At 45.3% G+C, this 102,025-nt stretch overlaps 4 protein-coding genes and 3 long non-coding RNA genes across 24 annotated transcripts; 4 read left to right on the top strand and 3 right to left on the bottom strand.

Annotated features, from left to right (window-relative positions):
- Positions 1-7,502: 7,502 nt before the first annotated feature.
- On the top strand, positions 7,503-9,978 carry LOC108351844 (uncharacterized). The gene is made up of 3 exons (XR_015627608.1): positions 7,503-7,583; positions 8,518-8,656; positions 9,555-9,978. It is a non-coding gene; the product is annotated as an uncharacterized LOC108351844 (long non-coding RNA).
- Positions 9,979-22,466: 12,488 nt separating this feature from the next.
- Positions 22,467-26,846, top strand: LOC103693043 (uncharacterized). Of its 2 annotated transcripts, none has more exons than XR_015627604.1 (3): positions 22,467-23,108; positions 23,932-24,035; positions 26,519-26,846. It is a non-coding gene; the product is annotated as an uncharacterized LOC103693043 (long non-coding RNA). The 2 variants fall into 2 exon arrangements; XR_015627605.1 differs by lacking the exon at positions 26,519-26,846 and adding an exon at positions 24,447-25,046.
- A 787-nt stretch (positions 26,847-27,633) lies between these two features.
- On the bottom strand, positions 27,634-51,137 carry Vsig2 (V-set and immunoglobulin domain containing 2). Of its 3 annotated transcripts, XR_015626408.1 has the most exons (8): positions 50,934-51,137; positions 50,339-50,496; positions 49,869-50,076; positions 48,809-48,967; positions 47,820-47,939; positions 47,562-47,706; positions 46,985-47,058; positions 46,091-46,286 (listed from the first exon to the last, which is right to left on the bottom strand). XR_015626408.1 is itself a non-coding variant. In NM_001106812.1 (7 exon segments), coding segments are annotated over 7 exon segments (987 nt in total). In that variant the 5' UTR covers positions 50,998-51,123; the 3' UTR covers positions 46,092-46,153.
- On the top strand, positions 37,569-45,777 carry Nrgn (neurogranin). Of its 3 annotated transcripts, NM_024140.3 has the most exon segments (4): positions 37,569-37,832; positions 44,081-44,307; positions 44,509-44,526; positions 44,904-45,777. In NM_024140.3, coding segments are annotated over 2 exon segments (237 nt in total). In that variant the 5' UTR covers positions 37,569-37,817; the 3' UTR covers positions 44,303-44,307; positions 44,509-44,526; positions 44,904-45,777.
- Positions 51,138-52,004: 867 nt separating the features above from the next.
- On the bottom strand, positions 52,005-64,397 carry Esam (endothelial cell adhesion molecule). 8 transcript variants are annotated; one of them, XM_087560870.1, is made up of 8 exons: positions 64,264-64,332; positions 63,697-63,829; positions 59,448-59,635; positions 56,682-56,883; positions 56,148-56,303; positions 53,519-53,641; positions 53,104-53,230; positions 52,018-52,858 (listed from the first exon to the last, which is right to left on the bottom strand). In XM_087560870.1, the coding sequence occupies exons 3-8, from the start codon at positions 59,613-59,615 to the stop codon at positions 52,540-52,542; spliced, it is 1,095 nt and encodes a 364-aa protein (XP_087416996.1). In that variant the 5' UTR covers positions 59,616-59,635; positions 63,697-63,829; positions 64,264-64,332; the 3' UTR covers positions 52,018-52,539.
- On the top strand, positions 63,187-72,260 carry LOC102549473 (uncharacterized). 2 transcript variants are annotated; one of them, XR_015627607.1, is made up of 4 exons: positions 65,752-65,978; positions 68,494-68,554; positions 71,128-71,211; positions 71,306-72,122. It is a non-coding gene; the product is annotated as an uncharacterized LOC102549473 (long non-coding RNA). The 2 variants fall into 2 exon arrangements; XR_015627606.1 differs by lacking the exon at positions 68,494-68,554 and having other exon boundaries at positions 63,187-65,978; positions 71,306-72,260.
- Msantd2 (Myb/SANT DNA binding domain containing 2) lies at positions 66,598-100,471 on the bottom strand. 5 transcript variants are annotated; one of them, NM_001427012.1, is given in 4 exon segments: positions 66,598-68,086; positions 72,170-72,230; positions 73,565-73,820; positions 99,676-100,209. In NM_001427012.1, coding segments are annotated over 4 exon segments (1,665 nt in total). In that variant the 5' UTR covers positions 100,186-100,209; the 3' UTR covers positions 66,598-67,248.
- Positions 100,472-102,025: the final 1,554 nt, after the last annotated feature.

The following is a 102,025-nucleotide window of genomic DNA, read 5'->3' as shown; positions in this document are numbered from 1 at the left end:
ATCTAAAAAAAAAGAATTCCAAAATCCCAAATAGTGATACTATAGAATGAATTATATCCAACCCTGTTGATCCACTGAAACCCTAAATGGCCTGGATCATAGATCAGGACATAAATCTTTAGGAAATAATTAGAATTAACAAGTCCATGAGGGCAGGGGCCTTCTTCTCTTCTTTTCTTTCACTTGATGCCAGCTTCCAGACTATGAGCCACATACACTCCTTTATCATCCCATATTAGATGTTCTAAAGATGGTAAATGGACTAAGACAGTTGGGCTCAAACAGGGGTGATTTCCAACCTCAGGAGACATCTGCCAATGTCTGGAGTCATTTTTTTTGTTAAAGCAGCTCAGGAAATGGAGGAAGAGGGTTATAAATATCTATAGCTAGGTGTACCACCACAACAAAAATTATGCAGGCCAAATGTCTTTAGTATAAAGGTGGGAAACCCCTGAATTATTAAAAATGTCATGTAGTTCCAAGGGAGAACAAGATTTAGGCTAAAACTGGCTGAGCAGGGAGTAGGGATAGAAGAAACATACCTCTCTGTTTAATTGCTCTATAAAATATAACATGCTGCGATAAAGCTGGAAGTCTTGGGACTTTGACGTGTAGATGCGGATCTCCTGATTTAATCATTTTCAGTAATTTATAACAGACTGAAAACTCCTGTGCTGTCAGTCTCAGGCAAACGAAAGCTGAAGATAAGAAGGACAAAGGGAAAGAGCGAAGAGAGAAACTAACAGCTAGACGCAGCAGCCCGATCTGTACAGAGAAACACAGCAGTCGCAGCCCAAGTACATCTACCAACTGGGAGACACTAGACTTAATGTAATGAGATACATTAAGTCAGGACTTCCCAAGGGAGCACAGACATTCCCTAAAAGGTGGGCCATACATTCACACAATGAGCACAGAGAAAAGAGGCAGGGGCGAGAAAGACAGAAAAAAACCACCACAGGCCATACATGCATTTGATGCGATCACATTATAATTTGACTTCCATGTATTAAAGAAAGAAAATACCACAAGCAAGGTAGAAACAACAACAGAATGAGAAGAGATATTTTCAATTCAAACTGCACAAAATTAACAAAAGAGCTAGTGTATAAAATACAGACTCATACTCAGTATAAAGACGCCATGGGAAGAGCAGATACTAAACCGGGTATTGATTATGGTAGGAGAGCAACAAGAGACAGAAGGATGGGGGCAGCCCACAGAAGTGTGCACATGCACACACACAGACACACACACACACACACACACATACACAAATATATATGTATATATAAATACATATGTATATATATGGTGTTTTATTTCTCTTTTTAAAAGACTTGTTATCCTGAGTGAGGTAACCCAATCACAGAAAAACACACATGGTATGCACTCATTGATAAGTGGCTATTAGCCCAAATGCTTGAATTACCCTAGATGCACAGAACACATGAAACTCAAGATGGATGACCAACATGTGAATGCTTCACTCCTTTTTTAAAAGGGGAACAAGAATACCCTTGGGAGGGAATAGGGAGGCAAAGTTTAGAACAGAGGCAGAAGGAACACCCATTCAGAGCCTGCCCCACATGTGGCCCATACATATACAGCCACCAAACTAGATAAGATGGATGAAGCAAAGAAGTGCAGGCTGACAGGAACCGGATGTAGATCTCTCCTGAGAAACCAGACAGAATACAGCAAATACATAGGCAAATGCCAGCAGCAAACCACTGAACTGAGAACGGGACCCTCGTTGAAGGAATCAGAGAAAGGACTGAAAGAACTGAAGGGGCTTGAGACCCCATATGAACAACAATGCCAACCAACTAAAGCTTCCAGGGACTAAGCCACTACCCAAAGACTATACATGGACTGACCCCGGGCTCCAACCTCATAGGTACCAATGAATAGCCTAGTAAGAGCACCAGTGGAAGGGGAAGCCCTTGGTCCTGCCAAGGCTGGACCCCAGTGAACAGGATTGTTTGGGGGAGGGCGGTAATGGGAGGAGGATGGGGAGGGGAACACCCATATAGAAGAGGAGGGGGAGGAGTTAGGGGGGATGTTGGCCTGGAAACCGGGAAAGGGAATAACATTTGAAATGTAAATAAGAAATACCCAATTTAATAAAGATGGAAAAAATAAAAATAAAAAAATTTTTAAAAAATATTTGTTATTTTTAATTTTGTAAATGTACGGGTAAGGGGTATGTGCACTTGAGTGTAGGTGCGGTCTACAGAGGTGAGAGACATCAGGCCATCCTATGTCATAGGAGGTTGTGAGCAACCCAAAATGGGAACTAGGGACCCAACTCGGACCTTCAACAAGAGCAGTAATAGCTCTTACAGGCTGAGCTACCTCTCTAGTCACTGTTTTACTTCTTTAAAAAAAAAAAAAAGAGAGAGGCCTGGTACAGTAGCATACTCTTGTAGTCCCGGCACTCACAAAGGCTGAGGCAGGCAGATTGTGTAATTAGAGGACAGACTGGTTAGTTCAAACAGTGTTGGGAGTCAATGAGGCTGGGTGGTGAGGACATGAATTGTTATAATTTCCATTCTTATCTGTATACTTCAAGTCTGTTAGGAAAAAAAAAGCTAAGAATTCTTACAAGTCAATAAGAAGAAGAAAAATAGAAAACTGGGCAAAATACAAGCACAGAAAAAGAAGACCTAAATCTAGTGAGCTTATGGAAAAAGGATGTTAACAAAGAAAATTATCAATTCAAGCTAGGTACAGTGAGGAATGCTGCTAATCCAGCACTGGGGAGGCTAAGGCCCGAGGGTTAGTTCAAAGTTGGAACTGGAGAGATGGCTCAGCGGTTAAGACCACTGACTGCTCTTCCACAGGTCCTGAGTTCAAATCCTAGCAACCACATGGTGGCTAACAACCATCTGTAATGGGATCTGATGCCCTCTTCTGGTGTGTCTGAAGACAGCTACAGTGTATTTATATATAATAAATGAATAAATCTTTAAAAAAAAAACAAAACAAAACAGGAGTTCAAAGTCATCCTTGGCAGTATAGTCAGGTCAAGACCAGCCTCAGCTAATTGAAACTCGATTTTGAGGGTCTCAGCGGTCAAGAGAACTTCCTGCACTTGGAAAAGACCCAGATATGTTTCCAAGCACCCATATGGCAGTTCATAACCATCTATAACTCCAGTTTGAGGGCCTCTGACAGTCTGTTCTGGCTTCCGTGGGTACCAGGTATGAACATGGTAGACATACACGCACGGAAGCAGAAGAGTCAAAAACATAAAGACAAACCTTTTCGTTTTGGTTTGCTTTGGTTTTTCAAGACAGGGATTCTCTGTGTATCCCTTGGCTGTCCTGAAAATAACTCTGGAGATCAGGCTAGCCTCAGAGATCTGACTGACTCTGCCTCCTGAGTGCTGGCATTAAAGACAAAGAACAAACTTTTTAAAAAGAAAGTCACTCTCAAAAAGAGGGAGATGTGGTCACAGCCCCTATAGTATACTTGATAAACTGTGCTTCCAAGGAAGATGGAAAGGTGGAAAGGGGAAAGTGTTATACAACGTTTCGTGTACAGTCTGGCAGATTTTTAAAATTTTCCATAAGTGGATGTCACGAACCAGAACGCACTGATCCTGCTCTTGGGGATGAGAAGTGGCGCATGTCTAATAAAATTTATGACGAGCATCTTCTGGGTGATTTAAGAACGCCAACTGCTGCCAGAGGCAGCTGGAGGAGTTATTTCACTGGGAACAACAGGCTTCGAGTTTTCAAAAGTCCATGGCATTCCCAGTTTCTCTCTCTACTTCACACTTGTGGATCAAGATATAAGCTCTCGGCTACCGCTCCAAAACAATGCCTGCCTGCCTACATGCTCCCCAACAAGATGGCCACGAATTCTTACCCTCTGGAACTGTGAACCCCAAATTAAGATGCCTTGGTTATGGTATTTTGTCACAGCAACAGAAAAGTGACTAAGACAAGCTTACGCTCTCTTTCTCTCTTCCCCCCCTTTCTCCCTCTCTCTCTTTCACTTTTTAAAAACTGTGTGTGTGTGTGTGCGCGCCTCACACTGTTGAGTGGAGGTCAAAGGAACCCCACAATAAGAGGTTCTAGAGATTGAACTCAAATCATAAGACTTGGTATTTACTGAAACACATCTCTCCTGCCCAAAAGATAATGTTTAGAAATAAAGTGATTAGCTGGGGCTCCACCTGGATTTGACTTGTCATCAATATTACCCAGGTCCTGAGACCCCATCCCTTATGTGAGAACAATTGTCACCGGGCTTTGTGTCCTTTTTTTTTTTTTTTTTTTTTTTTTTTTTTGAGGTGAGGCAGGGTGAGGGAGGAGGTGGGATGAGAATTGACTTCGCTTGTTGGAAGGTTAAAAAAACCTCATGAAATCCTGAGTGCTCAAAACAGTGACTCTGTCAGCTAGCAAGCCATCCTCTCCACTCCAAGGCCACTGTTAACAGGCGCTGTGAGGCAGGGACTGCTCTCTGCACACAAAAGTCTCCTTTGTCACCTGGACCTCTTTTGGGCTGTGCCAAAAGAGGCCCTCAGAAGAGACTTCAAGGCCACCAGAAGAAAGTAAACCTCCTGCCTGCTTCCTGTCTGCTCCCTATGCCCGACAGTGTCATCAGCCGTTGTTCTTCCTGTCCCGGGAGCAGCAGCTCAGTCCAGAAGCACGTACATCTCGATTTCAGCACTCAGCCACCCACCAGGATCCTTAGATGTCCAAGTTTCAGCTGCAGGAGTCCTCTTTCTTTTTTTTTTTTCTTTTTTTTTTTTTTGGTTTTTTTTTTTTTGTTTTGTTTTTTTTTTTTATTAACTTGAGTATTTCTTATATACATTTCGAGTGTTATTCCCTTTCCCGGTTTCCGGGCAAACATCCCCCTCCCCCCTCCCCTTCCTTATGGGTGTTCCCCTCCCAACCCTCCCCCCATTGCCGCCCTCCCCCCATAGACTAGTTCACTGTGGGTTCAGTCAGGAAAAGGGAGTCCTCTTTCTTAAGCAAGTTTTAGTGTTTCCAACTTTTCTTTGTCCTTTTAGACCAAGAACTGGCAGGTAGCCCCTAGCAGTGTCTGTCTCTGTAACAGCTATTGTCTCTACAACATTCTCAGTCGTATGATAACAACTCTGGGGCTGGAGAGAGAGGGCTCAACAGTTAGGAGCGCTTGCTGTTCTTCTAGGGTACCAGTTTGGCTCCCAGCATCTACATCAGGGAGCTTACAATCATCTGTAACTTCAGCTCCAAGGGATCCAATGCCCTCTCCTGGCTTCCCTGGGCACTCTCTCACACATGTACATACACGCATACATACATATACAGAAATAAAATAAAACATAAAAATATTTTTCAATTAGACTGGGATTGGAGAGATGGCTTAGTGATTAAGACCACTTACTGTTTTTGCAGCAGATCCAGATTTATTTTCCACACAATGGCTTATAACTGTCTATACTTTCTGTTCCAGAGAATATGGTGTCTTCTTCTGGCTTCCAAGGGCAACAGGCACAGACACGTACATACATACATCATACATACATACATACATACATACATACATACATACATACCAGCCAAACACCTGTACGCATAAAATAAATCTTTAAAAAATAAAGCCCATTCCTCAACCTGACACCCCTGCTTACATCTTTATAAATATTTTCTTTATTAAATCCATCTCAATTACCTCCATTTGAGTGTGCCATATGTTGCCTTCCTGGCTGCAGATAGATGCAGGAATAGGTACCAGGAGGGGCTCAAGAAAACACACTCCCAAAATAGTAGTCTGATATTTTGTTGCTCTCATGTAGTTGAGAAGCACACGGCTGCCCTCCCCATTAGGAGAAAGTAGAATGCTGGCAACCCAAGGTATTCACTGAAATAACAGTGGCAACCTATCACTGGTGGCAGCATGGAGTGAATTCAGGTAGAGGACAACAGATATAAACTGACTGTGGCACTTAGTTGCCATGGTAACAGAATGATTGTAAAGACTGTAATCAGATGATGGCTGCTGAATACTCTAAGGACAGTAAACAAGGGGAAAAATATGTCAAGTGCCTTAAGTACCCAGATCAGAATCTGATGAGAAGTCAGACATCTCTATGGCATCTCTAACAGAGTCCGTCTCCTTTGGTCATCGGACTGATACGAATAAGGACCAAGACTAAACATTCTGTTAACGGTTGCGGGGTTAAAATCCTAATTAAGCACTGAAATCTGGAAAGGTGGTGGTGTAACCAGTCTAACAGAAAGAATATTCTAAAGAGACGCTCGTGCCTATTGCTTTGGCACCCAAGACTACAAAAGCAATGGTCCCTGAAAAATTGCAATTTTTCCAGGCATCTTATGCCAGAGGAAGAAATTGTCACCTAGAATGGAAACAGCTTTTAAACACTTCGGACATCCTGGGGCTGGGACTAGTTAGCTGCTCACACCTTGGCTCCACTACTTAAACCTACACCAGGACCCTACCAGGGTCCATGCTGGGACCCTGAAGACAGACTTGGAGGGCTGCCAGCCTTCTATCTTCCTCTTCTCCATGTATACATTACATAGGTCTCCCTTTTCTGTGTTTCTCTATTTCTTGTCTGCTTAATTGACCTATTGAGGACAGAGGACGAAGCCTGGCTTATTTATAAGATCTGACAGGCTCAGGCTTGAGCCAAATAACTCTGCTAACGGTATGACGACGAAGTGATCAGGCACTTGACTAGCGTGCAGAAGGTTCTGGACCTTAAAATCTCCAGCTTCAGTCTCCCACGATAAGCTAAGTGTGCTAATGGGAAAGTAATGAGACCTTGAAATGTTGGAAAGAGATACAAGAGAAAACAGAATCAGAGCTGAAGCTGTCCTAACCCTCCAACAGGAGGGCGATAGCTGTTCATCTGCAAAAAATTAAAACACTTCAAGGGCCATGTCTTGGGAAGGTGCCATGGAATGAAACGTGATTTTCCCAGATATCTGCTTCCAGAGTCTTCCAGACCCACAAGGAGAATCAAATGCCAACACAGTCCAAGTGATAAAGTGTAAAATCTAGGCCTAAAAGGAGATAGAGTTCCTACCAAAAGAGTAGCAGAAGTCCAAAACCTTAAATCAGGAATCTGGGGAGGATGTGCTCAGTGGGATTCTATGGTTGTTAGGCTAAGAAGATTTGATTAAGATGAATGTGCTGAGGTGGGCGCACTATGGGAAACGGGTTTCCTGACATGATCTGAGGAAGTACCATTGGTCAGCTAAGCTGTCCAAAAGTAAGCTACAGGTAGTAAAGCTGAGACATCAGAAGTTCCTTGGGACATAGCAGACACCAGTAAGTTAAAATGCTAGAGGACAGTAGAAAAGTAATCGCTATGCTGTATGTGTTTTGATCCATGGCTGCTTGGCCATTGTGATGGTTTGTATATGCTTGGCCCAGAGAGTGGCATCATTGGGAGGTGTGGCCTTGTTGGAGTAGGTGTGGCTTTGTGGGTGTGGGCTTTAGTAGCCTTGTCCTAGCTGCCTAGAAACTAGTATTCTGCTAGCAGCCTTCAGATGAAGATGTAGAACTCTCGGGCTCCTCCTGCACCATACCTGCCTGGACACTGTAGGATGATGTCACAGGTGAGGCAGGTACAGGATAGAAGGAGGCCTGTCATTGGAGGAGAAGGAAGGATGGGCGGGAGAGAAGTTTGAAGGAAGAGGAGGAGACTAAGGGAGAGAGGAGAAGAGGAGACGGAGAGAGGGGAGAAGCCATGGCAGGTGATGTTAAGATTCTGCTCTGTGTGTTTACAGGTTGTTATTAATGTTCTCAAGGGATGGATGGTACTGGGCTTTGTATGTTTAAGTGGACAATTATATCTCACCATTTGGGTCAAAGGTTATTGTGTTGTGTGTTCTTTTATGTGGGGGTTTCAGTGTAGGAAAGTGCGGCTGGGATGTGTTTCCGCCAAGATATCTAGCAGATATCTGGGCACCGTGGTACAGAGCTAGCGGGGTAAAAGACACCGTTACTATTTTTATTTTTATATTTTTACAACAACAGGACACTGCCATGATCCCACCTTGATGATAATGGACTGAACCTTTGAACCTGTAAGCCAGCACCAATTAAATGTTGTCCTTATAAGAGCTGCCTTGGTCACTGTGTTTGTCCACAGCAGTAAAACCCTAAGACAGAAGTTGGTACCAGGGACTGGGATATTACTGTGATAGACCTGACCATGCTTTTGTTTGGAAGAATGTGGATTTGGGGACTTTGGATTTGGAAAGCAGTGGAATGCTTTAAATGGGACTTAATGGGCTATCCTAGTAGTAATATGGAAGACTTTGTTACTGAGAATGATTTGAATTGTGGGAATCTGGCCCAAAGGGTTTCAGTGGAGAATTTCAATATGTGGCCTAGAGACTGTTTTTCTGATATTTTAGTGAAAAAATGTGACTACTTTTTGCACTTGTCTGAAGAGTGTACCTGAAGCTAAGGTAAAGGGATTTATATTAATTGCTTTGACAAAGGAAGTCTCAGAAATAGCCATTATAGACTTTGTTCTCTGGTTAGGTCTTATGAAGAGCATTTTAAATGAGCATAGCAAGCCAGTAAGTAACATCCCTCCATGGCCTCTGCATCAGCGCCTGTTTCCTGACCTGCTTGAGTTCCAGTCCTGACTTCCTTTGGTGATGAACAGCAATGTGGAAGTGTAAGCTGAATAAACCCTTTCCTCCCCAACTGCTTCTTGGTCATGATGCTTTGTGCAGGAATAGAAACCCTGACTAAGACATCCATATTCTTCTCAGAGGACCAAAGACATTAAGAAATTAACTGAAGCTCCTACAGCTGATAAACACTTTCAGAAAGAAGCTGGATACAAAATTAACTCGCAAAAATCAGTAGCTCTCCTATATACAAATGACCAATAGACTGAGAAAGAACCCAGGGAAACAACACCTTCCAGAATAGCCTCGAATAATGTCAGATATTTTGGTGTAACTCTAACCAAGCAAGTGAAAGCCTTGTATGATAAAAAAACAAAAAACAAAAAAAAACTTCAAGTCTCTGGAGAACGATATTGAAGAAGATATCACAAGATGGAAAGATGATCATAGTGTGGAAGGATTAGCATAGTAAAAATGTCCATCTTCCCAAAAGCAATCTACAGATTCAACACAATCCCCATCAAAATTCCAATACAATTCTTCACAGATCCTGAAAAGAGAAATTTAAGCTTCATATGGGAACACACACACACACACACACACACACACACACACACACACACACAGAGACAGAGAGACAGAGAGACAGAGAGAGACAGAGACAGAGAGACAGAGACAGAGGCAAAGACAGAGAGAGACAGAGAGCCTTGAACTCATTGGTGCTGGAAATATTTTCTGAACAAAACACTGTCTGCACAGGCACTAAGAGCGGCAATTAGCAAATGGGACCGGGCAAAGGACATGGTCATTCAGACAAAGTAGAAACAGACAGAAAGGGGGGGGCGGGTTTTATCAATAGAGGGCTAATATCCAAAATATATAAAGAACTCAAAAAACTGGATATCAAGATAACAAATAACCTAACCATAATTCTCAATTTAGGAATCTCACGTGACTGAGAAACACTGAAGGGACTGTTCAAGATCCTTATGCCTCCAGGAAATGCACATTAAAACTACTGCAGGATTTCATCTTTTACATGTTAGAGTGGCCAAGATCAAATGACAGTTCATGCTCCTGAGGATGTGGAGTAAGGGGAGTACTCCTCCATTGCTAGTGAGAGTGAAAAGTTGTGCAGCCACTATGAAAATCAGCGTTGTGATTCCTCAGGAAAATGAGAATCTATCTACCTCAAGATCCAGCTATACCACTCTCAGGCATACACCTAAAGAATGCTTCATCCTACCACAGAGACACCTGCTTAGCCATGTTCATTACTGTTCTATTCATAATAGCCTGAAAATGGAAACAACCTGGATGTCCCTCGATAAAAAAAAAAATTGATAAAGAAAATGTGGTACATTTGTATAATGGAGTATTATTCAGCCACTAAAAATGAAATCATAAAACTCACTAGTAAATGGATAGAACCAGAAAACGTCATCCTGAATGAGATACCCCAGACCCAGAAAGACAAATATAGTATGTACTCACTTATATGTGGATATTACCTGTTAAGTCAATGATCCACTACCATCCATAGGACCACAATGGTTAGGCAAAGAGTAAGGGACTAGGAATGGCAGATAATCTCATTTGGAAAAGAAGAGAGATAGTTACGAATGGGTGGAAGGGCTGGAACAGGAAGATCATGTGGGGAATGAGAATGGAGGATGAGGGAGGAAATAGAGAGAGAGCGAGCTAACAATAATGGCCATGTGGGTGGTGGTATCGAAACCTAATACAGTAGAAGCTTCCTAAAATACATACAATATAAAGGTGACCCAAATGAAATGGCCAAACACTGAAGAGACAGAGTCCAACTGGCCATCTCCTGTCACCAAATGAAGCTTCCCGCCAGGACTGGGTTACATTTAATTGAGTTCCTAGCCAAAGAGGTCCCATGAGAATCCCTAAAGAACCCAAGCTGTGGTTGCAGGACTATAGGTTGCACAAACCAACAGCAAGGCCCCATTGCTAAAGAAAACAGCTACACAACGCATTGAAAACGGTGAAGTCAAACTGGTGCCGACAAAGAGCCTTCGGCCCTATAATGGTAGGTGTTGTTGTTGTTGTTGTTCTGTTTGTTTTGTTTTGTTTTGTTTGCACAGCTGTAGTGAAGGGAAGATGCTTAGTGAAGGAAGAGGTATAGAAGCACATGCTGGAAGGAAATCAGTGCCTAAAATGACGTCAGACAATAGCCTGAAATGAGGAAAAGGAACTCAATGTCCTTGGTGAAACATTTGCATGGTGGAGTGGCTGTGGCCCATTCTACATGATGTATCCGAGGATCATTTATTTTATTGCATGTTGTAAAAATCTTGTTTTGGTTTTTCGACACAGGGTCTTGCTGCATACGGCACAAGCTAGCCTTGGACTAATAGCAAGTCTCCTCCCAATTTTAAGTGTAAGCCACATTGTCCATTTAACTTGCTTTTAACTATCCCTAGAAACATAAAATTGCACATATTATGGGCAATCGTGTGATTTTTCAATATATGCAAGCATAGTATAATGGTTTTTTTTTTTTTTTTGGTTCTTTTTTTCGGAGCTGGGGACCGAACCCAGAGCCTTGCGCTTCCTAGGTAAGCGCTCTACCACTGAACTAAATCCCCAGCCCCTAGTATAATGTTTAAATCAGTATAAACATTGATTTTTGAACACTCAACATTTATGATACAAATATTCTGCAACATTTTCTATTCCAAAATAAAAAATTTCCTGAAAGTTGGACTTTCTGATAGGAGCAGAACTTTGCTGTGTAGAGCTGGCTTCTGAGAATCTTTTTCTTTTAATAGTTACTTATTTGTTCATTCATTTATCTTATGTAAGATTGTGTGTGCCTGGATAAATGTGTGCCCACAGAGGCCAGAAGAGGGTATCAAATGGATCCCCTGAATCTGGAGTTACAGATGGTTGGTTGGGAGTTAGTTTCTGGGTTCTAAGAACCAAACCTGGGGCCTCTGGAAGAGCATCCAGTTCTCTTAACCACTGAGCCACCTCTCCAGGCCCCTGAGATTCTTTTCTATTGATTCCCAAATCAGCACTGAGAGGCCAAAGAAAGGAGAGGATAGCTACCCCATCATATCTGCCTTACCTCTGGCTATGGCCAGGTTAAAAACATTCACGCCCAGCCTTCCTGACAAGTGTGAACAGATGGGAAGTGCTTGTGCTTGGCTTCCCCCCATACTGAACCCTATTCTTTAGTGAGATGTTATTTTAATATTTTTTTCTTTTTTTTCGGAGCTGGGGACCAGACCCAGGGCCTTGCGGTTGCTAGGCAAGCGCTCTACCACTGAGCTAAATCCCCAACCCCGAGATGTTATTTTAAGATGGGGTCTTAGAGGCAGTTCAGCCCTGAGGGTGATTCCCTCGTGGTGAGATCAGTGACCTTATAAGAAGAAAGGCCTGGTGGTCCATGCTTGTAGTCCCAGCACTGGGAAACAGAAGCAGTAGGATCATTCACAAGTTTTAGGCCAATCTGGGTTACATAGTGAGATTCAAGCCAGTGTGGGTTTTATGATGAGACCTTGTCTCAAAAGACAAACAAACAAAAAAGCAAATAGGGCTAGCTTTGCACCTATCTTTCCTCAACATGGGAGGTTACACAGGGAAGACTATTAGACAGTAGTCCAGACCAGGAAGACAGCCCTCTCCAGGGATGCTGGATTAGCCAGCACCTGGACCTTGGTCTTTCAACTTCCAGAACTAGGAGCCATAAACACTCGTCATTTAAGCCATCAGTCTCCAGAATACCAGTGACAGTCAGAGGAAGCACTAGCTAACAGCCGGTGGACTGTACATGTGCTTTCTAAGATTGTGACTGTGCTTTTGGTTTGGTTTTATTTGCCTTGCTTTTAAAGGTTTTTTTATGTGTATGAGTGTTTCACTGTGTGTAAGCATTCGTACCACATGTGTGCAGTGCCCGAGGAAGCCAGACAAGGGAGTACACTGGAACTAGAGTTACAGATGGTTGTGAAGAATCATCTGCGTCCTGGGGATCAAACTGAGGCCCTCTGCAAGATCAGCAAGTGCTCTAAACCCCTGAGCTATCCCTCCACCCCCACCTCCCTGGTTTTTAAGGTAAATACATCTTGATTAATTTTTAAAATTTTTTGAGACTTTCATACATATGTGTGATTCATCCTTCATCATATTCAATCATATCTATCCTTTCCTGGATACATCTCCTCTCTGACACTCCTACCTTCTGCCTCCTGCCTGTCTTCTGTTTTTGTAATAGACCACTGACTGCAATTTGTGTTGCTCATCATATACTCGTGGGTATAGAGCCAAACCCTGGACCACAGTGGACCTACCAGAAACCACAGCACTGAGTAAAGTGTACTATCACTCAGCTAGAAGCCATCAACTGTCGATAGCTTCTCAGCCAAAAGTAGGTTTGCCAATCAGTCCTTGGCCCGTTGACTGGCTTGATTTCGAATGGGTTTTGTATAGGCGACTACAGTGGCTATGAGTGTATAGGTGTAGTGACCCCATCATGTCCACAAGGCACCACTTCCCTCTATTACTCCCTTTAATCTTTCTGCCTCCTCTTTCACCGTGGTCCCTGAGCCTGGGGAGGAAAGGGGGTGAGTTAGAGGTCTCATTTGTGACCGACTGCTCCATTATTCTCTACATTTCAAACACTTACAGATTTTTGCAGTAAGAGCTATTCACTACACAAGGAAACGTCCCTGGTGAGGTCTGAGCTGCCCTAGTCAATCTATTGATAGAGAGATGCCCATAGAGAGGGTGAGTTGGTACTATGCTCATTCAGTAAAATACTAGTAGTAACTTTATTCCTGGCTCCTGGATAGATTACAGTGCTGGGCACACACGTCTCCTGAAAAGCGGGCCTGAAATCCACTCAGTTGGTTTTCATGCACTGCTGCACTCATGACCTTCTCTTGCCACGCTTGTCACTGTTATAATTCACAACTGGCTAGCACTTCTGATGGCTTTTGTTCTACAACAGCCTGTATAGCCGCTTTAGGTGCTGGTAGATAGGGAGAAAGTGTCCCAGTCAGTATTGGTTTGATTGCTCATTGTCCTGTAGCCATATTGTGTGGTGTCCTCAGTGGCAAAGTCTAACCACATGGCTCAGGTGTTCAAACAAAAGCAGTAACAATAGCCTGTATTATTTTCAGGGTCTCCAGGACACCCTTGACCAACACCTGAAGGTGGGCTGATCCACATAGGACACTGTCCCTTTCGTTTGGCGTCCTGTGAGTGGATGTACCCTGTGCCTTCAGCCATCATGTCCACCTCTTCAAGAAATGCATAAACAGAGATTGCAACCAGCTGAGCCTCACTACGGTGGCTGAGTAGGAAAGAGCACCGTAAAACTTCGGAACAGTTAGCAGCCTTTGGCGTGGGAAAGCAAGAAGGAATTTGATCTGGGTGCACATGCAGAGGACCAGGCAATAACTGCACGGTGTTTAATACCATTTCCCAAGGAAGAGAGAACACGCAACCCTGCTCCTTCCGAAGCTGCTCCCAGGCCCTCCTAACAGCCTGCACGGACAGACTGGAGCACAGAGCACAAGCAAGCAGAGGGCAGCTGCAGCAGGAGCATAGTCAGGCAAACAGTCCTGGAGGCAGGGTAGCAGAGGCGTCCACATGTGCATGCACGCCCTTCTGGGATCGTGATGACGCCCCAGGGAGTTCTAGGCAGCCTACTGATTTGTTGCTCCCTAACCACACAGTTGTCAGTGGTGGCGGCAGCGGTGATGTTGTTGTTGTGGTTTAGTGCTTGGCAGCCTCCAGGCGCTGTTCTAGCTGGCTCTCAACAGTTTCTCAGCAGCTCCCTGCCAACCCCTGGCCACAGCCTCCTCAGCACCTAAGTCCTAGTCAGACTGGCCTCCTCCTCTCCTTCCTCCTACTCTCCCTCCTCCAGGACCCAGGCAGTGTGAAGCTAGGGAGGGAGCAGCCGAGATGCTGAGGGACTAATTGTATTAATGAAAATGGCAAACACACATCCTTTCCATCTGGCGGCACAAAGGAGAGGCTGTTGGGGATGCAATTACCCTCTACAGGAGAGAGTAAAATATTTGTCAGGTTTAGCAATAAAATTAATATCCCCCAATTACAAGAGCCTTGCTAATGAGATGAATATAAATTGCCTTCCTTAGTTGCAAGAGGAAGAACCTGTCACATGAAATCCAAAGTGCCATGCTTTGTTTTCTTTTCTTTCTCTTTTTTCTAAACCTAGGCATCTCTGCCACCAAGACAGGCATTTTGCATGCCTGACTATTCAAGAGATGACGTTCTGATGGCTGCTAGAGTCCCCTGTCATCACAAAGGGGGTGTTAGAGTGGGTGTCTTCTGCGCCAGAGGGTCCAAAACTAACTGGGACCCACAAGACGGGATCGCTGAGGCTCCTGCACCGTGACCCACTCGCCACTCTTCTCACTCCATTTTCCAGGTCTCCTGCAGTCAGTGGTATAGTAGCCCGCTTTTCATCACCAAATGCAATCCCCAGCCTATTTTTCCTTTGTGAAATTTGTATATAGCAAAAGCTGGGTTTGCTTTGAGCAGAGCATATGCTTCTTATTTATTGGAATAAGTTTCCGAGTTCCTTCGCATTCTGTTCACTGATATTCCGTATGTTAAAAATATCTCCGCCTTCCCCCCCGATACTCGGTAGTAGGCAGCCACAGTTTTCCTCTATAGTTTTTCTGGGCAGAAACCAGAACATGCTCTCTACAGCCCGAGGGAGTTTGCTATACCTTGGCAGAGCCTGACCTGATTTCCCACCCACGAAGAGAAATACAATTTTCTTACTTTCCACCAGTCCCACGGATAATGATATCAGGCAGCTTCATTCCTGGAGCCAGGACCTTTATTTCAGAAAGGAAAAGACAAACACCTTATTTTCACTGTAGAAGTCTGAAAGTTTAATCCCTGTGGCATGAGTGGAATGTGTTTGTACAGAAGGGAAACAGAAAAAAATAACGCTAGTGCTTTTGAGACTACAGGACTTGTGGTGGTCTCGGTGCATGCACACTTCTCGGGAGGGGTGGGCTGTGATTCTCCCGGACCTCACTTGCTGAGTCATTGGTAGGCTGACTCTGCAATTTCCCAGCGGCTCAATGCTGGGCCCCTTTGGATGCAGAAGTTATCATCTCATCAATGGGACATTGATTTTTTACAACTCCAGCAACACGGAAACAATGGACAAGCAGTCCCATGGACCGGTACTATGCACAGTGATAGAAACTGGAGTTAAAATGGCAGGATCAAAATTCAAATGCACAACTCTGTGTACAAGGAGAGACAGAATTAGGCAAAGACAGAGGTGGAAGGAGTATGGAGTCATAACTAAGAAAAAAGAACAAATTCCTTGGAAGATACTTCAGTGAAATGTGTCCATCTGTGCTGCTGGAAGACACACATTCACACACACACACACACACACACACACACATCCACACACACATAAATGCACATACTTGTGTGCATACACACATGCATATACAGATACATGCATGTACAAATACATGTGCATACACTCATACATACACATACATGCATGCACTCACACATATACCTACACACACAAGCATGCACACACATACATGCTCCTACCTTGTCAAAATCTAATTACAACAATCCTTGCAGCCTATGGTCTTGATTGAGTGAAGGAGCTGTCCAGAATAGGGTTACAGCTTGATAGGCTGTCTTGATAGGCTGTCTTCCTAGACCTAGCCTTAAAGAGAACCCTAAAGCAGTCCAAACATCCAACATCCACTCCATCCATTCGCTGTTTTAGATATTTTTTTGTTGGTTGACTATCAATAGCAATGTATCTTTTTACACATAAACAACGTATCAAATGTCTATGGTGTGCTTGCTGCAACAGGGATACGATGGTGAAAAGGAAGACAGAGAAATGACATTCCCAGATCAACCATCAGAGCTGAGTTCGTTAATTACAAAAGCAAAACCATTTTCGTGTGAGAAAGAATTATAATCACAGCTCCATGTTGGGCTACCTGGAAAATAGCATTCCCTGACTTGGCAATAGCAGTTGGATCTCCCACCTGGTCTCTGAGCAACTGCAACCACAAGTAAGAAGTGTAGAGAGCAATACTTATTGAGTGCCTGTTGTATGTCTGGCTATTCTAGGTTTCCCTATAGATTGCTGAAACAAACCTCATCGCTCTCATTTTTACTGTTGAAGAAGCCAATATTCAGAATCAAGAGAAGTTGTCTAAGGTCACATAGCCGACAACCTGAAATTTGAATCAAGCTACAGACATTAAATTCCATGTTCATTCTAATAATCAACTGAATATCTCTATTTGGGACTTTAGCCAGGAAGGGTAAAGCAACACAGGAAAACAAGAACCGAAGACACTCTTAGGTGCTGGGGGATGTCCATGGCAAAGTGAAGCACGCAGATAGGCACAGAGAGATCAAATGTAGGCCAGTACAGCTTGTTTTGAAATCAATCTCTGGATATGCCAGTTCTCCTGAGGCATTTGTTTTATCTACCCTACCTACAACCCCTGGAACCTGTAGGATCAACCATGTACCCCAGTCTCCAGTACTCAGCTGTAACTAAACCCTTTTCTCCCTGGTGTTTTCTAGGTGAGATGCTGTAGGAGTGTTGCAGAAGCAAGCCAGGGTGTGAGTAAGGAAGGAGCTGCTTATGTAACAGGGATCCATGCCATTTAGGGTACATGGACCTCTCTGAGAGCCGAGGAGCCAGAATTGTTTCCAAGGTTCTCTCAAGATCATTCACACCCGGGTTAGCCCTCTTGAGCAAGTCACCTTCTTCAGAGTCCTGACAAAGAAGTGTTCTTCCTCCTCTTTCTCTAGGAGAGATTCCCCCCCATCCCCACCCCACCCCAGGCATGCCAAGAACCATCACAAGTGGTCTTGTTTCTACTCCCAAACAACACTATTTTCACTTTCACGGTCTACTTTTGCATGGCGCCTCTCTGGGCTTGTGCTCACCCCCAGTTTGTCTCGCAATGCCTTCAGCCTTTTTGAAAGTGCCTGAAATGACTGAAGTTCCCCCCCACACCCCGGGGCCCAGCAAGGTTATCATGGCTTCTAATTATCAAGCTGTGAGCAGAGGAGGGTTGTCAGCAGCTTCGACTTAAGATGAAATGTCTCAGCCTGGAACCCTGGTTTCCAATTCCTCCTCCGCTACTAACTACTTTTGTGTCCTGGGAAATTCACTTACCTCTCTTGACCTCAGTTTCTTCGTTCACAGAAGGGTGTCAAACCAGATACCTTAGAGAGTCTCTGCAGTCAGTTCCCTATACTTAGGAACCTAAACTACATTGCGTCTTCCTTCATTCCATAACTTTGGAAATGAAAAGACTCCATGGGTTGGTTGCAAGGTACCATGGAAGCCATTCGAGGCCCTTCCCAGCTACCATCTAGCCACTCACGGAGTTAGCCCTATTACACCAAGTTCTCTGAGAGAGAGATGCAGCTGCAGCCACAGTCCTAGGGAGGGGTGTCCCACCAGAGTATTGCTCTCTAACCCTGTTCTTTACCCTGCGCTTTCTTTCCACCCTAGGTTCTCTGCCGATCCAGCTTACAAGGGGTTCCGTCTGGCCAGCAGTTGTCTGCCCACTAACCAGTCCCCCCCAGAAGTTAGAGGAGGCTGTCCGGAAGAGGAGACTCGCTCCTTACCCTAGCCACCCTCATCTCAGCCTCAGGACATTTTTGCTCTGCTCCACACGCCCTGAGTGGGCTGGCTCCTGTTGCTAGGAGAACCTGACCATTTACATTTCCTGCTGTTTTTATTTTAGATTAGCAGCCACACTGCTGCAAGAACACAGGGTATTTTAAGAGAGACAGAAAAAGAAAGGGTGAGAGGAGAACCTAACGTGAGCCCTCCTTCCTAAGGTCTTCCCAAATGCACAGACCACAGTGATAACCACTCCAGATCCCAACCGAGCCAGCTTCTCACCTCCTCTTTTTACCCCTAATAGCACCACAAACCAGCTCTGACACCTTCACTGGCACTTTCCAGCCACATGGGAATATGATAGCACAGTTTTCTTCCAGGAAAAGCAGAGGTCAAAACTTAAAACCTCCATAACTCCCACAGCAACAGTTCCCCCTTGTTAAAACCTCAACCCAATAGAAAACACTTTGGTATCCCAAACACTTGCTGTCCAGACGTGCTCCAGTTCTCTCCTCTGCCGTGGTTCATTCTCTCCCGGGTCTCAGATACATGTGTGACTTTTCCTGCAAGCCTTCACAGAAATCCATGTTACCTTTGTAGACAGCCCTCTGTTCTAAAAATCCCAGCCCCTCTTACCACTGCTTTTTCCTGAGATCAAGAATTTAGTCTTCTATCTCTGTGCTTCTAGAATCTGATGCCTGTGTCATTTTTAAAGCTAGCTCCTTTCTTGCTTCTGTAGTGTCTTGCTCATAGTAGGCATGCTTTGATACCCTTTAAACTTCAATGCAATCGTTTTTATCTTATTATACTTTGCTGAGATATGTTTTAATATATCTCTTAGAAGTCTGTTCTTTTCTAATGAGAGACAGAAAAGGAGTGGATCTGGATGGAAAGGGAGGTGGGGAGGGACTGGGAAGACTAGTGGCTCTCTCTGCCACTAGAGAGCCTTATCCTTGTTGGGAAGAGATTGTAAACCATGAATATAATAACGAACATATGAGACAATCAGGGAGTCGCACGAAGGCTCCTAGGATAGGTTCTGGCTTGAGATGATAGGGGAGCTGGGGAAGGATTGAGAGTCCACTACAGATATCCACCGGAATTACATAGACCAGCTGTGCCAAGGTGCAAAGACCTAGGAGAAATAGACCGAATTGAGCATGCCCTATCCTATGGTCCTAACCAGGCAGACTTTCAATTCACCCCTCCCACATCTTTCCCAGTTGTAGCTTTCTCAAGAGGGAAATGTGTCTTCTCTTCCTTTGTCCATCTGTTCCAGTTGTGGGGAGCAAAGTGCTGCCAGGACGATGATGATTATCAGGAACCAAACAAACTCTAGATGTACACCGCAACCCCCACTGCACCCCTGCCACCTAGGTATGCTCCTCAGTGTAACAAGCCCGTCTTCTAGCCTTATTCTTAGCATCACCATTGTTATTTGAGATTTTCATTCACGTATAATATATTCTAATCATTTCCCAACTCCCATGATAAGTGCCCATCCTTCACCCACACCTGCTGAACCCCTCTTCTTCCCGACAGTCCCCCTCCTATCCTCATGGCCTTTTGTTGTTGCTTTTTGTGTGTGACCCACTGAGATTAATTAAGGCCACCATCATAAGCGTGAATGAGGGGTTATTTATTAAAGCACGGGCAACTTACTAAGGGCTATACCAGTGCAGAAAATGACTCCTCCTCCCTTAGCATCTATTAGAGGCTCCTCAGCTAGATGGAGGGCCCTGTGCGCCTCTCACATATCCAGGGTGGGTTGTTGGTGGGCTCCATCCTGTACAGATCTTGCAAAGGTAATAAATCACAGCTGCTATGAGTTTATGAGCGCAGTGACTCTGTCATGTCATGTCCTGAGGACAGTGTTTTGCAGTGCTCCGTATCTTCTAGCATTCTTTCCGTTCCCCTCATGATGCTCCCTGAGCCTTAACACTTGGGGTTTTATAGATATCCATTTAGGACTGATCACTCAGCAATCATTTATTCTCAGGACTTCAATCAGTTATGAGCCTTTACGCTAACCACTGTTTACTTCAACCAGAAGCCTCTCTAGCCAAGGCAGATTGCGGTACTAATATATGGGTATAAACAAAAATATTTGAAAAGTGATTTGATGTCGTGTCCGTTTAGCAAAACAACAGTAATAGGTTGCCTGCTAAGGCTATGACCTCCTCAGCCCTGCCCTTTTGAACAGATTTGAAGTAGAAAGTATGAGTTCCCTCCCATGGAGTGGGCCTCAGATCTAAGTTTTTACAAAAAGGCAGTTGATTCCGATATTGCATCAGTGGGCATGTCTGCCCCCTGCAAGTTCACGCTGCAGTGTCCAGAGCTCATAGCTGAGTAAGACAAGGATCCTTTCAAATAACAGAGCCCTGGTGAAACACTAGCTCCACCAGCCTCCATTAGGACAACGAGCTTAGAGGAAGTTGATGGAATTCAAACCAAAGCAGCCATTCATTCAAGGTCAGGAGCCTCCCATCCACCAGCTTTGTCTAGGGACTTGGACTTGAGATCTTCCTAACATCTCTCTCCCCAGGATCAGAGGTTCTTGAGACAAGAGTGTAGCAAAACTCTTGGTCATCCACCATTTGCTCCTCTTTGCTGAGTAACAAAAACACTGGTTTTAAATGGAGCTACACGTAGTCAGCTAGAAGATTATATTTTCCAGTGCCTCTTGCAGGTTCCTGGAGACAGTACGTTGGAACAGAATTTCTAGGGAAATTCATTAATCCATTTAACCTGCTTCTCTGACCCCCTCTTTTTCCTCTTCCTGCCTAGAATACAAACATTTATCTAGAACTGTAGCAGTCATCTTAAGCACAAAGTGACTCTATGGTTAAGTATCACATGCTGAAAAGGACACTGTAGATCTGCCAGTTCCACTAGAAACTCACAATTCTGTCTCCAATTCCCCGCCTATGTACGTGCAAGCAGTTTCTAGAGTCTGATAAACCATCCAAGTGATGCATGAAGTTCAGGTTCAGAGCCTCACCAAACTCCAGAACATATGGGTCACAGGAATGTGCTCTGGACTTTGCCAGGATGGTCTCTTAGTCATGGAACTCTATTGGGTACGCCGGGGTCTCTGATCTATGCAAAAAGAGACTCAGTTGCAAATATTGACCATTTATACAGCTGGTTGCATTCCTGTTGCTTTGTTGATCATCCTGCTGTTGTTTGTGGGGTTTGCCATATTGGGTATTAACCTAGGGCCTCTTGCAGGCTAAGCAAGTACTTTAACACTGAGCCTTATCCACGGTCCTTTTTTGACTTTTCATTCTGCTACGGGATCTTACACAGCTAACCAAGGTGGCCTTGAATGTATACAATCCTGTCTCAGCCTCTCGAGTAGATCGGATTATAGACCTGAAGTACTAGGCCTGGGTGTATGTTATAACTACTTTTTCAATTGTAAGGGCTTTGTATATAGGAAAGAAAAGAAGAAGAAGAAGAAGAAGAAGAAGAAGAAGAAGAAGAAGAAGAAGAAGAAGAAGAAGAAGAAGAAGAAGAAGAAGAAGAAGAAGAAGAAGAAGAAGAAGAAGAAGAAGAAGAGAAGAAGAAGAAGAGGAAGAGGAGGAGGAGGCAGAGAAGGAGGAAGAGGAGGAGGAGGAAGGAGGAGGAGGAAGAAGAGGAAGAAGAGGAAGAAGAGGAAGAAGGGGAAGAAGAAGAAGAAGAGGAAGAAGAAGAAGAAGAAGAAGAAGAAGAAGAAGAAGAAGAAGAAGAAGAAGAAGAAGAAGAAGAAGAAGAAGAAGAAGAAGAAGAAGAAGAAGAAGAAGAAGAAGAAACCCTGTCTTAAAGAAGTTAAAGGAACCAGTGTTGTCCTGACTTCTCCGATCACTGTTGTTAGAATGGAGAGCCTAGGACTACACCAGAGCCTGTCAGCAGCCGAGCCCTGCCCGGCCTTCCTCTCCAATGCCAGCACCCAGACCTTCCCTATCTCATGCCCCTCTTACCAGTTCTAATCATGAACCCACCACCACCACCACCCATCTCCTGCTTCCTTTCCTTCTCCAGCTAGTCTCTCTGGGCTGCCAATCCCACCCCAGAATTACTTTATACCTGTAAGGAAATTAGCATTTATGTTGGGACAGAAAGTGACACTGTTCAGTTCTCACTGTCATTCTGTTCTTAATTAATATTTAACCTCAGAGAGACTGTGTAGCAGACGGAAGTGGCTGACGGGAGAACAAAGCCCCGGCTGGCTCTCCTTGTCAACACTGCCTCCCCCACTTCCAACTCCTCTTCCTGCGTGGAAGGGTTCCAAAGGACCCAGAGGCCCAAGGGAGGAGTGCCAGGAGCACCCCTGAGGACCCTCAACTGTAGTTTTGATGGATGACTCCCCTAGATCTCGCACAATGCCGATCCTTCTACCACTAAGTGAGAACAGCTGGTACCCAGAACCTGATTCTCAATGCCCAGAGCTAGACCTGGGCCTGGCACGCCAGTAAGGATGAAGAGATAGGCGGGGGTAAAGAAAAGCAATGCAAATGTGCCCCTCAACAGATTATATTTAATGCGCTATTTTTAGTTGCCTTCAATCCCTCGGGGCTGTCAGGGCGGTTGCAGCCCCACTCCCCCGGGAAAGGAAATGACAGGCATTATTACCCGGCCCAGGAACGCTGGTGCAGTGCGTGGTGGGTGGGGGAGGTGCTGCCTTGCCAGCTCCGAATTTTGGGAACTTAACTTCCAACGGGAAATCGAGGACACAGAGAGAGGCAGCCATGGGACCACCTCCTCTGTTTGCAGCCAGCCAGCCAGATCAGACCTGCGTACTGGTCCACTGGGCTCAGACCAGGAGTGTGGGAGTCTCTTCAGTCCTCAAGTTGTCTCAAAAAGTAGGTTATACAACATCCTTCACTGCCAAGTTCTTCCTGCTCTCTAATCTTAGCCCTGCCTCCGGTCTAAGCCCAGTTCCCCCTTGCTCTGCACGCAGAGGCAACGGAGGACAGCTGGCCATCATCCCCCAGCCAGAGCCCTTCTTTGTCTTGAAGAAAATGATTCAGTTTCCTCTCAGCCTTCTCTTCTCCAACCTGAGTCATCCGAAGTCTTTAACCTTTCCGCGTGTCATTTTTTTTCCAGCTCTTCTTCTTGTCGCTCTTCCAACCCTGTCTTGAGTATGACCCCGAGTTCCTCCCGGGAACCTAAAGAGACCCTAGACTGCCCCCACTGAGCACCAGAGCTCCAGTGGAGAAACTTATTGCATGCTGTCCTGGAGAGGTTCCCTAATTACCGTGGTTCTCTTGCCTCCCAACAAGATCAGAGGCTCCACATAGGCTGCACCTCCACCCTCCTTCCTGCAGCCTCCCTCACCTCCTCTGCACCCAGCTGAGTGCAAGGCTTATAACATGTGGCACATAAATTTTCATGATGTCTGATTTAAAACGAGGTGCGCATATAAAAAATTTGGCGAGGTACTTGTAATTTACTGATAAATTATACAGCAGCCTTTGAGTTTCGGTTTTTATTATTGTGGTAGAACTGGTACGCTGGGTAGACCTTTGGATATAAATGCTTATATTTTCAACCATCGTGTTGTAAACTGTATAAACCATAGCCATATATATAGTGTTCATTTAATAAATATTTATTGAACGTCTACCATGTCAAGATACCAGATGCTGGAGTCTCAAAATGAAAGGCCAAATTCTTGTTCTGCAGGCATTGACAGTCTCCACGGGGAAGAAAAGAAAGCACAATGAGGAAGCAGTCTTACGACGGAACTGTCGGGAGACACTGAGAAGCAAAGATATGGACACAGCTCCGTATCCTAATGATTTCATCTTGCTAGAAATTGGTGGAAAATAGTTTTAACTGCCAGCATCCTTTCCTGGGGTTAGCCACCGTCTCCCTGACTCCATGTGGTCCTAGAATATTTGTCAGTGTAGTAGGTGTTGTAGGTTGGATCCTGAATGCTCTCCAGAGGCCCGTATGTGTCAATGGTTTGCTCTCCAGCCGGAGTCATTTTTGAGAGTTCAGTACTTTTTTCCCAGTGTGAGGAAGTCAGGTCTCTGGATCCTTACCCTTTCCTCTCTCTGTTTCCACGCTCCCATGAGGTGAATAGTCTCCTCTACCACATACACCCACCAAAGCAACACCTCCAAGCTCACCCAGACGAACCTTCTGAAGCTGTGAGCTGCTAAAAATCTTTCTTCCTTACAACCGATTATTTCCAGAACTTTGTCACAGTAATGGAAAGCTGACTAAGACAGTGGGCAAATTCCCCAGGCGTACTCAGAGCCCTCCCCAAAAACGCCTCGTATGGATACATGGAAAGATGATCTTTTTTCCTTTAAAGGTTTAGAATGTCAGCAACCAGTTATCTTCGTATACCACACCTATCTGAGGGCATAACCAGCAGAAAGCCTCTGAGGGAACCCTTGCTGAAAGACAGGAAGAAACATAAAAGACCCAGCATCATTCTGAGTCCTGGGTTCAGTCATCTCATCTTGTTAAGCATCCGGTAATTGCCTGGGTTTGTTTAGGCTTGCTACTCTAGAAGGAAGTACACACTTCAAAGTGCCTTTGATGCTGAGGTGGCTTCTAGAGGGGAACAAGGAATTGAAAACGATTTCTTGATGTGCAAATGCATCTACTATGATGTATGCAGATTGAGAAGTGACCCATCAAGGCAGTAGAAAGGACCAAAGTGTGTAGAAACTAAAATTAAAGGGAACTCAAGGTTTGCCGCTTATCACCTGTATGCCCTTGGTCAAGCCACTTAGCCATTGCTTCCCCTTGAGGTCCTTATCTAAGAATACATTTGCTTTATTGGATTGTCTTGAGCATGACATGTCTGATATACTAAGAGTATATATTATTATATATTGCATAATAATGCAGGCTTTCTTTAATCATCACTGCCTAGGATGCCATCCATCCATTGTGGAACACTACTTTCTCTCCAACTCCAAACGGAAGGTTATGGGGAACACTGCCGGTAGCGTTCAATCCATCTGACCACATGGGCTGGGTCACTTATAACATTCCATCTCCCTTACCACAAGCCCTGAGGCAGGCAAGGGCAAGGGTCCCCATCTACAGCTGAGCAACTTCTCCAAGAATTTTTAAATTATTATTGATGAATTTAGGATTGAAGGATTGTGTTTCCTCTTGGACCCCACATTTATCCTGGCTTAAGTTCAAAGTGGCCAACAGCCAAAAAGGCCCAGGGTCGGTGCTGGCAGCAAAAGAAAGTAAAGCCGAGAGTCACACAGAAGGAGCGAGAGATACAGTTCCATAGTGCTACGTTAGTTACTCCTTCATGATCTTCCATACGGTACAGCAAAGAACACTGTTGGCATGCCAACCCCTTGAAAGGAAAGGACACTGTACTGGTGGGATGGCTCAGTAGGTAAAGGTGCCTGCCACCACACTGGGTGGATTGTATCTGAATTAGATCTCTGGTTTAGATCTGAATTAGATCCTGATTGCTCCCCACATAATAGAAGGAGAGAACCTACTTTGTCAGGTTGTTCTCTGACCCATTCACAGGTTCCATAGGAAAAGAAATCCCTTTCTCCAGCTGGGAATGATGGCACACGCCTTATTCCCAGCTCCCCGGAGGCAAAAACAGGTGGATCTCTGCAATCAGGGTCAGCCTGGTCTACAAAGCAAGTTCCAAGACAGCCAGGGCTACACGGGGAAACCCTGTGTCAAAAAACAGAACAAAGCAAAGTTCTTTCCTAGGGCTGGATAAGTGGCTCAGTAATCAAGAGCATTTGCTGCTCTTCCAGAGGACCTGACTTTGATTCTCAAAACCCACGTAGCCACCTACATAGAAGCTCACAATTCTAGGGGATCCATGACCAGGCATGCACATGGTGCCCACACATACATGTAAGCAAATATTCATACACAAAAAAAATTTAAAACATTTTAAATCATTTTAAAAGATATTTGTCTTTGTCTCTCTGTGTCTCTGTCTCTGTCTGTCTCTGTCTCCCTGTCTCTCTCTCTCTCTCTCTCTCTCTCTCTTCCCCCCCCCCACCCCCAGAGGAAGATGAACTCCTGTCATGGATGTTTATCCATTTCCGTAGTCAGCTTTCCATGGCTATGACAGAACACCTGAAACAGTTGATCATAAGGAAAATTACACAGCTCACAGTTCCAGAGGCCCCAGCTTCTGCTTGCTTAGTCTCACTGCTTTGGGCTACAGGCAGCACAACACTTCACAGTGGGGCATGTGTGGTAAAAGGGGTCAGTTTACCTCACGGGCGGCTGAATTGCTCCTGAAACTCAACATCAGACCTTGCGGTGAATCAACGCATATGCTAAGATAAATTGGATTTCTATACCTTCTCCCCACAAGGATTTTGATGGACACAACATGAATGAATTCAGCATAAAACAGATGGAATATAATAAATGCTCATAGTAAATATTTGGCACAGGAAGTGCTCCTGAGAAAACGTTTTTGAGCTTTCCCACTTAGAGATTCCACACTTTAACCCAACACAAGCTCGGAAGCCCATGGTCATGTGCATGCATGTGCGCATGCTGGCTTATGATGACGACAATAATGGCGTTGACAAGGATAGCAGTGAACAATAAAGAACCAAAAGAACCTCACTGTCCCAGAGGTCTCCGCTCACTGGTACAAGTCAGTCCTATCTAAATCAAAGGAAACATTTGCTGCAAACACAGGCAGGAAATCCCTATCATTGCAATGAGAATTAATTGCCCCTTCCAAACATTGGAATAGCTAGATTGGTAGCTGTTTGTGGATTATCAATTACTCTCATTGCCTGAGGAGCTGCAGAGGTTAGATAATCAAGAGGCTCTGCATGGACATCCCTCTGCCTTTAATTCGTCTCTTTCCAGAGCTAACCTTGAAAGCCTTTATTTTTATTTAAAGATGTAGCAGGCAGACCTGTTATCCGGCTAGAGATAAAATGTTCGAAGCAGTTTACTTTTCCTCTTTCTCTTAAGGGACACCTCCTTAATTGCTAGTAATTCTAAGCGTAGCAAGCTTGAGCCTCCGACTTGGAACAACACCCAGAGGTTATAGAAGCAACAGAGATAATGAGGCACTAGGAGACAAGGCTTCCTGTGTATCTGCGGAAACTCTGAGTGGTCACCTCAGATTCTGTAACGGTTCCTCCAACAAAGCAAAACTGAACTAGAACAACCAATTAGGAGAGTGGGGCTGCATGAGGCTGCATGAACTCCTGTCTGATTTGCTAGTTGTCCCTAGAGTTTTCAGAGCCTGTCATCAGAGAAGCCCTGGAAGTAACTGGCACATGTGGACCCCATCTTGTCAAAACAATGGGTGCATTGTCATGACCTGACATGCACTGAGCATATTGTAATGTGTCAGGGCTATACTCTTCTACCACAACAGGATGTGTTATGTCTTTTTTTAAGGATCAAACATGACATTCCTTTTTTTTTTTTTTTGAGAGCATATATGTAGACACAGTCTGTACAGAGTCTAATGACCTGTTGAAATGCTAGTGGGGTTTCTTGATGCCTCGGGGTCAGAAGGAAACATGGTTTTGCCTAGCATGTCTTCTAAACAGCGGGAGCATTGCCACTAACAATCCTACCCAGAAACAAGTCATGTTCAGCTCTCCTCCCACTTACCCCACTCCAACAGGCAACCCAGTGAAGGCAAAGCAAAAATAACACAAATACATCAACCCAAACAATATCAGCGCACACACTTCAGTGTTCCGCACCAACTGCTGAAAAACTGAAATTTAAGATTAGTAATCTCTTATTTTTCAGGGCTCTAGTCTGACCAAAACATACACAAAATAGAACTCAAAAAAAAAAAAAATTCACTGCTCAGTGTTGTGCAAGAAGGGCATGTTATCTGGATAAAAGTGTTCTTATTTTTGCATATGGAAATGCATTGGCCCAAATAAGCAAATTCCTACCATGATCCCATCCCAAGGCACTGTAAAATGCCTTTTATTCTGGGTAGGGCCCATAAGAAAGCTACAATGACTGAGTTTTAATTGTTTACCTATATCGTGGCCACACAGCACAGCAGCCAATGTGAGCGATTCTGTCAATGTCTCCTTCCTCCTGAAGTTCAAGGGTAAGAGACATTTCTATACCAATAAGTTTACTGTGAGACACGCCTGTGACATTTCAGCACAAGATCCTTTTTGTAGGTTTAAAGACGTTGGTAGGTGTTCCAGCCTTAACGCCTTATGATCAGTAGTCATGCCTTAGTCTTCATTCACCCAATAGATACTGACTGTAGTAGACAGAAGCCATTGTACTGCTCAGGTTTTATTAGCTTGGCACAAACTACAGCTCACCTGGGAAGAGGAAACCTCAACCACTTCCATCAGATTGGCCTGCGGGCATGTGTCGGGAATGAGCTTGGTTAATCATTGATGTGTAAGGGCCAAGCCCACTGTGGGTGGGTTGTGCCATCTAGAGTAGGAAGTTCTGGGTTCTATAAAAATGAAAACAAAAAAAAAACACAAAACAAACAACAACCATAAAAAAAAATAAAATAAAATAAACTGAGCAAAAGAGTCCCTAGAATTCTTCCCAGGTTCTCCTTCAGTTCCTGCCTGCAGGTCCTGCCTAATCTCCTGCCCTGACTTCCTTGAATGAAGGACCATAAGCATGAGATGATGTAAGCTCTTCCCTTCCCAAATTGCTTTTTAATCCTGGTGTTTAACATAGCAACAGAAAGCAAACCAAAATACATTAGCATATGAAGTTATTCAAGCAATGTGGGATCAATAATGTCTTAGTAGCTCCTGAGAGAAATGCCCTGAGAGGTGGTAGCAAAAGCTTTTAATCCCAGCACTAGGGAAGTAGAAGCAGGCAGACCTCTGTAAGTTTGAGGTCTACAGAGCAAGTTCCAGGACAGCCAGGACTACACAGACACACAAACAAACAAATAATAAATAAGTATATAGACAAACAAACAAAACAAAACTTTTTGAGATTATCACTAGATAGAGACTCTCTGAATGAGACATTGGGTTAAGACTTCAAACTCTGAGGCAAGTTTCTCTTGTGGGACCTGCTCAGGCTCACTGCTACCAAACCGGCTGCCTACCTTGGCCTCTCTTGTCCAATACCTAGGCTATATATTTCTACCTTGAACATTGCTGGGCATAGGTGAGATGACGTTGAAATACTTCACCAGGCCAAAGAAAGGAAATCTTAAAACTAAAATAAATAATAACATTAAACCAAGTCAAGAGTACAAACATGACTTTTTCCTGGTCTTCAAGCCCTGGCATACTCTATCTGCCATGTTCCCATAAAAACAGCCTCCTCCATGAGGACATATGAAAAGCACATCTCTGTGTCTCAGCTCATAAGAATGGAAACCTAAGACCAGATTGCAGAGCCATGAAAATCTGTCTCCTTCAGAAAGGCTTGCCTTTTTAGTTCTTTTTTTCCCAATTCATTTAATTTATGTCTGTGAGTGGTTTGCTTGTGTGTATGTTTCTGTGCAGTATGTGTGCAGTGTTACCAGAAGTCAGGAAGGGGCATCCGGTTCCTTAGAGTTGGAGTTATAGATGGTTGGGGGCTGGCATCTGGGTACTGTGGACTGAATTTGGGTCCTCTGTAAAAACAGCAAGTGTTCTTGTCAAAGAGGTACTGGACCTCTAAAAAGAAAAAAACACTGCCCCATTTCCAGTAAGGTCATACCTGATTATTGCAATGGGCACTTTGCACTCTAAATCTTGCTTCCTCTTGACATACTTTTATTAATTTTGCCCTTTATTCATTCAATTATTAGAAAAAATATACATTATCTACCATATTCCATACAGTGTCCTAAAACTACAATGATTAAATAATTCTCATTTTCCTTATTGTTTTACATTTTATAAATGTAATTGACAAATGAAAAGTGTATACAATGTGATAATTTGGTATGTGTATACTGTGCTGGCTAGTTTGATGTCAACTTAACACAAGTTATAGTTATCTGAGAGGAGGGAACCTCAATTGAGGAAATGTCTCCTTAATGTTAGGCTGTAGGCTGTAGGCTGTAGGCAAGCCTATAGAAGTTTTTTTTTTCCATTACTGATTGATGTGCAAAGGCCCAATACATTGTGGGTGGTCTCCTAGGCCATCCCTAGGCTGGTGGTCCTAGGTTGAATAAGAAAGCAGCTGAACAAACTATAGAGAGCAAGACAGCAAGCAGCATCCCTTCATGGCCTCTACATCAAACTCCTGCCTCCAGGTTCCTGCCCTGCTTGAGTTCCTACCCTGACTTCCTTCGATGATAGAAGCATAAGCCAAATAAATCCTTTCCTCTCCAACTTGTTTTTGGTCATGGTGTTTCATCATAGCAATAGTAACCCTAAGTAAGACATGCACATTATAAAATGATGACCACAATCAAGTTAACTCAACCAATACACAGTTATTGGTGTCTGTATGCTGTGTACTCTCTTAGGAAAGTGTCACTCTCTTAGGAAATGCTACCATGTTAAAATGGGTCCCTAGAATTTCATCTCTTTCTCTCAGAACACACAATATAATAATTTTGTTATTATAGGTTAAAAAATAAGTACTAAGGAGGCCTTATATTTCAGAGATACATACTTAGATATTTATAAATAAAATGAGAAAATTATAAGAGATATAAAGTTTGGTGGTGAGTTAAAAATCACTGATGATGAAGGATGGATAGATACACTGTATCCATATATACTATGTGACTACCTTTGGTAATAGTGAAATCAAAAGGCATCCCCAAAGTATTAATACAAGCTGATCAGTGAACAATTCGTAGATCAAAGTACTTGATCAGAACAACCACTCCAAGCCTCTGGGGGGTATCACCATGGTGAGGCACAGGGCTACAAAACTGACCATATACACACAAACCAGGAGATACTCCTTCTGGGTAGGTTTCAGAGGATCTTCATCTTCTGGACGAGTTTTCTCCAGGCTTCTCTGAGGTAGACAGAAACAACAGAGTGACCAGAACCATCACTTAGATAAGGGCACTGACATTGCTGCTTGAATAAGAATTATTCTTTTGCCTATCAAGCTAAGTGACAAAGGTCCTTAAACAGCTAAGGAATAATAGAAGAATTGTAACTCGCTAATTGGCTTTGCTGTAAAAGCCAATTAAAATGGAGCTATGAAAATAGCCTATTGATAGAATGCTCTCCTAGCAAGCACTCATCCCTGGGCTCCATCCACAGCATCACATGTAACAGGTATGGTGGCATATCCTATAATCCCAGCACTTGGAAGATGAAGGCAGGGGAATCAGCAGTTCAAGGTCCTTGGCTATTTATAGCAAGTTTGAGGCAAGACAACACTACATGAAACTCTGTCTTTATTTAAAAAAAAAATCCATTAAAACATATGTGTGTCTGGACCTCTGACTGACGAGGTTATTTTCAGGTTGTTTCTGGAGTTTGCTATTCAAATGATATTAAACGCTTGCTGCCGTGTTCTTTAAATGCCCTTGTTGAGTAAATGTTCCAGGAAGATGTGTTTGCCCAGCAGGTACTGATCAGCCAAAGGAAGCTTTTACTCATGGGATCAGAAGAAAACAAACTGAAGGAGGGGAAGAGGTAGGAGAAGCAGATGTTTGAGTCAATACGAGAACGAGAGTCAAACCAGATCCAGGATTTTGAACTACACCGAGTCTCAGCTCAGAAAAGAAATGGTGGATGAGAAGGAAGCAGATCCCCCAACCTAACTGCAGGAGCAAGGGCCAGGCTGAGGAGATCTCTAAAGAACAGAGGGGCTGAGCACTGTGGTAATGGGTACCATTTGGTATGCCTCTCGTGGTCTAGACATGCTCAGTATGTCATCACAGATGGCAATGGGACACTGAACTTCCAACATAAAAACCCCGTGTATAGCCTCCTGCCCTTCAATGTTCTAGTAAGGGACAACCTGCTGCTGTGAAGAAAAAAAAAAAAAACCCGTGTATGGGGAAAAGATCAAGACTTCAGTCCTCAGGGTTCCTCCAGCTAGAGCAAAGGTTGCATGAGTTCAGTGACCTGAAATGAACATTGTGGCTCACAAAACTTGTGCCTGCTTCCCTGTCTTCTGCCCACTCTCAGACCCCTTCACTTACATGCTTCAGGCCAGCTTTATTCAGAAAGTCTTTGTGATCATCCAAATTCTCAGCTCCCATAATGGTTACTATCTGTGTCATCCACTCAGTACGGTATGGTTTATTGCTTTTCTTTTATGCACAAGGACTAAGAGGGAAGTGGGTAGGGCTAATTTTTTTTTTAAATCAAACACGACCTGCCACACGGAGCCCGAAGTTCTGTGGAGGTTGGGGAAACAGGTGTGCCTGTGCCTGCGCGAGTCGAATGCTTGTAGACACTCAGTGATATTAGGTGTCTCCCTCAGGGACTGTCCGGCTCGCTTTTCAGATAGGGTCTCACACCAGCTCGGAACTCATTGGTTAGGTAGGCTACCTGGAAAATGAGCTCCAAACATCTACACACACACACACACACACACACACACACACACACACACACACACACACCCAGCACTGGCCCTCATGCTTGCAGGGCCAGCACCCTCTCCCCAGACCTGAGAGGTGCCTCTTAAAGGAAACTGAACATGCTGTAGCACCAGTTCTATATCGCACTGGAGACCTAGTACCACACAAGTAACAGGGCATTTCACAAATCTTGGTCCAACAAAAAGGAATTAGACGTGTTAATATGCTCTAAGGAGTACCCCGTTGGATGACATCCATGGAAGCCCTCTGTAACACACTATTTGGGTTGAGTTTAGTCTTCACCCGTTGCTGACAGGTCTTTCTTTCTGAGTCTGTCCCTGAATATCCATTGGGAGAGTCCCAGAAGCTCAAGTCTCTAATACAAAATGACATATTTGGAGCTAAAAGATGCCTCAGCCTTTAAGGGCATGTACTGCTTTTAGAGAGCCTGCGTCTGGCTCCAGCACTCCAGTTAGGTGCCTGTAACTCCAGCTGCAGGGGAATCTAGCACCCTCTTCTGGTCTCCATGGGCACCTACATTCATTTGCACATATCCACACAGAGACATACACATATACAGACCCGCATAAAAATCATTTTTTGAAATGATTTTAAAAGTTGTTTGAAATGACATGTTTGGGAGTAAGCGATGCAGATCCTTCTGTATATTTTAAACTTTCTCTAGCTTATGCATAATACTTAATTCAATGTAAATGATATGTAAATGAATCCTATACTGTATTGTGGAATGATGACAAGAAAGGAAGTCTGAATGGTATAGATGAGTTTATTTTCCCCTGAATATTGGCAGCCTACAGTTAGCCTAGTCCATATATTCACACCCATAGACATGGAGGATGAACTACATATTATACGATTCTATACTGTCTTCACAGCACAAGTTCGGGAAATATTTACTCTCCTTGATGATGCTGTAGACAGTAAGGGTGCTTGTGAGGCCTAATGACTGTTAATAAGGATGACTTTATGGTCAAGCAGGTCCAGCAACCCTGAATTTTGAGTTTGAACGCAACCCTTCTGCCGTGTGCTCTCGCTCCTCCCCCTCCTTCCTGACATGTGGGTTAGGGGTGGAAAGAGCCCTCCAGTCTGGCGCAGGCCCCTTTAAAAATGTACCCAGGCTCCCTCTCTGCCAACCAGGTTGCTAAAAATACGACTCCAGCAAAAGCTGAAATATTTGCAGAGAAAACTGAATTTCCTGCTACCCCCACTCCCTCCACTCAAATGGGTAAAACCTGACCTTAGAAGCCCCAGATCAGCTCTGCCAAAGGCACAAACCTCCAGCTTTCCCACCTCTTCTTATTATGGAGTCTCTTTGTGGGCTTGAGCGAGGATACTATGTTCGGAGAGGGCCCACTCCTAGGAGGGGAAGCTACAAGTATTGGCAAATAGATAGTCACGTGACGCCTCACCCTTCCTGCCCTCCTCTCTGCTTACTAGGACCAACCCTTTCCAAATCCCATCTCCATCTGTCCCACAGAGGATGTGTACTGGACCATAGAGGCTTCACACTACGTTATGGTTTTTTCCTCTCACTGGTTACACCATCTTTTCTACTTGCCTTACCCTCTAGTCTTTGCTTCTACAATCCTTGCTGGCTCCGGCCCAGGGTAGTAGCCTTGCTCCCCTCCCCCCGCCCCCCCCCACACACACACAACCCCAGCCTTTTCTAGAACTCTCCTTTCCAGGTCTGTAATCCTTTCCTTTGACAGTTGTGGGAGCTGGCAAACGGGCAGAACTGTTGGGACTGGAGGTGTCAAAAAGTATAAGGTCCAAGGTCTAAACTAAACTAGCTCTAAGACGTTCTCTAAAACTTGATCTCCTACACCCAGACCCTAAAGTTAAGCAAGCTGTGGTAGGGAGCATAACCTGACATCACTTTGCCAAAGACCAGATTCATGCAGTCACATACAAGGGCCCCGGGCTGCTCCTGTCCCTTCTCCAAGCTCACCTAGAAAACCACAGGCTCAAAGCCCCATCAGCTCACCTTGCTGGCAAAGTCCAGGCACCTTGTCCAGAAGAGAGGTTTCCCACTAGCCTTCAGCTGTGCTCAGAGGCAGTGATGGAACCCAACAGGAAGAAGTGTTGGATGTCACACTGTGACAGCCTGCTCAGGGTGTTCCTGAAGATAGATGAGCAGCTAGTGTTGTGTGCCTTTGAGTTGGTGTGTGTGTTTGTCACTTGCGTCTGTGTATTTGAATTGTGAGTGTGTCTGTCTTCCCAATCTGGGTTCTGCCTTCCTCTCTGTCTTTTCCCCACCTTGAAGCCTGCCCATCCCCCAGGCGAAGCACTGAGGCCAGTTCTGTGTGGGCACTTCAAGTGGGCTGTTGCTGAAACAGTTGTTTTGTGGATGGAACTGACAGTTGCTGTATCTGGTCTCCCATGGGTCTGCCAGTGTTCAGACACCCTCACCCCACACAAAGGTGTCTTACAGGAGGAAGGGAGGGAGGTGCTGTGTGGGAGTTGGGAGAGGGGGGTAAAGATACCCCTCCCTTCAGTTCTGACCAGCAGGAAGAAGGGCCCAGAGGCAGCACAGCCTGCAGAGCAATGTTGCCTAGCAACTCGAAGACTTTACTGCAGACTCACCAAATCCCGAATTCCTCAGCTCTAATTTGGGAAAAGCACAGTCCAGATCCGATATCCTCTTTGCCCCTCTGTTTCCCCCTTACGTCTCTTCTCTGGGTTCTGGAGTAAAAAGCACAGAGGAAGTTGGCACAGCCAGAGGCTCCAGATGTGTTTGTCATTTAGGCAAAGACCTTAGTTCCTAGGACATCCTGCCATTTGGTGGAGGTGGGGGGACTAAAGATGTGCCAGAGACAGATTGGGGAACAGATTTGCTGTTACAGGGGTGGGTGGGTCCCAAACATGTTGGGAGAGACACCCCTACACCCCAACCCTGGAATCCCAGCCAGCCACCAGCTCAGCTTGGAGGCCCAAGCTGGCTAATCATGCCCCCAACCTGAGTGGACACTGGCATATCCCTCCCACTCATTCTCCCTTTAACAAGGAAAGCCATGACCCAGTCCCACTGTGGCTATCCATTGCTATCCATTGCTGCTTGGCTGTTTGAGGTCCCCTGTCCTACCCAGAGCCACCAGGTATTCCTTCCTCTCTAAGCAGTAGCTGTCCTTTCCTGTCCCTCCTTAGAGAACTTAGCTGAGGAGGGCTTGAGTTTTCTCAAAGGGGTCCCAACCACCTGGGTATCATGCAACACAGTCAGCTATACTGCCCTGACAGGCTGGGAGGTTAAGAGACCACAACAAGATCAAGCTGCCTACCCCAGATGTCCCTTTCCATATCTCTGCTTCCCAGCCTCTCTCCAAACCACATCCTTCCCCAGCATGAGCTCAAAGGGCCAAAACCCGCTGATAACCCCTACACTGCTTGAGTTGACAGCATCCTTCTTCTTCCTGAGAGCAAGTGCAAGGGTGACTAACTTTTGTCTTATTTTGAGGCAATGAATCAAAAGGTTAGGAAGTCTAGTGTGAGGAGTGGGATGGGTGGGTGTGCTTAAGTCAGAACCAGCATATAAATACATTCAAAGTGAATAGACAGATCATAGGTCATGGGTAGATACTAAATAGATACCTACCTGGTCAGTGATGATAAAAGACACTTGGAACTAGTCAAAGCACTGAGAATAAGGGGCTATTGAATGCCCAGTCATAGAGAGGACATATCTGCACCAATACTTCCACAGCTCAGGAAACATCACGGAAGAAGGTGTGGGAAGAGTTTAAGAACCAGAAGGGAAGTGAGGTATGGAATTATGACTTCCAGTCATGACTTGGTGATAGTATTCCTGAGTTCACAACAGCTGGATCACCTGCCCAAGGATCTGCACAGGATTGGGCCCATCAACACTCTGCCATGGAAAGAGGAGGGGCTTATGAGGTCCCACCCCACCCTGAAGATCTATATACAGTTAAGGGTTGGCAAGGTAGGGAGAGACATTTGCTTCAGTGGTGTAGTCACTACTATTATAGCCTACGATGCTGTAAACAAGCCCTTACCTGTGCTCCTGTAAACAACACTAATAAAATTCAATAGTTTCCTTCCCTTCCCCGCAAAAAAAGACATGACAATAAAAGAGATACTTGTGGCAAGAATGAGGGTTGTCAGGAGTGGGAGGGGGCAAAAGAGGGTAACCAGGTGAACATTATTTAAAGGGCACAAATAGGTCACGATTAAAACAATAATTATGTGGAATCAATATGTTCTAGTACAGTGTTTTCGGTAAAAATTTTAAAAAGAAAGCACTTAATGCAGACATTGCCAGCCGGGAGAACGCAGGCAATTTGATCTATGTGCTAACGAACAGGAGGGCTACAATTTACCTGTGCTTCGCAGGGTGTGTGTACCCGGCCCGTGTAGTTGTTTTTGCCTATTGTGTCTGCAGTGTCTGTATGTGGGAAGATAACCACAGCCTGGGAATATATATGAATGCACGAGACTTGGAGCACAGCGTCTGTGTCACTATGTGCCCATCATGTAGGCTGCATATCATCAGCTTTCTCTGGAGCTAGAGTGAGGAGGGCACCTCTTTGCAGAGAGGGGAGATAGAAGAAGTAATGTTTGGGACTCTGGGCTGTGAAAGTATAGGGAGGTGGGTGCGGTGCGTGGTTTTCTATCTATGGGCGGTAGGGCGTGCTGCGCCCAGATGTGTATTTGTGCCCTGGATGTTGGGGGCCTTGTGCCTACTCCGACGTACATCTGCCTGGCAGTCTGCGATTTAGAAAGCAGGGGGGGTTGAATTTGGGAGATGGGGTGTGTAGGAGGAATGGATGGAAGTGTGTAGGTGGAGAGGTTGGGGCACCAAAGCGAGCGAGGCGGAGAGAGTCGAGAGAGGGAGTGGTCCTCGCTCCAGTTCTCCCCGCCCACCCTACAGAAAGTGTCTCCTGATTGGCTTTGAGGCCGCAGGGCTCAGGTTACATTCGCAAGAGTTGCGGAGCGCGGGAGACCGGACCCAAGAGGAGAGAGGCTGGTTCTGCACCGATTCTGTGCTGGTCCGGGAGTGCCCGACAGCCCCTGAACTACCACCCAGCATTGTACAAACCCACCCCCACTCTGAGCCAGGCTCCACCCCAGCCAAGGACCCTCAACACCGGCAATGGACTGCTGCACGGTGAGTCCATACTTGAACTCAGCTTGGTCTGGGGCAAGGGGCGCCCGAGAACCCCTGGGGGTGAGGGAGGGATGGAAGTAGGTGCGGAAGACCTAGGAGCCCTGTGGGGTAGGATGGTGCTGAGATATATTGGATGGTGGAAAGCACCTGCCTGATCTGAGCCAAGCCCTAGGGAAAATGCTCCCCAGCTCGCGGGGGCGTCTGAGAGCCCAGGGGCCAGACAATCTAGGTTGGATCCGGAGCTGAACAGAGCTTTCATGCAGGAAAGCTGCTGCTTAGACGAGAGGTGGAACTTCCCCCATGGAGACACTGGAAAGTTGCTGGTGTGCTAGTCCTTTCCCTTGGTATTTTTTTGGCCCCCACACGATCTCCTATCCCACTACTGCGGTCGCGGACTGTGGCAAGATCTTCAGGACCCTCAGATGATCGTCTAAGCCCTTATGTGGCGATGGCGGGGGAAAATCCACCCTGGTCTTGGTGGTGATGGGCAGCAAAAAGCCTAGTCAGTATGGTTCTGAGAAGGACCTTCTCCTTCGGAGGGTGCTGGGTGAGTGACCGTGAAGAGGGCCCTGTGCGCAAGGGGAGGAAGTATTTGTGTCGGCACCTACACGGAAATTGGATGCTGCCAGTGCCTATAGCCAAAGCAGATCGTGTTAAAGGCTCTTGTATGAAGGCATCCGGCATAGGACTCGCTCCTAGTTGGCTAAAGGAGTTGAATGATCCAGACCTATATAAAATGTGTTTGCTCATTATTAGCCTCCGATCTTCCGGGAAAAGACTACTTACTCCAAACTCCTGGTGTTCCCTTTCTATCGGTCTGGCTAAAAACGCCAGAGGTTACTTAACAACAGCAGAAACCCCACCTTTCTCCCACAATATGCAAAATAAATAAATAAGTTTGGAAGGAAGGAGTAACCCATTTTTCTTAAGAGGTGACACTTCCTGATGTCTGAGTGCCAGGAGGCAGTAAGAACTTAGTGGCAAGCCATTGTTGACATTTTAACTCTTATTAAATCAATAATAGCTGTCAGTGTGCCCGATCACCCCAGGTAGGTAGGTCTTTTACAGTTGTACAAACGGGGTTTAGAGATGTGATCCCCCCCCCCCAATAGGCACCTTTGATAAGTGTGGAGCCCTGTTCTCTCAAAAGACTGCCCTCCAATCCCTCTTTGAAGCACACTGGTTTTCATTACCGTAAATGCACATAGCAGTAAATGTACAAACCAGGGGGAAAATATGTAAAAAGAAGCATGCCAATCACATACAGTCCCCGCCCTTTGAAGAACACTGACGTGGGCTTGGTCCAAGGAAGCTGTTTGTTATTCTCCAGGGAACCGTCTGTTTGCTTATTTGCTTGTTTACTTACTTATTTTGGGTGCTGCGGATTGAATCTGGACTTTATGCCTGCTAAATATGTACTTTGCTTCTGAGCTACAGGCTGAGCCCAAGAATCACTTTTTGGCTAGGAAGGGGAGGTGCAGGTCTTCAGTCTCAACTGAGGAAGAGCCCCTTATCCCCAGCAGTGTTGCATTAAGTAAAAAAAAAAAAATAAGTAGATAAATAGATGGCAGATTATGAGATATGAGTCAACAGGGGAGGAGGGTAACTGTTAGGCAGGAAAGAAAAGGGTGAGAAGCCAAGAAGGATGGGGAAAGGAATCTGGAGAAGTGGCCAGTGGGGAAGACAGGAATGGGCGAAGACTCTAGGAAGCAGGGGAAGGATGAAGAGGGGGAGATATGGGGTCCCAGTCTTGTCTCTCCTGACTCGTGCTTATGAGTACCCAGGAAGCCATTGGGGGTGCGTGGTGACACACACATAACTGATGCTGATAGATGGTAGCTGAGGGTGTGGTTGATGTGTTTGGAATCAGTGTCCCCTAGAGGAAGAGGGACTACCCACCCAATAGGGCTAGCAGAGGTATTGAATGTCCAGGGGGCACCTCCTCCCCTGGGCCCTGACACAGTCCTCTGTTTTCATGTCCCAAGTCCACTGGACAAAAGGGCCAGTCGATAGTCAGCATCAGTCTCGGTCTGTGCAGTTGGAGGGAGGCAGAAAGAAGGCAAAGGGGGGCAACAAGGGTGGAGGACTGGGATAGGGCAGGGCTGCTACCAGGCAACCCTGTGCTGTGGAAGGAACAGTATGCCTCCTCGTCTGGTACTCTGGGATTCTTGTCCCTGACCAACCTACCTGGTGTTTGGGGAGAATCTAGTCTTGCCTTGTGTGCTTCTTCCCCCCTCAGTAAGCAAGCTTAGAGAGAAACGAGGAAGAAGAAAGCAGATCAGGGGATGTTTTTAAAGGAGCTGTTATTTGCTGTTCCAGTGGCTGATTGACGTAGCAAACATACATGACTTTCCTGCCTTTGTATAACAGGGAAAGGGAAAGGAAACTGTTTGGATAGCCCACTCCTTTCTTCTTTGTGGTCTAGTGACTGCACACCAGTTATCAGGGTAGAAGTAGCCACTTGCCCTGAGGGGGAGGGTTAGAGTACAAATTCTGAAGCAGGCCATCTCACTGTTTGTTTGCTACACAACCTGAGGGAGTTACAAAATGTCTCTGGGGTTGTTTCTTGACGTCTAAAATGGGGATTTCATAGCATAAAATGTCCCAAGCGCTTAGCGCAGGCAGCTGACAGGCACAGTTCTTAAAGCGATTAGGATTTGGGCAGCTGGAGGATACTGTTCACCTGAGCTAAGTTCTGCTTGGCCCTGAAGAAGATGAGAATCTCAGAGGCAAAGGGTAGCCATCCATGGCTCCTCCTTTTTGGACAAGTACATCCTCCCACTCCCAGACATCCCCAGTTCATTCAGAGCCACTCAGCACAAAGGACTATCAGTCTTGGCTTTAAGAGGCAGCTGCCCAAGCCCCAAAACCAAAGGACTTCTCCCAGATTCCAATTGCTTTTGCCTCCAGTTCTGCCTATGGGCAGCCATGAGCAGCCTGACCTAAGGTATCAGCCAGAGGGACATGGAATAGACAGACTCAAGAGAAGAGCATGGCCCTATGCTAGGCCGTGTTGGGGGTGGCCCTGTTTGTCTCGCCAGGCTTTGTATCTCTGCATCATCTGTGGTGGGTGGTGATGAGGTCAGGTCTTAGGGTGGTTGGAGAAAAATACCAACCACCCAAACCACCGCATCCTCTAACAGCAGCAAGACCAGGGAGAGGGCATCCGGGATCTGTAATGGGTTTTTGTACCTGCTGTCCTCTTTCTAAAAAACCTACTTCCTGAGGGTATCATCCCAAAGAGAAAATTGCACTCGGAGAATCAGAAAACCCAAAGGGGTTGATCTGAATCTTATGTGAAGTATGTCAGAAAGAGCCATGGAGCTAACGAAGAAGGACAAGAAGACAGAGGGTGTTTTAGGCCTATCCATCTACACTCCCTGAGATGGCGTTTAAATCAATCGAGAAGCATCTTGAGCACAAATTAAGGAACTCTGAGGCCCAGGAAATGAGAGCAGCTGGGGAAACACGATGAGGGGGAGTCTTTTGTAAACTTTGCCTTGGGCTTCTGGAATAGAAAGCTATGCTTACAGGCTGGGCACGGTCGGCCACACCTGTATTCCCAACACTCCGGAGGTAGAAGCAAGAGAACTGTGGGAAATTCAAGCCCACCCTGGTCTACACAGCAAATTGACTGCCACCCATGGCTTCATGATGAGTCCCTGACTCAAAAAAAAAAAAAAAAAAAGATTACACTTAAAAAACTATGCCCCCCCAACCCCCTGGCTGGAGAGATGACTCAGTGGTTAAGAGCACCGATTGCTCTTCCAGAGGTCCTGAGTTCAAATCCCAGCAACCACATGGTGGCTCACAACCATCTGTAATGGGATCTGATGCCCTCTTCTGGTGTGTCTAAAGACAGCTACAGTGTACTTATATATAATAAATAAACTAAATCTTTAAAAAGACAGGCATACTCATTAAAAAAAAAAAACAAAAAACAAAAAACTGTGCCCCTGGGGTGACCCTGTCAGAGACAGATGACTGAATCCTCACTCACATCCTGCTCGTTTCTGACAAGTAGGTAGCTGACGGCCAGAGTGAGGCAGAAGAAAAGCTAACTGATAATGTGAGATCCTGGCCACCTCAGGAAAGAAGAGAAAGACAGTGAACGCAGTGAACTTTTCATGGTCAAAAAATAAAGACAGAAATTCCAGAAACCATAGGAGGTTTCTTCTAGGCCCTCTGGCCTCATAGCAACAATATCACCTCCACAATCTGAAGCCTCTGAAATTGATACCATCAGCTTCCAAATCCTTTCTTTATTTTTGTTTGTAGTGGGGTGGTGCTGGTGCTGGTGCTGGTGATGGTGGTGGTGGTGGTAGTGGTGGTGGTGGTGCTGGTGCTGGTGGTGGTGGTGTGTTTGAGAAAAGATCTCATGTAGCCCAGGGTGGCCTCAAACACCTGATCTCCCTTCCTCAAACTCCAATATTCCATAGGAATGAGCATATAGAAATCTACCACTGTACCTGGCCCCAATCTTTTCTACTCTCACCTAGAGCAGGGTGACAGAGGAACAGAAGCTGGACATGAAAATATGCCCGCAGCGTCCTGTAGGTAGAGGGAATAAGAACGGTAGCCATCAGCCTTCTTCTTTTCTTCTCATGAGCTTACGGCTTGCTGGAGTACAGGTAGCCTTCTGTCTAGGGATGCAGCTCAACAGTAGATCATTTGCTCATCATGCACAAGGCCGTAGATTTAATCCCCAGCACTCAGAAACAGCAGGAGTAAGAGTAAATGAAAGGAAGGGAAAGGAAGGAACCCTGGGCCATAGAGGTGGCTTTGATGATATCACACGTTCCTTAGTGACAGAAGTATGTTTTGAGGGATGTGTCTGTCATTAGCCGACTTCCTAATGGTTCCAATATTACAGGGTATGTATGTAATCTAAAACAGCTACAGTGGCAATCATCAATATAATTGGGGACTGCCATCACGTATGTGTTGTGTCATTGGTTAAACATATTGTGGCACGTGACATGTTATTAGGATGATCTGTGTGAGATCGTTGTTATAGGACCACTTTTGGCTTACAGACTCAACCATTTTACATGGCCTCATTGTTTTACAAGGCAATTGAAGCTTAGCTACTGTTTGCTAATCAACTAGAGTATGCTAGAAACTTTCATGGAGCCATTCCATTTATTCTTCTCCAGAACCCATAGAGGCAAATACTATCATCGTGATTTTTTTTTTCAGAAGGAAGATCTAAGACTGGAAAAGCTCAGATAAGCTCCCAAGACCACACAGTCCCCCCAAGAGTACAGCTGAGCTGGTTAGCTGGTTGCGTTTCCTTTCTTAGGCATTAAAATAAAATCTAGAACTTGGCATAACAAGGTTCAAATCTATCAGCTATCGATAATTGTCTGGGACCCCAGCTAGGGTTTTTTTTTTTTTTTTTACATTCCTAATTATCAGTTTTATCATGGTAAACTGAAGAAAGAATGAAAGGGTGCCCCATCTTTATTGTTGAGGGAGAATTAAAATGCTTGGAAATCAGAGCTCTTGCACCTGGGGCAAGGGAAAAGCTTAAACGGTAGCCATCGGCCTTCTTCTTTTCTTCTCATGAGGACATGAGGAAAGAACTTCTTGACTTCTGCTTCCTTTTCAGTTACCTTTGTTTTACCTCTTTGGGGTGTTTGAGTCCAACCTGGGAGACAGTAGGAAATAGCAGGCCCAATGGAAACACCACATCTGGGCCTCTGGCTGACTCCAGGAGCTGTGGCCCCATCTTCTCCTGAATTGAGCTCTGGTGCAGTTCTGCTCTGGAGGAAACTGCTCTGTAGCAGATATGTGTGTGCATTCCCTGAGGAATCCTGTACAAAAAGAGGTCCTTCTGAGCTGTCCGGCACCATCTAAGAGCAAAGGGTGGTCACTTCCAGGAGTGCCTGCTGCTTTTTCTCTGCTCTTCCTGACTCAACTTTTACTCAACTCGGGCTGACCCCTGAACCTAAAGGCTACTTTGGAATGGGGCTAGCTGGCTTTCTTTTCTCCATCCTCCCATGCACTTCTTCCTGTGTCCGACTAGCCTAGAACCTTCTTGGTGGCTGCTAGCCCTCGGCGGTGTGCTAGCCCTCAGAGGCTTCCCTCTCTACAACTCCCACCGCCACCCTCCAAGTCCTCCCCAATCCAACAGGGCCCTAGGCCTACCCCATTTCCTGGGAGTCTGGTTTTTATCATCCCCATCCCCTTGGTGTCTGGGCTTTATCACCATTTTTAAAAACAAAAAAAACCTGCCCCATCCTCAGGAGAGCGCCTGCTCCAAGCCAGACGACGATATTCTAGACATCCCGTTGGATGATCCCGGAGCCAACGCCGCTGCAGCCAAAATCCAGGCGAGTTTTCGGGGCCACATGGCGAGGAAGAAGATAAAGAGTGGAGAGTGTGGCCGGAAGGGACCCGGCCCCGGGGGACCAGGCGGAGCTGGGGGCGCCCGGGGAGGCGCGGGCGGCGGCCCCAGCGGAGATTAAGCCAGGTGAGGCTGGCTGGAGTGCTTCAGAGGCGGGAGGCTTCCAAGCAGGAAAGAGCTGGGAAGTCTAAGGTTGGGCTGGGAGTGGAGAAGATGGTGAAGGGGACCTAGAACACCAAGACAGGTGGGTAGGAAGCCAAGGATGGTGATATGCCAAGAGCTAACCTGTTTCTCCCTCCCTCTCGTCTGCCTCACCTTGGACCGAAGAACTGAACGTTTTAGAAGGTAACCAAAGGGCAGAGTTTGCAGGGGAGTATGCTGGGTGGGAGAAATGACCCAGTCCCCTAGTCCTTCTCTCTGCTACCCTGAACCCCTCCGTGCCAAGGAACAAAACTGCGAAGGCCTCTGGTATGTCCAGACGCCTGAGGCTGCGGCAGTGACACACCTGGACCAACACGTACTCACAATCAGTCACCCTCATTTGACTGCACAAGCGCGGCCGACGGCCATAAGCACAGGGAGGCTCACTCAAATAGCTGCCCCTAAGGCTCACTTCAGCTCAGTGAGCCAGGGCGGGGCGGGGGTCTGGGTGAAACTCCCCGAAAGGGAGGGGGAAATTGGTGCCAGCAGAAAGCAGATTCTCAGACCTTCTCTTTCCTCAGTTCCAGAGGAGAGTCGGATGCCGCGTCCCCTTCGCAGTGACAAGACTTCCCTACTGTGTTTGTGAGCCCCTCCTTCCCACCAACCAGCCAGCTTCAGGAGCCCTCCCCTCTCCCCGCCGCGTCCCAGAGATTCCCTCTCCCAGGCTGGCTTCGTCGTGGCGTAGCCAAGTCCGTGCCCTTTTTAGCTCCTCAGTCTAACGTGGTCTCCTTTCGCCTTTTCTCTCCACCCTCGTCCCAAACCCCATACTCCCAAAAATGTCCTTTTGCTTCACGCCCACCTGTCCACGCGCCCAGCATGCAGCTCTGCCTCCGCAGCCTCGGTGCGCTTCGCTGCGCGTACTGCAGAGGGCGCCCAATGCGTCGCCCAAGTACTCTCAAAAAAAAAAAAAAAAAAAAAAAAAAAAAAAAAAGAAAAGAAAAGAAAAAAAAAAGAAAGAAAGAAAGAAAAAGAAAAGCAACCACCAAGTCCTTTCGTTCTGTGGGCAACGAAAGGGGGCGCCCCGCGTCTTTCCACCCTAACCTAACCTCAACCTCCTAAACCTGGGGCTAGGAAAGAGGGGAAGTGTTTTTCATGGTTACCTGACGACGTCCCTTGCTCTAATGGGAAGTGAAGTCCTATCCCACACCTGCCTGTCACCCCTTTTCTCTTGAGAACGCGCCCTGAGAGCAGCCCCTCCCGCTCTCCTTTGTTTATGCAAAAGCCTCCGGAGCGCTGGGAGGCTGGCTCCCGCAGGAGGAGTCTTCCGCAGCCCTGACCCTATAGCCTCTACCCCGTTGGGCTCCTGGGGTTGTGGCTGGAAGGTTTTTAATCTCTGCGTGTGCATGTTACCATACTGGGTTGGAATGTGAACAATAAAGAGGAATGTCTAAGTGTTCAGAGGGTGCAGGGTGGGGGGCGGGAGGGAGTGGGAAGTGAGAGGAGCAGCGGTTTGCATAAGGCACTAGCAGAAACCAGAACAAATCTCATTTAATCAAGCCAAAACTCAGAGACAGGGTGGGGGCGGGCGAGGGTTAAAAGGGTGGGAGCTATACAAAGACATCTAGGTTGAAGCCTCTCCCTTTGACCCAGCCGGAACTTCCTATTTGCAGCACCATCTCTGGGATTTCAAATTCCTTCCTTCCTCCCTGTACTGATAGTACTCTTTGGGCCCCCGAAGAGGAATTCACCACTAGAAAGGAGAACGAGGTAGCACGGTACCTAAAGGCTTTAATTATTAACATTCCCCCTCACCACCGTCAGCGATCAGAAATCAGACAACCATAGAGAGTTTGGATTTGGTGGTGGTCACAGTGCTGGCAGCTGGAGACTTCTCCAGGAGCCCTTTGCTACAGTCTGCTCTCACAGAAGCTTGCTCAGAAACCCCAGGAGCGGTGGCATCCTCCCTGAAGGATACAAGCAAAGTCATACAGAGGCTAGAAACATCCCTCAGGCAACTGTCATCCTCTAACTCAGGGACATTTAAATTTTGCTGACCTAAGACTCATCTGTTGAACTTTGTTTTAAGTGAAGGGAATCCAGGCCCCCATCTACACACACACACACACACACACACACACACACACACACACTTTGTGAAGCATAGAAAATGGCCTAAATCAGATTATTTAAACAAGTTCCTGGTGGGTTAAAATGTGGAAGACCACATTTTAAGACAGTGGGTAAAGTGCTTCATTTTTAAGCAGGAAGACCTTAAATCCAACCCCAAGAATTATCATAAAATAAATCAGACCGAAGCCTGTAATCTCAGAGCTGGAGAGGTAGAAACTGGTGGATCTCCGGGTTTGGCTTGGCCAGCTCCAGATCAGTGAAAAATGACTTCAGAAGGTTGCCCTCTTATTTCCACATGGGTGACAGAGCACACACACCCTTTCACACACGTCCAGTATAAACACTCAATAGTAATAAATGATAATAAGTAAAAATAAGAGAGACAGCCTTCCTAAAAAGGTTATACTCTGACCAGATACTTGAACACTCAACCTGCACAAGCATATATGTGCATGTACATATGTGTACATGCATACACACACACACACACACACACACACACACAGAAATGATCAGGTATGGTGGTGCATACCTTTAATCCTTATAGGCCAGCCTAGTCTACACAGGGAGTTCCAGGCCAGCCAAGGCTACCTAATGAGACCCTATCTAAGGAAAGAAAGAGAAATATCACACCAATCCCTACACTGAGCTATGCCCTGCCTTGCAGCTAATGTGTCAAATCTATAACAAAGAGAGCTTTGGCCTTTTGTGTTTGCCCCATCCTGAATAATCTCAAGACAAATGAAACCCCTGGCATCCCCCATACACCTCCCCCATTGCCTCTGTGTGAGACGTATATACCTAAATGTATTAGGTAAGTGGTCTATAGTTAAATGCATTAGGTGATATGTATTTAAATGCTTTAAGTGAGATATCCCAACACATACACACACACACACACACACACACACACACACACACACACAGAGTCTAACAAACTGAGCCATCCCTATCCCAGCTTATGAATCAATCCCTCCTTCCTGTGCCAGGGCTAAGCAGGAACTCCCTCCCCTTGGAAGCTTTTAACAACATCAAAGTCTGAAGACATCCACTTGGAGCTCCATCTTTTTCATTTCCTTCTCTGCACCACCCCCAGATCTCCTGCTCACCGAAGGTCACTACCCCCATATGTCTCCTTGGGCTCCTTTTTTCTGTCTTTCTGGAACCTGATCAGGCAGAATGCAGCGACCGACAGCAACAGCACACCCAGGAGCACCCCAATCAGAGTCCCAGCCACTCGGCCTTCAGATGAGTCTAGGGAGAAAGGACCCTCAGAGTTGTAGAAGTTTTTGTCCACCTTCAGATAGCCTCATATAATCTCCCCCCAGGCCAAGCCCTTGGTCAGGCTTCTGCCCAACCTCCCCTACCAGTCACAGAGAGGTTCAGCTCACAGGAGGCACTGCCCATCTGGTTGCTGGCTACACATCGGTAGGTACCAGAGGAGGTCAGGGAGAGATTGGTGAGAATGAGCCGGCCAGACACTTCATCTAGAGAGTGAGAAGGACGCGTGCTACAATGTATTCAACTCACAATGAGTCCATGAGTCCATCCTAACACCACAAAAGCTCAATGCATTTAGTCCTTAAAACAATCTACCAAGAAAGGTTTAACCTCATTGGTCAGAATCCTGGCTCAGAAAGGAAGTAATTTGAGAAGACCCAGAGAGGAACTCCAAAGTCCCTGCCACTTGTGCGTCCTTGCCACTCAACACTTCTGCCTTCTCAGAGGAGGAGGGGCTGCATGTCCTGGGAGGTGATAATGGATAGTGGAGCATTCACTTACCGAATGAGCTCAAATCCTGAGTGGCAGTGAAAGTCTTAATGACTAAACATTCATCCTCTAGAATAGATCTAAGCTGAGGCAACTGCTTTTCTCAACTCCTCTGCCTCGGAAGGCAGAGAACACATCAGGAAATGATCTGGGCGAGGAGATTTGCTGAATAGAGCGGTTCACTGGGACTGTAACTATACAAGGAAACGTGGCATCTGCGACCAACAAAAGGAAGCTAAGCCTTCTAGATCTATGTCTCCAAAGAACCCCACCAGATATTTGAACCAGTCCAAGCTACTGTAGTTGCCTCTCTAGGAAGTTTGGAAGAAACTTGTGATCCTGAACAAATCTATAATAAGTAAACAAGAAGGAAGTGTAAGATTGCCCTGCCCCCACCTTCTTCCATACGATCTAGGAAGACATTTAGCTTGAGAAACGTTTCCTAAGCACCAGCAGGAAGACAAGAAGACATCAATACAAGAAAGGAGGGAGAAACGAGCCTTAGTCATAACACATATGGGGAATGGGATATAGAGACCAGATCTTAAGTCTCCAATCTCGTCTTCCCAATGCCCTGTACTCTTACCTTGAACCATGCTACCCGGAGGAGGTGTAGGAGAAGATCCAAGACGTACCCAGTTGTACACTGGCTTCGGTGCTCCCTCAGAAGAGCTGCATCTCAGTGCAGCAGAACCTCCCACAGAGGTTTGCCCACTCTGGCTGCATAAGGGGTGACTGGGGGGCACTGCAAAAAAGAAACACAGAGAGAGAGAGAGAGAGAGAGAGAGAGAGAGAGAGAACCTCAGTAATCCTCTAACCCCAGACCTATTGAGTTCAACATTTCCTTTTTCATTACCTCTGTCAAATAGTGGTCTCTACCACTCAGTGATTTCCCACTACTGGGAATTCTGAGTCCTAGAAAGGTCTTCCTCATGCTGAGCCCAAGCACATTGTAACTATAATGTCAACAGATTGGTTCCACTTCTTGGCATCTGGGCCCATAAGGAGAAATTATAATTTCTCCTCCACACGAAGGCCCTTCAGATATTTGGACGCATAGGTCATGTACTGCATCTTGGGCCTTTTGTTTTTCGTATAAACATCCCTGTCCACTCTTCAAACATCTTGCTCAGCTTGGAACAGGCTCTGATTTACGGTGAGGTAGGAGCTCTGAGCATAACCGGGTACTCAGTTCTCCAGGCTTTGTTCCTCTGATGGCCACTTTTCTTCTCTGTCATTGACATTAGGTGGGACAGAATCCAAATCTGAGCTACCAGTGGGAGGTTCTTGAATGATGGAGCTAGTGAACTATGTTATGATTCAACATCCCCATATATGGTTAATATCTCTCTCTCTCTCTCTCTCTCTCTCTCTCTCTCTCTCTCTCTCTCTCTCTCCACACACACACACACACACACACACACACACACACACACACACACAGATACTAAGCCCTAAGGGAGATACTGTGGGGTGGAGTTGTAGTGTTACAGTGTGACCATCTAGAGTAAAGTGATTTTTTTTTCCTTGAAGCTCCCAGGGCAACTCTGTGTGCTTGGCCTGCATATCAAGACTAGAGGTGGGGGTGGGGCTGGGTGGCAGGGTCAGGGTAGGATAGTGGCTAGTGCATCCACAGTATGCCTTACCCAGCACGGTAAGGTTGATTAACCCCAAACCGTTGGTGTAGAAGTCTGGTGGGTTGTTAACATTGCAGAGGTAGGTTCCAGTGTCTGAGGGGCGGAGGTCAGTCAGTTTCAGGGTAGCCAGTCCTCCTGTGGGCGGGTTGTGGAGAAGGCTGGCCCGATCTGCTTTAGAGCCAGTGGGATACAGGTGGCCGTTGGTGAAGTACAGAATCTAAGAAGAGGCCCAAGGTATATAAGACCCCTTTTCTGCCAAGCAGCAAAAGACAACAGTATACTATCAACCACACCATCGTGTTCAGTCAAGTTAGTGGCTAAACCAGGCTACATTTGCCTAGAAGAGTTGGGACTCATGAGCTATGTAGAAGAGGAAGAGAAAATGTAAGGCCAAAATGGCTGAAGTCCTCCCCTTCCTTCAGATTGGGTGAACCCTCTGTCCCTGGCCAACCCCAGAAGGCACCCTGCCCTCAACTTACAGGCGCAGATGCAGAGATGGGCTTCCCAGGTTGCACAAAGCTCCACTCCAAGGCAAAGTTATCGCCCACCGACGTGCTGTAACTGCAGCTCAGCTCGGCCGTCTTGCCCATTGGCATGCTCACTGGCTCAGCGGGTACAGTCACCTCCACAGCTAGCCCTGGCACCGAGGACCCCAACGACACAGATCTGGAGGGTCTGTCCCACGCTACTGTGGCTTTTTGGAGGCTGGGGCCTCCTTTGCCACAGCACAACCCCCCTCTTCAATTCAATCCCTTCACTCCTGAAACTTGAGGTTTCCGGGAGGGAGGAGCCCACAGACCAACCCGGTTTTTTGTGGGTAAAAGGTCCAAGATTAGGCCAGGTATGAGGATGTATTGGCAGAAAAGGAAACAAGAAAAGTTCCTGCAATGGTAAATCCTCAGATGTTGAGAGGGGCCAAACTCATTAGTTTGCCTCCGTCGTCCCCTCCCAGCCTTCAATGCCTCCTTCCCAGCCTGGCACAGTAGTTCCGGGCTGCAGGAACTGAGCAAACCTGGGAAGTCCTGCCCTGCTCCCAGCTCTCTCCTTGATCCTGCCCACCCAGCCTCTCCTCACCGCTCAAGCACAGGAAGCCCAGCAAGTGACCACAAAGGAAAGCCCCCACCAGGGGCCAGGCCATAGCCACAGCTGTCTCAGGGTCCTGTCCTCTATTGTCTGAAGGATGTAAGGGGTTGGGTCTAGAAAAGCCCGAAGGGCAACCGCCTCTTATTGGGCTGGAGAGAGACTGGCTATCTCAGAGCAAACAAGGGCAGAGGCGGTAAGAAAAATGCTCCTCCCTCCTCCGGGCCTGATTCTAGGATAATTTTTTCCTCCCCCACACCCAACTTCTAAAGCTATCAGACCCTAGGGAAGGTGCTGGGCTTGGGGTGGGCACCCTAAAAACAAGGATTCAGAACCGGCACTTTGCAAGGAAATTGTCTTCAGCAGAAGAGAAGGCATTCTGATGCTGACTGGCCGATAATGATGTCCAGAGGCAGTTAGCATGTGCCCCAGGAGTTGTCCTAGACTTCTCAGAGATCCTCTTCCCACCACTTGCCTGGGGTATGAGTCTCTCCAGGAAAACTATACCCACTTCTCCATTCCCAGAGGCACTAGGGACAGAGAAACTGAGATCTGAAGACCCCACCCTTGGTAGGAAAGAACAGGTTAGTACATCAACCCACACAGCATCTGATGTCTTTCTTCAAATGAAAAAGGGGCCTGCTACCCAAAGGGTGGGAAGGTATGCTAATTAAGGATCCAGTGGCTCAAGTTAGGAAACATGGGGGAGGTCCCTCTCCTCCATCCTGGAGAGGAAGACACCATGAAGTGTGCGGAGGCCCAAGCCCAGGGTCCCAGAGTTCCAGCAGCAAGCACCCCCCACCACCCCATTCAGCACCACCTCCTTGTTGCTCAGAATAGGTTAGGGGCTCCTTAGCCTCAGGCTCTCTTGCCTTCTCTTTCCATATGACAATGAATGGCCCTTCTACAGACTCCAGAAGAGCTATAAGCTAGTAAGTCCTGTGGCTGTGTAAAGCCTCCTGGATGCACAACCTGAATAGGTAGGATCTACTTCATAGCCTCCTGTAACTCAACTCAGAGAGGTCCTAGTTGTCAAAAAAAAAAAAAAAAAAAAAGAGGATTTGATTACTTGTCCATGTAAATTCGATGTATCTTTATTGAAACTTGCAAAACGAAAACAAAAACATCAATTTCAAGTCAGGTTTAAAATGTCTTCCCTATCCCCTGCTCCAACAAAACCCAGCCAAGCCAGCAGGACAGGTTACATTAATACAGGGAGATGAAGTGAATGGCGAAGGACGAGTTAGATAAAGGTGCTGTAGAGATCACAGAGCCAGGGGCATCACTGACTGGCAGTCTCCTCCAGAGCCCTTGGAGGGTAGCCAATCTCAGCAGCATTCATCTGGCTTCATAGAGAGAAGCAGGGAGGAAGTGAAGCCTCCTCAACCCCCACCCCCAACCTCAGTTCCGTTTCCTCCTTGTGTCCTTTGACCCAGATTTTGGTCTTACTGAGGCCCAGTGTTCCAACAATAGAAGGAGGTAGGGGCAAAGGACTGGAGGTCTAGAGCGTGGGTATCTTCCCAAGATTCAGTCCTCTGTGCCACGGGAGACCTTTCCAGAGAGGTGAGATACCAGATGTAGCTAATGAGTGCCTGGGCTATCACACGAGAGACCCGGCCTGACTCTGTGCAGGTACCATCACGGGCACGGCACCCATGCGGTTCAGAGTAGAAGAAGAAACCCCACCTGGGGTCAGGGACACTGCCTGAGGTGGCGGCCCATCCGTCCTAGGCAGTCTGGGTGAGGACAGGGCCTGGCTAGAGACACTGGGTGTAGGAGTAAACGTGCCAGGTCTTGGAGGAGCAGCTTTGGGTGGCCGCAGAGCTCGTGCTGAGGTGACTGAGGAAAGTGTCCCATTCTTGGAGATTGTGTCTGAGCCTTTGGTCCAAGGCAAGGTCCGGGGAGCAATGGCATCTTCCCTGGTCATCAAATAAGTAACACATGAGAAGCCAAAAGGAGAAAAGGGAGAAGAGTTTCTACACGCCTGCCTTACTGTTCCTCCTCACAACTCCTCCCCTCTCTCCCCCTCCCTTTAAATCTTCCCGTAAGAATATTGTTACGCCCACTGCCCATCTCTCTATCAAAAATGGGAGTGGTTTGAATTCCCAGATGCCAGAGAAAAGTCTGAAGAGTTGTCACCTCCTCAAGGGTCAGGGACACCTACTTGATATCGTTGGCCAGCTCTTCCAGGGTCTTGCTGCGGCGTTGGTACAACAGGACCAGACCAGCTATCAGCACCAACCCAACAAAAGTGCCCACCACTGCTCCAGCGACCACAGCAGCCTTGGACCCTGAAAAAGCATTAGTGTCAGAAAGGGGACATTTACCTGTTCCCTATTCGCTCAAGTTCCACTACTCAGCTATCACCATGACATTCTACCCTTCTGTCTGTTAAGATGGGGTAGAGGGCTGGCTGCCAAGTAGAAAATGGCTAGACACTGTCCGAACAGCTGTACCTGCCTTTGACCAAGTCCAATTCCCAGTCGTGAATCAATGAGAAGCCACAGCAGACAGACCTCTTCTTCCCTGCAAAGCCACCCACTGACCATACTGCCTCACCACACTTACCCCTTACTGACCTGTCATCACGTCCAAGGTCACATTGCACTGGGCAAAGCCCACTCTGTTTTGGGCCTTGCAGACATAGACTCCAGACATGGCAGTGGAAATGTTGGTGAGCTTCAAAGATCCACGGACGGTATCTATGGAACCAATTTAGCTGTCAGTCCAAGGGTTACCTTTTCCATTAAACAAACAAACCAACAAAACCCAAACATATATATATATATATATATATATATATATATATATATATATATATATATATATATATATATATGCCCCAGTTCTGGAATGGCCTCTCTTTGAGTCTCTGAGACTCACTCTCATCTCTGGCTTTATGGGCAGGAAGAATCTGGCAGCACTCTGGACTCTGCAGACAGACTAGCTCAATGCCTGCTCTGTTTCTATTCCTCAACGGTCCCAACTGATCTCTGAACAAAAGTTGCTATGTAGAAAAACCAAATCATCATTCTGACATTTGTTTCTGGAAGGCCATGTAGGAGGATGATCAGACAGAAAGAACATTTGACTAGAAACTGGAAGAGCTGTTATCCCAAATGCCCATGTGACCCTTGTGGGTCCCCACTCCTTCACCTACAAATTGGGGATAATACTCTTCAGCCACTGGGGTTGAGAAGTATGAACAGACTATGCATGCTGACCGTTTGGCTGTTGACTCTTTGCTGAGCCTGACCTAAGCTCTGTACCTGCTTTTCCTCCACAAGAAACCTATTCATTGAGCCCCTTTTAAAATTGTTATATAATTATTAAAGTGCTCGGATTAGGGGCTAGGGAAATAGTTCAGTAAATGCTGGCCAGCCACCATAGCTAAATCAATAAGCATAGATCCCAGGGAGAGACCCTTTCTCACAAGTCAAGGTAGACAGCTCCTGTCCCAAGGGTGACAGCTGGCCTCCACACACCTCAAGCATCTACACTCGGCTTACATCGGAGGGAAGGAGTCAAATGGGTCCCAGGGGTTTAGTTCAGTAGTAAAATTGAAGTTTAGTGCAAGACCCTGCATTCTATCTACAGCACCAATAAAATAAAATGGTCCAGTGGAAAGTAGAAAGGGGAAAAATAAAAATATTTATACCCACCACCGACACCCAGTAGTGGTTACCATTTTGCTGTACTTCTTTTAGTTACCCCTCTTCCCCCCACTGACGTTTTAAAATAATACTCTGGGGCCAGTGAGATGCTTCAGTGAGGAAGTTACTTGCCACCTGCGCCTGGCCACATGTGTTTATAATCCCCTGAAACCCACACAAAAGTGAGAGGAGAAGACAAGCTCCACAAAGTTGTCCTCAAGCATGGCACACATACACACCTGCCATGTGCATACACAATAACAACAACAAAAACAACAACAATAATAATAAACAACTTGCTTAAAGTATTTAAAATGATACTTCAAAATGTATCTTCAAAAACACTATCCATGAAGCTGAGTGTAGTGTTGTGCACATTTAATCCAGCACTTGGGAGACAGAGGCAGTCAAATTTCGGTGAGTTTAAAGTAAGTCTGGTCTACATTTTAAGTTCTAGAACAGCCATAGAAGAGACACGAGACCCTGTCTCAAAAACGAAACAAAAAAAAAAAAAACAACAGCAACAAAAAATTACTTGTTATTTTATACAGTCAAAACACCATTGCAAAGGCAAAGCCTCAGCAATTAATAATGACCTCCTTAAAGTCATCTAATGACTCATATTTCAAATATTCCAGTAGCTGAACACAGTCTATATTCCTAGAACTCAGGAAGCTGAGGCAGAAGGATCATTAGTTTGAGGCCAGTGATATATATATATATACATATATATATATATATATATATATATATATATATATATATGGAGAGTGAGAGAGGATATATATAGAGAGAGGAGATATATATATATATATATATATATATATATATATATATATATATATATATAGAGAGAGAGAGAGAGAGAGAGAGAGAGAGAGAGAGAAAGACTCTGTCTCAAAAAACCAAGGAATCTTGGGGTGTGACTCAGTGGTAGAGTGCCTCCCTTTCTTTTTCTTTTTAAAGATTTATTTATTTATTACATATGAGTACATTGTAGCTGTCTTTAAACACACCAGAAGAGAGCATCAGATCCCATTACAGATGGTTGTGAGCCACCATGTGGTTGCTGGGATTTGAACTCAGGACCTTTGGAAGAGCAATCAGTGCTCTTAACCACTGAGCCATCTCTCCAGCCCCGAGTGCCTCCCTTTCATGTCCAAGATCCTGAGTTAAATTTGCCAGTATCTCACACCACACACACACACACACACACACACACACACACACACACACTCACACACACACAATCCTTCCCAATTTATTTTTTATAGCTGGAGTGTATAAATCTCATTTTACAAGCAAGAGAGTGGGGGAAAAGAGTCACCAAGCTACTGAGCTGCAGGACAGGAACTTGAATCAGGACGTTCAGTCCCAGACCTCAGTAAGAGCATATATACACAGTTCTTGAAGCATGGAGCGTAGCACCTGCTAACATGTCACCTCTCCGTGTCCCTTTCTGTAGAGCCTGTTCCCATCACTCCAGTCTGTGAGGTACCTCTCATCCTTCCTCTTCTTCAGCCACCATTTCAGAGACCTCCAGGAACTTCCTTACCTAAGGCTGGTCCAAAGAAGACCTGGGAGGATGGCGCCAGCCTCTCCCACTGGTATTGAGCAGTAGGTTTACTCCTTGGGGACTTGCAGTTCAGAGTCACATTGGTCCCCACATAGGGTACACCCTGAAAACTACAGGATGGAGGAGCTGGAGGAACTAGAGAAGGGAAGGCAGGTTAAAATCCATACTCTAAGGACCCACAGGTTCCACTCCACTCCCCTAATCTCTTTAAATATTCCACATTTCTTCTTCTTTTTTTTAAGATTTATATATTTCATGTATGTGAGTATACTGTCGCTGTCTTCAGACACACCAGAGGGCTACAGATAGTTATGAGTCACCATGTGGTTGCTGGGAATTGAACTCAGGACCTCTGGAAGAGCAGTCAGTGCTCTTAACCACTGAGCCGTCTCTCCAGCTCAACATTCCACATTTCATCCCCAAGTCTTAGGCTCAGTCACTTGAGAGGGAGCCCTGCTTCACCTCCCTGTCCTGGCAAGGAAAAGGATCCCGAGATGTGCCCTTCTTACTCACCCAGCACTTTGAGCTCTATCGTTTTGATGCTGTGGCCTATATTTTTGCCGTCACTGTCGTACGCATTGACAGAACAGCGGTAGGTCCCAGAGTCTCCCTCCTGGAGGGCATCCAGGCGCAGGGACACATTCCGTGTGGAGATGGAGTGGACCAGGGTTACTCCAGGTTTATTTGACAGGGAACCCTTGAAATAAGACAAGACCTAGTGGGGACAAGAGATCGGTTAGTAGCCTCCAATGCAGCTGTCATTATTGTCAGCATCTGTTGCCAGGTGTGTCTTCCCCCTCCAGAATGGACTCCTTCGCTGCTTCCTCACTTGAACACAGCCTTCTGACCTGAACCACCTTTCATTAACCTGTCTTCTCACCCATCCATGCACACCTCCAAGCAGTTCCCACGTGGAGCGTCTCTTAAGAACCTAAAGGTTGGGGTTGGGGATTTGGCTCAGTGGTAGAGCGCTTACCTAGGAAGCATAAGGTCCTGGGTTCGGTCCCCAGCCCCAGAAAAAAAAAAAAAAAGAACCTAAAGGTTCTTCTACCTTTCAAAGTCACATTAAAAAAACAAACAAACAAACAAACCAGACCCCCCCCCCCTCAACCCCGTAATAGAATAAGGTATAGCTGGGAAGATAGCTCGGTCTCTGACATACTTGTACTGCACACATGAAGATCTGAGTTCAGACCTCAGAACTCATGTTTAAAAATCAAAACAAACAAAAATCTCAACATCGTGGAACATTTTTTTTTTCACAGCACTGTGCAGTTTCTTCACCATTCAAGTATAGTAGTGTCTGATACCGTTGGGACAGGATTGGAACAGCAAAGTCATATTCAGCATCTGACAGGTTGGAAGGAACACCACACACTCCTCCCAAACGTCCCACACACTCCTCACAAACGTCTTCCACGGGGTCAATACAGTACCTAGCACACCGAGCGTGTTGAGATGGAAAAGGCAGAATGAGAAAAACAGCTACATTCGAAAAAGACTAAAACACTTCCAGTTTCTCCCCTATTGAGCCGGTAAAGCATCTCCCCTTCAAGGCTGACTATTTTTCTCTAAGAACTGACTTTCTCCTCAACCCCTTCCTAAATCTCCAAAGTCTGTACTGGCCAGTGTTGTTTTACTTTTTCCTTCCTGACAAATATTCTAGAAGCTGATATGGGATCATAGAGGTGGGACACATATAACTCTGAAGCTGGAAAAGCCACAAACAGGTGAACTCTGGGACTTGCTGGTGAGCCAGCATAGCCCAGTGGGTGAGCTTCGGGGCTGTTAATGTGAGACCCTGTCTCAAAACCAAGATAGATAGCGCCTGAAGAATGACACCCACAAAGGTTGACTTCTGTCCTGAGAATGAACGTGCACGTGCGCGCGCACACACACACACACACACACACACACACACAAATACATCAACATGCATACACATCCAAACATGCACGTACACACACACACACAAATTTAAATGGGGGATTGATCAAGAGTGCCTGCTTTGCCCTGGTGTATTGAGGAATTTCTAGGTTCCATTTCCAGCAATCCCAGCACTTGGGAGGCAGAAGCAGAGGCAGGTAGGCAGACTCTGGGAGTTCGAGGCCGGCCTGGTCTATGTAATGAATTCCAGGTCAGCCAGGACTATAGAGAGAGATGCTGACAAGAAAGAAAGAAAAAGAAAGAAAGAAAGAAAGAAAGAAAGAAAGAAAGAAAGGAGGGAGGGAGGGAGGGAGGGAGGAAAAGGGAGGGAGAAAGATAGAAAAAGAAAGAAAGGAAGGAAGAAAGGAAGGAAGGAAGGAAGGAAGGAAGGAAGGAGAAAATCAAACCTAAAACCCAAGATAATTAGATTAAATGACTTCCCTGAATACATTTTCCAAGATCATGCAAGGAATCTGTACAGTGAAAGAATCTGAAAATGGTTTCATTAGCTTCCGGATAAAACACCACTGAGTGCCAGTCCTGCGTAGTGGAGGAACGGAGACACCAAGGGATGGAAGGAGGCCATACTGTCTTTTACAGACATAAAAAAATTTAGGGGTTTGGGGTTGGCAAGATGGCTCTCTGTGGGGGCTGGGGGGAAGCATACCATCAAGGACCAAGGCTAATGATCTGAGTTCAATCCCTGAAAGCCACATAGAGATAGAAGGGAAGAACTGACTCCTGAAAGTTTAAGCCTGACCTCCGCACTAGCACCACGGCCTGTACAAACCCACTCTACACAAACACCATGGGATGGTGCTGGAGATTGATAACGATGAGGGTGGTGACAGATGAGAAATTCTGCTTAAAAGCAAAGGAGTATTGCCTGGAAGGCAGATGGATCCAGGAAGAGATGTGGCCTGTATTTGATAACCTCAAGCCCAGAAAATGTCAGCACACAGCATGTGGAGCTTTTGAAATTGGTGAGTCGGGCATGGCGTCCCCTGCCTTTAATCTCAGCACTCAGGAAGCAGAGGCAGACAGATCTCTGAGTTTTGAGGCCAGCCGGGTATACAGGATGAGACCAACAAGGAAAAGGTTGTGTTTTATTCACAACGTGTCTCTTCTATCCTCAGCCCCACCCCCGGAACCCCACCCCACCCCCAAGCCTTGTGCCTCTGTGCTTTTCCCACAGACACTTTTACCAGTTTTGTATCCTGGGTTTCACAATGAGAGCCAACATGGATACTGTGAGCCCGTCTTCTCTTCCCTATAACATTGTCCTCCATCCACATTCTCTGCCAGCTCATCCCTATACCCTTAGGTTGTCATTGGCTAAGATTTTCCCCTCACCTGCTTTGGTTCCTTCCCTTCTTGTTCCAAGAACCAAATCAGGAAGGGCGCCTCCCAGGGGTGGGATGAAGACTCCTCCCGTGCCATCGTGTACCAGGCGGGGAGCACCACTTCTTCCCCCTCTACCGCCTCCAATTTGTTGAGGCCAGGGGGCACGTGCAGCTCCATCTGAGCCAGTGAGAAGGCAGCTGAAACACAGAGCATAGAAGACTGTTAGCTCCTAGGGTGGGCTCCCTGGTCAGCCGATGGAGCCGCCCTAACTTCCGTCGCTCGAGGAGAAAACATGTCTCACGAGGACAAAGCCTGGGACGTGCCGGGAGACCTCTTTCCCAGGGTCCTGCTTCTGCTCACTCCGACGTCTTGTGTCTAGAGTAGGGATGGGACCACATTTCTATGTATTCATTCTAATCCTGAGGTACAGAGTCTGAGCAAGTTCACCTCCAGAAAAGGACAACTCCAGAAGGAAAGCAGACCTGCTTCTGACCCACACCCTCACGGCACACACTTGCTCCTCCAGTCTCCTTGGTGAAAGGCAAGGAAGAATGAAGATGCCAACCCATATGACGCCCGAGCTCGCAACCGGATGGCAGAGCGAGACGCAGTTACTCATTAACTTCGCTGCTCGTTCAGAACTCCGAGAGAGCCGACTCCCGCTCCTGCTGGTGACCTGAGGAATCGTAGTCCCACTGAGTCAGCTCCCCTAGGAAAACACTTGCCTGAGTCCCAATCTAACCCTCAAGAACCCTTTTGGGGGGGGGGGGGGTCCTGGCTATTATAGTGAAATGCCTCTGGGTTGCAGGACGTTTCAGGATGAGAGGTAATCTTCCCACAAGTACAAAACTTCCCCAACGCGCGTTGAGGAGGAGGAAGTGGGACAGTGATGACACTACAGTGCCCAGAACACGCTTTCTGCCCTTCGGAGAAGCGAGAGGTCATGCAGTGAAAGCCTTTTGGGAAAATAACTTTGGGTTAGTACAGAGCCGAGCCTGGGAACACCGGTAGCTCTCTTCCTGAGTCTTGCTCTTTCCGTATTATAGCACTCTGCACTCAGGACAAGCTGCCACCTTGAGGAAGGCGAGCGAGCAGCCGAGGCTCGGAGGCCCCAGACTATCTGCGCCCGCAAAGCCAGGAGGAAGGCGGGGAGACTTAGAACTCTATTGAGCCAGGATGCACGACTCCCCTTTCGTTTCCCGGCCACGTCTTAACCAAGGCCCCCACCCCTTTTTCTTGTCCTTCGTGGCATCCTCCACCCCTGATATTTCCTGGTAAGTCCCTGCAGTCGGAGCAGGAAACTTGCGCCCGCCGATAAGGCAGAAGACAATGAAGCCAGGGCAGCTAGACCGGAGGCTCTGCTGGCAAAAATAACCCCGCCTTGAGAAGGTCCTCCTCCCACCAGGGACTCCTCCCGCAGGTTGTTCCGCTACCGCCAGGCGCGTCTGGAGCCTCCAGGCAGCTGCCGCGCTCCCCAGCCTTCTCGTTGAAAGGCCGGTAAGGAGGAGAACGTGTCTATCATCAGCCAGACTCAAGCTTCGCTCCCCAAGGGCGCCCTAGCTGCCTCTTGCAGGTTTTGCACTCGCAGTTTGCAAAGTGAGGGGCAGGGGCTGGAAGTGGGAAGTGAGATGCAGTGATGGACACACTTGCTTCGAGGTGGGCAAGGGGCTCCTGAGATTTCCTAGCCCTCTGCTCTGGCGTCACTCAGAACAGAAGAACCCCCTAACTGATCAGATCTTTTTGTGATTGGGTGCTGCAAGAAGAAAAATGGGGAGTTGCTGGGTTCCAATGAAGGACTCGGGATCTGCTCAAGAATAGCATCATTTGGCCCAATCTGAGACCAAAGGGAGAGAGCAGGCCAAGGGCCTAAGCAGAGCGAATGGGCCCTGCTCCCCAGGGCTACTATTTTTAGTCTCCCTCTTTCTCTGAGAAACTCCCCTTGTGGGCTTCTCACGCTCCAGGGGCAGTTCTGAGCCACGAAAGAGCACGTGGAGCAGTAGGGCCTTACTGCATTGTGCCTTCCTCTAGAGCAGCAAGCGAACGCATTTAACCCTCCAGAGGCCAAGAAGGGCAACCTCCATGGCATCGGTAGCATCTCAGGCTCTGGATCTTTGATATGACAAAATCAAACTCAAAACTGGAAGAGAAAAAGGAAGGGGCCAGAGGTGAGGTGCAGAGGACACCCGTGATGCTCAGGCAGCCAATATAGGGTTTTCCTCCCTTGCTTGGAGGCTGACACTGCCCTTTCCAACCCAGTAAGGGTCAAATTGAGGAAGAATGCAGAAAAGAAACAGAAGCTGAGGTTGAAGAAACTGAAGGAGCAGGAAACACTCCAGGCGTTGGAGCAAAGGGCGGAAGCTCATGAGACTCATATCTGGGAACCTTAAGATTTCATGCCCTTCAAACCACTCCGACACAGACCAAGCTGAAAGCGACCCATGCATGCACGGGAGCAAGGAAAGCCCCATCAATGCCACTGAATTTCCTCTACATTCTTCCAGGTCTTACTTGCTCTGACATCCTCTAGCCCAAGGAAGGAATTAAAGCAGAAGCTTCCCAACCCAGACAGTAAAACAGCCCCGGGGGAACAGCTTATAATGGACTAAGTTCCTACTGAGTTATTTCCCTCCAGGTACGGTACTGGACCACCTTCAGCTCCTGCTCAAGCTAGTTGTCCTGGGCAGCTCACCCAAGCACTTGCTTCCAGAGGGTTCCTTCCTCTTGGACCCTTTGGTACCCTCTCCCTGCTTTCCTTGTTCCTTTGGATCTAAGAAAAGGTACCGGATCGTGGCAGACCTGAAAATGCACTGTATGACTACTCTGAGCAACTGACCTCTTCCCGAATTTCCTGTGTCCAAATGACCTCATGGTCAGGCTTTGGGGGCATTCCCTTTGATTTCCAGGGCAGGAAGCAGGAGGGAAAGAAAGGAACTTGGTGCGGGAAACGCTGGGACGTGAAGTACTGCTTGAAGCACTTGCGTCAAGGCTGAGGACCAGGCATTTCCCCCAGGGATCTTTCACATCAGCTTGAATGTGGGGTGGGGTGGGGGGACTGGAACTAAGTCTTTAAGCTCTTTAGTCACTGTCTCATCCAGTGCCTCAGCTTATCCAGCTGTGATGAGTGGGGGTGGAGAGTAGACAGGAATAACTTAACTCACCCCAAAGGTCTTGCCTGGAGATGCCTTTGTCCCCCCTCCCCAACACCACACACCACACCAAAGCTAAAAGCTGTTCTAGCCATAGAAGGGAGAAAGTGTAGCACCAAACAGTGATGCCCAGAAGTGGAGAGTAATGAGGAAAGACAAGAATGTCGAGCAAAAGTCCCTTCAGACCCACTCCCTAAAGTCCTCCTAGGATCGGATTTACCTGATCAAAGCCCCTCCAGACCCGGTGTTTGACTCACCAAGGGTACTCAGTCCCAGGAACAAAACCCGCAGTAACCTGGTCTCGGGGGTTCTGGCCGGAAGAATCATGGCCCTCCGTGGCCCGAAGCACTCAGGGACAGTTGGGCACACTACAGTCTACAGGTGCTATGGGTGAGCAGCGGCAACCCGAATGTGCACAGGAACCAGGCTACTGACAAGGGTGGCTCCAACCCAAGTCAGCGGGTGTGCGGATGGGGAGGTGGGGTGGAGACCGACTGGACAGGGGGCGGGGCATTCAAAGGGGTGGAGAGGTCACCGTCCTGCCGGGCGCGGCGCGCTAGTGACCCGCAGCAGGGGGAGGGAGGAGAGCTCTCCCCGGGCTCGAACAGCCGGATCCGGCGGCCTCTACCCGGTTACTCTTCAGATTGGGGTCGGAGAAGTCGTGGTCCTTCGTGAACCAGCCCTGGGAGTAAGAAGGAACCACTATCCCGAGTCATACCTCCCGCACAGGTGTCGTTCATTGGGGGTGAAAAGGGAGGAATGGGGGACTAACCTAAATCTAAGAAGCCACCCTCACCCGACAATAAAAGCCCTGTTTCTGCGGCCAGAATGGCCCGCTCCAAGCTTGGCATGCCGCATGTAGAGTCAAAGCAGGGCGGCCTTCTCGAAGGAAGAGGGGAGTCCCGGTTGTGTGGTGTGGGTTCACGGTGGGTCAGCCGCAGCCTCTGAGAAGTGGATTCAAACACTATCCCAGACTCTGCCCGGCTCAGGCCCAAGGCTTCAGGGGAAGAAGACATCTGGCCCCGACGCCACAGGCCTTTCTTCTCCTAAGGAGAGAAAAGGGCCGGCTCTCCAGAATTCCAGAACCCGAGGCCCAAGGGGGAGTCTCGGACCTTTGCCTCACTGCTGCGAACACCACGGAAGACTTGATACAAGGTAGATGAGCAGGAAACTGAGGCAACGGTCCTCCGCTCCTCATCCGTGAACCGTTCACAGGCTTAATGCTGAGCAGGGAGCAGGGAGCAGCTGCAGGAGGACGGGATATAAATTTCCTTTCCTTCTGTACAGCCACTGGTGCCTTCGCAGTCACCCATCCTTGTAGTGAACGGCTTAGGCCAGCTCTGATCCTTTAATTCCCAGGTCTAGATCTTTCCGCCGGGAATTTAATCAACCCCACGCCCCTCCCGAGTTATTCAATGGTGGGGCACCTCTGCGCCCCCTAATGGCCAATGCTGCTTTAATAGGGAACGCACCGGTTCTAGCCTAACAGCTAATAAATAAAAACATGCTCAAGTACTCGGGCAGGGCTGCTTCGCTGCGCAGGGTAGAAGGCTAGCCACGGATGTCTGGCGGAGCCTGCTCAGAGGAAGCAGAACTGTCAGGTAGTAGAGGCAGCCAGCCGGGCCTCCCCATCTGTACACACCCCATCAGCTCCAGCATCGTGCCATGGCTTTTCCTACCTGTAGAGCCCCTGCGGCTTCTTCCTAGTGCAGCCAGCCTGGCTCCTCTTCAAATACCAGTCATGCAGTGGCTCTACGAAATGCCTATACAAACACTGGACTGCTTCTGACATCTATGGAATCTGCCTCTTGGCAAGCCAGCCGAGAGGCAGAGACTTTCAAACTTTGGACTGTCAAAAGGGGGATGGGCTGTCTTGGTTTTCCTTGCCTATCTGATTTTTCTAGATTTGAGAATACTAAAAATATTTTTTAAAAAATGTCTGCACCACATGCGTGCAGTGCCTGTAGAGGCCAGAAGAGGGTACCAGATCCCCTGGAACTGGAGTTGACTGTCGATTTTGAGCTGCAGCGTGAGCAGATGCAATCAAACCCCATAGGCTTTCTCACCCAACATCTTACGAAGAATTTATAATTTGGTCTGGAAAGATGTCTCATCAGTTAAGAGTAGCTGTTGCTCTTGCAAGGGACAAAGGTACAAGCCACAGTGTCCACGTGGTGGTTTACAACCATCCATAACTCCAACACCAGGGAATCAGATGCTTCTGACCTCCAAACACACATGTGGTAGGTACATACACATACATGGAGGCAAAATACTCATACACATATAAAAGGCCTCTATCCCTCCTGGACCAGATAAAAGGCTTACTTAGGGCCTTGATTAGTCCCCTTGTTTGTAGCAATGCTCAGTTACCTGACAGCCTGTTGTCTTCCTTTCTAGACATCTCTGGTCGGATAGGATACTCCTATCAGCAAGCCACTGTCCTCACGAGTCCATTTTCCAAAGCTGTTTTTTGTCCTCTTCTCTGACCTTCAACCCATTTCAAGCCACACAGAAACTCAGGAAATCAGGCTCGATCTTATCTTTGCCCTCCAACTTGGTCACAGGAGTCTAACAATGCCACGGTCCCAGTTAAGCAGGGATAGAAAGTCCTCACCAACTATTCCTAAACTGCCCTGCCCCATCTAGTAACTACCAGCCAAGGAGAGGGATAGAGGTGAGTTCTGTAACTATTATCGATAGTTCTCAATTAGTCAGTGGTCACACTGGAGGGGCCATGGGGTGTTCCTGGTTATGTTTGTCCCACCAGTTCAGCACTGGTGACTATGATTACTGCTGTACGACCATCAGTGCACCCTTGCCTGAGAGCCAAAGTGTAAACCCACAAGAATCTCCTACGGCCCCTACATACAAATGCTGCACACAGAGATCAGGCACTGCGCCAACAGTCCCAGGGTATTTACACTCTCTGAAGTGGCACCTACTTCTAGCAGCTTATGTTAGAAAAAAGGGGAACTCCTTATGCCCAGATTCAAATAGGCCATCCCAGTGGTTAAAATGACTAAAAAACATATAAGCATCAGTTATCCAAATGGTATCAAAATGAGGAGGGGGAGGGGATTCACTGATTCGCCATACATTTTGAGGGTTGTGGGAAAGGATTTTTTTTTGGAACATGCAATTTTATTTTTAGTTTTTTTTTTGAGACAAGGTCTCTCTGTATCCCTGCCTGTCCTGGAACTGTAGACCAGTCTATCCTCAAACTCAAAGAGATCTGCCAGCCTCTGTCTCTCAAAAGCTGGGACTAAAAGACAACCACTACCTCCTGGCTTGTGATTTTCAACAGTACGGAAAATCAGAACTTATAGTTCTCATCTGGACCTGCTGCCCATTTAAAGAAGAACATGTGAGTGTTGTTGAGGAACCTCTGAAGGTAAGTAACCCAAGTTTCTGTGATCCTTGACTACCCGGGACTATTCTCAGCCAAGGGTTCTAACCTCCAAGTGGAGTGGCACCTGTGACCCACTGGAGTCTCAAAAAAGGACTATGCATGAGTCATTGCCTAATGGGCTGCACCTTCCGATTTCTTCTGTCAAGGACCACTCTTCAAAGGCATTAGTGTTGTATTTCTATTGGATCCTCATTTTCCTTTCTTTAGACACAGCAAGATGGTATCAAGTTTGTCCTTCCACTACTTAGGAGACTTACCCCAGTTAGTAAGTGAAAAGGATGAGAAATTCAAGTGCATACAAATGTATACTGCTGCAGTCAGAAGCACAGCACGGCATTTTTCTAGATACAATGTGACTTCTAGTGACCTCTTGAGCTGACAAGAAATTACTATCTTCATTGTTGATACACAGAGAAACCAGTGCATTTGTGGGGCTGGGGAGGGGGTTCTGGTCCTTCCTTTCCTTTCCAGTACAGGGCCGTGTACATCTGGACGAGCACCCAGCACTGGCCACATACAGTTCATTCTTACAGCAAAGCCAGACATTACCCACAAACAGTGCAGCCACACTCCGTTACAAAAGGCTCAACTAGCACACCCACGAAGTTAGGAATTCCTTTAATTTTTTTTTTTTTTAAGTTTAAATGGCAACACAACCATAAAAGTTGGTACATCACATAAACAAAAGTCTTTGCAGGCAACACTGATTGGAAATAGTAAAACACTTGGTTGGTGAAAAAATGAACTCTAAATTATATACAATAGTAGCTAAAGGGAATCTTCAAAAAACAGTTTTATTCACTGTGACTCCATTTACTTGCCATTATCTATTGCTTATTTATTCAAGGTTGTAAATAATACTTATAGAGATGTGTAAAAATGAAACATAGTGAAAAAAATACAATTTTCAATTTCATATGAAACTCAAAGTATAAGTTTTGTCCAATATGGAATGTACCTACATTTGTTTACACCAAGGCTCTAAAAGCGCTTTCAAAAATCGATGTTTTCTTTTTGTAAAAAAGAACTGACCCACCATGCAAGACCTGCTTGCTCAAAATGAGCATTTCAGGTGAGGTCTGCTTTTTCTGCCCAGAGGCTACTATGATTTCTTAGAGGTTGTACTGGTCTCATCGTGGAAAGAGCTCCCAGGAAGAGTCCAACGGCAGCATCTGGATGTGTGTGGGGTAGTCTGGGTAAGGGGAAGAAGGGACAAGAATGCACAAGCCCAAATCCTTATGAAGGATGACACTCAGTTGTTAAATTTTAAGGGGTAACCAATGGCTTTTTCCAGACACTCGACTAATGAGCCGGCAGAAAGAAAATCCCTCTCTACTTCTACAAATTTGATATAGATGGATTTAGGGGAAACTCCAGGATCCACAATACAGTTCTGAGACAAAAACCCATTAATGCCAGCCCAATCCTTACTGAAGGTTTTGGTATTTGCTTGGAAGTGTAAGAACAAGCACTGCTGCAGAGTCCTGACTTCAGCAATGCCGAGGTAGCAGTAGACGATCCGGGCGGGCTCCACTTCCACCTGTAACGAGGCTTGTGCGGAGAGGGTTTCCAGGTCAGCACGGCCCTCCTTCCCTGGGTCCACATCTGGTGAGAGCGGCCTCTCGATACATTCTTCATAGCCAATGGCATAAAGGCCTGGGCTTTTAGGAATCCCTCCTGGCAGTAAATACTGAACAACGTTGCCCCCGGTCGGCTTGGAGTGGGCGATGGGTATCCAGTCAATCTCCATGTGCAGCTCTAGGCACCTCGCTTCACTGATGGTGATCTCTAAAAATTTGTAGTAAACATTTTTCCAGTTCATTTTTTGCACCCGGGTCATAATGATCCGTCCCTCAGGCTTCTCAGAGTTGAAGTACTCCCGAAGACGCTTGCCAAGGGGCACCTGTGAGCTGATCTCAGCATAATGGTAACGGATATCCTCTTTCCAGCGGGTGTTATAGCCAATTCCAAAAATGGCCAATTTGTTAGAAAGATGGAGCCTTGAAAAGTCTGTCCAGCTCTGAAACAGTTCCCATTTCAACTGCACCGACTCCAAAATCTGTACAATATTCTGCATGGTGTCTCGCTTCCTAGAAAGAGAAGTTAACAGTCAAATTCATCAAGTGTCTAGAGCAGCAACGTCTAACAGAATTTCCTATGATGCTAGAAATGTTCAACACCTAGAGTGCCCATTATAGGAGCCACTAGAATTTAAAATACAGTCATCGGGAATGAAAGGTTAAATTTAAACACCCACACCTCAGAAAGACTTCCATGCTGGAAGATCACTGACTGCATTAAATGTCAGAAATACCTCCAAAAGTTCCTAGAATTACAAACAGCTTTTCATAGTCTCAGATCAATTTTAATAAATACTTATGCTCCCTAGGATTTCATGGACCATAAACTTTTAGAAAATTATTATTGTGTGTATACATGTGCTGTGTCATCTGTATGGAGATCAGAGGAAAACTCTGGATTTACTTTTGTCCCTCAGGTTTCCCATGCATTCTGGGGACTGAACTCGGGCTCTCAGGCTTGAACAAGCACTGTACCCAGTAAGCCATGTCACTGACCCACACCAGGATCATGACTTGTTTGTTTTTTCAAGACAGAGTCTCTCTGTGTGTAGCTCTGGCTGTCCTGGGACTTGCTCTGTAGGTCAGGCTGGCCATGAACTCAAAGATCCACCAGCCTTTGCCTCCAGAGTGCTGGAATTAAAGGTGTGTGCCCCCACTGCCAGTGGACCGTGGATCTTCTAAGTGGCTAGCATAGCCCTTTACAGTGGTCTTCAGAACAAAGTTTCAAAAGGCAAAGAATAATTTAACACAAAACAACAGTGCTGCCTCAAACAATACCTTAATTTTTAACACAGGATAATTTTTTCACACATGTTTTGGAGGAAAATAAGTACATTCTTATGACTTGTATTATTGTACCTAATACAAGAACACTATGCCATTCCAATGAACATTAAAGGTGATATTCCAGAATATGTTTCAATTATGACTTGCATAATTAGCAGACTAAGAGAGAACAGGCTATGTAATTCCTGTTCCACAGGCGACTTAAATAATGTACTGACTGACCCTTCATGTAGTTTACATAAATGCAATTATAAGTTGTTTCTTGCTGGAGATGATGGTGCACACCTTTGATTCCAGCACTTACAAGGCTGAGGCAGGTAGGTCTCTGAGTTCAAGGCCAGCATGATCTACATGGTGAGTTCCAGGACAACCAGGGCTATGCAGGGGGGAGAGGGGGAGTGGCTTATTAGATATTATCTTGGAAATCAAGTTACATTTTTTAAAAATTAACAAAGTTTAACTTCAAAAGCGCTTACTTACTTGCTACTCACAATCAAGAAAAGCAGATTTGCTTAGAGTGCTGGGGGGGGGGGTGTTTGGTTTGTTTTAGTTACTATTTGAGTGGGGGCAGTGTATGCAAGTGCTGCTGCAGGCACGGTTGTGAGCCTCTGGACCGACGCTGGAATCTCAACCCGAGGCCTCTGCAAGAGCACCGAGCACGCTCTTAGTCACTGAGCTTTGTCTCCGGCCCTCTGCTAAAAGCATCTTGAAAAGAGGCGCTGGTCTTCAGACTTTCGCTTTAAAATCTTCTATCTCCAGGAGAAGAGCTTTAAAACATTCTGGAGAGGCCTCACAAAGTCACTGTCTTTCCTCTTATTACCCTGGTCTATCCGCACAAGATGCAAAGAGCTGGCACTGTGTTACCAGCTGCTTCTTAGGACCCTAAGAGCGCCCCATGAGTCTGACTTACACTCTTCTCAAGTAAGCACCTGCAGGGAAGCGCTCTCAAGCTAAGGAAATGTGAAGGTGCTCACTCGGTCACAACATTCGCCTGTGACACTTTGTGAGGCACACATGTTTTTGAGTGGGACAAGAGTTCAAAGACGACTGTCTTTTATAACCATCAAATTGTTCTTTCAAATTTCCTTCTCTTAAAATTTTGTATGTGTGTATGTGTTTGGTATATGCACAGCTGTGTGTGCATGCATGTACACAAGCCTGAAGAGGGATGAAGTACCCTCCTCCACCACTACCCTCAGCTGTGTTCTTCTGAGGCAGTGTCTCTCACTGAATCTGGGGCTTTCATTTTCTGGCTGGGTAGGCAGCCACTGACCCAAAGGTCCTCCTGGTTCCAATCCTTCAGCACTAGCATTACAGGTGTGAACAGCACCACGGTCAGCTTTTTTACAGAGGTACTGGGATCTGAACTCATATTCCCATGCTTTTACAGGAGGGGCTCTTAGCCACTAAGATATCCCTCCATGTTTTATTGATCTCAAGCCCACTGAGGAGATGGAGGAGAGTGCAGGCAGACTTTGGCTCACTTTGCTCACTGACATACTTTAATGCCTTGCATACAACAGACATTTAGAAAACAAAAGGTGGGGCTGGGGATTTAGCTCAGTGGTAAAGCGCTTGCCTAGGAAGCGCAAGGCCCTGGGTTCGGTCCCCAGCTCCGAAAAAAAAGAACCAAAAAGAAAAAAAAAGAAAAAAAAAAAAGAAAACAAAAGGTAATGAAATTAGAGAAAAATCTGTGGGAAGCATGGATTAATTAACCACACAGATGCTGAGAGGGAGAGGGGGAGAGGAGGAAGAAGAAAAACAAACGAAACCCAACCCACTACTCAGATCAAGACATCTGTATTTTATTCAATACTTCATGTTCTGAGCAAGTCAGACACTGCAGAGAATCTCAGAAGTGCCAGCCTGAGAAGCAAATGGGCCGACTGGAAGCTCTTCAGACCCTCTCGCTCCTCAGTGAGTTGGCACTAGAGAAAGAGCACACCCGAGTCCTTATGGGCCAGAAGTCCTTATGTTTCAGAAGGTTCGAGCAATTTGGCACCACACTTATTTGAGTAGTTCCTGAGAACTGCCCACTTCCTGGGTTCTTAAGATCCAATGCCAAAAAAGTTCCAGGGTTTGAGGCTGGTGGCAGCTCTGTGACGGGCCTACACCTAGTGACATCAAAAGACCATCTCCTGAAGGCCCCAAGTGGATATTTGGGAGACATACGGCATGTCAGTTACAAAGCAGTGGCATTTTTGGGGAGTGCGGGATTTAAAAGCATGGATTTATAATAACTCATTTTAAAATTCATTTGCCAGGGCTAGGGAGATAGCTCAGAGGGTAAAGCCCTTGCTGTGTACACTAGATGACTCTCGAGTTCAACCCACGGGCCCCATGTAAAGGTGAGAGAGCCTCTGACTCCCATAAATCACTATATCCATCATGTGCCATACCCATTAGTAAGTTAAGCTAACAGTTTTCTCTCTTTCTACTTAGATGTCATGATCTCAGAAAGGTAACCACTTCTCAGTAGGAGATGGCTTGGGTTTCCGGATTAGTGTCGCGTCCTGCTCCTGAAGAGGACTGGGGGAGACTCATATTCCTGAATGCTCGCTCACCCCTTCCCAGGCGCAGTCAATCAGAGAGCATTGGGGACCCTTTCAGTCTAACGACTGCACTGCACGAGAAGACTCACAGTGGGGGCTAGCTGAGCTGCTGACTCGCATTTCTATCAGATTTCAAGATCACAATGTGGGGTGCTTCACACAAGGCATGGCTGCTATGAATTCAGTGTTACCAGGAAGAAAATGAGTGGTGCTCTTCATTTAGTCCCGAACTTTATTTTTTTGTTGATAAGGAACTCATTTAAAGACACTAAAAAGAACTGTGAATTTAACAGATGGTGTTAACTCTTGGAGGGAGAACAGTTGGGCCAGTGACAGGCTCTATCCTGACGCTCTATCCTGAACCTTCTCAGTCTGTCCTCCAAGAGCTGTTTTCTACATGTGTAAGTAGGTCACCTAAGAGCTTTCTTTCTGATTCTCAAACTGTAATGAGAGAATTTAAATGTCCCCTCAGCCCTCCTACCATTTCACTCAGCCCCATTTAAAATCAAGTCCCTGTGGCTCTTAGTAAGCATGTGAAATGCACAATCACACGCGGAAAAACGCATCTTCATGTGACAATTGTTTCTTCTTCCTGCACAGAAAATCCGGCAGTTCAGGTCCCCAGTGGTAGACTGAGGAATGAATGAGTGGAAGTTGTCGTGGTCTGTACCATGATCCTCCCAGGTCACTAAACTTACACATTGGTTAAAAAAAAAAAAAAAAAAAAAAAAAAAAAAAAGAAGCATCTACTTACTGTGCCTCTTCAGAAGACTCTTGTTTTATTTTTAACGTTCTCTTTGAAACTGGCATATCATCTGAAAAACAAAGAATTTTAAAGCAAATTATATTTTCCTGAGTAGTGGTATACATTTACATGAGTTAAGTAGCTCTGTTTACTGCCTGTTCTGTACTTTATCCTGGAGTCTAACACTGTCCCATACCAGATTTAAAAACGTAACTTTATATAATGAGATGCGAACATTTATATGCAAGATCAGAAACCAGGCTCCACATGCATAAAGCTCCTCAAGGTCACCAGTGGATTTCAAGCAAGGAGCTTAAAGCTTAATTTTGCTGCCAACATGATTTTAAAAGAACAAGAATGGAAATGACTCTGCTCTATTTAGGTTTTCTGTGTAGGTTTTACAGGGTAAGTAATTATCCCCCAATACGAGGATCAGCATAGTCTGCATTCCTCGGGGCCTGGTGACTTAACTCTTCACAGCAAACAGGGTTATGATATGCTGCGGTGGCTCAGGCCTTATTGTTCTTGTGAGATGAAGAGACAAGATCATTTAACATCCATTCATAGTCTTCAAATCTTCACATTCTTTTACATATGGCTAATAATCTTAACAATTTGGAGCCTCTTTCCTTTTTCCCTTCCAACATTTGGGAGAAATTAAAATTGCATCAATAGAAAACACAACAATAGCTCACTCCTTTCCTTTATTTCTCTATCATCAGCAAGATTTCTGTTGTTTTTTTTTTTTTTTCCTTAAGCAAGGGAAACAAATTTATACTGCCAACCCTGCCTGCACTTTCTCAGAGTCACCTGAGCACTTCCCTTGGCAGAAGGGCATTTCCTACTAACACACTCATTACACAACTAGCTGCCGATGTACACAGGCTATAGCTAAAACCTGATCAGTTCCCAAATACGAAAGTCAAACTGGGAGCACCTGACATACAGTGATACACGCAAACAAAAACTGCATGTAGCCTCTTAACTGGACCACATAAATGTAGACTTAAAGTAGTTGGGCCAAGAGTCAGTGCTCTTAGCAGGAAGTCTTAGTGCTTACAAAGAGCAGGGGTATTTTGAATTGTGTAAAGTTCTGACAGTGAACCTCCTTCTGTGACTTGGGTTAGGAAGTCTTCTATCTTTGGGGAAATTAACAGTTCCCAAGTCACCAAGTAGCCAATAGCAATCACGACTTAATGGTTTGATGCTAAACCAAGGATGCTCATGTTGACTCAAACAGTTTGGCAATATGCCTTGTGCTGATAGCACTAGAAGTCATTACAGATGGCAAATACCATTGCACTACCAGGTAGACAGACAGACAGACAGACAGACAGACACACACAGACACACACACACACACACACACACACACACACACACACACACACACTGTTTTCTTACCCAATTCCTGATCTGTTGGATAGCCATGGAGATCCTGACTGTGGTTTCCCCAGTCCTCCTGTGAATAGTCCTCCATAGTGCTGCCATCTGACTCCAGCTCCTGGTACAAGCCACTACTGTTAATAAGTACAGGCTGGCAGGGCTGAGCATCCCATCCTCCCTGACCAAACACCTGTTCCAACTGTTCAAATGTGTAACTGCTCTTTCTTTTCCCAACACCATGTTCTTTCACCCGACTGTAACACCTGCGAAGGGTCTAAGACACAAAGTCTTTTGTTATTCCTTTAAAGCTGTACTTCCTCCTCCAGATACGGACCACAGATATTAATTACTGTCAGACAGACACAGACAGACAAACAGACACATTGTTACAGGAATGCTATTTCAAATTCATTATTATATTAGAAAAATACTAGTTTAGCATTTACTCAAACATGTTATAATTCAAACAATTATTTTGCAATTATCAATTAAAACAACAAGAAACATTACAACATTATTGCATATACCCAATACACATATTTTATGCCCCCTCCCCCATTTAAAAAGGATAAGGGGGAGGAAAAAAAGAAATACCAGCCAGCCAATAGGATGCACACCTGCCACAGGAGAGAGAGCTGCTATGGTGCCCAGAATTTGGAAAACGTGAGGGAAAGAGGACAGAAAGAAGAATTTCCCCAAGTGGAAAACATCGTCCTTAGTCTTAGTTAAGAACAGGGGAAAATAGCTGTCTAGACCAAGTAGCTAACAAAACAGATCACTTACAGAGTCTGTTCCTTCCTAACTCACTCTGTCATGGCAAAAATGTCTACAACTGGAGCAGCAATCAAATCAAATGCCTGTCACAAGCCCCTAGTCTCAGACACAAAGACCAATAATAGCACATTAATACCTACATTTTACTAATCTATCAACTCACACTGCCAGCTAAACAAATCAACAAACCAACCAACAAGGCTGACGTCCTTCTCAGGTGGGTGAGGAAGGGAGCCATCTCATCATTCGGCACAGCAGGTAAATGCATTATACAAGCTTAAACAAAACCTGGGTAACTTCTGCCTTGTTCCACTCTCTCATTTTCTAGGGTCTTTATTTCAGACTGGCCCAGTTCCTGAAATTAATAGTACACCTCATGCTATCTTACCAGGTACATCAAAAGGACACCAAGGACTCAGTCTCAACTTGAACCCAGCCACATTCAGGCTGTGCGATGTCTGCCTGTTTGCTTTCCTTTCCTTCTAATCACTCTTCCCCATCACACGGTTTCACTGACAATTTGCTTGAGACAAAACCCCCTTTCCCTAATGGCTCCTAAATATTTTCTAATTTAGCTGCTAAAACTAGTACATCTCTAACCTAATGTATAAGCATTGTCAAGACTATAAGACTTTCCTAAAGGAGAGATTACCTTCCATCAGCCAACATATGACCTATTCTCACCAAACTAAAACAAGTCTGGAACTTTACGGATCTCCGTGAGGTGCAGGATCTTTAAATCACAACTGACAAACTACAAGATACTTCCTCAAGGACTCTTTAAAAATCTGTTCCCTGAGGCCTGAAATCCAAATAGGCAAAAAGAATAATAAGAGCATGAGCCACAAGGTCTCCTGACACAGTCACCACCTGCAGCTTGGACACCCACAGGAGCTCCTACCCACTTTCCCTGTCAAAGAATCTCTCCCACCACCTCAAACAATCCTTACAGAAAACTGAAGCTTCACATAAACTCTCTAAAAATCATCTCGGCTTTCTTTTGTAACAGAGAATTTTGACCCCATAGGACAAAACTTTTCTTAAACAATCAGGAACAAAAACTTGGGAAATGTGTGTCACGGTCAAATCTCCCAATGGAAAGAGACAAGCGCTGCAAATATCATTTGACTTCGAACTCCCCTCTCCCAGCGCCCTTCCCCCTCCTCAGAGATCGGAATTTGAATTGCAAACAGCCTCTGACAATTTATTTTTATCTTACGATGTCTAGTTTCTGCCTCCAAGAACACCCCAACCACTCCTGACTCCTCCAAGACTGTAAATACAGAGTCCCAGCCCTGACCATTTCCCCTCCTGAGACCATAAATGGAGATGGAAACCATTGCCCTTCTTGCCACTCATTGGCTTCCTACAACAGCAAAGTCCACTCAGTTCGGTCACTGAGAGTTACCCCAGAAGCCAAGGAACCAAACTAACATTCCTTTCCAAGAAGGGTGTCATCCTTACAGGAAAGTGACCAGGGCACAGCAACTCTACCATTTTCTTCCTATATTTGCAAACATTTATTCTCATCAAAAATAGGTTCACCAAGTTCTTATAATATACATGGGGAGAAACCAGAGAAAAGACATTTTTTTCAAAGCCACCAAATTGAGCTTACAATTTTCTTTGGTTATGTAACTGTGAATACTGAAACCAGCCATCTCTGACAGCTATCAACACCTTTTACTTGAAGTATACACCTGTAACACATGTTTAAAATTAGCACAACGTGCTGACATCTACCAGGTGTTTGGTAATGTCTAACTTGATATACTGAAATTGCATTAAAAAGATTTCCAAACTGACTTTCTCTCCTTCAAGATAGAAATACACGTAAGCAGTACTTTGTAGGTCTAATAAATACCACAAATTCAAGGGCAGTCTGTTTAAACAGGGCACATATATCCACTAAGATGGGGGGCGGGGTGCTCAAACACCAGCTTAACTGCTACTCTTAGACCCACTAGGATTCACTAGAGAGCTTACACATAGATAAAAAGGACACTCGAGACCTTCCAATTCTTACCACCCACAGAAAAGATTGTACAATACATTAGCCTCCGAATGCTTAATCAAAGCATATCATTAAAAGACTGGGCGGCTGTATCAACAATCCTAAACAAACCAACTAAAACCCTCTCTAAATCAGAGATCACGATGCTCCCGAGTCCAGGAAAGAAGAGGCTGCAGCTCCCATTTGAGTCAGCTACCGAATCCGACAAGACCCACCAGCTGGCTTGCTTGGTGATGTGCACTCCACTTGAGCAGCAAGGCTTGCTTCACTCACCTCACTCACCTCAGAAACATCCAGCGAGCTCACCTCCAACTGGAGAACTCTACGAGTACTAACGGCTACTCTTCTGAAGATAACAGTTAACCTCCTTACTGTGAGAAATCTCTCCGGTACACTGATGTTGATAGTACATTTTCGCCTCCCTGGAGGAGGGGCTGTAGGACTAAACTATCCACCAAGACAGAGGTCATAAAGAGTCAAGGAAATCTAAACTGAACTAGGTTCAGCTGAGCAAGGTAACAACTTTAAGGGGCCGAACCAGAGTTGTGGTGTTTCAGAAATGCCAGGTGAATGCTTACTCAATCCACCACACCAAGTGCTTAGGTTTCTGGGCTACGAACGGAAAAGAACCCGAGAAAAGGCTTGAGGGACGCTCCCTTACCAAAGCAGGGGGAGGAGGGTTGGCTGACCACTGAAAATCTATAGGACAGAGTGAAAGTCTTGCCAGAGTTTAAGATTAAAGTAAAAGGGAATCAGAGGATAAAAAGATGACATTCATTGTGCATGAATGCATGGGGAGTCTAAGGGAGGAGGGCAGGTAAACAAAGGCAGGAGGTTTAGATTGGCAGGATTGAGGGCTTGACGGCAGCAATGCAGAGAAAGACCCAGGGTTACAGTACACGTAACATTAAATACAGTGCACAATGCAGCTATCTTGCCAAAGTAAGTAAATCCAGTATTGGGTTGTGTAAGCAGAGGAATCACATGTAAGCTATGAAGGTGGCTCTTCCTCTCTATTCAGCACCGGTGAGGCCACAGCTGGAGCACAGCATTCAGGTCTGGGCATCGAACCAGCTACAAGAGAGGGAAATTGTAGAGTTCAGAAAAGGGCAAATAAAATAATGAAAGGCTTGGAAAATAAGGTCTACAAGCAGGGCCAGTGATCTCAAAGGCCTTCCTGACATTATTAAGTTCTCTAAGGCTGAGATTTAGGCTTTTCACTTCATAGTCCTCCAATCCCTGCTCTTGCGTTTGGGAGGCGGGAAGAGCTAGTTAGTTCTTCCCTGGTTTGGGAAGAGAGGAGGCAAACTAAATAGCTCATGTCATGTAGGCATAGGCCAAGAAAACTGCGACTGGCAACTTACCCACTCCGCATAATACAACAGTCACCATGACAAAACCACGGCTTTAACAAAATTGGCAACAAGTGGACAGAGCATACAATGAGCAGGAGCAGAAATAAGGCGTAACAGCTATGTAAACGTGTGGCTTAAAAAAACACTGGCTTCACTGGTCTAAGATGTCAGATGAGAAGTGAAGTGACCCTGAGGGGAGGACAGCTTAGGTATAATAGCAGGAAACAATGTTATAAGAAAAAACAGTAACAGCGTTTCAAATGGAGCTGTTATAAACTGGCCACACTAAACATGCATGTTTACCCCAGCAGCCAACTGAATGCCACAAAACCAAAATTCCTCTCACACAAATGACTAAGTAAGGCAAGTTTTCAAAAATCATATACTCCACCAAAAAAGTGGGGAAATCAGAATATAAATCTCCAGTAACTATTTTTCTTATAGAAGTGTCCAAATAACACCTCAAGCTGGACATAGCAGTTCAGTTCTATAATACCAGCACACAGTGCAGAAAGACTGCTGCAAGTTTAAGGCCAGCCTGCTGAGGCCTTGTCTCTAGAAAACAAATAACCCCACTAAACAAATACCTCTGACTAAGACAAATGAGTAGTCTCTGCAAAATAGATCCTTTTCCTTTAAACTCCTATTACAGTTATTACCTGAGGCAACAAAATAAGTTTAAAAAAACTGAAAAGGTCTGAGGACACAGCTCAGTGCAATGCTTGCCTAGTAGTAGGCCCTGGGTTCAATCTTAAGTAACACCTCCCCCTCCTCCCCAGCTCCCCAGCCCCCCAAACACAGAGCCTGAGGCTATGGCTCAATTAGTAGAGTGCTTTCCTAACACGTTACCAGCAGGTGGCGCATGTCTGTAATCCCAACACTGGGCGGCAGAGGTAGGAGGATTTCTGTGAACTCCAACAGCCTGATCTACTAGAGTTCCAAGACAGCCACAGCTAAATAAAGAGGTCTGACTCAAAAAAGAAAAGTAAAACTGCATAAATTCACATCTTTTGACATATAACTGTAACTCTGGAGTAGAAAGTACCTAAAACAAAACCATTTGGGAAAAACTCTTAGTATTATCATACTGGGTTTTCTGGTAAACAGACTAAATCCTCTAAAACCAACTAAAAGGAAAAAAGAAAGAAAAAGAAAAGACAAAGAAAAAAATACAGGAGTTTATTTCACACTCGCCTGGCTCTGCATGTTAGAGAAGAGCAAAAACCTCCTAATTCTAGACATTTTGCTTTTCCTCTCCTTATGCAGGAGAAGTCCACGCCTGTGACGACCATGGACCCCTTCCTGGGAAAAAGGCACACATCACAAACTCCTCAATCTCCCTGAGCAGCCATCTGTTCTAAAGCCTGCTCTGTGGCAGAGGCTTCTCTCCAGGAAAGAATGAAAGCTGTATTCGGAAATCTAAGATAGGTAGACTTAATTTGTATGACAGACTTCAGACAAGGTTCTAAAGCCTGGCCCAATGAGGGCCAGCAAGATGGCTTAGCAGGTAAAGGCACCATAAATAATCCTTATAAACTGCTTATTTATATGTTTATTTTGTTATGGACATGGTTTCTCTGTGTAGCCTTGGCTGTCCTGGAACTCACCCTGTAGACCAGGCTGGCCTCGAACTCAAGAGAACTACCTGCCTCTATCTCCTGACTGCTGGGATTAAAGATGTGCACTACCACACAGAGCATGTTTTTTTATGTGATAAAAAAATTGTTTTTTGGGGCTGGGGATTTAGCTCAGTGGTAGAGCGCTTACCTAGGAAGCGCAAGGCCCTGGGTTCGGTCCCCAGCTCCGAAAAAAAGAACCAAAAAAAAAAAATTGTTTTTTTCTGAAGTGACAATAGCAATATTTAAAAACTTCATTCTGGGCTACCCCATTTCAAAACAAAACAGAACGACTCCAACGAAAGTGGCAGGTACCATGGAAATGTTTGGCAAGTGATACAAATGACAAACTGAAAATGGACCCTAGGCATGCTGGGGACACACTTACAATGGAGCCCAACGTGGGCGGAAATGTTAAACAGGGTGATTTCCATACAGGATAGTATCGCAGAAAAAGCACCCCTTTAAAGTTGTCTGTCAGCATCTTTTCCAGGCTTTTGTCTGGTCTTGTTTTTGTTTTCTCACTACTTCACTCTTTGGGGCTCTGACTCCAAGTGTTATTCAGATAACATTGTCATTAATTTATTAAAAGGTGATAACGAGGGGAAAAGCACATTCACAAATATACTTCTGGCAATGGCAGAGGGGGCCATTCCTCCCCTTTTAAAAGTCCCTGCATGGGACTGAAGAGATGGCTCCACGTTAAGACCATGTGTTGGTTGTTTTTGAAGAGGACCTGAGTTCAATTCTCAGCACCCACATCAGAAAGCTGTAACTCCTCCAGCTGCAAGGGATCAGACACCCATTTGACTTCATCAGACAGACAGACAGACAGACAGACAGACAGACACACATGAGTAATAACAAGTTATTTAAAAAATAAGTCCCCAGGGGTTGGGGATTTAGCTCAGTGGTAGAGCGCTTGCCTAGGAAGCGCAAGGCCCTGGGTTCGGTCCCCAGCTCCGGAAAAAAAAAAGAACCAAAAAAAAAAAAAAAAAGTCCCCATACAAACTATGAACTAATTATTTCACAATCAATCATGCCCCCAAATTAAGACCACTCCCCTAACAACAATGCCCAAGTAACAACGAAAACCCTGACAGGCTTTTATAGTGATAACATTACCTTGCTGCTGAAATCCAAATCATTCACAGTTTAAAAGAGAAACAAGTGGGTCAGAGAGAAGGCTCAGCGGGTAGAGGAGCTTGCTGAATGGGCTGGCAACCTGAGGGCCCTAGAACCCTTACAGTGGTGGGTAGAGAGACGACTGCACAAAGTTGGCCTCTGGCATCCTCACGCACACTGTGGGGCACGCCTCCGAGAATAATTTTTAAAAAGGAACCTAAATAGCAGGCCACTTTATCCCTGTCATACGCTGGCCATGTGACTATCTTAGTTTGTACTAGCTTTCTTGCTGTAAAGTAGCATAGAGCACACCGAGTGTTTTCATTCCTAACTTTTGCATTTATGAGATCAATCCTGACATCCACAAAGCTCATCTGAAAACTAAAGCTACTAGAAACCCTCCATGAGCAATGAGCAGTGAGGGCACTGGGTGATCTTGTAGAGGACCCTAGTTCAATTCCCAGCACCCACAAGGTGCTTTACTACTGTTTATAATTCTAATCCCCGAGATCTGATGTCTTCTGACCTCTGAAGACAACCAGCACATACATGGTGCAGACATACATACAGCCAAAACATTCATTCAAGGAAAAAAAATTCTAGGTCCAAACATTGAATCGAGATTTAGCTAGTTCTGGGCTGGAGAGATGGCTCAGTGGTTAAGAGCACCGACTGCTCTTCCAGAGGTCCTGAGTTCAAATCCCAGCAACCACATGGTGGCTCACAACCATCTGTAATAGGATCTGATGCCCTCTTCTGGTGTGTTTGAAGACAGCGACTTATATATAATAAATACATCTTAAAAAAAAAAAGATTTAGCTAGTTCTAAAAATGTAGTTTTTTTTTGCATTTACATGGTATAAAGTATAAGCCACAACTGTGGCTCTCTTACTGTTTTTATGAAAACTTAAGTGGTAAGCAACTTTAAGTTTACTCTAAGTCTCGGCCTTAAAGAAACCTAAACTTGTTTAGGACGTTGGAAGAAAATGTAGATGATCAGGATAGGACAGAGTGGGTACACCCCTATAATCCCAGCACTGGGGGGCAGAGGCTGGGACATCATTCATCCACCATAATCCTGTTACACAGTCAGTTTCAAGGCAGCCTGAGGTACATGAGATTCCGTCTCAGGGGTAAAATGTGTTATTGAGTTTTGTCACAAGCAGAAATTATACTGCATTGGCCCAAACTTAATCAGCATGAGTGTGTCATTGCACATTCGTGGCTTCTTAACCAGTGTAAGCAGGGCAGCCACCATAGCAAAGCATTCCGATTACAGTAATGACTTAAGTCGATACACTATGTACTAATGAGTCAGGTAAGCACCTAAACTACCAGCAGCAACTCGCTGTCACCTTCAAGTGTTATGCATGCACCGTCCACACTTACATGTGCCACTGTGTGACTTTTTCCTATTGCTGCTCCGTGTTTTGTTAGACAGTTTCACTCTGTACCTCAGGCTATCCTGAAAACTCATGGAAATCCTCCTTTATCAGTCTTCCCTGTTACTTTTTGTCAACTGGCCATAAGCTAAAGTCATTTGGCAAGAGGGAACCTAAATTGGGGGGAAAAAAGTCTGTATCAAATGATCTGTAGGCAAGTCTATGAGGCATCTTCTTGATTAATGACTGATGTGGGAAGGCCCAGCTCACTATGGTTGGCACCACAGCTGGACAGGTGGTCCTGAGGTATAATAAAGCAAGCTGAGCAAGCCAGAGGGAGCAAGCCAGTAAGCAGTGTTCCTCCTCCATGGTCTCTGTCCAGGCCTTGCCTTCAGGTTCCTAAATGAGTCCAGGCCCTGACTTCTCTTCATGATGGACTGCAAGCTGTAAAAATGAAGTAAATCCTTTCCTCCTCAGATTGCTTTTGGCCATATGTACTAAAGAAAGAGGGAATGACAGGACTGCCTTTGTACAGGTTCATTATTCACAAAAATTCCATCGTGTGCAACACAACTTGTATTCATCATCCCTGCTGTTATCTCTAAGGTGGCAAAGTCCCTGACCCTTTACTCATGCAGTAAATAATAGAAGCACGAGGAAATGGCCATAATCTATAACATCTCTTGGCAAGTAAGCCCCATACTTACCTGTTTTTACTGTCGAAAAATAATTGTGCCTCGAAGATGTTTCTTCTGCTTTAATTCAAGGTCACCCTCTTTAAGAGGGGTTGACAGCCTAAGAACCACCACCATCTACTGGAGATGTGAACAAATGCCAATGAATTGTGTATAATAAAGACTTTAACCGTATCTTCACATGTGTTTTAAACTCTTCCTTAAAACTTTCCAAAGCAGAACTGGTGTTTTTTGTTAAGTCCTCTTTTATAACGCAAAGCTCAATGTTCACTGTGAGAAGGAATATATTGATTATAAGGATGGACCTAAAAAGTTTATAGAGGTCTGGGAAGATGGCTTAGCTGTTAAGAGCACTGGCTGTTCTTCCAGAGGATCCAGATTCAATTCCCAGCATCCACATGGCAACTCCCAATAGTCCTTAAGTTCCAGAGGATCTGATGCCACCTTCTGGTCTCCTCTAGCACTGCATACGTATGATGCACAGAAAGATATGTGCAGGTAAAATATTCATAAACTAAAATGTTTAAGTTGATGGTTTGAAAGCATGAGTGATGAGTACCTGGGATGTAATGACTCAGCAGCCCACTTTCCATGTGGTAGATAGAACGTGCCCCTTTGTTAAGGCTTGGACACATCTGTCCTGACACATCTGCAGCTGATGTCTCTCTATAGACGGATGTTCAATACACCAGGCAGTGTTTTGTCACATTCAATCTTTATAGGTTTCGTTGTAAACATTTTGTGACTTTAATGTCCAACTGTGACAGCTTTCCAAAAAGCTGTGGTGCCAGTTTTCATTTTACAAGAGTTTTTGAGGAACTCAAAACCAAATGAGTCTAAAGCGGTAACCGTAACTGTATTTCTCTGTTCAAGCATACAACATTTGCAATCAATAGATAATTTCAACTGAGACAGATGACTTAGCATCAAAATAAGAATACAGCAAGCTGTTAGATCCCATAAATTGAATGAAGAAAATTAACTCTGAGAAAAATATACAGTATATAAAATGTCCAGTATATAAAAGGAACAGAGCTTAATCACACACACACACACACACACACACACACACACAGAGAGAGAGAGACAGAGAGAGACAGAGAGAGACAGAGAGACAGAGAGACAGAGAGGGTGGGGTGGAGTGGAGTGGAGAGGAGTGGGGTGGGGTGGGGGGAATAGTACGAGGGCTGAACACAGAGTTCAGCTGGTAGAGTGCTTGCCTAGCATGCATGTAAGTCCTAGGTCTGATCCCAGGATTACGTAAATGAGGTATGGTGGCAAATGTCTATAATCCCAACACTAAAGAGACAGAAAGATCAGAAGTTCAAAGCCATCCTCCTCAGCCATATAGTGAGTGTGAAGCCAGCCTGGGCTAAGTGAGACCCTATGTAGGGGGTAGGGGAACAGACAGAAATGAAAAAACAGAAGGAAAAAATACGTATGAATAGTGGTGGGTCCATCTGGATCCTACTACATGGTTTTGGTATTACATTTATGCTTTATGATCCAAAAACATTACTGCAGTTGTCAAAATTTAAAGAAAGTGGGCTGGTGATCCGTAGGAGGAAATAAACCAAGTTGTTATAAACACAGGATCTGGAACAAGAATGCTTCTCTATTGTCACCACCTGCTAGCTTTGTGACATTATCCAAATTAATCTCTCTGTGCCTTAACTTTTCCATCTGTAAAGCAGCGTTAAGGACAGTGCTCCCAACACAGATCTGTTGTGAGTATTAAATGGGAAGTAGAACATTTAAAGTGATATACCTAACTGCTTTCATTCAGTAAATGTTAGCTATTATGATCGTTACAAAATGACACAAGCACAGTGTGTGTGTGCACTGAAAGGCTCATGGATAAAGGTAAGCTGGAGTAGAGCAAAGCAGGAAATTAAAGTGTTATATCAAAGGCACGCAGTGAGCATAAAGTGTGAATGACACCTTCAAATGAACCTCTCTGTCAGGACTACATCAAAGACTCAATTACAACACACCTCCATCTATCTCTATAAAAGACCCTTACTGCAGCAATCAACATGGGCAGCGCTAGTGGACGCCTTTAACTCCAGCACTAGGAGGCAGGGAGGCAGAGCCAGGCAGAGCTGAGATTGAGGCTAGTCTGGTCTACAGAATGAATTTCTGGACAGCCAGGACTATACAGAGAAATCCTGTCTCAAGAAACAACAACAACAAACAAAACAAAACAACCTCCCCCCAAAAAAACCCCAAAACCCCAAACAAAGAAGTCATGTAGGGAAAAAACGATCAAGAGTTTCAACCAACCCACATCATTCAACATGTTACAGAGAGGCTACCTTGACTTTCTCCCATTTAGTATTTATGATTTTAAGATGATTTTGTTTGGTAACATAAGCTCAACACACAATAGGACTTCATACCTAGATGAAGGTTTGTGACATTTACCCAGAATCAAATTTTGGAAACATCTAGCTTTGTCAACTGAGTCCAACAATTTTAGGCTTAGCATGACTATAACATGTAATTAACATACTGACATATAAACAAAGAAGGAAAAAGTCTCGCTCCTACCCAGAGAACTAAGCCCCACTCACTGGCAACCTATTCACAAGAAGCCAGTGCAAGGGAAAACTTAATACCAACAATGAAATTAGGTGCATGAATGACCCACACATTTTCTTGGAGTTTGGTAGAATAAAGAAAGCCATCTAGTTCCTAGTTTTGCCTCATGGAAATATACTGAAATTACAAGCAGGTTTAGCAGTCTTGTTGAAATAGAAACATTTTGGGGATATGTGGTTATGCTTGAGTAAAGAACTTAAAACTTCTTCCATTTTCTAAGTGTAGTAATATGGATACATTACTTAAAGGAAAAATGAAATGAGCACAACACTGACCTCAGTGAGCCCAAGTGCTGTTTCCTAATTTCAGCAAGAGAAGAAAATTAAGTACTTTGGCTCAGGACTGCTCACGCTGCATCAGGAGGAGAGGGGTGCTCTGAGCTAAGCACTGACAACAGTAACAGCACTTTGTTGCTGCTTAGGAAGGCATCACTTGGATGTGCACAATGTAAAAGAATTTTTAGAAAGCATGAAAAATATTCTCAACAAAAACAAAAGCCAATCACCCCATTCCTTATGTAAATAAAGGTGCAGAGTATGGTTTTTAAACTGAGGCCAATAAGCTTCTATCAGAGATACCACAAATGAGGTGCTTTTGTCCTGAGCTAACTGTTCTTATTTTGAAGCAAGCTACCACTATACAGCCAAGCTGGGCTCAAACTCTTCTGCCTCCTGCTGTCAGGTGCTGTAATTACAGGAGTAAAACATAGTTTGAATTAGCTATTTAAATATACCTATTTTCTCAAGTGAGAACATGAGAGGGTGCCTACCAGGCTCAATCCTCAACATTATACGAACATAAATATCATTATTTTCTATCAAAATATTGGATCTATGGTTTTGCTTTGTTTTGAATCAGTTTTGTAGGCAGGTGTGATGATGCAGACCTGTAATCCTAGAATCTGAGAGACAAGGGTGGGCCAATAGAAGTTCATAGCCGTCAGTTACATAGTGAGTTACACAGTGAGAACAAACTGAGCTGGAGATGCTGTCTTAAAGTTTCTTTTCATTGATATATCCCCTTCAATGCCTGGCATATGAAAACGGATTCACAAATTTTTGATGGGTGAGTGATTAAAAATTCTTTAACATTATGTCTGGGCAGTTCAGATACCACATACAAGGTTGACTTAACACATTCTTCTTTTTTTTTTTTTTTTCGGAGCTGGGGACCGAACCCAGGGCCTTGTGCTTCCTAGGTAAGCGCTCTACCACTGAGCTAAATCCCCAGCCCAACACATTCTTCTTTATAAGTTACAACCCAATCTTTCTTTCCATGTAGAGAATAATATTTATAAATTAAATAAATAATAAAAGCAGATTTGATTATATGAACTTTTATTTTTAATTAATATAACTTACAAACATAATTGGCTTATTCAAATAAATGAAGTCATCTAAAAGGAAAAGGTACTGTAAGTTTCAAAAGTTTGAGCTATTACAGTGAAACAGTCTCACAGAGGAACTGCAACTAGCAACACAGAAGTACACAACTTCCTATCTACTCTATCAAATACAGTGAATCAATAATATTTGCTAATTCAAAATACGATTTTCATTAACGTAGCTGAGAACACAAGAAGAAAACCAAAGTGATGACTGCTGTCCTAGAATTCCTGAGAACAGACACAAGTCTTTATTTCAGTAAGGCTTAACAGCACATCCTAAGTGAGCTAAGTGATTAGCGCCAAGGAACACAGAAGTGTTCCACAGGCTCTCAGGAACTCTAAACCACAAACACATGGTAACTACAAAGAGTTAAACACATGTCTTTTTCCAAGTGCCAACATCATTCATCCAGTACTCAGAACAGTGGAGAGGCTCAGCACAGATCATAAATTCCAGGTAACTGTGGCATATGCATAAGAGGTTCTAGTTCATTAAACATCCATTTTAAATACATTCAGAAATGTCTGTAATGCCAAAAGTAGGCAGAATAAAAGCATGATACATAACCCCCCCCCATGATGAAAAAGTTAATAAGTACGTTCTTATCCCTATGACCATAAAAATTGCTTAAAATCTAAAACATTGCCAGGTTTGTTGGTGCATGACTTTAACCTCAGCACTTGGGAAGCAGAGCCAGGTGGGTCTCTGTGAGTTTGAGGCCCACCTGGTCTACAGAGTGAGTTCCAGGACAGACAGGACTACACAGTGAGACACTGCCTCAGAATCACTCATAAATGAATGAATGGATAGATGAATGAATTGCATTAATAGTACTTGCTAGCTGTTTTTGAAACTTTGAGCTCTTTCCCATTTTATTTCATTTTCTAAACATTATTTTCCATAGTGGCAGGGGCTGAGGGGTGTCCTTTCCCACCAAGGGAAAATACTGCTAATGCAGTGGTCACAACCTTCCTAATACTGTGACCCTTTAATATAGCTCCTCGTGTTAGGATGACTCCAGACCATAATATTATTTTGTTGCTACTTCGTAACTAGTTTTGTTACTGTTATGACTTGTGATGTAAGTATCTGATATGTGATGTGTGAGAAATGGTCATTCTACCTCCAAAGGGGTCCTGACCCTCAGGTTGAGAACCACTGTGCTAATATATCTTAGCGTAGTGATAAAAGCACACTTGTATGATAACATATAAAATCTGGCCCAACATGGCAGCATAGTCTTATAATCTAAGCCTTCCATAGGTGGAGACAGGAGGACTGATCCAACTTCACAGCTAACCCAATCTACCTGGTGAGGACTAGACCTGCCAGGACTATCTTGTCTCAAAATACTTTAATTTTTTTTTTAACTGAAATCTTAGATCTGAATTTTAGTTCTTATCCTCTGGCAAAGAAAAAGAGCTAGAGAAGTAGGTAGGATAATCACTTCTGTCCACATCTGTCCAAACTGGACAGACTAGAGACTAAGAGAATGTATCTTCCAGGCCATAGGGCAGGGATGTCCTAACATGGTGTTCTATGTCTACCTCACTGGGTTGTGAATAATGAAGCCTAACACTTAGCCATGAAGTCCCATAAAGGTCATCTGTGATCATAGCAAAAAAATGTCAAAGGTAGATAGGCCATTCCAGAACAAGTTAAGACCAACAAATGAGTCCCTCAGGAACTGTGCCAGGTATGCATGGACTGTTCTCCTCTCCCAAGCTGCCACTGCAGCTGCTCTCACTGTCTGCCCAACTCACTGCAAGAAATGATTTCAAAATGGCCTCCGTGCCTCCGCTCTTACCCTTCCTAGTCATCCACATCACCGCCAGTGACTGCTATAAAATGAAGACTAACCATGCCTCTCGGTGACTTAAAATGCTTTGCTGGCTAAGGATAAAGCCCCACTCCCCTCCTGATTGTCAGTAGTCTCCTTTGTCTTTCTACCTACTTCCCTTGACCCTTCGCTCTACCAGGTGTTCCACTGAAGAATCTGGAACTTCAGGCCATCTTGGAATAACTCTACAGGAGTGTAGAGTGGGCAGGCGATGGCTCTCGTTTCTGGGTCAGCTGACCTAAGTTTGATCCTTGACACACACCATCTTCTGGCCTCTACAGCCACCAGGCACACACATGCTGCACAGATGTAATGCAGGCAAGATGCCCATACATACAAAATAAACAATTTTAAATATAAAATAAAAACTTTTAACACAAGCACAAAGCTGAGAGTGTAAAGTAAAGGTGTTTGCCACCGAACCTGACAGACCTGAGTTCAATCTCTGAGGTCCAACTGGTAAAAGGAAAAAAAACCAATGCCCCAAAGCTGTTGTACTGACTTGCACTCGAATGCCCAAGAAAATACACACATAGACACCGTAACACAATAAAAAATTAATAAAATTTTCAAAAAGAGCAGATTGAGAAATTCTGATATTACCTCTGTATCATCCAGGTCTTCTTTGGGGGAGGGGTAGGGGCAGATGAGATGGGGTCTCAGTCATGTAGGCCAGGGTAATCTTCCTACCTCTATTAGCTCAGCTCAGTCATCTTATATCTAACTAAAGATGGGTTCAGAAGTCAATTTTAGTGCCTGTGACAACTGCCCACATAGGAACTAAAGAGACATCGCCCACTGGAAAACAAAAACTGCCCTAGTAAGGACATCACTGGTACCAGGCTGTAGTCTCAGCATTACAGGTTGCTGAGGCAGGAAGATCATGAGTTCAGGACCAACCTGAGCCACATAGTTAGTTCTAAGTCAGTCTAAGCTACAAAGCAAAACTTTGCCTCCCTGCCTGAAACAGGAGCAACAAGGGGCTGGGGGTAGGGGTAGAAGAGGAACATGGAGGGAGGGGGTCCTAGTGATGCAAGAGGGTGCCTGGTAAGATGATTGAACAGGAGCTAGCTTAGGTCAGAAGGATGGATGTCAAGTAAGGGACATATGAAGAAGACCAAGTCTGAGAAGAAGGGCTGAGCCTATGGGCACTGAGTAACAGGAGCTATCCTGGCCCCTACAGTGCTACCCTATAGCAAAACTTATCTAGGGGGCCTCAAGTATCTCTGGCCTACTTCATGACCCCGGTAATGGCTCCCTGCTACTGAAGACTTTCCAAGGCGAATATTACCACCTATTGCTGCTCTATCAATGTGCAAAAGAGCAAAGAACCACAGCCACAAACCCTTAGTGAGAAGCACTCACAGAAACAGGGAAGTCGGGCAAGCATCTCCTCCAAATGTAAACCTTGGGGAGTGGAACATCGAGGATGAGTTCCTCGAGTGAGTTTTAAGCTGCCTTCCCTTTCTCTGTTCCTATAGCTCTTCTATTCTGCCATCCCCTGAGAATAGCAATGTAGGGACAATGTGACCCTCAGTTATGTGTCCTCCTTCCTCTCAGTTCCCTATACCAGTTTTAGGTGCAGAATGTCTGGAGACCACTGGGACTGAGCTACAGACAGGAAGGGTAAGGGGTGCCTCAGGGGGGCTTACTGGGGAAGCAACACTGGCAAAGACTGGGAAGAAGGAAAATGGGTGTGATGCCAGGGACAACAAAGAGGGTTTAAGTCTGTGTTAGGAGTTTCCACATCCATAGCATTAAAGAGGTTCAAAGCTGGCCTGCCCATGTTCAAACAGGGGAGAACCTACTGGAGTAAAGTGCAGTGTCAGCAAGTTAGTGTCTGTAAAGCACATGGACCAGTCTGTGGCATGTGCTCAATGCTACATTACCTAGTGCAAGCTATCGTTATTATTTGGTAAAATTTATTTCTACTATATTACATGTTATAGTAATGTCCTAGTCCCCAAAGTAAAATATATTCTTGTGTGTGATAGCCAAATAAAAACGTACAACTTTGGGTTTTCTTAAAATCAAAATTAAAGAATACAATGCATTATAGATATTTACACAACTACAGTTCAATACAAAAATATGCTAATAATCAAATACGTAACCTAGAACTGGCACATTCACTCAAATGCCATCCTGAAACTACCAGTTTACGCTCAGATGGTTCTCTATGACACTACCAAGCAATCATGCACCGATTCTAAACCACAACTTCACCATATACTACACAGCAAATTGTTCAATTAAAAGGCACTGCTTTTTAAATCACTTAAAATTTTTGGAACAATTTCACTATTTAGAAGAATCCGGGTTACACTGCTCCTGAGCTCCACACCAACAACTCATCTGCTCTACTGCCTTCTGCCCAACTAAACTTCATGCTACCCTCAGGTAAAGCCTGGGAGCCGAGGGTAACATGCTCCTGAAGCACAACCATAGTGCCCAACGAACTTGGTATCAACAGCAACACAACCACACAAACTTCACTACAGAGCAACTAGTTCTTCAGCGTCTATCTCCTTCAGGTAAAGGCTCACCACTGTACCTCTCAACTACTGTAAGTAATGAAGCTTTAACGTCTCTATTTCAGACCTTATTACTTAAAGAAAGCCTGGATCTCAAGGATTGAGTCCCAGTGTATTAGTAAGAAAGATATCCAAAAGATAACCAGGGCTACGTATTTCCTCTGCTGACTGATCAGGGACCTAAAATCCTTGAAGATTGGGGTAATCCATGCTATTTTTTAGGAATCAAGTTTAACCTATGAATTTGGAATGACCAAAGCAACGATGGGTCTGAGACATTGCGCCCTTCAAATGTAATGAGAATTATCTCCTACTCCCTAAGTCAGCCAACACCAACAAGGATATTACAAGGAGTCTCAGATTCAGAGTACATTATTCATAAATTTTACACCCATTTTTGTCTTACTCATCCCAAACCAGGGTATTTTATATATCCTAGTAATTCGTATAAAACTTTAAATGTTTTTAGATTTATGTATGTATGTGCACCACGTTCTTACCCGTGCCCATGGAGTCAGAGAGGGTATCAAAATCCCTGAAACTGGAGCTACAGAATAGCTGTGAGCCACTATGTGGTTGTTGGAAACTAATCCGGGGTCCTTTATTAGCACAACAAATGTTCCTAACTGCTGAGCCATTTCTCCAGCCCCTAATTTACATTTTTACTACTTACCTAAAAATGTTTTAGAGGGTACATGAATTCCAAAGTCTCTGGGGACTACACAGCAGAAAAGCTTGAAGACCATTAATTTCAGAGTTGCTCTGGCCAATATAACAGCACAGAGACATGCAGCTATCCACTTTAAGTTAAATTAAAACAAAACCCAGCTGTAGTCCCTCTGGTACCATTCCAGTTACTCACAGCACCTGTGGCTGTGCAGATACAAAGCCTATTACGTCACAGAAAGGCCTCCTGGACCTTATGTGCCAAAAAAAAAAAAAAAAAAAAAAAACAAGAACTTAATACTTGTCCCAGTCAGCTTAGAATACTTTTAGTTCTTGGCCTAAACTCTCCACCACTTCGACCAGAGAACCACTTCAAAGCTGTCCCTGTAGAGAAATAGAATGGTATGACAAATGAAAAGAATTCTGACCTCCCTTAGAGGTCTTGAGCTTGGCCAAAAGAATCGTTTTAAAGAGTGCTTTAATACTCCACAACATTCAACATAGTAGCCATTTTAAAGTGGCTATTTAAAAGTTTGAAGTAACTTAATTGGAACTAAATATAATTTAAAATGCAGTTGCTTGGGCACACTAGTCACATTCTGAGGGCTAGTAGTCACATGTACCTGGTAGCAATCACACTGAACTAAGAGTTACAAACATTCCCATCATTACATAAATTTTATTGGATGGCAATGTTTATACTACATGGCTTGTTTCGTATTTTTCCTTTTTTGGGTTTTTAGACAGGCACTGATGTAACCCAAGCCAACTTCTCTATATGGCCAAGAATAAATGACCTTGAGCTCCTGATCGTCCTGCCCCCACCTCCCAATTGTTGAGACTCTACTGTTCTACCCTGCCCTCTGCTGTCCTGGGGAAGGAACCCAATGCTTACCCATGTCGGGCAAGTATTTCTTCCACAGCTATATGCCCAGCTATATCCTTATACTTTCTAAATGTTTTTCTCTTCCTTTTCTTGTTTGTATTTTGTGATGGTTAAGACCAAATTTAGACTCACTGATAGAAATACAACTATAGATGTATCTGCAAGAGTGTTTCCAAAGAGGTCTGAGGTCAACTACATGCTACATGCTGTTCTCCAATGGGATGAGGTCTCAGGCTGAATAAAAGCCAGATGGTAAGCTGAACAACAGCATTCCTCTCTCTGCTCCCTTACTGTGAAGACAGTATCTTCTTCCTTCACAGCTGCCTGCAGCGCCTGCTGCCATGACTTCCCTGACACATGGACTGCATCTGCAAACTGTGGCCAACACATACCCTTCCTTCCACAAGCTGATTTGTACAACATTTTGTTACAGCAAGAGAAACAGTAATACAGAGTCTCTCTTTGTATCCCAGATTTGCTTGGCACTTTTCAATGCAGCACATGCCAACCTTGAATTTGCAATCCTCCTGCCTCTGCCTCATGAGTGCTGGAATTACAAATGTAAGCCACCAGACCCAGATACATTCTTCAGTAACTTTAAATTCAAAAAAAAAAAAAAAAGGCCAAGAAACAATTGAGAGTCTCATTCACTCACAGTTTTAGTGGGAGCTTCTTGTATCTTTAAAGCTGAAAGCCCAAGTGAGACCGAGCTCTGATAACCAGGATAACCTTGACCTGATAGAGCCAGGTGGCGTTTAACCTTTTGCTCAATCTCCCTAATGTTGGGATTATCGGTTTTTGCCACCATACTCTACTGAAAGAACACAGATTTTCTGGGTTGTTTTTGTTTCTAACAGTGCTGTGGATAGAACCCAAGGCCTTACAATGCTATAAGTGTTAATCACACTCCCAACGCCAAGCACTTAACTTTCAAGTAATAAACATGCTCTCCAGTGACAGTAAGATGAAGACAAGAGAACCGGAATATGTAACAAGTGAGAAAGACCTCACTGGTCTACTTATGTGGCTTACAACATTTCTCGGAAATCTTTCAACACAAAGAAGAAAAGTCTTATCTACAAACACCAAAGGAAAATCCTCAGGGATGGGCAGTCCATTAAAAGGCTTGTACAAGGAGAAAGGCATCTTTTGGCTCCAACTATTTCAGATCTATTGGTTCTCACAAACAGAAAGCTAAAATAAATACATTGTGCTGTAATGTGGGTGCTAAATGACAAATGTAATTCCAACATAATGACACCTGATGACCAAATGCAAGCAGTGTCCCAACAAAATCGCTCTGTGTGCTAGACAGATGCTGATAGCTAACCAGTCTGGAACAGACACAGTGAAGGCAAGTTTGTTAGGTCACACACAATACCTTGCCCTTCAACTTCAGGCAAAGCTAGACATATACATCTGTTCAGAAACATAAAGCCAACTCTCAAGAGGCAAATTTTTGGCAAATACCCATAAATATGTGACTTGAGAATGAAGTTTTCAGTGCATCAGATTAACTGACTGAAGTGTGAATGTGGCATCTGGCTCAGAAGTGAATGCTTTCATGAATCCTAAATCAAGACAGATCGTTCAGCTACTGAGGGCTCCCCTTTGAAGTTATCACTTACAATCTGCTTTACTCCTATGCCACTTTATCAAGTACTGCGCTGCATACGATCACTGGAGTTGTCTCATGCTCTTCTCAACTCTCCCGTGCGTAGGAGCTGCAGCTGAGTAAAGGTGCTCACAACATTACAGGGTCCTGATTGAACAGGGGTTTGCAACATTACAGGGTCCACACTGAAGAGGGGTTTGCATTCTAGCAGACAGCCCCACAAATAACAAGCACTCACGGTTCACTTGGTAGGTGAACATGTGAAGAAAAGTTTCATAAGGAAAAAAATCATATGATGTACACAAAACAACACTAAAAGAAAAAGGGGGATAGCCCCTCTTTCTTTGTTTATCTGACTCCAAAGTTGAGCTGGAATAGTTAGCAAACACATTTTCTTCTGGCAAACAAAAACACAAGAAAATTTCAGAATAAACAATCTGTGTGGTACAGCAGTTTTAAACACATCTATTTATCCCAAAGACAGAACAAATGCCAGCATCATGGCAGACACCAAATGAAACTCTAAACAATGTTTGTGTCTGATTTTCAAGTAAAACATTGTAGCTTAGAAACATAGTTATGAACAATATTAAAAAGTTGAACTTCGGTAACAAAACCCAAGCGTTATTAATATTAATCTTAATATTTTGTTTTATAAGTAACAAGTACAGTCCAGAGAAGTGATGTGCTTTAAGACAGGCGGTTGGGTGAGGGGCTGACAGGAGTCAGCTTTCCAGTGCCTTAGGAGGAAGGCCACTTACTCCATTTTAGAGACCATCTAAATGGAAAAACTCATCACTACTCATCTTTTCAAATCAAGACAAAATTAATTTTAGAGGTGAGCATGGTGGCACTTTCCTATAATGCCAGTACTCAAGGTACAACCTCTTGTACCTTGTCAGAAGTTTATGACCAGCCTCAACTGCGTATCAAGTTCAAAGCCAGCCTATACTACATGAAACCCTAACTCAAAAAAGTGAAAAGTGTACTGGTATGTGTCTCTATCTACACCCCACACCCCTGTTTAATATGTCCATGTATTTTGCCTCCATGCATATATGCCCTATTATCACTGTGTAGCTGGTGCCCCGGGGAGCCAGAGGAGGACACCAGATTTCCTGGAATGAGAAGTTTGTGAGCCTACATGTGGATACTATGAATGAACACTGCACATTAGCAATAGATTGGGCAGTATATGCAGTACTGCCTACATCCTGTTAAGGTGTTTGGTTTGCTCTGCAATGCTGAGAATTGAACCCAGGGCAATTCCATATCTGACCACATGCTTAACACTGACATCCTATCCCTGAGCATATATTTAAATAAGCTACACTGCTCTACACAAGCATGTCCTGGCTTGGGGACTGGAGAGATGGTAAGTAGTAAGATGACAGCAATAAGCACTTGCTGCTCTTGCTGTGGACCCAGGGTTCAGTTCCCAGCACCCACCCACTTGATAGCTCACAATCATCCAGAACTCCAGGTCCAGGGGATCAAATGCTTTCATCTGACCTCTGCATGCACCAGACACCCGCATGGTGTACTCACACACTTGTAGGCAAAACACTCACTTAAGATAAAATAAATAGCCAAAACAGCCAGGTGGCGACAGCTTTAATCCCATCCTTTCATCCCAGCATTCTGGAAGCAGAGGCAAGCAGATCTCTGAGTTCAAAATTAGTCTGGTCTATCGAACAAGTTCCAGGACAGCCAGGGCTACACAGAGAAACCCCGTCTCCAAACCTCCCACTTCCACCCCCGAAAAAGATAGAAAAATCTTTATTAAAAAAAAAACAAAAAAAAAAAAACTTTCTGGTCTTCATTCTGACTGATTTTTTTCTTCAGAATTGCTTTATACATGTGCATGAGTGCAGGCCTATGAAGTACATGTGTACACCAGCCTTCCATGTTTCTATGGGTGCCTAGAAGTCAGAAAGGGCATTAGATTCCCTGGAGGTAGAATTGCAGGCAGCTGTAAACTGCCCTCTGAGTTGGCTCTCCAGCCCCCGAATTTCTTTTTTGCATTTCTCATCAATGGTGACATGAGGCTTCCAAATTACTGTTCTAAGCTGCCACTTCTAAAAACTGGGACCTAGCGGGTTGGGGATTTAGCTCAGTGGTAGAGCGCTTGCCTAGGAAGCGCAAGGCCCTGGGTTCGGTCCCCAGCTCCGAAAAAAAAAGAACCAAAAAAAAAAAAAAAACAAAAACAAACAAAAAAGACAAAAAAAACCTGGGACCTAAAGATTTGCTTTTAGGTCAAAGATTGTAACAACTTAAGGTTGTACTTTTCCTGAGTATAATCTCTATTCCCTGGGCAGCTACCTCATGACTCTGTTTTCAGTGACTGCACTTGCTTCTGTGCTAAAGATCACATTTACAGTTTTCTAAAAGGACAGAGCTGGGGAAATTTTCATTAACATGTTTTTTTTTTTATTTGTCCCCAGTGCTGGGGATTGACTCCAAGGCCTTATAGAAAACAGGCAAGCACTCTACCACAGAGCTAGCTCCACAGCCTTCTGAGACTTAGCTTTAAAGCAGTATTTTTGAACTTGGGTCCCAAAGTCTGTATTTTTTTTTAATTTTTAATAACACTACTATAAACTTTTATACATTCAGTCACAGTTTGTATCAACTTGACACAAACCCTAGATACATACCTGGGAAGAGGAAAACTCAGTAGAGGAAATGCCTCTATCAGACTAGTTGTGGCCTTGACAGTAAGGCATTCTCTTAATTGCTAATCGATATAGGCAGGCCCGGGTCCATCCCTGGGAGCATGCCTGGAGTATGAAAGAACGGTAGCAGAGCAAGCCAAGGCAAGCAAGCCAGTATGTGGTGTTCCTATGTGGTCTCTGCTTCAGTTCCTACCTACAGATTCCTTCCTTGAACTCCCGCCTGGTGAGACTGTTTGAATTAAAATGGCCTTCACAGACTCATATATTTAAATGCTTGCTTGGTCCCTAGTTGGTGTTTGGGAAAGGATTAGAAAGTATGTAGAGCCTTGAGGAATGAGATGTATCCCTCGGGGGTTAAACTTTGAGATTTCAAAAGCTCTTTTTTTTTTTTTTTATTTATTATATATATATATAAGTACACTGTAGCTGTCTTCAGATACACCAGAAGAGGGCATCGGATCTCTTTACAGATGGTTGTGAGCCACCATGTGGTTGCTGGGAATTGAACTCATGACCTCTGAAAGAGCAGTCGGGTGCTCTTAACTGCTGAGCCATCTCTCCAGCCCCCTAATCTCTTCCTCTCTGCATCCTGCTTGAGAATCAGGTTCGAGGACTCTTTGCTACTGCTCCAGCACCATGCCTGCCTCTAGGCTTGGGCCAGCATGATGGTCTTGGACCAAGGCTCACCCTCTGAAACTGTAAACAAGCCTGCAATTGAATGCTGTCTTTAATAGTTGCCTCAGTCATGGTGTCTCTCCCCAGCAGTAGTAAACTAAGATATGTGGCTTCCCTAAATAATAGGCTATAAGCTGTTAGCCAAACAAACCCTTTCCTCTCCACACTGGCCTTGGTCAGTGTTTTATCACAGCAACAAAAAGTGAAAAAGAAAAAAGGATACCTTCCAAAATTCTTTCTAAACTTTCTTAGATGAACGAAGTATTTATTTAGTGCCTACTGAATGCCGATTTGTCTAGGGACAAGACAGACCAGAACTTGTCCTTACTTTTTAATTCTGGCAGGAAGTAGCATTAACAAGAGTCAAGTTTCTTGATCCAGATCATTGTGAGTCAAGCATTTCACAAAAACAAACATTTATAGCCCTCCTTGTCTGTTAGCTTCTAAGGTGTATCAGAGAACCCACCATCATCTCATAATCTCAAAAGACTAAAAGTTTGAGGTCAACTTGGTCTTACCTGTCTGAAAACAGGTAAACTGATCCTCTAAATTCTTCAGAGGCTCAATCTCCTTTCTTTGCTTTAGATTTCCTTCTCAAAACTGGACAATGAAGCATTCCAACTAGATATTCCCTGGTTGTTTGAGAAACAATTTTATGGAGAGATTTACATTCAGCAAGGTTTTGATAGCACAGTTTGAAAATCCTATGAATAAAAATCAAGAAAACAGGCATAATTTACAAATGCCTAAGGCACTCTCAGAACTCCAGAAAAGTCTGTGGGTGGATGCTATCCAGGACATCTCAAAAGAAACTGCCCCAAATTTAATATGAAGGACCCTGAATAGAACAATGAATGAAACCCAAAGAACAGTAGTTTTTCACTGTTACATATTATTTCAGTGACATTCTTGTTTAACAAAGGAATTCAGTAAGAATCATCAAATACACATAATCAAATAACCTAAGTTAGCTTTCCAATGGGTGTTAAATTAATCAAACAGTTGGTAATAAGCGTTTCTGAACCAAATTTTCTAAGTAACAATGTCTCCAAATGAACATCTTTGGAGCCAAGGCCTCATGAACTCTGTCACAATCTCCCCCAACTCAGTGTGATTACCCTTACTTAAACAACTGTTCTTACTAAATTTTATGGTTGTTAGCTAATGTGACATTGTCAGTTAGTCCTTAGCAGTTTTCCACTCCCCAGAAAAAGTACTCTTCACTATCAGAAATGAACACTTGTGAACACAATGTAAAGTTTTCAATGAAAACTGGGAGAAACTTTGAGCAGACACTAGAAAGAGGACAGAACTTAACTAAAGTACAGCACCTAGTCGGCAAAGGCAGATACGAACGCCTAGACAAATCATTAGAAACCGTAAACCGATATGCAGGCTGATGGTAAAATTAAGCCTCCGCATTTAAACATGCAGAAGCGTAAGGACGGCCAGATGCACACTTGGCTGTACTTGTCCGCATCCGGCATCTTGAAGCAGAATAAATAAATAAATAAATAAATAAATAAATAAATAAATAAATAAATAAATAAAACTGGGTGTCAAGAAAGGGCTTCCTCAGAAATAGAAGCCTCCTGACTCTCAAGGCAACCTAACTCTGAAAAGATATCCAGTCCACATTCCAAAAGAACCCTCAAGCAGACTAACGTTCAAGGTGTCCTCTACTGTCTTCTACCTCCACGATAACAACACACGACCTTTCTGTCATTAAGCCTTTACAACTCTCCAAAAGCACCTCAAATCTTGCTAGTCCTTTTACCACCTCAACTGACAAGCAATGCGACTGGCACAAAAGGCCAGCCGTCCCAATGCTCTTGTCTTAAAAACTCCAGCACTTAAAAGAAAAATCTTACACTGGGCGCTCATCCGGCCCTCTGCTGCCCTTCCTCAATTTCATCCCAGCTGGAAAGCTTCAGCCTGGGAGCCCCTCTATCTGGGAACAAAGCAGTGCGGGCGATAGCACCCGCGACAGTGCGGCCCCGCGCACAAAAAGAGAAACTACCAACTTCAGAGCGCAGGGACATCCTCAATTGGCAAGAAAGAGGGGCGGCGGCAGACACGCCCAACTTCAAACTCAGGAAACCTACGGGCTGGCGGCCATCTGGAAAGAAGCGCCCCTTCCCAGGGAGAGAAGAAAGAGGCGGAGCAGACACAAGGGGTACCCGGGGCCCGGGAGGGGAGCCCCGTGCTCGGCCCGGCCCCCGCCCCCAGGCCCGCTTCCCCGCCTTCTCTGCCTCTGGTTCGCTGCCCCGGGCAGAGCGGCCGGTTACCTTGATGCGCTCCCGGCATTGGGACGGGGTCCGCTCGTAGCCCAGCTCGGCCAGGGCCCGGGACACGCGCTCGTACATGGCCGGCCCAGGGGCCTTGCTGCCGAATACCGTGCCGGCTCCCTCCAGCTGCTGGTACCGCGCCTCCACCAGCCGCTCGTTGCCCCACACAGCGATGAGCGCGTTTGTCTCTGCCGGCGTCCACGACATGCCCCGGCAGGCGGCGGCAGCGGCCGCCGCAGCCCCGCCACTGCCGCCGCCGGGCGAGAAGGAGACCGAGGACGAGGCAGCGCTGCGGCCCCCCAGCCCCAGCCCAAGACCCCCGGACGCCGCGGCCCCCGAGCCCGCCGCGCTGCCCGGCCCGAGAGGTGAGGCTCCCCGAGGCGTGGAAGGGTCGGACAGTGATGGGTTCCCGTCGCTCAGATCGCCAGGAGAAGCCGGGGAGAGCACCTCCATCTTCGGAATTTTTAGCGGCGAGTTGGCGGGCAGCTCCGAGCCACAGGGCGCAGCCATCTTCCAAGCCGCCGCCGCTGCACCGCCCGGAAGTGACGCACCCCCGCATCCGGCCACCACGGTCTCCGGGGCTACCCTAGGGCCTGGCTCGGGGCTGAGTGGCTCGCAGCAAGCTGAGGGCTCGGTGGATGTGTCTGGCTGGCTCAAGCGGCCCGCAAATTTTTGCCTTTCCCCTCCAGCATGTTGGCTCTGGCCGCTCCCCTCCGGAGGCGAGGAGCTGGGACCCGGCGCACCGGAGCTCCGAGCTGAGAAGGGTGGGGGCATGAGGGCGCGGGAGTGAGGGACTGATTGGAGCCTTCCCACTTCCTCTCCAATCTCAGCAGGGGCGAGGCCGGCGAGGGGATCGAATTTTGGACGAATTAGCAATTTCTGTTTTCCTGTCTCCTCCCCTGAGCCTATCCTCCTTCTAAGCCCGCCTTTAGGTACGGAGACCAGTGTCCAGGTTGGAGACTAGGAAACCCTGCAAAGGGTATGTGGAGGACAGAAAGGCGCGAAATCTGCAGACAGTAGTTCTGGACAAGGCTTTCAAGAACAAATATGAGCTAGAGTTTGCACGCTTTAGCTTTTCAAGAAATTCATCCATTATAGCAACTCTGATTGCACTCACGCGTTCTGCTAGGCAAACACCCTGTCACTGAGCCACACCCACAAGCCCTCTGTTTCTTGCTTGGTTTGTTTTCCTGTTATTCCGAGTAGGTGTTGCTAACGACAGAGTAAATAGATGTCTTTCTTGCTTTTATACAGTTTTATAATGGAGCATGAAAGGGCCGCAGAGTCCAGCAGAATACTCCAGTATCTCAATCCGCTGCGATTTGGAAGTGGTTTAAAATCTTCCAGTCAAGTGCAAAGAAATGAAGCCGCTCTTGTGACCTAGTAATAAATTAGCACTCCTCGGTCACTCCTGAATAATTCCATAAAGTCTCGAACACTGAAATGGCATATAGCTATAAGATATATCCTTGTTTGTATAGGTTTTATTTTGTTTTTTTTTTTTTTGACACAAGGTTTCTCTGTATAACCCTGGCTGTCCTGGAACTAGATCTATAGACCAGGCTGGCCTCAAACTCCCGCCTGCCTCTGCCTCTGGAATGTTGGGATAAAAGACCAGTGCTGCCACCATCACCTGGTCAATTTCCATATTCTTTAAAGCTGTAAATCCTACCTGTTTACCTTGGTTCATTAACTTTACAACCTCAATAGAAGCCAGAGAGATGGATGGCTCAACAGGTACAGGCGTTTGCTGCCAAGCCTGATGACCAAAGAGAGCCAACTCCCATTACTTGTTCTTTGACCTTCGCACATGTGGTGCTTTGACCTTGACCCATGTCCCCACGTTTACACACACACAAAATTAAACTTCATTTTAAAATGTGTTCGTTTAGTTTTATGTGTATAAACGTTTGCCTGTGTGTGTGTGTGTGTGTGTGTGTGTGTGTGTGTGTGTGTGTGTGTGTAGGGGCCTGCCTGGTGCTGGTAAAAGTCAGCAAAGGGCATCAGATAGATCCCTTGGAACTGGATTACAAGACTTGCAAGCCATCTACCGGTTCTGGGTCTCTTGGGCAATCTCTCCAGCCCCTACACAAGATAATTAAAAAACAACAACAATGGGGCTGGGGATTTAGCTCAGTGGTAGAGCGCTTACCTAGGAAGCACAAGGCCCTGGGTTCGGTCCCCAGCTCCGAAAAAAAGAACCAAAAAAAAAAAAAAAAAAAAAAAAACCAACAACAACAACAAAAAGATGTTTAAGGATTTTGTTTGTTTGTTTGTTTGTTTGTTTGTTTGTTTTTTGAGCAATCTTGTAACTGAGGCAGGTGACCAGTGAATGATATTATGAATAAAT

Source organism: Rattus norvegicus, chromosome 8, assembly GCF_021556685.1.
Source record: "Rattus norvegicus strain SHRSP/BbbUtx chromosome 8, alternate assembly SHRSP_T2T, whole genome shotgun sequence".
Lineage (NCBI taxonomy): Eukaryota > Metazoa > Chordata > Mammalia > Rodentia > Muridae > Rattus > Rattus norvegicus.
The sequence above is the reverse complement of the archived record's forward strand: the minus strand, read 5'-3'. Positions and strand labels throughout refer to the sequence as shown.

Coding starts and splice junctions, on each gene's coding strand:
- Vsig2 (XM_087560872.1), bottom strand. CDS start 50,997: ATGGCCTGGCCCCTGGTGGGGGCTTTCCTTTGTGGTCACTTGCTGGGC. Junction 50,077..50,338: donor CCATCTCTGCATCTGCGCCT/GTAAGTTGAGGG, acceptor GCCTCTTCTTAG/ATTCTGTACTTCACCAACGG. Junction 31,162..48,808: donor TCCGGGTAGCATGGTTCAAG/GTAAGAGTACAG, acceptor TGTCTACCTCAG/AGAAGCCTGGAGAAAACTCG.
- Esam (XM_087560868.1), bottom strand. CDS start 59,615: ATGGAGCTGCACGTGCCCCCTGGCCTCAACAAATTGGAGGCGGTAGAG. Junction 56,884..59,447: donor AAGGGAAGGAACCAAAGCAG/GTGAGGGGAAAA, acceptor TGTCCCCACTAG/GTCTTGTCTTATTTCAAGGG. Junction 53,231..53,518: donor GACCTTGGACGTGATGACAG/GTCAGTAAGGGG, acceptor ATGCTTTTTCAG/GGTCCAAGGCTGCTGTGGTC.
- Msantd2 (XM_087563286.1), bottom strand. CDS start 100,449: ATGCCCCCACCCTTCTCAGCTCGGAGCTCCGGTGCGCCGGGTCCCAGC. Junction 73,665..99,675: donor AATGCCGGGAGCGCATCAAG/GTAACCGGCCGC, acceptor GGCTTGTACCAG/GAGCTGGAGTCAGATGGCAG. Junction 72,231..73,564: donor TCCAACAGATCAGGAATTGG/GTAAGAAAACAG, acceptor TTTGTTTTTCAG/ATGATATGCCAGTTTCAAAG.